Raw genomic sequence first — 128,097 nt, 5'->3', positions numbered from 1 at the left:
GCAGATCGCAACTTTGTCACTGATTCCTGGACATTGGTCTCCAGAATCTGCTGATACTAAGTGGAATCCATGCGTCCCTCAACTTTGACAAGATTCCCAGTCCCTGCACTGGCCACACAACCCCACAGCATGATGGAACCACCACCAGATTTTACTGTAGGTAGCAGGTGTTTTTCTTGGAATGCTGTGTTCTTTTTCCTCCATGCATAACGCCCCTTGTTATGGCCAAATAACTCAATTTTAGTTTCATCAGTCCACAGCACCTTATTCCAAAATGAAGCTGACTTGTCCAAATGTGCTTTAGCCCACCTCAAGCGGCACTTTTTGTGCTGTGGGCGGAGAAAAGGCTTCCTCTGCATCCCTCTCGCATACAGCATCTCCTTGAGTAAAGTGCGCCGAATGGTTGAACGATGCACAGTGACTCCATCTGCAGCAAGATGATGTTGTAGGTCTTTGGTGCTGGTCTGTGGGTTGACTGTGACTGTTCTCACCATTCGTCGCTTCTGTCTATCCGAGATTTTTCTTGGTCTGCCACTTCGAGCCTTAACTTGAACTGAGCCTGTGGTCTTCCATTTCCTCAATATGTTCCTAACTGTGGAAACAGACAGCTGAAATCTCTGAGACAGCTTTCTGTATCCTTTCCCTAAACCATGATGGTGAACAATCTTTGTCTTCAGGTCATTTGAGAGTTGTTTTAAGACCCCCATGTTGCTACTCTTCAGAGAAAATTAAAAGAGGAGGGAAACTTACAATTGACCCCCTTAACCGCTTTAAGTCCGCCCATAGGATATAAACGTCCTATGGGTGGACCTCTATTTCTGAACGGACGTTTCTGAACGTCCTTTCAGAAATAGCAGCTGCACGCTAATCGTCAGTGACAGCAGGGCAACCCAGAGAGAAGGCAGGGACAGTGCCCAGGTGTCCCTGCCTTCCGGATCGCTGCAGACACAGCGCTCACCGAGCGCTGTGTCTGCAGAGCAGGAAGCGCCGTGCGCTTCCTGTTCCGGCCCGGCGGTCATGTGATCGCCGGGACCGGAGCTGCAGGAGCTGTGTGAGGTCTTACAGAGACCTCGATCAGCCCTGCACTGAGGCTGTACAGCGCTGTATTGCGCTGTACAGCCTCTCTGGGGGGTGCATTTCTTCTGTAACTGGGGCTACTATGTCAGCCCCAGTTACAGGAGAAATCAATAGTGAAAAAAAAAGAAAAAGTGAAGCAAATGTCCCCCAGAGGTCTTGTATGACCTTATGGGGGACGAAAAGTGTAAAAAAAAATATAAAAAAATAAAGGGTTGAAAATATAAAATAAAAAAAGTTTCACATGTAAAAATAAAAAGGTCCCCAAGTAAGGAATAAAAAAAAAATTTAAAAATAGAAAAAATAAAATAAAATAGACATATTTGGTATTTCCACGTCCGTAAAAACCAGCTCTATAAAAATATCACATGAGCTAACCCCTCGGGTGAACACCGTAAAAAAAAACCCCCAAAAAACTGTGTCAAAACAAGCAATTTTTGTCACCTTGCATCACAAAATATGCAACACCAAGTGATAAAAAATGCGTATGTCCCACAAAATGGTACCAATAAAACCGGCACCTCATCCCGCAAAAAATGAGCCCCTACATAAGAAAATCTCTCAAAAATAAAAAAACTATAGCTCTTAGAACATGGAGACACTAAAACATCATTTTTTGGTTTCAAAAATGCTATTATTGTGTTAAAGTGAAACAAATAAAAAAAAGTATACATATTAGGTATTGCCGCGTCCGTAAAAACCAGCTCTATAAAAATATAACATGAGCTAACCCCTCAGATGAACACCGTAAAAAAAAAAAAAAAACGGTGACAAAACAAGCAATTTTTGTCACCTTGCATCACAAAAGGTGCAACACCAAGTGATCAAAAACGCGTATGTCCCACAAAATGGTACCAATAAAACAGTCACCTCATCCCGCGAAAAATGAGCCCCTACATAAGAAAATCTCTCAAAAAATAAAAAAACTATAGCTATCAGAACATGGACACATTAAAACATAATTTTTTTGTTTCAAAAATGCTATTATTGTGTAAAACTTTAATAAATGAGAAAAAGTATACATATTAGGTATACATATTAGGTATAAATTTACCCAAATGTTTTTCAAATTTTTGGGTAAATTTGGGATGTTTTTATAAATAAAGGTGAAATATTTTGACTCAAATTTATGACGTCATGAAGTACAATGTGTCACGAGAAAATCTCTGAATGACTTGGATAAATAAAGGCGTTCCAAAGTTATTACCACATGAAGTGAGATATGTCAGTTTTGCAAAATTAGGCCTGGTCAGGAAGGGAGCAAATGGCCCAGATGGGAAGTGGTTAAATACTCTTTCTCATAATTGGATTCACCTGTGTATGTAAGTCAGGGGTCACTGAGCTTACAAAGCCAATTTGAAATTGTTTAAACAATTATAGCACACTTTCTGTAAATGCAATAAACTTCATTTCACGTCTCAAATATGAATGTGTGTGTCGCCTATATGATATATTTAACTGACATTTTTTATCGTAACAACCAACAATCTATACAGGAAAATCATGACGATTAACAAGGTTACCCAAACTTTGGCATCCCACTGTACATAAACTGAAGCGTCTCTATGAACAGAGTAAGACGGTCAATAATTATATTGTAAGCAGAGTACCGGGGTGGTCTCCCCAGGATACAGTGAGGTCAAGAATGAGGAAAGCAACCTCAACATCAGCTTTTGCCAAAACAGAATTTTACTTAAATGTGGCAATAAATACAACCACAAATGCTGAGAACATACAATAAATTTACATACACCCAGCCCGAAGGCTGAGACCCGATGGATGCAGGAGGAAAAAGCAGTAATTTGCCTACTGGCTGGCACAACTAAACTGCCACACTTTACCTGTTATTATTACCCTAAAAGAATAAGAATTGGGTGTATGGTACTGGCTAGCCTGCGGTGCAGCACAGCAGCTTACAATCTTACACAGATCTACAGTATTCTCCCTCCCATAACTGGTCCTGTAGCAGGTGCCTGAGTATTCCTTCTTAGCAAAACGCCAGCCTGGCTTGAGTTTGTGGGAATTTTATCAGCTCTCCAATGTGAAATGTCACTTTAAGTTATGGAGTCCTTACAATGAACAGTAGTAACACTTGTGGCTTGACACAAACAGAGACCCTAACTAACTAACTAAAGGCCTGGTCTCAGTCTCTAGGCGCCAACACAGTAATGAGGGGCCACCCGGGTCTGCTGTGCATCCGCTGGTAACTCTGAACAGAACAAATGCCTCTCCAACAAGCATGCAGTACCGCAATGTATGTCCTCATTTCTCTGGACAGGATCAGGGTCTTGAACACGATCAGCTTCACTTAGCTGCAGTTCTGGTCACTCTCACACCTGGATGCCATCAGATTCACTGCTCACACAGTTTCCCAGTGTCTCTCACAGCCTCACTATAAGATGGCTGCTGCCTTCCTCTCCAGACTTGTAACTCCATCCCCTGAGAGTTCCCAACATCACTTGAAATGCACTGTGGTGCTGTGCTTAGGAAACAGCGGCATCTTGTGGCCAAACAGCTGAATGTCAGTCCAGATCATTTAACTTCAATTAAACAAAAACAATGTTCAGACAATGAGAGCTGTTTACCCATCTCAAAATATAATGCACAAGCCCACCACAGAAGGAACACAACAATTTTGAGATCAGGCAGCGGCAGTTTAACAGGGATCACATACTATTTGTCAATAGGGATGACAGCTTCATTAACAAAGTCATCCTCCTGATATTTGAATTATAGTAATGCTCAATCTGATGCAAGAGTGCTGGCCATCTTGTAGTTGTCTAAGAACCACATGGACCAAGTCCTATGAAGGAGGAAATAGAGGAGGATGAGATGCAAACACTGGTGGAGAAGGAGGAGTTGGTGGTGCAGGAGGAAAACGCATTGCACCCGCGCGATAAAAACAGAACATCGCTACGCAATCGCAGTCAAAACTGACTGCAATTGAGTGCCTACTCGTGCAGTTTTCCCGCAATGCACATGCAAAGCATCCGGAGCAAATCCGGTATCCCTGTGTGAAAGAGGCCTTATCCAATACATTCCAGAACTCTAAGGTCCCTTTCACACAGGCGAGTTTTCCACGCGGGTGCAATGCGTGAGGTGAACGCATTGCACCCGCACTGAATCAGGACCCATTCATTTCTATTGGGCTGTGCACATGAGCGTTGATTTTCACGCATCACTTGTGATCTATACTGTGCGTTTTTCACACAACACAGGCCCCATAAAAGTGAATGAGGCTGCGTGAAAATCGCAAGCATCCGCAAGCAAGTGCGGATGCGGTGCGATTTTCACGCATGGTTGCTAGGATGAAAGTCTATTCATTGTATTATTTTTCCCTTATAACATGGTTATAAGGGAAAATAATTGCATTCTTTAATACAGAATGCTTAGTAGAAGGTCAATTGAGGGTTAAAAAATTAAATAAACATTAACTCACCTCCTCCAATTGATCGTGTAGCTGCCGGTCTCCTGTTCTTTCTTCAGGACCTGTGGTGACATCACTGTGCTCATCACATGATACATCACATGACCCATCACCATGTTGATGGACCATGTGATGAGCTCAGTGTTATGTTTATGTTATTAAGCCGGATGTAATAAGTTTTTTACTGAAGACCCATTCACTTCTATGGGACCAGGGCTGCATGAAAAACGCAGAACATAGAACATACTGCGTTTTTCACGCAACGCAGAACTGATGCGTGAAAAAAACGCTGATGTACACAGACCCATTGAAATGAATGGGTCAGGATTCAGTGCGGGTGCGCGGAAAACTCACTCGTGTGAAAGGGGCCAAAGGCCCCAAGAATTCTGCGCGGGTGCAATGCGTGAGGTGAATGCTATGCACCCGCACTGAAAAAAAAACATGATACTTACCTCATCCACTTGATTGTGGAAAGGCTGTCTACTCCCTTCTTGATTGAAAGAAACCTGCCAAAGGACCGGCGGCGAGCTTGAAGGCGAGCTTGAAGACGTCACCACATGATGCGCCACACATGACATTCCATGAGTATAATTTTTTTTTTAACCCTGGATTAACCCCATAGCACCTGAATGTGAGTATCAGATGCCGCAATCAGTGCTGAACACGGCATCTGAGCAGTTAAATGAAGGGGGGGGGGGGGTTCGGTACAATCGCTGTTCCCCGTCATTGCACCTACTATATACAAGGGAAGGAAATTTATGAAGTAATTTGTAACTAGTGATGAGCGGCAGGGGTAATATTCGAATTCACTATATTTAGCAAATATTTGGGCGAATTTTTGTGATATATTCGCAAAATCGCGATTTCTTGGTTGCGAAAATCGGCAAAGTAATATGCTCACATTGTGTGTGCAATACAGGCGTGGGTCACTGTTGCTACATTTTTCAAGCTGCTGGAAGTTTCCTGAGACTGGAGAAAATGGTTGGCACGGCAGCACATTGCAATAGCTTTATATGCAGATAGAGTGCTCTAATATATTTGCAAATTGGCAATTGATGTGAGTATTTTTGCTCAATACGTGCAACTTCACATTTTAGCAGGTCTGACTACATATTACTGATTGGTGCACTAAGTATTGTTGTGAACTTGTGACATCACAGCACTATGTCTATAGCATGTATGTATGGACAGCAGAACCTGTCACACTACCTAACACCCTGCACTGGAATCAGCTATACTCTATCACGATCTAACCTACACTGACTATCTCCCACTAACTATCTGTATTATATACAGTGGATATAAAAAGTCTACAGACCCCCGTTAAAATGTCAGGTTTCTGTGATGTAAAAAAATTAGAAAAATATAAATCATTTCAGAACTTTTTCCACCTTTAAAGTGATCTATAAACTGTACCACTCAATTCAAAAACAAACTGAAATCTTTTAGGTCGATGGAATAAAGCATATGGTGGTTGCATAAGTGTGCACACCCTCGTATAACTGTGGATATAACTGTGTTCAGAATTAAGCAATCACATTCAAAATCATGTTAAATAGGAGTCAGCATACACCTGCCATCATTTAAAGTGCCCCTGATTAACCCCCAAAAAAGTTCAGCTGCTCTAGTTTGTCTTTCCTGAAATTTTCTTAGTCGCATCCCACAGCAAAAGCCATGGTCCACAGAAAGCTTCCGAAAATCAGAGGGATCTCATTGTTAAAAGGTATCAGTCAGGAGAAGGGTACAAAAGCATTTCCAAGGCATTAGATATACCATGGAACACAGTGAAGACAGTCATCATCAAGTGGAGAAAATATGGCACAACAGTGACATAACCAAGAACTGGACGTGCCCCCAAAATTTATAAAACGACGAGAAGAAAACTGGTCTGGGAGGCTACCAAGAGGCCTACAGCAACATTAAAGGAGCTGCAGGAATATCTGGCAAGTACTGGCTGTGTGGTACATGTGACAACAATCTCCCGTATTCTTCATATGTCTGAGCTATGGGGTAGAGTGGCAAGACAAAAGCCTTTTCTTACGAAGAAAAACATCCAAGCCAGGCTGTATTTTACAAAAACACATCTGAAGTCTCCCAAAAGCATGTGGGAAAAGGTGTTATGGTCTAATGAAACCAAGGTTGAACTTTTTGGCCATAATTCCAAAAGATATGTTTGGTGCAAAAACAACACGGAACATCACCAAAAGAACACATTTTAACAGGGGTGTGTAGACTTTTTATATCCACTGTATATAAACTAACTAACTTTGCTCATGCACTTGTTATTACATGCTAATTATTGATTCCGTATTTATCTGTGCATAGGATAATAGTGTAACATGGAGGTGGAGAAAGAATGCGGCGAGCTCAACAACCTGAACATCAGCACAGTTGCCCAGGATACCCAGGATGAGACCGTTCCAGACCACCAGAAGAAGAAACCATCCTGCTGTGCATCAATAAAGGTAACGCCAGTTTCATGGTTGATTATTACAATGGGTGATAAAATAGAATACCCCCCCACACACAAACAGACAAGACCCTTTGAGGAATGAGACCTTAGCCCTGGGTATTGCCTGATGTTTGCAGAAGATAAGAGGATGAGGACAGAGCCAGGTGACGGGTCAAGAGTTCAAAGCTCTGATTTCTTGACTGAAAGTCACTATTTTCCAAAAACTAATATATCAACGATGACAAGTCAAGTATGCCACTTATCCCCTCTTTTCTATTGTCTGCTCCAGCACTCCCCAGGCCATGCACAAAGTGAAGGGAGGGCCACACCCTTTCTTTCCCTTAGTGCATACCCCAGAGGTGAGGGGTCTCCTGCCTGTTGGTAGTTTGGAGTGCCCTTGGTGTTATTGTTGGTGGGATGTTGGGTGCAAGGCAGGTAGATGGGAGCTGACCCATTGCTTTACAATGATAAGGCGGATTGAACCAGTAACCATGTCAATAAATAAACTTTTGGCAAATTGCAAATACACGTGCCCTTGGGGGTAGGTACAGTTCTTATTAGCAATTTACATAAACTTCTTGCAGAGCAAAGGCCACCTCCACTTGCCACTTCCAGATACATTCTTTTAATATACAGTAGCTATGCTTCAATCTATCAATCAATTCAATCCAACTTTGCGGTGCACTATATTCTCACAAAACTACAGTATATCCTCTAAAAATGTAGTTCTATAATGCCTACTGCATGGTGTAGTTCTTTATCATAATTGTATATGTCTCTATCCAATATTACTAAGAACCTAAGGTTTTTAATTTTAGTCAAAAATAAGTCCAAAGCCAGTACTTGTGCACAAGTTGCTAGGGACTCTAAAATTTAAGGACTCAAGCCCCAATGCATATGTATTAAAATAGTATTTTGGTTGGTTATCCACTATCCATAGGATAGGGGCTAACTATTAGATCATGAGAATGGGGCCCCGTAACCGCTGCAGCCCTTTGAAAAAAATGGAGTGGCCAGTTGCACATGCATGTGGCCGCTCCATTCATTTCTATGAGTTCTGTAGACAGCTGAGTACAGTGGTTGGCTATCTTCGGAATTCCTATAGAAAAGAATGGAGCTGCAGCATAAATGACCAACTGGCTGCTCTGTTTTTTTCAGGGGGCTGCAGGGAATATGGATACTCAGTTCTCATGATCTAATAGCTATCCCCTATCCTATGGATAGGGGATAACGTCAACCCACCGGAATACCTCTTTACATTTTCCATCCAAACCCCCAGCCCCAGTGCTAAAGACATATTTAGATTGACATTACATTCAGTGCAATCACACACATAACACCACTTATCTATTACATCCAGTGACACCCACTCCTCTGTTGTATACATTTCCTTTCTTCATCTTTTCCATTCGGCCCAGACCACCATGATGACTTCTTTCAGCCAGATCTCATCTCTCAAGAGTTTACCATACAGGTATCTTTGATTTCTCTCCTTCCCATCATCCTGCTCCTGGTGCCCCAACAGTGTTATCCATCTGCTACCCCTAATACTGTGACCGCTGTGCTCCCAAATGCCCAAAAATATTATACCACATAAAAATAGTGCCATACAAATAGTCCCCAAACTACTCCTAAAAGTCCTACTAGTTGTAATAATCCTCTCTCAGAGTGCCCTCGTTTGTGATGGTGTCCCCTACAGTGATGAAACTCCCTGGGAGTGCCCATTAGTAGTAGTGTCCTCCATATTGTGCCTGATAATAATAATGCCCCTACAAACCCCGCAGTACTATCAATGCCCTATAGTGGCACCAGTAGTAATAAGGCCCCTCAATAAGAATGCCCCTTGGAGCATTCCCAGTAGTTATAACTCCCCCTTATGTGCCCCAAGTATAAGTATAGGGCTCCTAGTAAGTTAAGTGCTCCCTAGAGCGCCCCCAGTAATTATAATGTCTCCTAAAGTGCCCAGTAGATAAATGCCCCTCTGTAGTGCCTCAGTAAGTATAAATGCCCCTCTGTAGTGCCTCAGTAAGTATAAATGCCCCTCGGTAGTGCCCCAAGTAGGTATAAATGTCCTTCTGTAGCATCCCTGCAGTTATAATGCCATCAACATAGTGCTCCCAGTACTCTCCTCTCATAGAAACATAGAATGTGTCGGCAGATAAGAACCATTTGGCCCATCTAGTCTGCCCAATATATCTGAATCCTATGAATAGTCCCTGGCCCTATCTTATATGAAGGATAGCCTTATGCCTATCCCATGCATGCTTAAACTCCTTCACTGTATTTGCCGCTACCACTTCTGCAGGAAGGCTATTCCATGCATCCACTACTCTCTCAGTAAAGTAATACTTCCTTATATTACTTTTAAACCTTTGCCCCTCTAATTTAAAACTGTGTCCTCTTGTGGTAGTTTTTCTTCTTTTAAATATGCTCTCCTCCTTTACCGAGTTGATTCCCTTTATGTATTTAAAAGTTTCTATCATATCCCCTCGGTCTCTTCTTTCTTCCAAGCTATACATATTAAGGTCTTTTAACCTTTCCTGGTAAGTTTTATCCTGCAATCCATGTACTAGTTTAGTAGCTCTTCTCTGAACTCTCTCTAGAGTATCTATATCCTTCTGGAGATATGGCCTCCAGTACTGCGCACAATACTCCAAGTGAGGTCTCACCAGTGTTCTGTACAGCGGCATAAGCACTTCACTCTTTCTACTGCTTATACCTCTCCCTATACATCCAAGCATTCTGCTGGCATTTCGTGCTGCTTTATTACATTGTCTTCCCACCTTTAAGTCTTCTGAAATAATTACTCCTAAATCCCTTTCCTCAGATACTGAGGTCAGGACTGTGTCAAATATTCTATATTCTGCCCTTGGGTTTTTACGCCCCAGGTGCATTATCTTGCACTCATCCACATTAAATTTCAGTTGCCAGAGTTCTGACCATTCTTCTAGTTTTCCTAAATCCTTTTCCATTTGGCGTTTCCCTCCAGGAACATCAACCCTGTTACATATCTTTGAGTCATCAGCAAAAAGACAAACCTTACCATCGAGGCCTTTTGCAATATCACTTATGAAGATATTAAACAAAATTGGTCCCAGTACAGATCCCTGTGGAATCCCACTGGTAACATGACCTTGTTTTGAATGTTCTCCATTGACTACAACCCTCTGTTGTCTGTCACTCAGCCACTGCCTAATCCACTCAACAATATGGGAGTCCATGCTCAATGACTGCAGTTTATTGATAAGTCTTCTATGTGGGACAGTGTCAAAAGCCTTACTAAAATCTAGATATGCGATGTCTACTGCACCTCCACCAGTCTATTATTTTAGTCACCCAGTCAAAAAAATCTATATGATTTGTTTGACATGATCTCCCTGAAGTAAACCCATGCTGTTTTTCATCTTGCAATCCATGGGATTTTAGATGTTCCACAATCCTATCCTTTAATAGGGTTTCCATTAATTTGCCTACTATTGATGTCAGACTCACTGGTCTATAGTTGCTCGATTCCTCCTTACTACCTTTCTTGTGAATGGGCACGACATTTGCCAATTTCCAATCTTCCGGGACGACTCCTGTTACTAATGATTGGTTAAATAAATCTGTTAACGGTTTTGCCAGCTCACCACTAAGCTCTTTTAATAATTTTGGGTGTATCTCATCAGGCCCCTGTGACTTATTTGTCTTCACTTTAGGCTGCTTTCACACTAGCGTTCGTTGGTCCGCTCGTGAGCTCCGTTTGAAGGGGCTCACGAGCGGACCCGAACGCCTCCGTCCAGCCCTGATGCAGTCTGAATGGATGCGGATCCGCTCAGACTGCATCAGTCTGGCGGCGTTCAGCCTCTGCTCCGCTCGCCTCCGCACGGACAGGCGGACAGCTGAACGCTGCTTGCAGCGTTCGGGTGTCCGCCTGGCCGTGCGGAGGCGTGCGGATCCGTCCAGACTTACAATGTAAGTCAATGGGGACGGATCCGTTTGAAGATGCCACAATATGGCTCAATCTTCAAGCGGATCCGTCCCCCATTGACTTTACATTGAAAGTCTGGACGGATCCGTCCGAGGCTATTTTCACACTTAGCTTTTTTTTTGCCATTTTAATGCAGACGGATCCGTTCTAAACGGAGCCTCCGTCTGCATTAATATGATCGGATCCGTTCAGAACGGATCCGATCGAACGCTAGTGTGAAAGTAGCCTTAGACAGCAAACTTAGAACATCTTCCTCTGTAAAGACACATGCATCAAACGATTTAATAGTCATCCTTTCTAGTGGAGGTCCTTCTCCTTCTTTTTCTTTTGTAAAAACTGAACAGAAGTATTCATTAAGGCAGTCAGCTAGCCCTTTATTCTCTTCTACATACCTTCCGTCCTTTGTTTTTAATTTAGTTATTCCTTGTTTTAATTTCCTTTTTTCATTTATATATCTGAAGAATGTCTTATCCCCTTTTTTCATAGACTGAGCTAGTTTTTCTTCTGCCTGAGCTTTAGAAGTTCTTATAACTTGCTTGGCCTCTTTCTGCCTAATCTTGTAGATTTCCTTATCTTCATTGCTCTGGGTTTTTTTATAATTACAAAATGCTAGCTTTTTATTTTTAATGATTTGGGCCACTTCCGCTGAGTACCACAGTGGTCTCTTCCTTTTTTTGCTTTTACTGACAAGTCTAATGCAATTTTCTGTTGCCTTCAATAATGCACCTTTTAAGTAGTCCCATTTCTCCTGGACTCCATGTAATCCGTTCCAGTCTGATAAGGACTCATTTATGACTAATTTCATTTTTGAAAAGTCTGTTTTTCTAAAATCTAAAACTTTTGTTTTTGTGTGGTGGGACTCTTTCACAGTTCTTATATTAAACCACACTGACTGGTGATCACTAGATCCCAAGGTTTCGCCTACAATGACATCATATACCGAATCCCCATTTGTGAATATCAAATCCAAAATGGCCTCCCTCCGGGTTGGCTCCTCAACCATTTGTTGTTGGGATAACCCCAGTAGGGAATTTAGAATATCTGTACTCCTGGTAGAACTTGCTATTTTGGTTTTCCAGTTTATATCTAGAAGATTGAAATCTCCCATAATGATAACTTCTCCTTTCATTGTCATTTTAGCTACTTCTTCAACTAGTAGATCATCTAGTTCTTTAACTTGATCAGGTGGTCTATATATCACACCTACACGAGTTACTGCATGATTAGCAAACTGCAACGTAACCCAAACTGACTCTATGTTGGCCTCACCAACTTGTATTAGGTTAGATTTAATGCTATCTTTCACATACAGGGCCACTCCTCCTCCTTTCTTGCCTTCTCTGTCTCTTCTGTATAAAGAGTACCCTGGTATGGTTATGTCCCAGTCATTTCTTTCATTAAACCATGTCTCCGTAACAGCCACTAAATCTACATTCTCAGATGCCATTATTGACCCAAGTTCATAGATTTTTTTACCTAAACTGCGAGCATTTGTAGAGAGGACTCGGAGCTTATTTCTTACCCTCTGTGCTTCTGACCTGTTCTGGCATTGTTTCGGGGGGCAATTGGACTCTTTTATTTTAACTCTTTTGCCCCCCCTTCCTAGTTTAAATACTCTTTCGCAAATTCTTGGAGTTGTTCACTAAGTACATTTGTTCCTTTGAGAGAAAGATGCAAACCATCTTTTTTGTACAGTTCCTTTCTATTCCAAGTAGAGCTATTATGAGAAACAAAGCCAAATCCTTGCTCTTGACACCATTTACCAAGCTATGTGTTGAACTCCTTTATGCGCCTCTGCCTATCATTCTGAACATTATGCACAGGCAGAACTTCAGAAAATGAAATGGTGGATGCAAAATCCTGTACGTCATTACCAAGTGTGATAAAAGATTTTTTCACCTCTGACACTTCATTGCAAGCCAGGTCATTTGTCCCTAGATGGACAAGAACATCCACGTCCCCGGGGGGGCGGAGCCTGGCTGCGTAGCTGGATGGCTGCACGTTGCTGAGCTCCTCATCCTTACCGGTGTATTAACCCCTTTTAATCAGCTAACAGCACTGCACTAATGGGCAAAACGGGCAAGGATCGATCCAGGGATCCAGCGGATCCTACTCCTGTGAAATCTAGACAGCCCGACATGGATCAATACCTCAAAAGACATGCGAAGCTGAGGTCGGCTGAGACTCCCAAGATGGCGCCTGCTCCGGCCCAGGCATCCGACATGGAGGAAGACTCTGATGGCGGGAGTGTTTCCGATACGTCCACCTGTAAATCGAGGAGGCAGAGGGGCTCATTTACAAAAGCGGCACTACTGGAGGTGCTTAACGCAGCTTTAGCCCCGATCAAGAAAGATCTCACAGAGATTAAAGAAGACCTCCGGAGCATGGGTCACCGGGTGTCAGACCTGGAGGGAGCGCAGGAGGCGGCTCTTCAGAGAGAAGAAAAAACCTACAAGGCGATCAGCTCCCACACTGACCTAATCAATGAGGCGCTCCTGAGGGTCGAAGACCAGGAGAATCGGAGCCGCAGGAGGAATCTTAGGATTCGCGGGCTCCCAGAATCCTTTGCCAGCGAAGCGCTGGAGAAAGTGGCGCAGGAGATTTTCGCTGACCTGCTGGGGCCTGAGAGAGCGGGCCGAATAGTAATTGAGAGGATTCACCGAGCGCTGAGGCCCAAGCCGAAGAATACAGATCCACCACGAGATGTCATTTGCGGCCTCCTCAGTTTTATCGACACCGCAGCGATTATGAGAGCGGGAAGAGAAGCGGAGCAGCTGCAGTATGGAGGTACGCCGATTATGTTTTTTCAGGATCTGGCCCCATCCACGCTCGCTAAACGGCGTATCCTCAAGCCGCTCCTGGACGCCCTTAGAGCTGCAGCTACCCCGTTTCGGTGGCTTTACCCGTTCGGGATTGCGGTCCTCAAGAACAGGTCGCCAGATTTCTATCCGGTCGCCGAAAGACCTACATACCAGTTGGGCTCAGCTGGGATTAAGCCCGATCGAAATCCCGTCATGGATGCCGGCCGACATGGAGGACCCACCTCTCCCGCCACCCCAGGCGGCTGAATGGCGCCCTGTCTGCAACAAAAGGTCTCCCAGGGCTAGGGCTGAAAAGTCTGCTCACCCTCCTACCTGAGCACAGAAGATGTGTGAAGAGCTTTCTATCCTGTTCCCGTTCCAAGCGAAGTTCCTGGGACTGATTACATGAGGGTGAAGTTAGCTGATGATTTCATGTTCTCTGAGGGCTTTAGGCCTGATTATGAGTTGATCTGTCTGCTTGTTGCGGAAAACAATGTCTGAAACTGCAGTTACAGTTTCATTGCTGTTGGGTTATGTGCCTTACCTGTGCTCTGATGGCTTTGGGCCTGATTACAGGCCAGTCATGGCCGCCTGTTGCGTAATATAATGTCTCAGAGTGCAGGCATGGTATGATTCAATTGAGGTTCTGTTCCTTGCCTGTTCCCTGCTCTTTTTTCTAATATGCAGGGGTTCACCCGGTTCTACCTTTGGGTTACCCCCTTTCCTTGTGAGATGGCCAGTATTTGGCCTTCTGTAGCTCTGCGGGACCCCCCACCTGACAGACCCCGGCTGGTAGCCGCGATGAGAAAGGGTCGTGTTGTCAGGTGCTCAGTAGGGCTTTATATGCAGAATATATTTGCGATATTGTTAAATGTCTTTTCTGTCTATCTTCCCTCCTTACCTTGTGTGTCTCCCCTCCCCTCCCCCCCCCCCTCATCCATGATCGGATGTCATATATTGCATATTCAAATGCTGAATGTCCGTTTTCTATTTCAGAATGTCGTCTATTGTGATATCTTCCTTTAACGCCCGGGGAATGAACGAGCCTTGCAAACGGTCCCAAATCCTGGCCCTTTTACAGAGGGATAAAGTGTCTATAGCATTCTTCCAGGAAACCCACTTCCGAGAGGGTAAGGTCCCCAAATTGCCCCCCAAACGGTTTTCTCAGTGGTTCCACAGCACGTATAGTTCGGCTAGCAGGGGTGTCAGCATAGCGATCCACAAACAGATCCCCTTTAAGCACTCTGCCGTCTCTGCAGACCCTGAGGGTCGTTACCTGTTTGTTAAGGGCACTATCGCTGACACTCCTGTTACCCTGGCAACTGTATATGCTCCCAACAGAGGGCAGGTTGCTTGGCTTGTTCAGACCCTTGGCTTACTATCCTCCTTTAAGGAGGGAATGGTCGTCCTAGGAGGCGATTTCAATGCTACCCTTGATCCAGCATTAGACTCCTCTAGTGGGAAATCTGCCATTACACATGCCCGTTTGAGACGCCTTAAGGTGGCCCTGCAGAGGCTAGGAGTTCTAGATATCTGGCGCACCACTAACCCTACTGGTAGGGATTTTTCCTTTTATTCAGCTGCTAAACTATCTTACCATAGATTAGACTATTTATTTGTGTCCAAATCCTGGGCTAACAGAGTTATCAATTCCCACATAGGGAACATCACCCTGTCTGACCACGCTCCGGTATTTCTGAACATGTCCCTGCGAGACCTCCCAAAGAGGGAATGGAATTGGCGCATTAATGAGACTATTATCTCAGACCCCTCTCATGCTGCTAAATTATCTTCTATCATAAAGGATTTCTTCTCATCTAATACTACAGGCCCTGACGCTCCCTCCCCTGCTATTATTTGGGAAACCCATAAGGCGGTCCTGAGAGGCGAACTAATAGCTTTAGGTGCACATATTAAAAAACAACGGAATCAGGCAGTGGCGACACTTCTCTCCCAGATTCAGGCTCTAGAGCTAACGCACAAATCCCCCCAGGCCCTTAGCTGTGCCTCAGAGCTTTCAGAAGCCCGTACTAAGCTCAAGAACCTGCTAAATGTCACCTTCAGCTAAGCTTTTACTTAGAGCCAAATTCCGTTCGTATGCGCACGGTGACAAAGGGAATAGACTAATGTCCGCTCTAGTGAAGAAACAAAAAACTGACTCCTTTATTGCGGCAGTTAAAGATGACAAAGGCGTCCTTCATAAAGGGACTCCAGACATAGCTAAGACCTTTTGTGCCTTCTATAGGGAACTATATAACCTTAAAACACCAGATCATATGTCACCAGCTCAATTAGAGGAAGCGACAGAGAAATTCCTCTCCTCCCTCCACTTACCTACTATTACCCCAGCTCAGTCAGCCCAGCTCCTGTCTCCCATCACAGACGATTAAATTTGTAAGGTTCTCTCCTCCATACCCTCGGGGAAAAGCCCAGGCCCTGATGGTTTTACCATATCTTACTACAAATCCTTTAAGCAGATCTTAGTTCCCCATTTTAATACCTTGTGTAACTACTTACTCCAAGGAGGCTCCCTCCCTCCCCAATCGCTTTCAGCCCATATCACGGTAATCCACAAGGAAAATAAGGATCCCCTAAATTGCGGGAGCTACCGCCCTATCTCGCTCCTAAATACGGACGTTAAGTGGTGGGCCAAAATCTTGGCTCAACGAATTCAGTCGGTTCTCCCTGGCATTATCAACGAGGAGCAGGTGGGATTCGTTTCTGGCAGGCAGGGGAGCGAAAATACGGTCCGTGTCATACAATTGATTACGCATGCTCGCCAGCAATCAATACCCTTAGCCCTTCTCAGTACAGACGCAGAGAAGGCCTTTGACAGGATCAGTTGGCAATTCATGTCTCGGGCACTGTCGAAGTTTGGCCTTCCGGACCAGTTCATCCAATCCATTTTCTCACTCTATTCGCTCCCCTCTGCCAAAATACGGATTAACGGAACACTCTCTCCAGCTTTTCCCATTACTAATGGGACGAGGCAGGGGTGCCCACTCTCACCTGCCCTCTTTGTTATTGTCATGGAGACCCTGCTGGCCAGGATCAGGCAGGATCCGGATATTAAGGGAATTACCTTGGGGTCGCACAACCATCTGACGGCCGCTTTTGCAGACGACCTTTTGGTCATAACGTCCAACCCTCTAACTTCCTTCCCCAGACTTCAGGCCCTTTTTGAGGAATATGGAGCGGTCTCAAATTTTAAGATCAACTATACTAAGTCACAGGCTCTGAATATTTCCTGCCCTTCCGCTACTGTAGATACGCTTAAAGGTAGCGCTGCTTTTTCATGGGCCACCAAGTCAATCCCTTTTCTGGGTACACATATCTCAGCAAGACCGGAAGACCTTTTTGAGTTAAATTATGTACCGCTGCTGAAATCCATTAGATCACACCTACAAGCTTTGAAGCTTCCGTTTATCTCTTGGATTGGGCGGAAAAACTTCATTAAAGCTTTTATCGTCCCTAGACTGCTGTACCTCATCCAAACACTCCCTATATGGCTGCCCCATTCCTTCTTTGTGGAGGTCCGCAGGGTCATCTCAACCTTTGTTTGGTCTGGAGGGTCCCCTAGACTGGCTTATGCCACTCTCACTCGGGAGAGGAGGTTGGGAGGCTTCGGCCTACCTGACATATACCTATACTACAAAGCATCTATGCTAAACAGAGCTTTGAGCCTCATCTCCTGGCGCCCTCTCGGCCTTGTCTCCCGACTGGAGTGTTATCTGCTCTCATATAAGGACAAGTTAGTTCTTTGGGGCTTACGCAAATGTACTGCTAATAATAAGTTTACCTCGCCACTATGGAAGGGTCTGTTGCTGGAATGGACCAAATTATATGGGTCCTCTACCCTTAGGTTCCCAAGCTTGAGTCTCCCCTTAGATCTACTGCAGGCATATGTACACCCTGCCACCTCTGCTGCAACAGGAATTTGGGCTATACTAGCCAACTTTAAACTGAAAGACGTCATAATTGCATCAGGTGCCTTAAATTGGAGTAAAATATTTGAAACCCCGAGGGTTCAAGCAGCCTCTTTCCTATCGCTTATGGCTTTTAAAAAAGATATAGCGCTTTTGGAATCTTTGCCCAGGCCCATGGTTGATCCCTCTTGGTTGGAGGGGAAAATCTCTAACGCCCTTCGCCCTAAGAAACCTCTCTCCACATTCTACAGAGAGTTACTCTCCTCCGCACCTCCAGATCTGTGGTTCCTTGCAGCTTGGGAGAAGGAGCTGTCTTTAACTCTGTCAGAACCTGAAAAAGCGTTCTTCCTCACACACTCACATGGTTTCAACCGTTGTATTAGAATCCAGGCAAACTCTTATAAATTACTTACAAGATGGTATAAGACGCCGGAATTCCTTCACAAGCTCAATCCCGATATCCCAAACAGCTGCTGGAGGTGTGGAGGAGACATTGGCTCTTTATCCCATATTTGGTGGAGCTGCGAGAAAATAAAACCATTCTGGGTTGAGGTAGGGACAGCTATAAACAGGATATGTAACACCCAGATTACCTTAGACGCAAAACTCCTGCTGCTCTGGTGCCCAAATAGCACGCTCACCCCTTCAAAGTATAATCTACCAACCATGCTTATTACAGCAGCTCGACTGCTGATCCCTCTTCTATGGAAAAATGTATCAGCCCCTTCGCTCTTGATGTGGACGGAAAAAATTTACCAACTATATCGGTTTGAAGAATTAGCCCACTGGGAAAATGACTCTAGAGCAGTTTTTGTAAAAATATGGTCTCCTTGGAAGCTATATCGCAAATTCTAGGCTCAGACATGTCTTGAATTAAGAGTTTGATCGACATCCGACTCTCCCCCTCCCCTCTATCTCCCCCCAATCCACCTTCCCTTGTCTTGTTAGTACCCCCCCTCGTCAGATATTTGTTCATATGTGTTCACATATGTCACTTTATTATTTGAAGTCGTGTATGCAATTACTTTGAATATATTGTGATTGCTGATTTTGCACTTTTCCAGCTGCGTCTGGTCACAAGATGTATAACTATCTACATGACTGGGTATCTTCTTCAAATAAAAAGAAATTTGACAAAGAACATCCACGTCCCCTTCCTGCTTTGCTTGCTTAACAATATTAATAATACGTCTTCTATCTCTTCTAGCAGTAGCCCCAGGGAGACATCTCACAAAACCATTTTCTTTAAGCTCCACACTTCTTATGATTGAATCACCCAGCAACAGCTGCTTCCTTTGAGACTTCACTTTATCTTTTTTGTCCTTGGCTGCAGTCTTGCATACATTAGACATAGGAGTCGATGGTTTCTCACCCTCTGTGCTTGAGTCCATGTCCATGTTGTCCTTACATTCTGAGAGTGCTGCAAATGAATTTTGGAGAATCACCGACTGTGGGACATGTCTTCTTTCCACCACTCTAAGTCTTCCAGAACCTACAGTAACCCATCTGCCATTTCTGGGGGTCCTCTGTGGCAGTGGCATTGCAGCAGTCCTAGCTGGAGTTTGTTTAACAGATAATTTAAATATCTCAGATTTCAAAAATGCAATTTCCTGCTGCAGTAAGGAGAACTGTCTACAGATCTGACAGCATCCGAATCTCCAAAGAGTGGAACATGAAATAAATGCACAACAATTCCTGCACTGAACCAAGTCTGCCATTTTAAAGAGGAGGAAAAAAAAGAAATGAAAATTTGTCAATTTAAATCAAACAAATCTTACCTTTTTTTTGTATTGTTTCCACCTTCCAGCCTACCTCCTGACTATCTCCTGCAACATCTCTTCACTGTACTTAATGTAGTACTTGAAGGTAGAACTTGCAGCTAATGAATTAGGCCAGCTAATGAGTCTGTCTCTATATATACACACACTCCTTCACAAGCTCCTCCCCCAGCAACAAATGTAACACCTCAATGAGCTAGGCTCATTAGCAAACGCACAATAGCAAACACCTGAGCAAATTCCTTACCTCTTCTCAAGCAATGGTTAGCAAAAGAACACACAGATGAGCCAGTTGCAAACTCCAAGCCAATCTCTTGCAGTATCTTGCAGTATCTCTTCAGTCTCCTGCAATATCTCTTCACTGTACTTAATGTAGTACTTGAAGGTAGAACTTGCAGCTAATGAATCTCCCCCCTTCTCCCTCAAAGGAGAGTAAAGGAGAAAAAATAATTAAATACTCACCTGACTCCTCACAGCCGTTGGGGACGCAAGCCACAGGCCTCTCTCAGCCTGTGGCCTGAGTTGCCGGCTTCTCTGCTCAGGTGGGCACAAAGTAATTAATGCTGCCTGCGTCTTGGTGTATGTGCAGAATAATGTCATCGTGCTGCCTAAAATCCGCCATAAGCAGTGGAGATGATGCTAACACTTTGCGACCCCCTGCTCCGTTCTACTGTGTCATAAATTAGACACGGTAAAGATGGATGGGGGATTAGGATATAGCAGAAATAATATTAGGTTGGGACAAGTGCACGACTATATCATAAATGGAAGCATACTTTAAGCTCATGTACTCAGCTCTTTATGGGTTTGATATACCACCCTCCCTAATTTTGTGTGTTGGATTATGCGCATTAAGCTACATAAATACGCACTGGCAATGCGCTTTCCCCTGAGCTCCACAAGTAATACTTGTCGATCGAACTAAACCCTCAAATAGAGACATAGCCAAGATATCAAAATGTCCAACATGCAACAAAAACTTTGAAGAGAGATCCAAATATAGAGAAGAGAGCTTTGAACCATGATGGAAGTGATCAGACAGAGGACAGCACCTCTCACTGCACGCCTGAAGGTCCTGCCTGTCAGAAGAACACATCAGCTCTTATGGGGTCACTGTGGATATCAATGTAATGGGGGAAATGGAGGCCAAAGCTCTCCAGTGATTCCGTAGTAACGTTCCAGCAGTCAATTTAATTAATCTTCTTCCTCCTCTGTTTTGCAGACTTTCCTGGTCGCTCTTTCTTTCTGTTATTTCGCTAAGGCATTTTCTGGGAGTTACATGAAGAGCTCAATAACTCAGATTGAGCGCCGCTTCGACATTTCCTCCTCCACGGTCGGGATAGTGGACGGAAGCTTTGAGATTGGTAATTATTATTATTACCTTTAATTTACTTGCATGTCTGTGGCATTTTATCTTTGCGTTTTATTTTTTCCATATAGGAAACCTGCTGATGATTCCCTTTGTTAGTTACTTTGGGGCAAAGCTTCACAGGCCGAGGATCATCGCTGCTGGCTGCTTAATGATGGCGTTGGGCAGTTTCCTTACAGCGATGCCACATTTCTTCATGGGACCGTATGTATCACACTGTGTTATATCCTGAACGTGAGCTCCAGCGAGTGTCAGACTGAGGTGCCAGGAGCCCACTAGTGGAATTGATTCTGGGGGCCCACCCTATAGCTACATGGCAATATTATCCTTTGCCCACGTCTGTGGTAGCAAATCCATATTGCTTATGTACCAGCAAAGTGGATATGTTTTTAAGAAATCTTATCCAATTGCTTTGAAATTCACTGCATACATTGTATGGATTTTAAATCAGCGGTATGATCAGGTCCCCACCAATCATTACCCAGACACAATGACTCCTCCATATCACAGCCATGCCAAACGCTGCATCTTGTCCTGTTTAAGTGAACAGGCACAGATACAGCCACATGTACTGTACATGTACAAAGGGCCTCAACAGGAGCGTGATGGCCCCTGCAGTGTGATGAGCATCGGGGGCACTGGACCCCACTTATCAAACATTTATCGCCTACATTTATATGCTGCACAGAAACAAGATAATAAACCAAGGGACACAGCAATGTAGGGGAATTGGGGAAAGGGGGAGGCGTTACCTGCAGTCCTATGTAACACCACAGATAACACAGTGATAACTCTGTGACATACCTCCCAGCTTTTCAAAAGCCCAAAGAGGGACACTACCAGAGGTACACTGTGGCAATTTCTTTTACACTAAGCCACATCTCTAACTCCACCCAAGGCAAGCTTAGTGTACTCCATGTGGTAATTAGGAAGGCAGAGGAAGAGGGCAGGACTGATAGTAGCAAGAATGGTGATTGTAGTACTCAATCACTCTGTCACTTTCCTGGGCCGTGCAGTCATGGCAAGGGTGCACCGTTCTTTCCTTTGGGGCACACTCTGGTTCTGGGGTTCTACTGCCTGATGATAGTTGAGGTGCCCTTAGTGTTGGTAGTTTTGAGGTGCAAGGCAGGGTCCCTTGGTGCCACTATGGATGTCAATCAGAAAGCAATGATGATGCAGTTGTTCAGAAGAGCAATTCTTTACTGAAGAATTCAAATGAAAACAGGACAGTTCATAGCATGCATGGACTGGCAGTTGCTCATAAGTACACTTTTCACTGTTGTTACAGGAAAAAATCTAAAAGTGGCCCTATTTTGTAGGCAGGTCCAAACTGAAAGAAGGCTGGATTACATAAGTAAATAAAAAATCTTAGCGAAAAACTTTTACACCAGGCGCACAAACTGCCACAGATACGCCAAATTTATGACGAGGCTCATGCCTCGTCATAAATTAGATGACTCTTACTGCAGAGCAAGATAAAAAGTAAGACCGGCGTATAAAGCCGGTCTTAGTAAATGTGCCCCAGTGTCAGTGGATTCTCTGGTCCTCTGGTTGGTCACTCCGATGCTAGCTCCAGCGTTGCACTAACCATGCTTTCTTTTTACAGTTATAAGTATAATTCAATGAAGGTGGAAATGTCTTCGCAAATCAATTCTATAGACTCCACCTATAGTGTCTCCCCATGTCTGGCCAACACAACATTAACTGAGGACATCAAACCAGGTAAGTAACTGACCTCAGATTCATGTGATCAAAATATAACAAAAAAGGCTGAAATACAAAAAAGGAGGAACAGTCACATGCCAAACAGCAACCATATACAGTTCATGTACATGGAGGGCTGTTTGCCAAAGAAAGCAGCCATCCAGACATTGCCTGGAAGATTTGCCAGCTCTTCTAGGAATATGGGAGATCTCCCTTTTTTCCCAGGGGCCTTCTACACATTTGAGGAGAGTCTACATATATTCTGATAACACACATTGTTACCTGCAGTCCTATGTAACATCACAAATAACACACAGTGATAATTCTAAGGTTTCATTCACACATCAGTGTTTTGGTCAGTGTTTTTCATCAGTGATTGTGAGCCAAAACCAGAAGTGGAGGCTTCATAGAAAAAATTGTATTAAGAAAAGATCTGCACCTGTTCTGTGATTAGACTCGCACTTGGTCTTGGCTTAAAATCACTGATGGAAATCACTGACCGAACACTGGGACACATTTGTCAAGCTCGCCTGTTTTTAGGCTTTCAATTAGGCCCCATGCACACGGCCGTGTTTCACAGCCGTGTGCGGGCCGTGGAACCGCGGCCTGGATCCCTCCTGAGAGCAGGAGCGCACGGCGTCACTGGTTGCTATGACGCCGTGCGCTCCCTGCTGCCGGCACAGTACAGTAATACACTGGTATAGATCATACCAGTGTATTGCTGTATTGCGGCGGCAGCAGGGAGCGCACGGCGTCATAGCAACCAGTGACGCCGTGCGCTCCTGCTCTCAGGAGGGATCCAGGCCGCGGTTCCACGGCCCGCACACGGCTGTGAAACACGGCCGTGTGCATGGGGCCTTAGACAGGTGTATTTGCTTCACCTGTCTGTCTGTTTCCGACTATTTATCAAACACTTCATAAATTAGACCAGGCTTATTGGCATTAGTCTGAGTTCTAGTAGTTCTCTCTCAGTACAACAGGTTCATATTCACTAAGACTGGGCTAATTAGTATGCACATGAACATGTGGCGCAAGTGAGTTGAAATTTGGTGCACATCTCTTTATTTTTGAGCCAAAATGTGGCGCAACTCATCACTTAAAACAAACGCAGAAAAGTAAGCCAGCCCGAGTGGAGTAGAAAAAGACTGTTTTTACGACTAAATCAGGCAAAATAAGGCACCTACATTAATAGGTCGGAAAATAGGTGCAAAAGTTAGAAAACTTCTTAATTAGTATATAAAAAAATCTAAATAGGTGAACGAGGCTCAAATGCCTTCAAACTAAACGCATTTTCAGTAGTAAATGAGACAAAAAAAATGAGGCTAGTTTCACACGAGCGTTTTAGTTTTACGGTATTGAGATCCATCATAGGGTCTTAATACCGGAAAAATAACACTTCAGTTTTGTCCCCATTTATTGTCAATAGGGACAAAACTGAACTGAATAGAAAGGAATGCTCCAAAATGCGCAATTTAGTTGCGCTCCCATACATGTTGTAGTATGCTTTCTGTCCTGGGATGCACAGCACAATAGAAAACGGATCTGTTCATAATGGATGCAGATGGTTGTATTATCAGTAACGTAAGCATTTTTGCTGAACCCTGCAGGATCCATTAGAAACGCTAGTGTGAAAGTAGCTTAAGACAGTCTAAAACAGCAGTTTTACGCCTAAAAACAGGTGCACAAACTATAGTAAATGCGCCCCATTAACTGTGCGAATAACGGCTCACTCATGACTTCAGAAGAAGAAGGCAGTGTCCTAATAAGTTACATTTTGGATCACAAGCAACTTATTTTGCAAACCAATACTTGGTTCAGAGCAAGACAAAAGTGTCTGACCATACACCACTTTTATCATCCAGCCTGAGATCTGGCACAGGTCTAGACAGTCTGGTGCACATTTACTAAGACCAGCTTTTTACTCCGGTCTCAGTTACATCCTTCTGCACTGCATTAAGATCTGTCTAATTTATGACGAGGCTGCTGTTTGGCATAGTTTTTAGCTAACATTTGTGCCTGTTTCCAGGTGCAAATGTAAGTAAATTTGATGAGGCTGGAGTCACAGCCATGGCACAGCCCCAACATGTCCCATCCCTATCATACCCAACTGGCGTATACGCTGCAAAACCGGCCATGCGACAAAATATTGTCGCACAGACGGATAGAAAAGGGGTCTTGCAACATTTTTATGTCTAAAAGTGTTGCAAGTACCTTAGTAAATGTGCCCCTCTGTCGAAGCTTACAACATCTTTACTGCTACATGTGACCTGTTTATGTTTTCAGAGTGTGTGAAGGAGACAAGTTCTTACTTTTGGGTTTACGTCTTGGTCGGGAATATGCTGCGAGGAATCGGAGAGACCCCCATTACTCCTCTGGGAATCTCTTACATTGATGATTTTGCTGAGCCAAAGAACACAGCACTATATATAGGTAATGGTGATGTCATTGGTTAGCAGATATGAGAAGCAGGTGGAGCTACAGTACATATCTCTGTAGATAAGCCTAGTCCTGGAAGTTTCTTCTCTGCTGGGACCCTCCTAATCAACTGACATTCTTGGGGTCACCCTTGCAGTGCTGATGTTTGCCGCTAGTCCACGCCTGCCCCCAAACTACCACTCCAGCCCCATTGACTATAATGGGGGCGAGCCGGAGTTCCGGCAGCAGCACGGCAAACATGCCGAGAGACGGCCAGAATATAACTACGACATGTCATAGTTTTATTCTGGCCACCTCTCGGCATGTTTGCCGTGCTGCCACCGGAACTCCGGCCCGCCCCCATTATAGTCCAGGGGCACGCGTGCACTAGCGGCAGCACGGATCCAACAGGCTGTTCACCCGCTGGAACAGCCTGCCAGAGTTCCTTGCCACTAGTGTGAAAGTAGCCTTATAAAGGAAACACAACTTTTGGGGATTACTGCACCCCTGTCACTATTATAATCCTATTGTAATTATGGTGATTTTCTCTTCTCAGCTTGTCTGCACACTGTGGCGTTGTTTGGCCCGATGACTGGATTTATGCTTAGCTCGTTATTCGCTAGGCTTTACGTAGATATCGGATTTGTGAATCTTGGTGAGTTACCATTTATTAATTTTCATTGATCGTGTTGCAAAAAAAAAAAAACACTATTATTGCTGGCAATACAATTTAAATATGTATGTATAGTGCAGCAGGAGGCTCATGGGCATTTTATTGATTTACATAAGATCATGTCATCAAGTTGTAGGAAGCAAACAAACAAAGATGGATGTAAGGAGCAAGTGCTGAAAGCAGGTGCAGGTGAGTCGCAGTTACAGATGGTACAGAGGAGGTCAGATGAAGCAAGTAACAGTCCAGTCCACTTTACTGAGCAGTGTAATAGTTCAGCCGTGTTTGATCTCGCGACCAGTGTCACTGTGTAGCCCTTGCTTTATGGAGATAAAAAGTTAAATGTGGGCTTAATTATTTAGATCACAAGTGAATAGAATAAAGTGAAAATATGTAGAAGCACATGAGAGAACAAAAGAAAAATAATATAAAAATAATTGACCCAGTCCAGTAATATAAAATATGATTAGGTGCGGTCCCTGCAGCTGGATGAGTTAAAACTGTGACGGAACCTTCATAAAAAAAAGTCCATTTATAAGTGCAAATAACACTTCTCCTGGTGTAGATACCAAATAAATATATCTATTAGAAATATACTGTACTGTATGCAAAATAGCGCTCTATTTTATACTTCAGGATATAGACATCTTTATGTGCATATATCAATATAGTTTTTTAATTGGCGGGGTACTGAGAGTCTTTTTTTTGTTCGATTCTGAGTAGTTTCATTTTGTACATACTGTATGTAACAGTATACAAAAACAAGGAACAAAAACATAATAAATAGGGATTAGCGAATCGACTTCGGATGAAACATCCAAAGTCGATTTGCATAAAAGTTTGTTTGAATACTGCACTCCTACAGTATTAGAATGTTTTGGCTCAGATGAGCCAAAGTTATTACTTCGCGAAGTCTCGCGAGACTTTGGGTAATAACTTCAAAAATGTATTTCTACTGTTAAAAACCTTGTCCTGAATCTCGGGTTCGGTTCCAAGTGGTTCCATATGATAAAACTTTGTTTTCATCCGCCTGATTGCGTATTTCTTTCTGAGATAGTTTTTTTGTGACACATGGTATGTCATGTTAAGGGTAAATTTGAGTCAATATGTTTTACCTTTATTTATAAAATATAAATCCAAAACTTAGAGAACATTTAGAGAAATTTTAAATTTTCTTAATTTGAATCTCTCTGCTTTTAAGACAGATGGTAATACCTCATAAAATTAATTAACATTTACCATATGTCTACTTTATGTTGACATACTCTTGGTAATGCTATGTAGTGATGGACAAACATCTGCCGGGACGGTTCGCGAACGCGATCCAATGTTCGCGAACTGCAAGTTTGCGTCGGGTCCTATTAATTTTAATGGCAGGCGAACCTGAAAAACCTTCAGCTCATATTTGCAGCCAAGAAATAATTACTAAAAGTGCACAAATAGTCCCACAACATGGACAGTGACATACCAGATGTATTATTCTAATTTGTGATCTCCATTCATTATTTTTTTCGATGCAAATTATCAGCAAAATAATTTCCGCGTACGCGCATGAGCAAATGCACTATACAGTACCCAAATGCACTATAAAGAAAGTATCTTGGTATATAACACCCCGCTTCAATCAGTTTTTGGTGGGATAACTGGTATATCACACCAGTAGAAATGATTTGTTCCAATAACGCTTGTCCCTCTATATATAACTGCAGTATCGCAGCAGAACCGCACACAACTGCCGCACAATACAAATGCACTATAATATACTTTCTAACATAGAAAGTATATTATAACATGGTACAAGGAGGCAATCCATTAGAATATACATAAAGATAAAACGTAACCTTTAATAATTTTACTATGAGGGTCCATTCACACGTCCGTAAGTGTTTTGCGGATCCGCAAAACACGGACACCGGCAACGTGCATTCCGCAATTTGTGGACCGTACATCGCCGGCACTATAATAGAAAATGCCTAATCTTGCCTGCAATTGCGGACAAGAATAGGACATGTTCTATTTTTTGGCGGAAACGGAAAAGTGCGGATCTGCAAATGCGGATGTGGATCCGCAAATGCGGATGCGGACAGCACATTCCGGCCCATTTGAAAATAAATGGGTCTGCACCCGTTGCGCAAAATTGCGAAACGGATGCAAACCCATTTTGCGGACGTGTGAATGGAAAAGATATCCCTCAAAATGAAAATAAATGAAATTATTAAACTTAGGCAAAAAGCACTAAATCAGGTGCTCGGCGGCACTAAATCAGAAACCATATGTCCTACCACAATCCGGGGGGTTCCAGTCCAGTGCACATCCATGAATCCCGGAGGGAAAGCAAAAAAACATCTATCCCTGGGCTAGATGATGATGTGGTATTGAAGGACAGAGTGGGCAAAGAAATTTCCCTGATATTGCCCTAGAGGGGGGTGCTATTCTGGCCCTGATAGCCTAACTACAGACCACCCGCCCTGATAAGAGCGACCCTGCCTGGAACCTTACCCTATATAAAAATGGCCCTAGTAAGCCCCTAGGCCCCTGACTTCCAGGTGATCACTATATAGATCTACAGTCATGTGAAAAAATTAGGACACCCTTTGAAAGCATGTGGTTTTTTGTAACATTTTTAATAAAAGGTTATTTCATCTCCGTTTCAACAATACAGAGAGATTAAAGTAATCCGACTAAACAAAGAAAACTGAAGAAAAGTCTTTTCAAGATCTTCTGTAAATGTCATTCTACAAAAATGCCTATTCTAACTGAGGAAAAAGATAGGACACCCTTGCCCCTAATAGCGAGTGTTACCTCCTTTGGCTGAAATAACTGCAGTGAGACGGTTCTTGTAGCCATCTACCAGTCTTCGACATCGGTCTGAGGAAATTTTACCCCACTCCTCAATGCAGAACTTTTTCAGCTGTGAGATGTTTGAAGGGTTTCTTGCACGTACAGCCCTTTTCAAGTCACCCCACAGCATCTCAATGGGATTCAAATCTGGACTTTGACTTGGCCATTCCAGGACTCTCCATTTCTTCTTTTTCAGCCAATCTTTGGTTGATTTACTAGTATGTTTTGGGTCATTGTCATGTTGCATGGTCCAGTTCCGCTTCAGCTTTAATTTTCTAACTGATGGTCTCACATGTTCTTCAAGCACCTTCTGATACACAGTAGAATTAATCGTGGATTCTATGATGGTGAGCTGACCAGGTCCTGCTGCAGCAAAGCAGCCCCAAACCATGACACTTCCACCTCCATGCTTCACAGTTGGTATGAGGTTCTTTTCTTGGAATGCTGTGTTTGGTTTACGCCAAACATGTCCTCTGCTGTTGTGTCCAAATAATTCAATTTTGGACTCATCTGTCCAAAGAACATTATTCCAGAAGTCCTGGTCTTTGTCAACTTTATCTCTGGCAAATGTCAGTCTGGCCTCGATGTTTCTCTTGGAAAGCAAAGGTTTCCTCCTTGCACACCTCCCATGCAAGTTAAACTTGTACAGTCTCTTTCTGATTGTAGAGGCATGTACTTCTACATCAACAGTAGCCAGAGCCTGCTGTAGTTCTCGAGATGACACTTTAGGGTTTTTGGAGACCTCTTTTAGCATCTTGCGGTCTGCTCTTGGGGTGAACTTGCTGGGGCGACCAGTCCTGGGCATGTTGGCAGTTGTTTTGAAAGCCCTCCACTTGTAGACTATCTTCCGGACAGTGGAATGGCTGATTTCAAAATCTTTTGAGATCTTTTTAAATCCCTTCCCAGACTCATAGGCTGCTACAATCTTTTTTCTGAAGTCCTCTGACAGCTCTTTTGCTCTCACCATGGTGCTCACTCTCACTTCAACAGTCAGGAGCACACCAAACTAAATGTCTGAGGTTTAAATAGGGCAAGCCTCATTCAACATGCAGAGTAACGATCTACTAATTATGTGCACCTGGTGTGATATACCTGTGTGAGATCTGAGCCAATTTAAGAGGGAATACATGTGAGGGTGTCCTATCTTTTTCCTCAGTTAGAATAGGCATTTTTGTAGAATGACATTTACAGAAGATCTTGAAAAGACTTTTCTTCAGTTTTCTTTGTTTAGTTGGATTACTTTAATCTCTCTGTATTGTTGAAACGGAGATGAAATAACCTTTTATTAAAAATGTTACAAAAAACCACATGCTTTCAAAGGGTGTCCTAATTTTTTCACATGACTGTATGTGTTTTTGACTCATTATAAAACTATATTATAAGTATATCGCACCCCACTGTGTATCACACATATCGATAGCACACCTATACTAGTCCTTAAAATGACTTTTGTGGCCCTGTTAGCTAGCATTTGGTGTCCCTAACAGCCTGTCCCTGCTCCACACAGCAACCTCTCCCTACACTGGCAAAATACTGAATGTAAAATGGCGCCAGATCAGGTTTATTTATAGGGTAGGGGGTATGTCCATGTGCTGAAATGTCTCAATTGGCTGTCCTGTACCACCTAATGGATGTGTCATGGGTCAAAGTTCTTCATAATGTAAAAGAATATGGCGGGCGCAAATTTCTCCATATGTTCTCATGTTCGGCGCAGTGTGCACAGCCATAAACTAAAACTTTGTTAAAGCACCTTTTGATTTTATTACAGCACGCAGTTTTTCTGGGTATGAGTCTATCAGCATGGCACATTTTGACTTGGCAAGATTTGCCCACTCTTCTTTGCAAAAACACTCCAAATCTGTCAGATTGCGAGGGCATCTCCTGTGCACAGCCCTCTTCAAATCACCCCACAGATTTTCAATCTGATTCAGGTCTGGGCTCTGGCTGGGCCATTCCAAAACTTTAATCTTCTTCTGGTGAAGCCATTCCTTTGTTGATTTGGATGTATGCTTTGGGTCGTTGTCATGCTGAAAGATGAAGTTCCTCTTCATGTTCAGCTTTCTAGCAGAAGCCTGAAGGTTTTGTGCCAATATTGACCGGTATTTGGAACTGTTCATAATTCCTTCTAGCTTAACTAAGGCCCCAGTTCCAGCTGAAGAAAAACAGCCCCTTGGCATGATGCTGCCACCACCATGCTTCACTGTGGGTATGGTGTTCTTTTGGTGATGTGCAGTGTTGTTTTTGGGCCAAACATATCTTTTGGAATTATGGCCAAAAAAGTTCAACCTTGGTTTCATCAGACCATAACACCTTTTCCCACATGCTTTTGGGAGACTTCAGATGTGTTTTTGCAAAATGTAGCCTGACTTGGATGTTTTTCTTCATAAGAAAAGGCTTTCATCTTGCCACTCTACCCCATAGCCCAGACATATGAAGAATATGGTAGATTGTTGTCACATGTACCGCAGCCAGTACTTGGCAGATATTCCTGCAGCTACTTTAATGTTGCTGTAGGCCTCTTGGTAGCCTCCCAGACCAGTTTTCTTCTTGTCTTTTCATCAATTTTGGAGGGACGTCCAGTTCCTGGTAATGTCACTGTTGTGCCATATTTTCTCCACTTGATGATGACTGTCTTCACTGTGTTCCATGGTATATCTAATTCCTTGGAAATGCTTTTGTACCCTTCTCCTGACTGATACCTTTTAACAATGAGATCCCTCTGATGCTTTGGAAGCTCTCTGTGGACCATGGCTTTTGCTGTGGGATGCGACTAAGAAAACTTCAGGAAAGACCAACTAGAGCAGCTGAACTTTATTTGGGGTTAATCAGAGGCACTTTAAATGATGGCAGGTGTATGCTGACTCCTATTTAACATGATTTTGTATGTGATTGCTTAATTCTGAACACAGCTACATCCCCAGTTATAAAAGGGTCTGCACACTTATGCAACTACATTATTTCATTTTATTTTGTTTTCTTCCCTCCACCTAAAAGATTTCCGTTCTGAAATAATTTATCTTTGTCTCATTTTTTTTACAGCACATAAACCTGACATTTTAACAGGGGTGTGTAGACTTTTTATATCCACTGTGTATATATATATATATATACATATATATTTTTTTTTAGGACATTAGAAGGTTTAGAATTTTAGAAGCTATTTTTAAAATCTTCCAGAAAATTTTCAAAATCAACTTTTTGAGGACCAATTTTGTTCTGAAGTCACTTTGAGGAGCTTACATAATAGAAACAACCCATGATAACATCTTAGAAACTACACCTCTCAAACTATTTTTAAAAATGTTGTTATCCCTTTAGGTATTCCACAGGAGTGAAAGTAAAATGGAGGTGAAATTTCAAAATTTCAATTTTTTTGCAGATTTTCCATTTTAATCAATTTTTTTTTCCTGTAACACATCAAGGGTTAATGGCAAACTCCCCCTATTTTTTACTGTTATTCTGCAGATTACATAAACACTCTAAGGATTTTTTAAGGGGTGTAGTCAGCGTTTCATAGAATTTATAACACATGGCTGTGAAAATTAAACATGACATTTAAAAAAAAAAGAAAATAGTGCTTTAGGCTTCTTTTTTTCACAAGGAGTTACAGGAGAAAATCACCCTACAATTTGCTACCTATTTTCTCCTGAATACAGTAACGTTTGTGGTCATAAACTGCTGTTTGGGGATAGGCTCAGAAGGGAAGGAATGGATTTTCTAACATGGACTTGGAAATGGTTTTTAAGAGTCGTAAGTTTTTATTTTTTTGTTGATTGAGAAGTGTGAGGGCTTATTTTTTGCAGGACAAGCTGTAGTTTTCATTGGCACCATTTGGAAGTACATATGGCTTTCGGATCACTATTTATCTCATTTGTTGGGAGGTGAGGTGGGCAAAAATTTAAATTCTATCAGTGTTTTTTATTTTTTATGAGGTTCAGCATGTGGTATATATGATATGATAACTTTATTCTGCATTTTGATATAATTATGGCAATACCAAATTTATATAGTTTTTTTATGTTTTACTATTTTTGCATAATAAAAACACTTTTTATTAAAAATGCTTGCTATTCTAACATCCATAGCATTTTTCTTTTTCTTTTATTGTGTTGCCATTTTCTTAGAGCTATATTTTATTTACAATGGTCTTGTGTGAGGGCTAATTTTTTGCGAGATGAGTTGTTTTCATTGGTAACATTTTGGGTTCCAAAGTTTGTCAATTTACTTCAGACGAATCGTGCAAAACAGAGCATGCCATTTTACTGTTAAAACAAAAGGGAAATAGGATGGGGAGGATGAAGATGGAGGATAAGTGTAAATTCACTACATTTTCATGCATCAATATACTGCAACATGCCGCCCCCCCAGGATCGATTGGGTCCCATAAATGCGGAGTGGTGATGTGGCCTGTATAGTTTGTGTGTTACAGTGCTCGTACCTGGATACCGTCATTCCCCAGGGTTAGGCTCTGCAGCATTCAAAGAAGAGAGTTGTAGGTAGTGGAGAAGATTGTAGTAGATAGAAGAGTCCACACTTGATAAAGTTCAACAGTTTTACTTGAATAAACTTGCATCCAGAAAATGTTTGATCTTTCTCTGGCTCCAACAGATTTTGGGGCAGGCTGGCAGGTGAACTTGAATAATTGGCTTTATCTCTCTGCTGTGCTAATCTCTGACTTCATTCTGGATACGTGACTTTATGACAGTTCTGGTAACTTTTAGTGGGGGGCCTTTAGTGGTTGACCCCCTCACAATACTCAGTCCAAGAACTACCAGAAGTCATGGTGCATTTTAAGCTGCTTCCCAGGGCTCCTGCTGCAGGGGGGAGGGGGACCCCCCTCACCACACCATGTTGTCTTATCTCCTTCCAACTCTCAACACAACATCCACTGACTATAACTTCCTGCAACCTCTCCCTTGGTAGGAAACATGATTAGCCCATTTATGCCCAAAAGGGGGGAGAATGGAGTGGTAAGCTCCATTCTATCTTAAGATACTCTCTGCCAGATACACTGCCACCTGCTGGATAACCAGGCACATTATCTGTAATACAATACATATGTTACATAGCAATGTTATTAAAGGGGTATTCCCATCACATACAATGGGGGCATATCGCTAAGATATGCCCCCATTGTCTGATAGGGACCCGCACCTTCAAGGAGAATGGAGCGGGGAGAGCTGTGGCTGGAGGACCTCCATCCATCACCAAGCGCTGTTCCCATACAAGTGAATGGGAGCGCACCGTGCACGCGCGGCCCCTGCTCCTAATTATTGCTATGGGGCAGATGGAAATGGCCGAGCCAGCGCTCAGCTTTTTTCGGTGGCCCCATTAAAATTAATGGAGGGCGGCTGCGCATGTGCAGTGTGCTCTCCATTAATTTCCCGCTCTGTTCCTGTTGTTGGTATGAGTCCCCGCACCCTATCAGACAATGGGGACATATCCTAGCGATATGCCCCCATTGTATGTCATGGCAAAACCCCTTTAAGGCACAATATCAGAGGACCTGGAATCAAATACATAGATGACATTATTTGTTAGCCATTAGAGACAGTAGCAGGGTATAGTAATGATAGTACCCACTTTGGGGTACTACATAACCCCCTTACTTAAAACCAAGTCGCCATTGGCTTGTGCTTACGGTTACGTGCAAGGGTCCCCTATAAGTTTTAGGGTTAAGTGCCAGGGTCTGTTTTTAAGTGCTGCATTAGACTAGTTTCCATTACATTTCTTCTTTTAGGTGCTCCAGCCCCCATAACTGAATATAAGCTGAAATTGCTACAGTCTAAAAATTAAAGAACTCTCTACTCACTTAGAGGTTATACTGGCATTAGGCGTTCACTTATTACTCCAAAATCTGTACAACATGGCCAGGATTGTATCTGGAGCGTGGGGGTGTCATTATTGTGTAATCCCACCACTATACAATGAAGGTCTACAAATAGAAGGGTGGCTTCATCCTGTAATCTCTTTGCATCAAGGTCTAATTATGCTTTACACTTCATCACCTTGAAGACTAAACCTGGTAGCTTTTCACTTTTTCTCCTTGGGGTAGTGCATAAGGCTTTAAGGCATCTAGAAACATCCTTAGCTCCCATAAGGGCTGAGCCTCTCTAAATAATACAGACGTAGCAGGGTTAGCACTCCAGCTCTCAACTCAAATTTCTTAACTCATTGAGTTATTTTGAGACAAAAGCCATTGAAAAGCAAATGAAGGTCTTTGCTTAGATTAGATAACACAACTCAGAAATCTCAGAAAACAGGAGTGTTAACTCTACTCCGTAGGTTAACTCATATTTTTTACAGCAAAGTTACTCTTTAAAGTGTTAAGGCAGTGGTTCTGCATTTAGCAATGGTACTGCTTGTGACTCTAAATCATGTTCCTCCTGTGTAGCAACAGCACGTGATCCCAAAGACACATAACATACTAGCTCCCTCCCCTCCCAAATCTGTGGAGAGAAAATGGTTAAAGCCATATGCAAACACAGTACAATACCTGGGCTTTCTAAACTAACACAGGGCAAAATGACCATTTTATATTTTTGAGTCCTCAGAGCACTCCATAAGAGCAATAGAGCAATGGAGCAATGGAGCAAGGGGTAGCTAAATATCTAGTAAACAGTGCTATTTGACCAAAGTCCATTCAAAAAGTGCATCAAAAATCACATTGTTGCTCCAATTAGAAAGAGTCCATACAATGGGCAAAAATACTTTAACTTTTAAAAAGTTTGCAAAAATATCACAGTAGGAGGTCACAAAGAACTCAGGTACTCGTTTGAGTCCCTTCACTGGCTTATAACATTGCAAAAACCATAACACATAGTGCAAAAAAAAAATGTATGTGCAAAGTCATATGTAATCCACAAGAGGTAGTAAAACTGGTATTTTTTCATCCGAATGAGGGTTAAGGTTTCCCTTAACCTGCGAAAGGGAAAAACGGTGACAGTTATTTGCTGGGCGGAGTCCTGACAATCCATGCTCTTCTGGGTAAGAGGTGAAATGAGACAACCACCTGCGAAAGGGAAAAAGGGTGACAGTTATTTGCTGGATCCATACTTGAGGGCGTAAAAGTCTTTCTTTAAGCTGTGTGACATCCTCATTGCTGTGACTGGTATCTCTGGTGCTTTCTGCAGCCGCAACTCTAGCAGAAGCTTCATCTGTGATCCCCTGGTGACCTCCAGTGGTGCAACTTGGAACTGCAGGATCATCTTCTAGAGCAGGCATTGCCAAACTGCAGCTCTCCAGCTGTTGTAAAACTACAACTCCCACCATGCCCTGCTGTAGGCTGCTAGCTGTAGGCAGACTGGGCATGCTGGAAGTTGTTGTTTTGCAACAGCTGGAAAGCCTCAGGTTGGCCTTCCCTGTTCTAGAGGATCCTCTGTAAGCCTTTTCCTTGTAGGTGACAGAGCACTATCTTTTTGTTCCTTAAAGGAATCCAAAGACCAATGCATAACCTTTGATTTGGAGACATCTTTTTGCTCTACTTCCAGATCCTTTCCATTTACAGTAGGTTCAGTTGTAGTGACTGATAGTAACACTAAGGTAGTCACAGTGGGTTCTTCTCTGCTAAGGATAGGAGGATGTGTGCAATCTGTTTTGTCTAGACATTTTAAGTCGTCAAAGACTAATGTATTTCATCCACTTGGTCTGTGTATTTTTTCCCATCAGAGAAAACTTTTGGATCCGAACTATGCATATTCGTTTTGGCCAAATTGAGCTTAGAGTTTTTGTAGGCTTCATGTTATTTCCTTTTCTCTACGCTCTTTTTCCTCTACTATGTCTTTATATGTTTTTGTTTTTTCTTCTTTCTGATAAGTCAGCATTCTCTCCATCTTTTTCTTTCTTCCTCTTTCTTCATCAAGTCCTGTAATGCACTCCCCCTGTGGACCTTCCATCAGGCGAGGTCACTCGGCCATGTGTCAGACTATTTCAGTATATAATTGACATGCAGCAAATGTTTTTGGTGGGCTCGGCTATGTGGTATCTTGTTTCTTTTTCCTCACACCTCATGTCCAAAATGCTTACACTCCTGAATGGCTTTTCTCTGTCTAATGGTGAAGTGGCGGTACTCCAACTTTTTCAGTAATCCTCCCGTTCAGCCTTCTTCTTGCGCAGAGGAGATGGGACGTATGGCATCTAGTTGTTTTTGTTGGAGAGGTACTGGTTAAAAGGCTCTATTATTTTGTTTTCACCACAAGAGACCCATCTGGCGGACATGGCATAGGATTTGCTGTTCCAGCTAGCTAAGTCAGCAAAAGATAACGTTTTGGGTGTGTGTTGCTATAGCCAATGGTGGCAGAATTGGTACGTGGTCCCCTTTAAGAGTTGCTACGACTGCTCAATTTTGGGGAGAATGATGCTCTGGTGGGCAGATTATGGCCCCAACAATCGTTATTAAGGTTAATTTCCCCAGCAGTACTCACCCAGACCTTGAGGATGTTGATTCTCAGGATCCAGTGAAACTGGAAATGTATTTTCCCTTCTCCAAGATGGCTGCTGCTTCTACTTCCTGTAGGGGTATAGTTGGGTTCTTTGTCCTCCTGGGAACTTGAAGTCAGCACTTTAGTTCCTCCTGCTGCAAGGATAGTTCCTCTGTGGAGGCGGGCTATTTGTTTTCATACCCTCTACTGGGTGGATGTCTTTTATCTCAATACATAAGGCACAAATCCAAGATGGCTGATTAACCCCTATTTTGCCACACTCTTCAGCAGCAAAAATGCAATGAATTCACTTATAGTGGGCTTTACAGATGTGGTGGGCCTTCAGTAGCAAGGTGCAGAAGCAAATATCCTGTTCGTGACACCACACAAATGCAACATGCCCCCCCCCGGGCCGATTGGGTCACAGTGTTCAGGAATGCCGAGTGGTGACGTGGCCTGAATAGTTTGTGTGTCATGGTGTTCCGACCTGGATACTTGATAAAGTTCAACAGTTTTACTTGAGTAAACTTGCATCTAGAAAATATTTGCTCTTTCTCTGACTCCAGCAGCTTTGGGAAATACTGGCAGATGAACTTAAATACTTGGTTTTATCTCTATGCTGTGCTAATCTCTGGCTTCAGTCTTGTCAAGGGACTTTACGGCAGTTCTGATAACTTTGAGTGGGGTGCCTTTTGCTGTTGACCCCCTTGCAATACTCAGTCCATGTACTGCAAGACGTCAGGGTGCTTTCCAAGATGCTTCCCAGGGCTCCTGCTGCAGAGGGGACTCCCCTCGCTGTACCATGTTGTCTCATCTCCTTCCAAATCTTAACTCAACATAGACTGACTATAGCTTCATGCAGCCCCCCTTTGTAGGAAACATGACTAGTCCACTTCTGCCCAAAAGAGGGGAGAATGGAGTGGTAAGCTCCATTCTATCTAATGGTACACTCTCTGCCAGATACACTGCCACCTGCTGGATAACCAGGCACATTATCTGTAACAAAAATACATACTTTACATAGCCATGTTATTAAGGCACAATATCAGAGAACCTGCAATCTTTTTATATGTAAAAAATAATTTTTGAAATTTTTTTCATTAATTTTTTCCTCGCGCTTCTCCATTCCCGTGTACTGCCCCTCCGTTGCCCCCCCCTTTTCCCCTGTTTTTTTATACTGTAACAGGATGTGGATAGTGACCATGTGATATAGACCCTATGAGAATAATTTCTTGGAACATTAGAGGGCTGAGCATGGGAATAAAGAGAATGGCAGTTTTTGATGCAATTCATAGGTCTCTCCCTGCTATAGTCTGTCTACAAGAAACCCACCTGACAAGTGACACAATAACGGGGGTGACTATGTCGTGGATGCAGTGCGCGTTTCATTCAGTTTTTTCATCGTATGCTGGAGGGGTGAGTATATTAGTCCATAGGAACATAGATATTAAAATAATAAAAACCGCAATAGTTGAGGAAGGTCGATATGTCCTTATGGACTGTATACTGGAAGGTAGATCCTGGATTATTGCAAATGTATATATATCTCCTCCCTTTAGATTAGAGGTATTATTAAAAATAAATGAGTCTGTACTTAAGGTAGGCGATAAACCATTTTTGGTAACGTAATGGATGGCCAAATGGACAGATGTAGATTAAATAATTTCCAACCAAATAATTCAGGGTCCAAATTAAAAGATATTATAGCAAAACTGGGCTGGATCAATATATGGAGGGTAATGCACCCAAAATTAAAAAGATATTCATGTTTCTCTAAAACTTACAGGTGTTTGTCACGGATTGATTTAGTTTTCACGGATAATAAAGGGGCACAAGATATTGAACAGGTGAAGTGCGGACGACGGGGGATCTCAGATCACAACTCAATCATTATAAGTATAAAAACAAAGAAAAAAATAAATGGAAGGATGAATATAACTATAGGATGGATTAATATAATGGGTACTCACGATAAGATATTGAAAGATATTGGGAAATACTTTGAGATAAATGAGGGTTCAGCCGGGAACAATATGGTTTGGGAGGCCGCAAGGGCCTTTATAAGAGGAATTATCACTAAATACACTGTAATTTATCGGAAGGAAAATAGGCAAAAAAATTACTGATCTGGAAACTGAAGTGGAAAAATCTGAAAATAAATATATTGATAATCCTACAGCACATAACTATAAAGAATGGACAGATAATGTGGCTAAATTGGAAAGTGACTTACGGTTAATGGCTGAACAACAAAAGGAGAACTATGTAAGGGATAATTCTATTTTTGCATATATACCTGGCAAGAAGTTGGCTGCCCTGGTGGCAACTCAGACCAAAAACAATAAATATATTCATTGTTTGATAGATAAATCCGGTTATAAAACTGTTGAACAAAAGGCAAAATTAGAGCTTCTTAGGGAATACTTTGAAGATATATACAGTAGTAAGGTAAACAAGAGTTCGGTGGAATTACAACAATTCCTAGGGAAAATTACTATCACTAAAATAACTACGGATCAGAGAGAAAGCCTATAAGTCCCTTTAGATTCGGCTGAAGTAGATATAATACTGTCCAAGATAACTAAGAACAAAACCCCAGGAACAGATGGTATCCCATTTGAAATATATGCCCAATATAAAGAAGTACTAATATCGAAATTGCTCAGCTTCGAGGGAAATGGGGAAACTTCCAGATCCTGTCAGAGAAGCCTTAATAACCTTAATATTAAAACCAGGGAAAGACCTGGAGATCCCGGATTCATACCGCCCTATCTCATTAATTAATACTGATAATAAAATATTAGCACGGATTCTTGCAAATGAACTTGGGAGAGTGGCGCCTGGGATCATTCATGAGGATCAGTCGGGTTTTATGCCAGGTAAAACTACAAGTGATAACATAATCAGATACTTCATGGGTACCCAGTTGGAACCCTTGAACTGTGGAGAATGGAGGATTATAACTATAGATGCCACAAAAGCCTTTGATACGATAGAATGTCCCTTTTTATTTGCTACATTGAAGACAATGGGATTTGGAGACCATTTTGTATCTTGGGTTAAATTATTAAACACTGAAGTCTCCTCAAGGTTAATACTGAATGGTGAGTATTCCAAGAAAATACATATTGCTAGGGGGGTTAGACAGGGTTGCCCCCTGTCCCCCTTATTATTTGCCATAGCTATGGAACCCCTAGCGGATATGATTAGACAAGACAAAGAGATTGTAGGATTTAGGTTTGCGGCATATGAGGAAAAAATATCATTGTACACAGATGACATTATGTTGTTTGTGGGGTCTCATGGCTTACTGAGGAAGATCTTTCAGGTATCTGAAGAATATAGTGAATATACTGTATTGACTATAAACTGGTCCAAATCGGCGTATATCCCTTGAATGAGTTTGTACCGGGGCCACTTGAAATCAAAGAAAGGCAAGAATCAGTCAAATATTTGGGTATTCAGATAACATCTAATCCTAGGGACTATCTGCAGCTGAATGTGCTCCCTAAAATACAAGAGACGCGTAAGAAAATAGAGGTTTGGAAAAAAATTAATATATGGCAGGTCGCATTTCACTGGTGAAAATGTTTATTTTACCTTCCTTAAACTACATGTTATGGAATGCACCAATAATAATTTCTAGAAGATTCTTTAAAATAATAGCCTCCCTAATACCAGATCTGGTATGGAGAGGCAAAAAATGAGAATAAGAGCACAGATACTGCATATCTACGAGAAAGAGGGTGGTTTGTCAGTCCCGGACCTAGAGTTGTACTTTATTTCTGGACAGATCAGAAACATGATAATTTGGAGTCACTCACATCGATACAAGACGATGGTAGCCGGGGTTAAGAAAGGCCTAGAAAACTGTAACATTTTTCAACTAATAGAAGCAGACATTCTGTTTCAAAAACAAGCTAAAAAAATACCCCTAATGGATATGTGGACTAAATCTTGGAATAAGGTGAAAGAACTTTGGTCGCATAAGGGAAGACACTCAGACACTTTGTTATGGGGAAACACCAACCTAACGGAGTTAAAATCAATTGAGCAAAAAGTCTGGTGGAAATATGGAATTTTCAAACTGGGCCAGATATGGAGAGAGGGAGATATAATTACTTATCAAGAACTTAAAAGGGAATATGTAAAAGATAATAAAGACCTGAGTTTCTATTATTTTCAATTGAAACAAGCCTTGCGAGTAGAGATAGGGAAAAGAACGCAAATTGTCCCTCTTCCATCAACCTTAGCTAATGTTTTGAATTTACCAATAGGGAGGAAATTGATATCTAAAATATACGGATGTCTGTTACATCAGTTGACAAAAAATAAAGCTATCACTTTGCTAAATTATAGATGGCAAGATGTCTTAAATACGCAACGACAAGAATTTGGGGAAAAGGTCATACAGGCAAAAAACAGAGTGTCAAATAGTTTCGCTTTTAGAATTACCCAGTTTAATATACTTTAACGCCTGTATTATTCCCCCAAGATTTTAATGAAATATTATAAATCCAAACAATTTAGCTGTAAAAAATATGGGGAAGAAGGGGTAGACGACGTTCATATACACTGGACTTGTATAAAGACCCAGAAATTTTGGGGGATAGTGACTGAAAAAATAGTAGAATATATGACTGATAACATAGAAAATGCTAATGAACGAGAAGTAGCATCCAAATTACTTTTTTACGTGAGGAAATGTATTGTAGCACATTGGGGAGATCGCGCCATACCTACAGTTAGGGAATGGGAGAACCTGACTAGAGTCTCATTAGTCGGAGAGAAATTTCATTTTGGTATCACCTAAAAAATACGTTTGCTAAAAGGTGGCAGAGATGGTTGAATTAGTAGACTGTGGCAGGGGTAGGATCTGGGGGACCGGGGGGGATAAGCAGGTAAGCAGCGAGGTTTCAGTATAATTCCTTTATTCATTTATTTTTTCCTGGTCTCTCTTCTGTCCGCCTTTGGCCGAATGCACACGGCCGTAAGCGGTCCGTGGAACCACGGCCTGGATTCCTGCTGAGAGCAGGAGCGCACGGCGTCATTGGTTGCTATGACGCCGTGCACTTCCTGCTGCCGCAATATAGATCATACCAGTGTATCACTGTATTGCGGCGGCAGCAGGAAGCGCACGGCGTCATAGCAACCAATGACGCCGTGCACTCCTGATCTCAGCAGGAATCCAGCCCGTGGTTCCACGGACCGCTCACGGCCCTTTAGGAGTGGACAAAGAAACAGGCAGAGTGGGAGGAATAGATTAAAATAAATTTCAACTAATTGTTTATTGTGTAAAAGAAAATAGGAAAAGTGTATACAATAATTTGCATGAATAAATGTATAAATGAGCATATAATAATAAAGAATATATATATATATAAAAAAAAGAGAACCTGGAATCAAATACACGGATGGCATTATTTGTTAGCCATTAGAGACAGTGTGAGTGTAGGAATGATAGTGCCCGCTCTGGGGTACTACAATATCAGACTCCAGTGTCCATATTAGTGTAAATTAACCACATTCTAGTGCATCAATATACCATTGCATATTCACAGAATTTTAATGCATCAATATATAAGTGTAAATTCAGTGCTTCAATTTACTAGTGTAAATTCAGCGCATCAATATACTAGTGTAAATTCAGGACATTTTAGTGGTTTAATATACCAGTGTAAAATAGGCATATTTTAGTGCGTCAAACTAATGTGCCTGGGCGAGAGAAGCCACATAGCAAATTAGTTGCTAAAGTGTGTCAAGTAGCAAATATCCTTCTGGCTGTCTCCCGAGCAACTACAACTGGACAAGGTGGTTAGCGACAATGACAATTTAGTGGTGCCACACTGTTTAAAGAAGTATGGTGGCTTGCAGAAGGTACTGGCCATGTCTAGGAAAGTTACTTTGCCTTTTAGCCATTCTTTCATGGGTAAAAATGCCCTCCTGAACTTGTAGAGACAAATCAGTCTGGCTTTGCACCACTTGATCCACGATGTTTGAACTCGCTGGACTTCTACCTTGCATATGCTGGGGCGTCTATGCAAGCAGCATAAGGTGGTGAAATATTACATCACCACAGCATGGTATTATTTTAAGGTGCTGCAGTGGCAGCTCATCAGGGACGTATGTCACTAACTCAGGCCCTTCAAAGTGGTCACCTGATTTGTCAGCAGGGACAACTCATGGTCCTGCACGCTGGCTCCAGTGTGTCCATCTTCCAGTTCCCAGCTTGTTTACTTCCGGTCAGGCATAGGCATCGTCACCTATATGTCCACGGTGCCACTGCTGCTCCATTCCCAGTTGTTTCCAGTCCATGCAGGATGAGGACGCAGCTTGGTTCCATCAACGCTGTGGCCAATCGCAGGCCTTTGCAGTCACAGCGGCTTGAACGCTTTTTTACTGCTGTCCCATAGCATTAAAGCCGCTGTGACTGCTGAGGCCTGTGATTGGCTACAGTGGTGATCGAAACAAGCTGCTTCCTCATCCTACATGGACCAGAAGCAACTGGGAATGGAGTAGCACTGGGACCGCAGACATGTGAGGTTTTTTTTTTTTATGTTTGGGGGGGAAGTTCCAAACCACAGAGGTTGTCAGCTTCAAGACCAGACAACCCCTTTAATAAAGCATATGGGCATATGGACAGGGGTTATCTCACCTGTAAATAATATACATATTTAATATGAGTCAGAGTCCTAAAATCCAAAATGGTTGAATCTATGTAGGTGGACAGATAAAAAAAAATGATTGAAGATGACAGATGAACAAATAGATTGACAGATGATTGATAGATAGATAGATAGATAGATAGATAGATTTGAGACAGGTGGATAGATAGAAAGAGTTAAGATGGATAGATAAATACATAGATATACAGACGTGGACAAAATTGTTGGTACCCTTTGGTCAATGAAAGAAAAAGTCACAATGGTCACAGAAATAACTTTAATCTGACAAAAGTAATAATAAATTAAAATTCTATAAATGTTAACCAATGAAAGTCAGACATTGTTTTTCAACCATGCTTCAACAGAATTATGTAAAAAAATAAACTCATGAAACAGGCATGGACAAAAATGATGGTACCCCTAGAAAACACAGAACATAATGTGACCAAAGGGACATGTTAATTCAAGGTGTGTCCACTAATTAGCATCACAGGTGTCTACAACCTTGTAATCAGCCATTGGGCCTATATATATGGCTCCAGGTAATCACTGTGTTGTTTGGTGATATGGTGTGTACCACACTCGACATGGACCAGAGGAAGCAAAGGAAAGAGCTGTCTCAAGAGATCAGAAAGAAAATTATAGACAAGCATGTTAAAGGTAAAGGCTATAAGACCATCTCCAAGCAACTAGATGTTCCTGTGAGTACAGTTGCACATATTATTCATAAGTTTAAGATCCATGGGACTGTAGCCAACCTCCCTGGACGTGGCCGCAGGAGGAAAATTGATGACAAATCTAAGAGACGGATAATCCGAATGGTAACAAAAGAGCCTAGAAAGACTTCTAAAGAGATTCAAGGTGAACTTCATGCTCAAGGAACATCAGTGTCAGATCGCACCATCCGTCGTTGTTTGAGCCAAAGTGGACTACATGGGAGACGACCAAGGAGGACACCATTGTTGAAAACGAATCATAAAAAAGCAAGACTGGAATATGCCAAACTACATGTTGACAAGCCACAAAGCTTCTGGGAGAATGTCCTGTGGACAGATGAGACAAAAATCGAAGTTTTTGCCAAGGCACATCAGCTGTATGTTCACAGACGAAAAAATGAAGCATATCAAGAAAAGAACACTGTCCCTACTGTGAAACATGGAGGAGGCTCTGTTATGTTCTGGGGCTGCTTTGCTGCGTCTGGCACAGGGTGTCTTGAATCTGTGCAGGGTACAATGAAATCTCAAGACTATCAAGGAATTCTAGAGAGAAATGTACTAGCCAGTGTCAGAAAGCTTGGTCTCAGTCGCAGGTCATGGGTCTTGCAACAGGACAATGACCCAAAACACACCGCTAAAAACACCCAAGAATGGCTAAGAGGAAAAAATTGGACTATTCTAAAGTGGCCTTCTATGAGCCCTGACCTCAATCCTATTGAGCATCTTTGGAAGGAGCTGAAACATGCAGTCTGGAAAAGGCACCCTTCAAACCGGACACAACTGGAGCAGTTTGCTCATGAGGAGTGGGCCAAAATACCTGCTGAGAGGTGCAGATGTCTCATTGACAGTTACAGGAAGCGTTTGATTGCAGTGATTGCCTCAAAAGGTTGCGCAACAAAATATTAAGTTAGGGGTACCATCATTTTTGTCCATGCCTGTTTCATGAGTTTATTTTTTTACATAATTCTGTTGAAGCATGGTTGAAAAACAATGTCTGACTTTCATTGGTTAACATTTATAGAATTTTAATTTATTATTACTTTTGTCAGATTAAAGTTATTTCTGTGACCATTGTGACTTTTTCTTTCATTGACCAAAGGGTACCAACAATTTTGTCCACGTCTGTATAGTAACATAGTTTATAAGGCTGAAAAAAGCCATCTGTCCATCCAGTTCGGCCTGTCATCCTGCAAGTTGATCCAGAGGAAGACAAAAAAAACACTGAGGTAGAAACCAATTTTCCTCACTTTAGGGGAAAAAAATTCCTTCCCGACTCCAATCAGACATCCAGAAAAACTCACTGGATCTAAGACCCTTCTCCAGAAATCTAACTCTTTGGCTCCATTCACACGTCTACAAATGGGTCCGCATCCGTTCCGCAATTTTGCGGAACGGGTGCGGACCCATTCATTTTCTATGGTGACGGAATGGGTGAGGACAGCGCACAGTGTGCTGTTTGCATTCGCATTTGCGGAGCGCGGCCCCGATCTTCGGGTCCGCAGCTCTGCAAAAGATAGAACATGTTCTATTCTTGTCCGCAGCTGTGGACAAGAATAGGCATTTCTATAGGGGTGCCGGGCGGGTGTGTTGCGGATCCGCAATTTGCGGGTCCGCAACACACCACGGACGTGTGAATGGAGCCTTTTATTGTACTCACCATCATCACCTCCTCAGGCACAGAGTTCCATAGTCTCACTGCTCTTACCGTAAAGAATGCTCTTCTATGTTTGTGTACAAACCTTCTTTCCTCCAGACGCAGAGGATGTCCCCTCATCACAGTCACAGTCCTGGGGATAAATAGATGATGGGAGAGATCTCTGTACTGACCCCTGATATAATTATACATAGTTATTAAATCTCCCCTCAGTCGTCTTTTTTTCTAAAGTGAATAACCCTAATTTTGATAATCTTTCAGGGTACTGTAGTATACCCATTCCAGCCATTACTTTAGTTGCCCTTCTATGAACCCTCTCCAGCTCTGCTATGCCTGCCTTGTTCACAGGAGCCCAGAACAGTACTCCATGTGTGGTCTGACTAATGATTTGTAAAGTGGCAGGACTATGTTCTCATCACGGGCATGCTCCTTTTGATGCAACCCATTATCTTATTGGCCTTGGCAGTACAGTAGCCAGGTACGGGTTGTCTAATGTTATGTATTTGTCGTGACACCAATTGCAGAGTGCGCAGGGTTCTACCCCAGGGCCCTTCCAAGGTGTTATAACGCACGTCCCAGATTACGAATGCCAGAGTGGTGTAATGGCTTATAATGTCTCTGTAGGATAGTGGTAGTGGTGTTAACGGTGTCTCCTACCTGGGTAAGGCTGGACTCCTGGCTCCTGGCTCACTTGCAATAAATTTGAGTGTAGTCATAGTAAGAGTAATAGAGGAATTTTGCAGCAGAAATGATGTCCAGACCTTTAGGTGAAGTTCAAACTTCTCTTTACTGAAGATAACTTGTATCCAAACAGTATGCAGCTTTGGTCTTTGGTCCCAGCATGTTTTGGCAATCATTGGCAGGAATAAATGTTTCTGCTTTGAACTGTACCTTCTGCTTTGTGGGGACAGACTAGCTGAGGAGGAATGGCTTCTCCTAGGTCTCTGGACTTGACTTACAGATATATTCTCAGGGGATGCTTTCTTCCTGGAACTGGAGGTTGTCTGTAACTTTATGCTTTCTTTCCATCCAGTTGAGCTGCAGGGCTCAGACTGGGAATTTGATCAAGTCTCAGACCGAGACTTGGTCCTTACTGTCTTCCCTATGCAGGGGAAAACTAGAACTGAATCTAACTGCTTTTTTCCTCCCTTGCTGCTAGAAGATGGAACCCTCCACTTCTCTTCAGCAGAGGGAGGGGCGTGGGGGGGGGCAGAATAGAACAGGATTGTTCCACTCTTAATGGCCATAACATTAAAACTATCTCTACCAATGATGCTGCCACCTGCTGGTGGACCTGTAAAATTACAAGGAAAAAATTTCATTTAACATGGTTTTTCATGCACATTTGTGGAGACATAATACAAATTATATCTGATGACAATGTAAAAGCTCTTAAAGGGCAGTAGCGGAGTAGAGGAGTGTAGTAACACAACTCTGGGGTGTAACATTAGCAGCTGCTGCAGTATACTGTCCTCTTCCATGTTAATTATTTTACACAGTTTAGTGTCATCTGCAAAAATTGATATTTTACTATGCAAGCCTTCTACAAGATCATTAATAAATATATTGAAGAGAATAGGGCCCAATACTGACCCCTGAGTTACCCCACTAGTGACAGTGACCCAATCTGAGTGTGTACTGTTAATAACCACCCTCTGTTTTCTATCATTGAGCCAGTTACTTACCCACTTACAGACGTTTTCTCCCAGTCCGAGCATTCTCATTTTATATACTAACCTTTTATGTGGTACAGTGTCAAATGCTTTGGAGAAGTCAAGAAATATGACATCCATTGATTCGCCGCTGTCAAGTCTAGAACTTACTTCCGCATAGAAACTTATTTAAATTTGTTTGACATGACCAATCCCTCATGAAGTCATGCTGATACAGCATTATTTAAATGTTTTCATTGTAGTACTCCAAGATAGCATCTCTTAGAAAACCTTCAAAAAGTTTATCCACGACAGATGTTAAACTTACCTGCCTATATATTCTGGGCTCTGTTTTTGGACCCTTTTTGAATATTGGCACCACATTTGCTATACGCCAATCCTCTGGAACACTGCCTGCAATTCCCCCTCATCATTCTGTAAAGGGACGACACGTTCAGATTTATACTTTCCACCATTTATATAATTGAAGAACATTTTAGAGTTAGTTTTATCTCTCTTTGGCAATGAATCTCTCTGTCTCTAGTTTGTCTGCTTTTTTTTTGTCTTTTACATATTCTATTTTTTTCCTTACAGTTTTAATGCTTTCTCGCCACCCTCCTGTTTTAGTGATTTAAATGCTTTCCTTTTATCATTTATTGCATTCTTTACAATTCTATTTATTCACAGTTTTTTCTTGTTCCTTACCCTTTTATTCCCATAAGGTATGTACCTCTCACAATTAGAGTTTAGGATGTTTTAAAAAAACACCCAGTTTGTGGCTGTATTTTTATTTTTGAGGACTTTGTCCCAGTTATTTAGGCCAATGACCTCTCTTAGTTGGCTAATTTTGCTTTTTTGAAGTTTGGTATTTTGTGCCTCCCTGAAGAAACACTGTTTTGAATGACAACTGGAAGGTTATTATTTTATGGTGACTATTTCCCAGGTGTCCCCCAACCTGCACATCTGTTGTTCTGTCAAGTCTGTTGGTTAGTACTAAGTCCAGTATGGCTGTCCCTCTAGTCAGGTCCTGAATCAGTTGAGAAAGGTAGTTCTCTTTGGTTATTGCCAAGTACGTGTTTCCTTTATGAGATCTACAGGTTTGAGTTTCCCATTCTATATCTGGGAAGTTAAAGTCCCCCATAATAATGAACTCATGATTTGCAACCTCATCTATTTCTTTAGTAGTAGATTTTCTGTGGACTCTGGTATATTAGGTGGCTTATAATAAACTCCTATTAGTATTTTATTATTGTTTTTGCCTCTATGTATTTCTACCCACAGTGACTCCACATGTTCATGGCCCTCACTTATATTTTCCTGGAGTGTGGGCTTTAGACAGGACTTTACATAAAGGCAAGTATCACTACCTCTCCGGTTTAGATGATCCTTTCTAAACAGACTGTAACCCTGTACGTTAGCTGCCCAGTCATAGCTATCATCCAGCCATGTCTCAGTTATTTCTACTATGTCATAGTCCTCCTTACACATCACTTATTCCAGTTCTCCAGTTTTATTTGTCAGGCTTCTGGAATTAGTATACATACAATTGAGAGGTTTTTGTATATTTCTTACCCTACACCTTTCCTTATGAACTATTCTAGTCCCTCTTTACATTCCTCCACTGGTTTCATTACCTCACTCCAGGTCTCTATCTGCACTATTTTCCCCTCCTATAATGTAATTATCCTCCTCTTCAGTCCCTAGTTTAAACACTCATCTAACCTTCTAGCCATCTTCTCCCCTAAAACAGCTGCACCTTCCCCATTGAGGTGCAGCTCATCCCTAAGACAGAGTCTGTAGCGAGCCTGTAGCCGACAGGTCAGCCCAGTTCTCCAGGAACCCAAACTTCTCCTTCCTACACCAGTTCTTGAGCCATTTGGTAATCTCCCTAATCTCCCACTGCCTTTCTTGTGTGGCTTGTGGTACAGTACAGGTAGTATTTCAGAAAACACTACCTTTGTGGTCCTTTCCCTAAGGTTGTGACCTAAATCCCTAAAATAATTTTCAAGGATGCTCCACCTACCTCTAACTTTGTCATTGGTTCCAATATGGACTATGACTTCTGTATCTTAGCTAGCCCCTCCCAGTAATCTGTCAACCCGATCCATGATATGTTGAACTCGAGCACCAGGAAGACAACACACTGTTCGATGATTCCGGTCTTTGTGACAGATCACCCTATCTGTACACCTAATAATTGAGTCTCCCACTATCAGCACCAGTTTGGCCTGCCCTGCTCTCCTGGTCGCCAGCTTACCGGAGCTGACCTTCCCCTGACTGGCAGCGGAAGTGTCTGGCTGCAGCAGTGCTCTCCCTAAACTAACATCCCCCTCATCTGCCAACCTTGAAAACTTGTTGAGGTGTGTTAGATCAGGGCTAGCCTCTCTGGCACTCTTCCCTCTATCCTGCTTTCTAACTGTTATCCAGCTACCTACCTCACTTTCTTGAGCCTCCATGCTACCACCCTCCCCCACGTCTACCCCATAGAGTGCCTGCTCAGTGAGCAGCAAACTCTTTTCCAAATTGCCAACACTTCTCGAAACTTGCTAGTTTAGATACACGATATGCGATTCCTAACAAGTAATTTGCTCACATTTTGAACAATGATATGCACCCTCAAATGGCTGTTCCAGGACTGCAGACATTTGACAAGATGTGCACTGGACTGCATTGTCAATAATAAAACACATACTAAATGGGGATTACACAAGAAAAGAAATAGAAAAAATACAATATAGTGCAATAATAAGCAACTGATTTAGTGTAGTCTCCTAGAGTCCCTGAATCTAAAGTCACAAAATCTTAATTCTCACACTTAAAGGGAACCTGTCACCAGTTTTATGGTGTCCTAACTAAGGGCAACATAAATAAGTGACTGATTCTCGTAGCAAAAATGCTGGGTCACTTTCTTTAATTGACCCAGTCAATCTGCCAACATCTTGTATTGAAAAGCTCCAGCTCATAATGATGAGTCCTGAATATTCATGAGCTCCTGACTCTTCCCGTCTACCTGCTGCTGATTGACAGTTATTTTCCATATTAATCAGCAGCAGTTGGGCAGGGGAGTGGCTATAGCTGTTAATTAAATATACGCTGGACTCAATGACATCACGCTGGACTCAAATCAGCTCATTAGCATGCGGCATGAGGCATCTTTGTGTGTATATTATGAGGTAACCATCTGTTACACCAGTAAGTGAATACATCTAAGCCACTTTTTAGTAGTTAATGATTGTATATAATTAGTTAGATTATAATCAAATATCCACATGACAGGTTCCCTTTAATACAAACACACACTGGAAATCAAACATGTGAACGCTCACAAACTTTCGTTGCTTGTCTGCTTGTATAAGTGCTGCTCCTAAACAACTTCAAACCAGACTGTTGTTTTTTTGCCTCTGGATTCAAAGATAGATAGATACATGTAGATAGAGAAGAGATAGACAGACAGACAGAGAGATAGATATGAGATAGATAGATAGATAGATAGATAGATAGATAGATAGATAGATAGAAGATAGACAGATAGATGTGTCAATATTCCTACCTGACACACTGGCACAGGGATAGATCCCTCACCAACATCTGCAGCATCTTTGGTGACTTTTTCCTTATGTGTAAAGGTAGGGGAGGAGCAGCATGTCAGGAACAGCACCAGGCCATCTTTCTGCAGGAAGTGTAGTATAAAAGCTGGTCCCCAGGGAACTGTCAGCAAAGGCTCCCAAAAAGCACATAGGAGAAAGCAGTTACTGCTTCCCATCATAATGGACAGAAGGAGAGTACAGAAGCCGTCACAGCTTCTGGTAAGAGCATAAGATGAACCTTCTACAGTCTGAGGGAGGGATGGTGCGAGGAGCTGTTAGGAGAGACTGGTCTGGCAGGAGACTGTGGTATTGCCCCCTATGTCATTGCACAGGTTGCACAGCCCTAAGACCGGCCCTAGCTAGCAGCGCTTCAATCTCCCCTGCCTCCTGCAGACAAGCAGTATTTGTATTAGCTTTATAAGACGCACTGCATCTCATAAAGCAGAAAATTCTGTGCCACTGGCAAAGGGGGCCCTGTGGCTTAGAAGCCCGGTCATAACTGCGACCACTGTGACCCCTTTAGCTACGCCGCTCAGTATCATCTCAGAGAAGGTTTTCAGTGTGTCAGGTGGCGTTGTCAAACCCAAATGGAAATATTTGTCCTCTTCAATTGTACACATGCCATCGTGGGTGCTACTCCCCCTACTGCCACTACCATTATCTCCATACAGCTGCACATATATGCCTTGCAACTACTACTAGTACCTCCCCTGCACAGTTGCACATCTAGTGCCTTGTATGTTTTCTTCCATGTTGTGCAGCTACTGCTGCCACTAGTAAGTATTGCTTCCGCTATTGCCCTTGCACAGCTTACCCCTTCTACATCCACACTGTGCTGGTGCTGACCCCAAATAAAAGATAACGTTTTTGGCCGGTTGTTCATAACATGCCACTGTTTCTTCTAACAATAACATGAATGTATAAATAAAGGCAGACATCTTTTTTTTTTTTTACTTTTTCATATTAAAAAGCATGTCAAATCTGAAGGCTTGTTTAACACCTTCAACCATGCGTTTACCCATCGTTATATATGTCAGTGCCACTCTGGCATTATTTACTATTGCTGTCATTGCGTTTATTATTTCGAGGAGACCTTTGAGTGTCATATACCAATTTTTAGTGCAATTGGAGTACTTTTTATTTGGGTAGAATGAATTTGGAGCCAAATCACAAGCAAATTTTGAGGAGTTTGCTAATCTCTAGGGGTATCTACTGGTGCTGAGTTTTTAAGAGAACAGAGAATATATGTGGTTCTATTCCTTGATGATTGGCCAAGTATCATCTTGAGACTGTTGCTAGTTACTCCAACACTAAGCATCTTGGCAGCAGAGAATCTTAGATCTCATGTCAGCAGTGACAGGGACAGCTACTTGAGCCTTATGGCACGTATGCCCTCTATAGAGAGAGATTTTGAGCCTGTGGAAATAACCTGTAGGGGTTGAACAGTAGGTGCCCCCTGTTATTTCAAGCTCTGTAATCCCTCAGATGGTAAAAACATTTTGTGTCCATGCTATGGAAATGATCATGACATGGACAGAATTGAACGGGCAGCATGGTGGCTCAGTGGTTAGCACTGGTGCCTTGTAGCACTGGGATCTTGGGTTAGAATCTGACCAAGGACAACATCTGCCTGGAGTTTGTAGGTTCTCCCATGTGGGTTTCCTATGGGTACTCTGGTTTTCTCCCACACTCCAAAGACATACTGATAGGGAACAGATTGCGAGCATCATAGGGGACAGCGTGATGCTAATATCTGTAAAGTGCTACGGAATACAGTAGCGCTATATAAATGCATAAAATAAATAAAAACCTGATTTATTTGTCTTCGGTACTTAGTTGAGGCTCCCTGAATATTGTTGCTGACCGACAAAGTAAAGGTTTAGCAGTTCTGGCAGAATGCTCTCTGAATTCAGAGATCTTTAAGCAGATCTCCAGGATGTGGGAATTGCAAAAAATAAATCTCATGGTGACCAGATTCAATTAAAAGATCAACTCTGCCAAAATCTGAAGAGATTCAGTCTGACAACCTGATGGTTGACCAGCCTTTATTACTAACTAGAGGCTTTTGTGATGCAGTCATGAAGACTTGTCACACTTAGCACACTCAGGGTCTCAATACATCAAAAGGTTATGTTTTCCCCACTCATTCAGATGAGTCAAGGATGTAAACTGAAGAATTCACCAGTGCAGATTGTGTGTCTAGGGTACTCACCCCAGTCAAACCCTGAGGATATTCAACTGAACAACCTCTTTGACAACATAGGGGCCTTCCTGACATTTTCATGATGACCTTGTCACAACCAGGTCTCAATCCACCAAAAAATCTTACATAAGGGTCAAGGGAATCTGTTCAGCTTGGTATTTTACTCAATGATGATCCTGAGTGTATCAAACTCAAAGGTCAAAATTTTGGCCATGTCTGTCCGTAGGGTAAATCTTTGTCACAAGATCCCTTGGTGAAGAGGTTCCTGAAAGGTTTACTAAAATGTGGTCTTCCATATTCAAATCTGTGTCAAAATGAGACTTAGCCTTAGTTCCAAAAGGTTTAAGCTAATCTACTCTTAAACCTCTGGAAGAGGTCCCACATACATATTTGGCCTTAAAAGTTTATTTCCTCCTGGCCATGACATCTGCCATGAGAAAGCGGAAATCCTAGCATTGTCATCAGTGGTTTTGTACTTCAGATTCCTGCCTGACAGCTTCTTTCTAATACAATTGCCAAACATTTCACCAAGATATTGTTCTTTGGTAAACTACTGTATACTAAGGCCATTTCTTTCCATCCTGAGCTTTCCTCTAATGAGGGATGAAATTTCTATCCATTATATCTGTATAGATTTCCCAAGATCTATTTAGCCTGGTGTAAAGTGATCTGCAATGTTGAGAATTTATTACTTCATTTCTGAAAGAAACAACATCTTAAATGTGCCATGATTTTCCTAGGTAGACAGTTTGTGTCTGCCATTAGCCTAGCTTACTTTATTCAGAACTCTGATGTACCTCATTTTCTTAGAGCTCCCTCTGCTGGAGCAGTTTTCACCTTTTAGGCTGATTAAAGTCTGATCCTACTCCATCAGATTTGGTATGCAGCTTGGAGTTTGCACTGTATGCTGAATTTCCGGTTCTCAGAGGTTATGGCTCTCAGGAAGCCTGTTTTGATTTCTGCCACAGAAGACAGTTTTGCCCAGGTCATCTGGAGCTTGAGCCCAGTAGGCTTCAGACTTACCAGACAGTAGAACGACACATGCAGTCAAAAAGTGAGGGCATCATTTATGACATCATTATGGACTCCTGTGCCAGGTCTCAGGAAACACAATAAAGTTATTGTACACTTTCACCAAGACATAAGGTGGTGTGTTAATAAAATCTGGACTGCCTGAGCTGAGTAGACGAAAAGCTAGAAATTTAACATGTCTTAAAAGAAATTTAAAATGTCTATTTGGTAAACTCTGCAGAGAGGAGACATTGCTAAAGGACTGATATACAGTCAGGTCCATAAATATTGGGACATCGACACAATTCTAACATTTTTGGCTCTATACACCACCACAATGGATTTGAAATGAAACAAACTAGATGTGCTTTAAGTGCAGACTGTCAGCTTTAATTTGAGGGTATTTACATCCAAATCAGGTGAACGGTGTAGGAATCACAACAGTTTGCATATGTGCCTTCCACTTGTTGAGGGACCAAAAGTAATGGGACAGAATAATAATCATAAATCAAACTTTCACTTTTTAATACTTGGTTGCAAATCCTTTGCAGTGAATTACAGCCTGAAGTCTGGAACGCATAGACATCACCAGACGCTGGGTTTCATCCCTGGCGATGCTCTGCCAGGCCTCTACTGCAACTGTCTTCAGTTCCTGCTTGTTCTTGGTGTATTTTAACTTCAGTTTTGTCTTCAGCAAGTGAAATGCATGCTCAAATGGATTCAGGTCAGGTGATTGACTTGGCCATTGCATAACATTCCACTGCTTTCCCTTAAAAAAAAACTCTTTGGTTGCTTTTGCAGTATGCTTTGGGTAATTGTCCATCTGCACTGTGAAGCGCCGTCCAATGAGTTCTGAAGCATTTGGCTGAATATGAGCAGATAATATTACCCAAAACACTTCAGATTTCATCCTGCTGCTTTTGTCAGCAGTCACTTCATCAATAAATACAAGAGAACCAGTTCCATTGGCAGCCATACATGCCCATGCCATGACACTACCACCACCATGCTTCACTGATGAGGTGGTATGCTTAGGATCATGAGCTGTTCCATTCCTTCTCCATACTCTTCTCTTCACATCACTCTGGTATAAGTTGATCTTGGTCTCATCTCTCCATAGGATGTTGTTCCAGAACCGTGAAGGCTTTTTTAGATGTTATTTGGCAAACTCTAATCTGGCGTTCCTGTTTTTGAGGCTCACCAATGGTTTACATCTTGTGGTGAACCCTCTGTATTCACTCTGGTGAAGTCTTCTCTTGATTGTTGACTTTGATACACATACACCTACCTCCTGGAGAGTGTTCTTGATCTGGCCAACTGTTGTGAAGGGTGTTTTCTTTACCAGGGAAAGAATTCTTTGGTCATCCACCACACTTGTTTTCCGTGGTCTTCTGTGTCTTTTGGTGTTGCTGAGCTAACCGGTGCGTTCCTTCTTTTTAAGAATGTTCCAAACAGTTGTTTTGGCCACGCCTAATGTTTTTGCTATCTCTCTGATGGGTTTGTTTTGTTTTTTTCAGCCTAATGATGGCTTGCTTCACTGATAGTGACAGCTCTTTGGATCTCATCTTGAGAGTTGACAGCAACAGATTCTAAATGCAAATATCACACTTGAAATGAACTCTGGACCTTTCAACAACACACACCTGGCCATGGAACAGCTGAGAAGCCAATTGTCCCATTACTTTTGGTCCCTTAACAAGTGGGAGGCACATATGCAAACTGTTGTAATTCCTACACCATTCATCTGATTTGGATGCAAATCCCTTCAAATTAATCCATTGTGGTTGTGTATAGAGCCAAAAACATTCGAATTGTGTCGATGTCCCAATATTTATGGACCTGACTGTATAAATTTTTAATGTTTTACTACTTTTGTGTTGTGTATCATCATATTTTTCAACAATATTTTATTTTATTTTTTTCTTGGAGACTTGAACTTGCACTATCTTGACTACTGGTACAACACACTGCATTAGTTATCTAGTTATATATTGAAATGTATTGTACCTGTCAGTTTTACACTGTCATTAACCCTATTAGATACGATCTGATTGTTGATTGTCTTCTGAAGCTGGCAAACCCAGAGGAGTAACCATTGGCACCCAGCTTTGTAGGTTGCCACAGGCTAGACAAAGGGAGTCCCCTGTTAACAATTTAGACGCTGTTTTTGCTATTGACCGACTGTATGATCTAAAGCAGTGATGGTGAACCTTTTAGTGTCTAGACTGCAACCCAAAACCCACTTATCGCAACGTGCCAACCCGGCAATTTAACCTGAATACTACAGTCCATTATAGTATATCTTCCATGTACTTTATCACTTCAATGTGCTGCCTGTGCTGTTCATAGTGCGTCCTGTGCTAATGAATGGTAGGGAAAGTCTAAGGCATATTGGTACACCATAGACTTTTCCCATGGTGCGGTTGCCCACAGAGACGGCTCTGAGTGCCGCCTCTGGCACCCGTGCCATAGGTTAGCCATCACTGATCTAAAGGGTTAAACTGCCAGGATTGGAACTAGATACTATCTCAGGAGTTGTCAGCTGTATGTCACACTGTATGACACCCTCTGCGAATAATACAGGCACAGGTCCTGAGTTTCCGCCATGCACTTGATGTAACTGTATGTCCAAATTCAGCAAGGCACTAGCTATCTGGATGGGCAGTTACTGTACTTTCTTTTGTGGGAAGGGGGTAAATAAATTTCTGCATAACAACATATACTGAAGAAAACAATGACTGATCTTCTGTGGAGGACCTGTAATACTTTAGTCATAAAATACATAACAAATACAGTTTGTACGTGACAAGGCGTATTATAAAGAATCATAAAGAATCTATAAGGTACAGATAGTAATGGCTTTAATTAGGGATGAGGGAATTCGCTCATCCCTAGTTTTAATAAAATTACATACCATATAACCTTAAATGTCTCTCTCTCTCTTGTAGACACAGTGATTATTACACCACAAGACACACGATGGGTTGGGGCCTGGTGGATCGGGTTCCTGTTGGGCGGAGTCCTTATGCTAATTTCGGGAATTCCTTTCTGCTTCCTGCCTAAGAGTATGTTGACGAAAAAGACACAGCCCTCCCCTGAAGAACAGAAGCTTAAAGTAACTGAGTGTGATGAAAAAGCCACAGTAAATGGTGAGATCACAGGGAATGTGTAAGTGAATGGTTTAGGTGCAGGCAAGTAAAGATTTTTGTTGCAGTTGATTGTCTTCACTGACACATTGTTACAAGACCGAAAGGATTTCAGGCTCTGGATAGAAACAATAATAAAGTCACTGATAGCAAGCAGGCATCTTGAAAATGGTGAGGAATTAAAGCACAAAGTTTGCAGAACTTTCCTTAAAAAATATTGTAGCTTTATTCACATAAGGTATACATCTTTTATGTGTGATTCAGTGCTATGGGGAATGTGGAGTGTAAGCTGTGCTGCTTAGAGCCTGTGGAAAACTGCTGCAATGTGGATTCACAATGGTACTTCAGTTTTTTTGATCAGCATATGACCTGTGGAACTTCAACTCCTAGCATGCCCTAACTACCTTCACTGGGAGTAGTAGCTGATGATCCTCATGTCAGAGATCAATTCTTAAGAGCTACACAGCCTAATGATCCCAGAACTGTTATGCTAAAATAATGTATCAGTCCGTGATGCCAACTAAATGTATTGTGGGAGGGATAAAAGTTCCATGTGATGAGTGGGAAATAATATTATCGCACGAAGGGGGAAAATGGTAGCCCTGATGAATATTCCTAGTGACCGCCGACTTTCTTCTCTCTCCTACAGGCTTCTTCCTCTCCCTGAAGGCTCTGGTTTGTAATCCGCTTTACAGTATCTTGATTATAATGACTCTCTTTCAAATGAACAGCTTTCTTGGATTCGTAACTTACTTACCCAAGTATATAGAGCAACAATATGGCCAGTCCACCTCCAAGGCCAACTTTATCACTGGTAAGTGATCAACTCTCAGTCAATCAATTCTCATGGAACCCTAGTTTATTATATCATAGGATAATCAAACTGGACAGGGAGAAACTGGCCTTACACATGACTAGGGATACTGTAGAATATTTGGAGCATACTGTGTGCAACCCTCAAACCTCATCATCCTCTGTTTAATGACACTCTGGACACTGTGTGGTTCAAGAAAAATAATGGCCACGGCAGGTTCCTTATTAATTATAATAACAGACTTTATAGTGAATTATTATACAGTAGCTATACAGCTATCAACAAAATTTGTTACTGTTTTTTTTCCGACACCCTCACCACATTTCCAAAACATTAGCAGGGTGTGGTTGGGAGAAGGCAGGCACATTTCACCAGAAATGGCCAGAGTAGATTTAATTTCCTGTGCATGGAGAGCAGAAGATATGACAAATGTATTAATATGCGTGTGTCTCTTAATAAATTGGTTGGTGAAACACCAATCTATAGTAAATAACTCCCAAAATATAAGAAACTTCTTGTCAAATATCAGATTTATAGAACATCATGAACATTAACTGCAAGGAGCAAAGGGCCTTGGATGGCCCTTTGCACCATTTCAACATGACAGATCTGTCCAGGTACTGCCTCCAACGATTAATTGAAGAGGGGTCGTCATACCTCTGAAGGGCCCTATAACCATTTTAATAGATGCCTTCCATGACTCCCTCTTCTCCACAACAAGCAGGTATTACCCCTTGTAGAATATGAAAGTCAATCAGCTCACCTCACCGAGTGCACAGGATCCGGACAGCCCAAACAGTATGACACATGTATGCAGAAAGTTGATTTAGCATGGTGGTTTAATAAGATTGGGCTTTTATTGAATCATTTAAAAGCAGCAAACATGTTTTGTGTCACGGGGTCCCTACCTTCAGCCTTTCGCTTCCTGGGGACAGTCTCCGTGCAGAGATTTAGTTGAAGTGAACAAAAGGAAGTCCAGACTTTGTGAAGTTTAACTTTTCTTTACTTCAACTAGACTTGCAGTAACAGAATGGTACTTGAGATTTCTATTTCTTAGTTCCAGCGGTATGTACGTTTCTGACAGTTGGTCTTGACTGTTTATTCCATAATTCTATCTTTAGCTTCATGTTTTGGTTCAGGGGCGGACTGACAAATCATGGGGCCCCCGGGCAATAGGAGATTATGGGGCCCCTGTGTCCCCGCCCACCCTCAAGCCACACCCATACACATTCCCACCCACATATCGCGCCGCCCACATCACCTACACTTGTTACAGAATTTTTCTTCACTATGTTCAATGTTTACTAATAAAAAATTAAAAAAAATTGAAATACTTACATTAAATAAGTTGTAACAATTGTACATTTCCAAAATGAAGGTTTTAATAAATTAACAAAATATAACAGGTGTAACAAATGTCTTCTTAGCTGAACATTTCAATAAGATAACAAAATATAGAATATGAAAACTTACATAGCAGAAAATACAGCAATTTTTTTCCTATTACCTAAATGTGAGCATCAATTTCAACACATTACAGTGCATCTTAAAAAAAGAAAAAAGTGCATCATAAAAAACACTGTAAAAATTGTAAACATTTGAATGGTTGACAGCATATTTTAGAACACATCCTGCACAGAATATTAGGAAACAAGTGTCTGTAAAATATACACACATACAAGCTAAATAAAAAAAAAAAAACTCACTCATTAAAAGTAAACGATTTTATCTTTCTCACTCCTTATGTTTAGTGCAACTTGCTTTTCTATTGCAATGAGCATCAATGGCTCCAGGTTTTGCTGTGAAAGAGATGATCTTAGTCTTGACTTTAATATTTTTAACTTGGAAAAGCATCTTTCACTCGTACACTGTGTAGTGCTCAGTGTAATTAAATATTGGTATGCCAAGAAGAGATGCTCAAAGGCCGCTGGACACAATCGGTACTGATACAGTAGTTTGAAAGCACAAGACATGTAGTTCTTGCAGGAGTCCTTCTTTACAGCAGCCGTAGAAGTAGATGGCTCAGATCTAGAGCTGGCATGTTGCTCTTCCAAATCTGAAACCAATTCTTCACTCTCCTCATCATCACTGCCATCCAACAAGCCTTTATGAATATTTTTGTAGCTGGAGTCAAATGAGATTAGTTATTCACGTAGAGCAACTAGGTCTATTACTGGAATTGCTTCTGAAATAACACTCAACTGCATTTTGGTATGCCCCAGGTACTATACTGCTGAAAAAATAGTGACCCTAATAGACATAATTGGAGTCATTTATCAAACTGGTGTAAAGTATAACTGGATTTCCAAAAGAGCTGTCAAAAATGAATGGTGGAACCTGATTGGCTGCTATGGGCAACTAAGCCAGTTCTGCTTTACACCAGTTTGATAAATTACCCCAAATGTCCCTATAGTGTCCACAGCAGCTATAATGTCCCCTAGAGTGCCCCGAGTAATAATACCACCCTCTATTGTGCTCCAGGCAATAATCCATGTATAGTGTCCCCAAAAATAATAGAATTGTCCCTACAGTGCCTCCCTAATAGCAACACCCCCATATAGTAATTTCCACCATACTGCCCCCACATAGTAATCCCACCATAGTAATTTGCCCCCACACAGTAATTTCCCCCAAACTGTCCCCATATAGTAGTTTGCCCCCACACAGCAATTTGCCCTATACAGTAATTTCCCCCACACTGCCCCTACATAGTAATTTCCCCCGCACTGCCCAATATAGTAATTTGTCCCCACATAGCAATTTCCCCACACTATCCCCACATTGTAATTTCTCCCACACGTCCCCATATAGAAATTTGCCCCCACATAGCAATTTCTACCACACTGCCCCCACACAATATTTTTCCCAACACTGCCCCACATAGCAATTTCCCCCACACTGCCCCCACACAATAGTTTCCTCCACACTGCCCACACATTGCAATTTCCCCCTCACTGCCCCCGGAGTCTGTCAATGGACTACCTTTCGACACAACTTCAGTATGCCATGGTTCCCATGGACCTCCAGGTGGGACGGCTGTACTTAGAAAAGATAACATTCTACATCCTGCCCTGGTCTGTAAGCCCTCTCCTGGTGGGGTTACCCTGGCTCAGCTTTCATGTTCCTGTCCATCTGTTGCCTGCAACTGGTCCACCATGTGACTGTGTCAACCCACTGTCTCTGCCTGAGACGCAGGCCATGTCAGATTATATTAAAGAGAACTTTAAGAGAGGATTTACCCACAAGTCAGGAGGAGGTAGCTTTTTCTTAGACAAAAGAGTCACAGAGTCAGAATGTTCATGAAGTTGGATCTCCAAGGGGCTTATAACTTTATCTGTATACAAGTTGAACCTAGTCAATAACAAGGTACATTTGCCTTCTTCTCTTTGCATCTCTAATTCTTTTCATGTGTCCCTTTTCAAGCCTGTGTTCATCTGTAACTCCAGATATTCGTTTAATGCTCCTACTCCTGTTGGAGTATGAAGTCAAGCATATTCAGGATATGAAGAAAGTGGTAAAAACTTCCTGGTGGATTGGAAAGATTTTTGCCCAGAGGAAAGGACATTAATGCTGCTGTTGCTCTGAAAAGATTTTTGGACGAAAAAAGAGATGTAAAGAGAGGGTAATGTTAAAGCGACGGCCTGCAGACACTCTGCTCACCTGTCCCAGTGTGTGTATCCGCCTCCCACTCCCCTCTTTCTTGGGGGCCTAGCTGCCATAGTAGCTCTGTCCCTCCACGCAGATTCTCGCCCAGAGTTTTGGTTTGCTGGCTCAGTAGATCCCCTGAATCTTAAAGGGCATATCTCAATTCTCATATCTTAATCTTCACCAGCCATTGGCTGGCCACCTTTGGGTACTTTAGGCATTTTCCCATACCGTTCTTGTTATTGGGGTGCAAGTTCTGTGTGATACATCCATTAATAGGGTGTATTATTAGGAAAAATGTCTATATCTTGTTAGCCCTTGTGTGGTGCGGTTATATGATCTAAAGCCTTTTTTGTTGTGTATTAGTGGCAACAAAATTTATCATTTGCCGTTCAGCGGTGCAGTTCTCTGTTCTAAAGCCTTTTTGGGTGTGTATAAGTGGTAAAAAAAGGGCTTATTAGCCATTGTGTGGTGAAGTGAGAAAATTACAGCCCTTTTTGGTGTGTATTAGTGGCAAAAAAAAAGTATTTGCCTTTCAGCGGTGCAGTTATATGTTTCAAAGCCTTTTTTGGGAAAAAAAAGAGCTTATTAGCCATTGTCTGGTGAAGTGAGAAAATTACAGCCCTTTTTTGCGTGTATTAGTGGCAAAAAAGTATAATTTGCCGTTCAGAGGTGCAGTTATATGTTTAAAAGCTTTTTTTTGCGTTTATAAGTGGTAAAAAATAAAAAAGGGCTTATTAGCCATTGTGTGGTGAAGTGAGAAAATTACAGCCCTTTTTGGTGTGTATTAGTGGTAAAAAAATATATATTATTCGCCGTTCAGCAGTGCAGTTATATATTCTAAAGCCTTTTTTGGCGTGTATTAGTGGCAAAATAAAGTATTATTTGCCGTTGTGTGGTGAAGTGACAAAATTACAGCCGTTTTTGGGGTGTATTAACTTCCTTTTTATTTACTTATTTGGTCTGACGACAGTACCCAGATCAGCCCAAGGAGGGTTGTCCCCGCTGTTGCTGCCTACTCTGAGCTCTCTAATGTCAGTGGTGGTGAAGGTGACGATGATGACGTGTCGATGGACGTCACGTGGGTGCCCACAAGAGAGGAAGAGGAGGGGAGTTCAGAGGGAGAGAAGGAGCAGCAGATAGGGAGAAAGAGGAGAAGCAGGCAGAACTCTCAGTGCACAGAAGGAAAATGTATCTGGAGCGAGCCATCCACCATGCATGGTCACATCTGGCGCTCCCAGGACGCTGGCACATGGCTCCGCAGTGTGGGCTTCTTTTAACGTGTCAGCTGCTGACAATAGTGTTGCCATCTGCAGCCTGTGCTGTCAATGCATAAGTCGTGGTAAGCCCAACACTCACCTAGGGACGACCGCCTTAGGAAGGCACCTGGCCTCCCATCACCGAGCCCAGTGGGAGCAACACAGTCAGAACACATAAAGCCACATTCCCGGCAGTCCACGTCCTGCCTCTTCTCCTTCTCCTTACATTTGTCCTCCACTCCACCTTCCACCGTGCCGTCGTCGCGTTCATCTGGCAAAAAGCAGGCTTCCGTGGCCCAAATGTTCGAACGTAAAAAGTTGATGACGCCGGATAACCCTCTTGCCCAACTGCTGACCACCGGCTTGTCGGAACCGCTAGCCCGCCAACTACTGCTATATAAACTGGTGGACTTGGAGGCCTTTAGAAAATTTCTGGCCATTGGCACACCACAATGGAAGGTCCCCGGAAGGAAATGTTTCTCCCAGAAGGGTATCCCAGAGCTATATGGCCATGTTCAGCGGCAAGTGAATGTATCTCTGGCACACTGTGTCGGGCCAAGATACATCTGACTACAGACACGTGTTCTAGCAAGCATGGGCAGGGAAGGTACATAACTTTTACTGCCCTCTGGGTGAACCTTCTGACGGCTTTCAAGCATGCAACCCATGGCACCCATGTGGATTTGGTGTTACCGCCACGGATTGCATGCAGGCCTGCCTCTTCTTCTCCTCCTCCTACTCCAACCTCCCTCTCCTCCTCGGCTGACTCCTTTTCCACCTCTACAGCCTCTTCCGCTGCACTACCTCAGCTCCGTGCCAGGTGAGACGTTGCCATACTGTGCTGCGGCTGTTGTGCCTGGAAGCCAAGAGCCATACCGGTCCTGCACTGCTTTCAGCTCTGCAGTTACAGGCCGATCAGTGGCTAACCCTGCTCAATTTCACAGTTGGTAAAGTGGTGTGCGACAATGGTGCCAATCTGCTGAGCGCGCTGAAACAGGGCAAAATGACACACGTGCCGTGCATGGCACACGTCCTGAACTTAGTCGTGCAGCAATTAGTTGACAAATTGGACAAATCCAAGACTTACATGGCCATAGCTTGCCTTGCTGGCGTTCAGCGGCGACACCATTTGCCTGTCAGACGTCTGATTTTTGACTGCCTGACGCTCTGGAACCCCACCTTGTATATGCACGATAGGCTGCAGTTATTGACTACCTGTGCGAACTCTGCGGCAGGACAGGTTCTAGGGAGATTGTTTTTTTTTTCACCGCGCCAGTGGCTGCTCATGCGCGACGCATGCAGACTTCTGCGGCCATTTGATGAGATCATCAAACTGGTCATCAAAGCCAGGGCACCATCAGTGACATTGTACCTTATGCCTTCTTTCTGGAGTGTGCATTGCATCATGTCATTGATCAAGCCATCGAGGAGCAGGAGCAGGAAGATGAGGAAGTCGCAATGCTGGATGAATTCCCAAGAGGGGCTACTCCATCTGAGACAAGTCAGCAGGAGTCTAAAGAGGAGTCAGAGGAGGATGGTGCTTGGGGGGAGGATGAGGAGGAGGAGCAAGAAGAGCAGGTTTTAAACTTTTCTGGGATCCCTGGTGTTGTCGTTGGATGGGGGGAGGAGACCGAGGATGACATTCTCCTGGGCGATGAGCAGGAGCTAGGCCATTCCAACGCTTCCAATTTAGTGCAAATGGGGGCCACATGCTCCAGTGTTTGAAGAGGGACCCCCATATAAAAAGCATAAAGGGCAAGGACCAGTACTAGGTGGCAACGTACTTAGACCCCTGGTACAAACACAAAATGGCGGACATGTTACCAGCATCACAGAGGGCTGTCAGAATGCAGCATTTCCAGGCCTTGCTTCGAGAGATGCTGCATTCTGCTGTTGTGGGCGCTGGCAGAGAAATTTCCACCCACAGAGAAATAGTTGCATGTACCAATCCTACAGCACATGCAAGAAGAGGGCGGTTTGAAGATGTGTTGGTCACTTCGGATATGAGATCAGGTTCTGTAGACATCTATGTGGAATCAGCTGACGACAGTGCAAAAGGAGTGCGCTCTTTCATGCTACAGTAGGATCTTGGGACTCTGCGCGGTTCTTTATACCTGGCCCTAACATCGACCTGTAAGGCTGAGTTCACACTTGAGTTATTTAGTCAGTTTTGGCCCCGTAACTACCTAAATAAGTGAAAGTGTGCAGTGATTCTAAGAGCAACGCCGGTCATCTGCTTGTCAAACTGACTTACAGTATTGTTTTACTACCACAGCATACTCCTTATGCGTGTTACTGCAAGGCACAGTGTTCTACACCACTATACATGCTCTCTGCATCCAGTAAATAGCTGTTTTTAACGCGATTCGTCACAAATAAATTTAGATCGAATTGAATCTTTTTCGAGAAATTCTCTCTCTCTAGTCATCAGTATTAGATCTGCAGGGGTACAGCATCTGGGATCCCTGCCAGTCAGCTGTTATAAGAGGTCTTGAGCACCACAGCTTCTTCCTAGGCCAGTGACATCACTGTACATTCAAGTCAATGGGGCTGAGGTGCAATACCTAGCACTGCCACTATATGATGTATCGTTCACCAGAGCTTTGAGTGCAGAAGCTCCCTGAAACAGCTGATTGATGGGGATGCCAGAACTAAGACCCCCGCTGATATGATAATGACGACCTATCCTGAGGATGTCATCATTGTCTTTTCCAGGATAACCCTTTAATGCAAAATAGAAGAATGTTTTCCTCCTCCAAAAAAAAAGTCTTGTATTACCAGGGTACAGCTTTTGTTAGGCAGAAGCCTGTAGCCCACATTTTCCAGCTCCACCCTTTGCTTAGTCACCAACTTCCCACTATCTCTGCTACAATTAGCCAGCAGCAGCCAGTTTAGTTTGATGAACATGATGGAGCATTTTTTTCAAGGGCTAAGTCTAACTGATGCACATCAGTAATTGGATATGCACCACCTAAACAACCAGGTTCAGTCCTGCCTGGGCTGTGCCATTTCTTGGCACACACCCTGTTCCCTGACCCCATGGACTTAACTGCATGCAAACTGGAACAGTGGCTGGAACTAGCCCTGTTTGTTATTGGTGTACTGTCCAGTGTACTATTAGAGTGGGTATTCATCATGTATGTGTCATTGTCACATCCAAACAGACAAAACTGTGGCATGGAGTCTTGAGGATTTTCACACACCTCTTGCTGAATAGATCAGCCATTGCTGACAGCGGCTATTTATCGCTGTTCCTATCTTGCCATTGCACCTGTCATTATGTTCCATACTGTATTGCTACTGCCACCACCGCCCACAGCCGCACATCTTCTGTCTGTCAGGTTCTAAACTATACTGCTGATGCTGTTGGTACGGCTATTACTAATAAAAAATACTAATACTGGTACATAGCCAAGCATCTCCTGCCTTGTCTGTCAGGTTCCACATCCACACTGTACTGCTTCTGCTCTCTAGAAAAGTGAGAATTTTTGGACGCTTGTTCAGAAAAAGTCACTGTTTTCCCCTGTAATAGTGTGTTTAAACACTATCTGCCTCGAATAAGGTATAACTTTTGTAATGTTTTTTTTTTTTTTTCATTTTATAAAGGATGACAAATCAGATGGCACAGTTTATTTTTAAACGGGCTATTTGTTAACACTGTCAACCATGCTTTACCTATAGCTTTATACTCTATGCATTTACTATTGCTGTCATTGAGTTTAAGAGCTTAAAAGGGGAGAGAGAGAAAATTTGAGAAAATAAAAAAGAAAGACTAGCAAAAAAAAAAAAAAAAAAGAGAGACCTGGGAGTGTCATAAACCAATTTCAGTAGAATTGATTTGGACACTAATACAATTTTCTTACTGAAAAGAATTTTCAAAAATTCGTTCATCTCTACAGGTATTACATTCATGCTTGAATTTAAAGGATGAAACAAAAAGCGGCATTGCCTTTCAGTCAATTCCCAGCATCAAAAAGGCACAGAATGACCAAGGATCTACACATGGAGGATGTACTCCCATCTCCACAATGAAAAGGCCGGAGTTATGTTCTAATTTCAACCCTACATTGCATCCAGAGGGCAATATCCTTATGATCCTAGTGTTGGAATCTCTGAAAGGTAGTCTCTGTACTGAATGGTGGAGAAGCAATTAGTAGGGGCTTCTAGCTGTTGCTCCACTAATCAGCAGACAGCCTTCCTTGAACTACACAGTCACAGAGGTCAGCCACGCCATGGTGGATTCATGAAGTTCATCATTCTGCTGTCGCTGAACCTGTCTTAAATCAATCTGCTGAGAGAGACTTATACAGTGTGGCTACTTACAGCTAGTGTTTGTAGCGTGGACAGGGGGCACTTGAGGTTATCGCTGGTACAGAGTGGGGAGAGAGGGCAGGTCCTGCTGAATTCCCTTGTGTGTGGGTGGGGTAGGGGTGACATCATAATCCAGCACAAACTGGCAGTGGATCAGCCAAGTGACCTGCACGTTTATGCAGCTAAATTAGAAATGATAAACTGTACTTATTTGTAAGTTATGCAGATGTGGATTCTAGTCTACAATGGGGCTATCAGAGTAATGGTGACCATACACATTACATTTTGTGGATGGTTGAACAGTAGTTTAACAAACATCTGGCGAACGATCTGTTTACAGACACCGCCATACACATTTGAGTCCATATTGGCCGTTACAGTTGTCCACACTGCCCATACAAGTTCAATCAAACCAGGCGATGGATTAAGGGGATTCTGTCACCAGAATTTCACTTACTGAGATGTTAACATGACCACATCAGTCTTCACGATATATATTACAATTTATGGTCAGGGCTAGGACAATGTCGGCGCACGCAGAAACACCTGCCCTGAACATAGTGGCTGAATTGTGCCGGGAGCCACGGCGCGGGTACACCAGTGAAAAAGGGGGCATACCTGAAGGGAGTTTAGAGAAAAAGGGCGGGAGGGAGGGGCGTGAGGCTCGGGCGCCTGGCTGAGCGGCAGGTAGGGGGGATAAATAGCCAGACGCCCCTCCCACAAATGCAGGCTGCTAACAGCCTTATTATTTATGGTCAGGGCTAGGACAATGTCGGCGCACGCAGAAACACCTGCCCTGAACATAGTGGCTGAATTGTGCCGGGAGCCACGGCGCGGGTACACCAGTGAAAAAGGGGGCAAAAAACATCAGTTAGGTACAACACTTTTTGCAAACTACAAAGCCAGTGATCGAAAGGCACGAGATATCTCTACTCGAGGATTGGGTATATACCTAGTGAAGCAGGAGGGCCGCCACCGCCCCATGGACCGGATGACATGAGCTGGCACCTGATGCCGAGAAGCAGCGGAGTCTGCCCCTAGCGACATGAGTGGCCCGAATTTACCTTGGGGTCATAGCCTAGACCCTGGGCGAGGGCACGGACGAAAGATATAAACTGAGGGTGCTGAGAAGCTTGCCTGCGTGTGGCAGGAGCGGGATATCTGGTGATGAACCTTGGATGAGGGCTAGCAGTTGATGCAGCACCTGAACTGGGCACCAATCGTTCAGCGTGGGATAGAATTTACCTCAGAAGGGGGTCCCGTCTGAATGGTTTTGGTGGAAGGTAGCAGGGGAGTGTAATGGCCCTGGCCCCATAACAGATGCTGCTTCAGAGGATGGTTATGGCGATTTGAACCCGCCAGAACCTCACCGGGCCGGAGGAATCCATAAAAGGTGAGGAACGCTGACAACCTGAGCGATCCGGGAACGCTGACAACCTGAGCGATCCGGGAACGCTGACCACCTGAGCGATCCGGGAACGCTGACCACCTGGGCGATCCAGGGACGCTGACCACCTGGGCGATCCAGGGACGCTGACCACCTGGGCGATCCAGGGACGCTGACCACCTGGGCGATCCAGGGACGCTGACCACCTGGGCGATCCAGGGACGCTGACCACCTGGGCGATCCAGGGACGCTGACCACCTGGGCGATCCAGGGACGCTGACCACCTGGGCGATCCAGGGACGCTGACCACCTGGGCGATCCAGGGACGCTGACCACCTGGGCGATCCAGGGACGCTGACAACCTGGGCGATCCAGGGACACTGACAACCTGGGCGATCCAGGGACACTGACAACCTGGGCGATCCAGGGACACTGACAACCTGGGCGATCCAGGGACACTGACAACCTGGGCGATCCAGGGACACTGACAACCTGGGCGATCCAGGGACACTGACAACCTGGGCGATCCAGGGACACTGACAACCTGGGCGATCCAGGGACACTGACAACCTGGGCGATCCAGGGACACTGACAACCTGGGCGATCCAGGGACACTGACAACCTGGGCGATCCAGGGACACTGACAACCTGGGCGATCCAGGGACACTGACAACCTGGGCGATCCAGGGACACTGACAACCTGGGCGATCCAGGGATACCGACAACCTGGGCGATCCAGGGACACTGACAACCTGGGCGATCCAGAGACACTGACATTTAAACAAAGACAGAACCTGGGCGATCCAGGGACGCTGACCACCTGGGCAAACCAGGGACGCTGACCACCTGGGCGATCCAGGGACGCTGACCACATGGGCGATCCAGGGACGCTGACCACCTGGGCGATCCAGGGACGCTGACCACCTGGGCGATCCAGGGACGCTGACAACCTGGGCGATCCAGGGACGCTGACAACCTGGGCGATCCAGAGACACTGACATTTAAACGAAGACAGAACCTGGGCGATCCAGGGACGCTGACCACCTGGGCGATCCAGGGACGCTGACCACATGGGCGATCCAGGGACGCTGACCACCTGGGCGATCCAGGGACACTGACAACCTGGGCGATCCAGGGACACTGACAACCTGGGCGATCCAGGGACACTGACAACCTGGGCGATCCAGGGACACTGACAACCTGGGCGATCCAGGGACACTGACAACCTGGGCGATCCAGGGACACTGACAACCTGGGCGATCCAGGGACACTGACAACCTGGGCGATCCAGGGACACTGACAACCTGGGCGATCCAGGGACACTGACAACCTGGGCGATCCAGGGACACTGACAACCTGGGCGATCCAGAGACACTGACATTTAAACAAAGACAGAACCTGGGCGATCCAGGGACGCTGACCACCTGGGCAAACCAGGGACGCTGACCACCTGGGCGATCCAGGGACGCTGACCACATGGGCGATCCAGGGACGCTGACCACCTGGGCGATCCAGGGACGCTGACAACCTGGGCGATCCAGGGACGCTGACAACCTGGGCGATCCAGGGACGCTGACAACCTGGGCGATCCAGAGACACTGACATTTAAACGAAGACAGAACCTTGGCGATCCAGGGACGCTGACCACCTGGGCGATCCAGGGACGCTGACCACCTGGGCGATCCAGGGACCCTGACAACCCGGGCGATCCAGGGACCCTGACAACCCGGGCGATCCAGGGACCCTGACAACCCGGGCGATCCAGGGACCCTGCCAACCCGGGCGATCCAGGGACCCCGACAACCCGGGCGATCCAGGGACGCCGACAACCTGGGCGATCCAGGGACGCTGACAACCTGGGCGATCCAGGGACGCTGACCACCTGGGCGATCCAGAGAAGCTGACAACCTGGGCGATCCAGGGACCCTGACAACCTGAGCGATCCAGGGACACTGACAACCTGGGCGATCCAGGGACACTGACATTTAACCGAAGACAGAACCTGGGCGAACCAGGGATGCTAACCACCTGGGCAACCCAGGGACCCTGACAACCTGGGCGATCCAGAGACCCTGACAACCTGGGCGATCCAGGGACCCTGACAACCTGGGCGATCCAGGGACCCTGACAACCTGGGCGATCCAGGGACCCTGACAACCTGGGCGATCCAGGGACCCTGACAACCTGGGCGATCCAGGGACCCTGACAACCTGGGCGATCCAGGGACCCTGACAACCTGGGCGATCCAGGGACCCTGACAACCTGGGCGATCCAGGGACCCTGACAACCTGGGCGATCCAGGGACCCTGACAACCTGGGCGATCCAGGGACCCTGACAACCTGAGCGATCCAGGGACACTGATAACCTGGGCGATCCAGGGAACCTGACAACCCGGGCGAACTAGGGACCCCGACAACCTGGGTGATCCAGGAACATTGACAACCTGGGCGATCCAGGAAAAACTGACAACCTGGGCGATCCGGGAGGCACTGAGATCCCGGGGGGGCCAGGGGACCCCGGCCATACGTAAAGACCAGGAGACAGAAGCAGATTTGAACCAGAAAACGAGAAAACCACTGTTTCCTGAGACCGAAAAAGTGAAAGCATGCGAATCGCTAATTCAGGTATAGTGATGCAGGGCAGGTAAGCTTTGAAATTAAACGTACAGAGCCCCAGGTGATTTGGCAGGGAACCCCAATAAACTGCGCCCCTCCTAAAGCGGGAGGCCAACCTGCATCCCAAAACCAGAATTAAAGGCGTGCAAAAAGCATGGTTACATGCACAAACAACCTCTGACACTAATTTTATCACCATAGGCTCTCATGCTGAGCCGGCATGTGACCGGCGGTTCCCTGACTAGCATGCCGCTCCCCCAACCCTGCCGCCCGCACTCGTGCGAGCGCAACATGCCGGGGGGGGGGGGGGGCGGTGAACAAAGCGTGCACCAGCAGGGGGCAAACCGGTAAGTTCCTGAATGGTGCAAGTGAAGCGCAAACTGCCAACCTAAAATGAGACTCAATTATGATTCCCCAAATCGTGTCGGCGTGTGACCGGCAGAGCAGCTCAAACCAGATGCCGCTTCCCCGACATGCGTGCGGATCATGCCGGGGAAGAGCAGCCCCTAACTCAAACCTCCAGGGGCCAGAGGCCAGGCGTGAGGCACAGCTAGAGCGGAGCCAGCTGTGCCCCTGATTACTTGATAGCCTGGCGAGCGGCAGTCCGGACGTCGGCGGTGCGTGCGCCCGGGATAGTGCGTGCGCACGGGATACCGGAAGCAAGGACTCGGGTCGGAAGTGGAGGTATACTGCAGGTATGCGTGAGGCTCGGGCGCCTGGCTGAGCGGCAGGTAGGGGGGATAAATAGCCAGACGCCCCTCCCACAAATGCAGGCTGCTAACAGCCTTATTATATACTACAGTATTACTGCCCTGTGTCTTGTAATTCGTCTATAAAATCGCTTTTATTAATATGCAAATTATCTAAATAAGGAGCGCAAGGGGCTGTCCATCTGTCCGTTGGAGCCCAGCCGGTGCTTGAGCCCAGCACCGCCCCACTGCTAATTTATTCACGCCTCATTGCCGACCTCATATGCCTGGTGTGCCGTAATCTCGTGCATGTGCCGTGGAAAGACCAGTCAGCGCATGCGCAATGTGTTCTGTGAGGCCGATGCCAGGACACAGCGCGGGCACTGACAGGTCTTTCCATGGTGCATGCACGAGATTACGGCGCACCAGGCATATGAGGTCGGCGATGAGGAGTGAATAAATTAGCAGTGGGGTGGTGCTGGGCTAAAGGAGAAGCAGTGCGGCTGGGCTCCAACGGACAGAGGGACAGCCCCGTGGGCTCCTTATTTAGGTAATTTGCATATTAACCCCTTAAGGTCTTTGGATGTACCGGTACGCCATGTTTGTCGAGTCCTTAAGGACCCAGGGCGTACCGGTACGTCCTAAGTTAAAAATTAGATTGCAGTGCGGCGGGGGTTAATCGGTGCAGGATGTCCGCTGAAATCATTCAGCGGGCATCCTGTCACAACGCTGGGGGATGTCAATTTAGACCTGCGGTTTGCGGTTTTACCTTGTCCGTCAGTCGGCGGTGCCATCGGGTCCCCATGCGGCTGTAGGGGGGACCCGATGGCATGGAAGGCAGCACGATGCCTTCCTTAGGCATCTGCGCTGCCTTCCGGTGACGAGCCTGTGAGATCCAGCCCCCTGGATCTCACAGGCCGAAAGCTGTATGAGTAATACACACAGTATTACTCATACAGCAAATGCATTCCAATACAGAAGTATTGGAATGCATTGTAAAAGGGATTAGACCCCCAAAAGTTCAAGTCCCAAAGTGGAACAAAAAGTAAAGTGAAAAAAAATGTTAAAAAAAAAAGTTTCCCCCCCCAAAAATTAAAAGTTTCAAGTAAAAATAAACAAAAACGTCATTTTCCCCAAATAAAGTAAAAAGAATTAGTAAAAAATAGGGGAAAAAAAAAAAGTTGACATATTAGTTATCGCCGCGTCTGTATAGACCGGCTCTATAAACATATCACATGACCTAACCTCTCAGATGAACACCGTAAAAAATAAAAAATAAAAACTGTGCTAAATAAACAATTTTTTGTCACCTTACATCACAAAAAGTACAATGGCTCTCAGAATATGGAGACACTAAAACATGATTTTAAAAAAAATATAATGTATTAGAAGGATGCACAGGGTGGTTGATACACCAAACAGGGTGCTCTCAGTCCCGCAGCGTCACCCCGCTGCTATAATAAGAACAAGAATTATAAATAGAAAGACTGGGCACTCCTAAGATATTTGGTTCCTAATTTTTATTCAAGTAATCGAAATAGTAAAAATAAAACACATTAATTATGATTTCTGACACAATGTTGCTGTTAATAATCCAGAAAATTCACACAATGTTGCTGGCAATTCTCAAAGGGAAGTCACTCGAGGAGAGGTTATAATGTATATCCTCTGTGACTCACCGCCTTAAAAACTGTATCAGCAAAGTTAGATCTAGTATGCTGTGTACAAAGGTGAATAAAATTATCGCTTCACATGAAGTACATATTCGGTACAATGGCCATAAGAATACAATAAATTCGTAGTGGTTAGTCAATAGTTCTGCGTTGGCAACAGTAAAAGGACAAATGTCACAATTAGAAAAATATCACAGTAAAATTGGTCCCAATATTAAAAATAAATAATGGATCAAGATAAAAGGTTTAAATAGCTCAAATTCCTTGGAAAACTAGGGTATCAAGATGTAACATAGCCTAAACTCTTCCGGTACTGTCCCCAGTATGAGGTAGCAATGTATCGCTGTTTACACAATTTTTAGTCGGACTTGTGGACAGGTAAAATGGTCGCAGACAATGTCCTGCTGTGTAACTGGCCTAGCGGCGTCCCGCTTTAGGTCCAGAATAAGTCTAGAGGTATACTGACTTTAAGTTAGGAAACGGTCTTACCGGTGTTGGAGGCTTATAACATCCAGGTAAAAGCCTCTGCCGTCTATCAAAACTTACTCCCGCTTCTCTTACTTCGGTCGGATGGCTTCCTTGTTTGCAGCTTGGTTCAAAGACTGCCCGCGATCCCGCTTGTTAAGATCCAGATAAGCTATTCCCACCTTCCGGGCGAAGTTTCAGATCGGCTCAGAGTTGTTCCTTATTATACTCGATGTGGTGCACTCACATAAGCTTGGGGGGTCAGACCAGATGCGTTTCGGGGCTAAAGTATCCCCTTCCTCAGTGGTTAAGGTGAAATAGGGCTGAGTCCTTAAGGGGTTAATAAAAACGATTTTATAGACAAATTACAAGACACAGGGAAGTAATACTAGTATATTGTAATATAAATCATTGAGACTGATGTGGCTATGTTAACAGCTCAGTAAGTGAAATCCTGATGATAGAATCCCTTAAAAGATCTTTCTGGGAACATTTGTTGTAAGAAAGATCTTTCGTTCACAAAACATCTTTCTTTGAATATCTTTCTTCCGACAATTGAAAGAAAATATTAAACACTGTTGACTTCTTTTCTAACAATAATAGTTTATCATTGGTTGACTAAAACAACCATTAGGTCTTAAATTTCATCCAACAAACGTTCATTTTGGTTGAAATCGTCCATTAATGTGTATGACCAGCTTAAGTGTTCTCATTATATAGCGATCTAAATGAGGTTGCACATAAAACTGGTTCCTTACTAACCCCCTGCTTGTAGTACCTACCCTGAGCAGGGGGCAGAGAACGAGCACTGCTGCAGCTGCTTCATGAAGTTACTCTAGTTGGTTCTTCCATACAGCACAGCTTTTGTCAGGAATTAGATATAAAGAATCAGTGCTTTCTCTTTGTGTCACTCTCTTTCTTTGTTTCCTGCTTACAGTAGCTTGATTGTGCTGCTGACATTTTAGTGATGTTACTACCTGTGAACTATCAAAAGAAAGTCCCATAAGCCCCTAAGTACTAGTAGGTGAGGAGGAGTATTTATAAATTGGGAAAATTTTGGTGAAATGTACACATATATGACAACTTCAGCGCTTCCGCCTTCTCAAACAGCTAATCGGTGGAGGTACTGGGTCTCAGACCCCCACCGATCAAATATTGATGATCTATCCAGAGGATAGGTCATCAGTTAAAAAGTCTTTGGAAAACCCCTTTAACCCCTTGTACCCCGGGCCAGTTTTCGCACTCCTCCCCAGGCCATTTTTTGTGTGGTAATAACTTTGGAACACTTTAACTTATCCAAGCCATTCTGAGAATGTTTTCTTGTGACACATTATACTTTGTGATAGTTATAAATTTGAATCAATATATTTCACCTTTATTTATGAAAAAATCCCAAATTTACCAAGAAGTTAAGAAAATGTTCAATGTTCAAAATTTCAATTTCCATGCTTTTAAAATAGAAAGTGATACCTCATAAAATATTCATTACTTAACATTCCCCATATGTCTACTTTATGTTGCCAGCATTTTGTAAATGTCATTTTATTTTTTTAGGACGTTTAAAGGCTTAGAATTTTAGAAGCAATTCTTAAAATTTTTAAGAAAAGACCAGTTCAGGTCTGAGGTCACTTTGTGGTGCTTAAATAGTGGAAACCCCCATAAATGACCCTATTGAAGAAACTACACCCCTCAAGTTACTCAAAACTCATTTTACAAACTTTGTTAATCCTTTAGGTGTTCCACAAGAATTAATGGAAAATGGAAATTACATTTCTAAATTTCACTTTTTTGGCAGATTTTCCATTTTAATAATTTTTTTCCCTTTAACACATTGAGGGTTAACAGCCAAACAAAGCTCAATATTTATTACCCTGATTCTGCAGTTTACAGAAACACCCCACATGTGGTCGTAAAGTAATGTAAGGGCGCACGGCAGGGCCCAGAAGAAAAGAAGCGCCATATGGTTTTTGGAAGGCAGATTTTGCTGGACAGGTTTTTAGATGCCATGTCTCATTTGAAGCCCCCCTGATGCACCCTTACAGTAGAAACTCCCAAAAAGTGACCTCATTTTGGAAACTACGGGATAAGGTGCCAGTTTTATTAGTACTAATTTGGGGTACATGTGATTTTTAATTGCTCTATATTACATCTTTTGTGAGGCAAGGTAACCAAAAAATGGCTGTTTTGGCACCGTTTTTTTTTTTACAACATTCATCTGACAGGGTAGATCATGTGCTATTTTTATAGAGCAGGTTGTTACGGATGCAATGATTTCAAATATGTCTACTTTCTTTGTTTCAGTTTTACATAATAAAGCATTTTTCCATATCTCCATTTTCTGAACACCACATATATTTTTTTTTTCTGCCGATCGTCTTGTGCAGAAGCTCATATTTTGCTGGTAGAGTTTACGTTTTTATTGGTACCATTTTTGGGTACATATGATTTTTTGATCATTCATTATTACACTTTATGGGGCAAGGTGAGCCAAAAATTGGTTGTTTTGGCACCATTTTTATTTATATATTTTTACGGCGTTTACTTGAGGGGTTAGATCATGTGACATTTTTATATAGCATATCGTTACGGATGTGGCAATACCTAATATGTATACTTTTTCTTATTTATTTAAGTTTTACACAATAATAGCATTCTTGAAACCCAAAAAATTATGTTTTAGTGTCTCCATAGTCTAAGAGTCATAGCTTTTTTATATTTTTTACCAATTGTGGGGTAGGGTATCATTTTTTGTGGGATAAGTTGACGGTTTGATTGGTACTACTTTGGTGGTATACACCTTTTTGATCGCTTGGTGTTGCACTTTATATGATGTTAGGTAACAAAAAATAGCTTTTTTGGCACAGTTTTTTTTTTTTTTTTTTTTACGGTGTTCACCTGAGAGGTTAGTTTAAGTGATATTTTTATAGAGCAGGTTGTTGACGTGGCAATACCTAATATGTCTACTGTTTTAGTGTCTCCATTGTCTGAGAGTTTTTTTTTTTTTTGGACCGATTGTCTCAGTTAGGGTCTCATATTTTGTGGGATGAGGTGACGGTTTGATTGGTACTATTTTGGGGGACATATGCCATTTTGATTGCTTGGTGTTGCAATTTTTGTGATGTAAGGAGACCAAAAATTGCTTTTTTGGCACAGTTTTTAAAAAAAAATTTTTTTACGGTGTTCAGCTGAAGGATTAGGTCATGTAATATTTTTATAGAGCTGGTTGTTACACGGCGATATCTAATATGCATACTTTTTTTATTTATTTCACTTTAACACAATAATAGCATTTTTGAAACAAAACAATTATGTTTTAATGTCTCCATGTTCTGAGAGCTATATATTTTTTTTTTTGGAGCTATTTCCTTATGTAGGGGCTCATTTTTTGCAGGATGAGGTGAAGGTTTTATTAGTACCATTTTGTGGGACATACGCCTTTTTGATCACTTGGTGTTGCACTTTTTGTTATGTAAGGTGACAAAAATGGCTTTTTTGACACAGTTTTTATATTTTTATGGTGTTTATCGGACGGGGTAGATCATGTGATATATTTATTGAGCCGGTCGTTACAGATGCGGTAATACCTAATATGTGTGTTTTTTCCTTTTTTTCCCCCTATTTTTTATTATAAAATCAGGGGAGAGGGGCTTTTTTATCTTTTTTTACTTGAAACTTTTTTTTTATTAAAAACACAATTTTTGCTTTTTTTAAAAACTTTATTTCTGTTGCACTCTGGGACTTCAACTTTTGGGGGTCTGATCCCCTCTGCAATGCATTATAATACATCTGTATTGTAATGCATTGCCTGTTAGTGTATTGCACAGAGTAATACACTAACAGGTTGCCTAGGAGACTCAGCCTAGGAGACCTGATGGGCTCCCTCCACCTGCCGTATACACATTCTATGCTGCGGTCAGTGCACTGACCGCGGCATAGAAGGGGTTAATCCACCAGCATCGGCTTTTACAGCGATGCTGGCAGATACAGCAGGGGGCCAGCTATCAGGAACTGCCAGGCCCCTGCAGTAACTAATGCGTGCAAATTATGTTTGTGGCATGCCAGAACTGCAGGGGCTACACGTGAGGTGCACGGTGGGTCGATGAGGGGCCAATAATAATACAGTTCATCGGTTTACTCACGGTTAGCAGAAAGCCTCCCTGGGCCAGCAGCACAGTGATGAGGAAGACAGCACGAAATCCTACGGGACACACTCTGTGGTAGGGAAGCACCAGCCTAGATGGAGGTTGAGGTGCCCTTGATGACAATGGTGTTTAGGGTGCTTGTGGCAGCTGGGTCCCTTGGTGGTATTTGTCGTGACGCCAGTACCATTTATGGTGGTACAACCAGGTACAACCTGACTCAAGCTGCGGTTCTGTAGGTCTTACTGGTATGCTTAGTCCTATTATTTCTGTATCTTCCAAGCCCTTGAACAGGTAGCTAATCTGTCTTCTATAAGGTATGGTGAGGCTGCCTGTAGCTAGATTGTCCTCCACCATGTGCAAAGGTGCCCATTAAGCCTTAGGTAGCGGCAGTTATCACCGATGTCTCTTTTTTAGTTTGGATTTCTTCCAGGGACGCAACACTATCCTCTGGTTGTAGGATGTAGGAACTAAGAGGATCACAGGAGGAAAATGCTCTCCTGCCCCTCATACCTTGGCTCCACTTCATTGCTGCTTCAGAATTCAGCCACTGCTCTGTGGGGTGTAGCCACAGCTTACAACCAACTCTACTCCTCTCCTTATCCTCACTCTATCCGCTTATCCACACTAGGCGTGACTAAAGTATTTATATAAACTAAGTGCTATCCCCCTCTAGTGGTGGGATGTATAAAGTGCACCTAACCAGCCTATGAACAGGGATACAACAGGTGCTGTAATGGAGAATTACATGCAACACGGTAATGTAGTTTCACAGTAATTTTGCAGTTCCCACGTGTCCTGAGTGGGATGCTGCATACCCCCATGGTAAAACATAAGTCGACCCAACACATTTTTGACTTGATGTTGTGTCTTCCTGTAAGATATAAAAGAAGGGAAAGCATGCATGCATAGGAAATAGCACCATAACCCTATTCTTGTACTACTTTTATCTGAAAGTAAAATGGGTTAGGCAAATATATCTCAGGCAACAACGAAATGTGACAAATGGGGTTGTAATTTTTCCTCTGAAGACTGATGATATCATGGAAAAACCAGGATAGTCCATAATGATCTAGAAAAAGGAAAAACAAAAATAACATCTCAGGAGGCTCACAGGGTATATGTGTCCTGAGTGGGACGCTGCATGCTTCATGCACATGACCATATTTGTGTTTCGGTCCACAAACAATGGATCTACAAAATATGAATCTCAATAGTAAAGGATACAAACAAAAATTATATAGTCAAACCTTGCAGTCATACAGTAATTATAACTCTCCTATATTTACTAATGTACATTTACTTGGGAGTAGAGAAACACGACTGCAGGATCAGACTGTATACAAGGTTTGTTCGCAGTCTGTTAAATTTGAGACATGTAGATCTGCAGCAAGGCTCTATGCATAAAAGTAGGTGGTTATCTCTTATTTGTGATTATTTGCATAATTGATTCATTTTTAATTTTAACTGTCTTGGTGCAAGGGAAAAGTTGGTTGTAAATGTTTATTTAGGGGTGGATGTAAAAAAAAAATAATGATTATTTCATTCATGCAGAGAAATCTTAAAAATGGTGAGGAACTAAACATTCTAAGTCTTTTAGAGAATTTTAGGACATACAGAAGACAGAACAATCCTTTTAAGTGCCATGGTTTTCTTGTGCAGGAGCATCCCTTCCGGCAGCGGCTCTGGGAATGTTGCTGAGTGGTCTGATGATGAAGAAGTATAAGTTTGGATTGCTATCTGCCTCTAAGTTGGTCTTCATTTCCTCTCTTGGGTCCTTCATCTTTTTTCCCTCGATCTTTGTTATTGGCTGTGAAAGACTTGAAGTGGCGGGGATGACCGTGTCTTATAACGGGTAGGTTCCAGGGTTATTATAAAGATGGGGGGGGAGGCACATAATGAGGGGGTGCTGGGCTCTGATGCCTTTACTGAATCGTAGGAGCAAACTGGACACATTAGGAGGCAACCAGCTGTTCTCCGACTGTAACAGCGACTGTAGGTGCTCCACCAGCCAGTGGGATCCAGTGTGCGGAGTGAATAATATCACCTACATGTCAGCATGTCTGGCCGGCTGCAAATCGTCCACAGGATCTGGAAAGAGCATAGTGAGTGATAAAAATGTATAGCAATAATCAGTTAAGCATGAATTATTATCTGTGCTCAGGTATATAATTATCAGTGTCATTTATAAAAATCACTGTGTATATAATAAGTGTATAATAATCAGTGTGATGTGTGTAAAAATCTGTCCGATGGGGGCTGCGATCTGTGGATGTCACTGTTATGGGCTGGGGGGGTCTGTGGATGGCACATATATAACAGTGCCACCCACAGATCCCCCCAGCCCATAACAGTGCCACCCACAGATCCCCCCAGCCCATAACAGTGCCAGCCACAGATCCCCCCCTGTAACAGTGCCAGCCACAGATCCCCCTGTAACAGTGTCCGTCATCCACAGATCCCCCTGTAACAGTGTCCGTCATCCACAGATCCCCCTGTAACAGTGTCCGTCATCCACAGATCCCCCTGTAACAGTGTCCGTCATCCACAGATCCCCCTGTAACAGTGTCCGTCATCCACAGATCCCCCTGTAACAGTGTCCGTCATCCACAGATCCCCCTGTAACAGTGTCCGTCATCCACAGATCCCCCTGTAACAGTGTCCGTCATCCACAGATCCCCCCCGTAACAGTGTCCGCCATCCACAGATCCCCCCATAACAGTGTCCGTCATCCACAGATCCCCCCCATAACAGTGTCCGTCATCCACAGATCCCCAGTAATAGTGCCATCCACAGACCACCATTAGTTCCAAACCCACCAAACACACAGCACACCTTTTTGGTTAAAAATATTTTTTTTCTTATTTTCCTCCCCAAAAACCCAGGTGCGTCTTATGGGCCGGTGCATCTTATAGGGCGAAAAATACGGTATGTGCGAGGGACAGTGTTGCAGAAAGCTTTTAAATGTAGAATATTGGATAGGGAGAGTGCAGGGACAGGGTAGGGTGATCGTAGGGAGAGTTTTTAGACACTGTAGAGAGAGCATAGGGAGACTGCAGGGACAGTGCAGGTTGAGTGTAATCACCGTGTGCATCTTGTTGAACTGCTGCCACAATCTCATTAAATCTGTTGGTTTATATATAGAATTGCTGTGCATCAGTATTAAAGTGCTGTCTAATAAATCGCTGTCTGCATCTTGTTGACCTGCTGGCACATTTGCAGTTAATCTGTTAGTTTATATATATATCTAATTACTGTGCCTCAGTATTAAAGGACGGCCTAATGGACAGGAATTTTATACACAACTAGGTGGTTTATTTAACCAAGCGACAGGAGAGGAGCATGAGGAGCTGGAGGGCAACAAAGAAGACAACACAGATGACCCCGACAGACCGTGGCAGTATGCAGTAGAGATGGAGGCAGGGAGGCCCTCCGAGTCCCTTGCCAAATGGCCAGATGCATGCTGTCATGCTCGTGTAGTGACAGCCGCATTGTCATGATTTGGCAGAGGGATAACTACTGGCTATACACATTGTTAGACCCTCGCTACTGGTCAAAAATGGAGGCATTTCTTTAAACCTTCTGGGAGAAATGCAATTAGAGACATGCTGTGTAGTCAGTTGGTCGCCTGCGAGCACCATCGTCCGTCCTCAGGAAGGTCTGACCAGGGGGGACCTGTCACAACCAGACAGCTGAGAAGCTCTGACAGAAGCCTTTCAGAACCTCCTCCTTGAGTTTCTTTGTTGTGATGTTCAGTTCCTCATCTCGTTAGCCTCTCTCAGCTGTCATGTGGTTGGACTGATTGCATCCCTTTAAATTCCGCCCCATAATGCATTACTGGGCGGCTTATACTTCTTCCTGGAGTGTGTGTGCATGCTGATCTTGTTTTCCACTCTGCTACAAAGTTAAGTGCTGAACATTTATCTGTTATTTTCTGTTTGCTGGATCCCAGGTGACCCTGACTCCCTCCGTGGCTGGTGTAGGGAGCCGGTGGTCGTGTCCCCTCACTATTGTAGGGTGTTCAGGGGTTATATAGTCGAGGTACGTGGATATGCAACCATCCACCTCTGGGATCGTTGCATAGGCTGAGCAGCCAGGGAAAGTCTCAGGTCTTGTGCAGGGGTCTCCCTTATGGTTCCTTAGCTTTGGATCCAGTGAGTCATATATGCATGTTGCTTTGTCTTGTTTCCTGTACACCGTCCGTGACATTATAAGCCGCCAAAAACCGTCTCAAGCATGGATCCGGTTTCACTTTTGGCTGAATGCTTCCAGGGTCTTTCATTGGAGGTAGCTGATCTCCGTAAGACTTTTTCTCAGCTTCAAGTGACCGGTTCAGCTTGCGTTCATGGAGTTTGTTCTGAGCCTAAGATCTCGCTCCCGGATACGTTCTCCGGGGGTAGTGAGAATTTTGTGCGTTTTAGAGAGGCTTGCAAACTCCATTTTCACCTTCTTCCCCATTCCTCTGGTGATGAGGAACGGAGGGTGGGGATCATTATATCGCTGCTCAGGGGTAATGCTCAGTCTTGGGCCTTTTCGCTGCCGGAGGGGGCACGGCCTCTCCGTTCAGTGGATGAATTCTTTTTAGCCCTGGGTCAGATATATGATGATCTGGATCGTATTGCTCTGGCTAGAGTCTAGACTACGTCTATTATGCCAGGGTAAACAAGCCGCAGAAATATACTGCTCAGAATTTCAGAGATGGGCAGCTGATACTGGTTGGAATGATGCTGCACTCCGAAGTCAATTTTGCCATGGTCTTTCAGAGGGATTGAAAGATGCATTTGCCTTTCATGAGAGGCCTATTTCTTTGGACTCTGCTATGTCTCAGGCCGTTCGTATTGACAGGCGTCTTAGAGAGAGAGGAGAGATGTCCCCTTCCTGTCATACTCAGTCCCAGGACAGTGCAGCTGTCTCATTCTGTGCGCAGGGGTCTCGGTCGCTGTCAGCCCCTGCTGAGCAGGAGCCCATGCAGCTGGGGTTGATTGCTTCTGACAATAGAAGATTCAGCTCGCATGGGAGGGTTTGTTTTTGTTGTGGAGGTATAAATCATTTGGCAAATGTTTGTCCTTCTAGGAGATTCAGGCAGTTTTCTGGGAGTAATAAAGAAACAAACAGGAAAAAATCTTTTAAAAATGTTCCGTCTGTTACTATTGGCAGGGTTGAGGTGGAGATTGAAGGTTTTCCGTTTGCTTGTAGTTCCCGTTTTGTCCTGCCGGCTAGGGTGGCACTAGAGAGCAAGAACATTTTTTGTGAGATTTTTTGTGGATAGTGGAGCAGCTGTCAATCTCATTGATAATCAATTTGCAATAACTCATGGTTTCCAGGTGCGCACTTTGGGAAAGGATATTCCTGTTTTTGCTATTGATTCCGCTCCACTTTCTCAGAAATCATTAAAGGGCATAGTTCACAATATCCGTTTAATTGTGAGTGATGCTCATGTTGAGGATGTGTCATGTTTCGTCCTTAGCGGTTTGCCTACTCCTCTAGTGTTGGGGCTACCCTGGCTCACTAAACATAACCCCACCATTGATTGGCAAGCGAGGCAAATAAATGGTTGGAGTGACTTTTGCAGAGAGAATTGCCTCACGACATCTGTTTCTGAGGTTGCTACTAAGACTGTACCATCTTTTCTCTCTGAATTTTCGGATGTCTTCTCTGAGAGTGGAGTTCAGGATTTGCCCCCGCACAGGGAGTACGATTGCCCTATTAATCTCATCCCAGGCGCCAAACTGCCTAAATCTCGTTTATACAATCTTTCCCAACCTGAGAGGATCGCTATGCGTGCTTATATCTCTGAGAGTCTGAGAAAAGGACACATACAACCCTCGAAGTCACCTGTTGCCGCTGTTTTTTTCTTTGTTAAGAAAAAAGATGGTTCTTTAAGACCTTGTCTGGATTTCAGGGAGCTGAACAGTATCACTATTCGTGACCCTTATCCGCTTCCTCTGATCCCGGACCTGTTTAACCAGGTTGTTGGGGCTAAAGTCTTTTCCAAATTAGATCTAAGAAGGGCATACAACCTGGTTAGGGTCAGAGAAGGAGACGAATGGAAGACGGCCTTCAATACCCCAGAGGGCCATTTTGAGAATTTGGTTGGTTTGATGAATGCCCCAGCCGTTTTTCAGCATTTCGTGAACAGCACTTTTTATCATTTGATGGGAAAATTTGTATTAGTGTATTTGGATGACATTTTGATTTTTTCTCCTGATTTCAAAACTCATAAGGAACATTTACGTCAGGTCTTGCTCATCCTGCGGGAGAATAAATTATATGCGAAACTGGAAAAATGTGTGTTTGCGGTTCCAGAAATTCAATTTCTGGGGTTTCTTCTCTCCGCTTCTGGTTTTCGCATGGACCTTGAGAAGGTCCGCGCTGTGCTTGAGTGGGAGCTCCCTGAGAATCATAAGGCGCTGATGCGTTTTTTGGGCTTTGCCATTTATTACAGGAAGTTTATTTTGAATTATTCCTCTATTGTTAAACCACTCACTGATATGACCAGAAAGGGGGTAGATTTTTCTTCTTGGTCAGTAGAGGCGCGTAAGGCTTTTTCTAATATCAAGGAGAGTTTTGCTTCCGCTCCCATATTGGTGCAACCTGATATTTCTTTACCCTTCATAGTTGAGGTTGATGCTTCTGAGGTGGGTGTGGGGGCGGTCTTGTCTCAGGGTTCCTCTCCTGCCAAATGGCGACCGTGTGCCTTTTTCTCGAAAAAACTCTCCTCCGCAGAGAGATATTACGATGTGGGAGATAGGGAATTGTTGGCCATCAAGTTGGCTTTTGAGGAATGGCGCCATTGGCTAGAGGGAGCCAGACACCCTATTACCGTATTTACTGACCATAAAAATCTGGCCTACTTGGAGTCAGCCAAGCGTCTGAACCCGAGACAGGCCAGATGGTCTTTGTTCTTTTCTAGGTTTAATTTTGTTGTCACATTCCGCCCTGGAGTTAAGAATGTGAAGGCAGATGCCCTGTCACTTTGTTTTCCGGGAGGCGGGAATTTTGAAGACCTGGGTCCCATTTTGGCTGAAGGTGTGGTGGTCTCTGCTCTTTTTTCTGAATTGGAGGCAGAGGTGCAGGCAGCCCAGTCAGAGGCTCCTGATCTTTGTCCTCCTGGGAGGTTGTTTGTGCCTATCACTTTAAGACACAAGATTTTTAAGGAACACCACGATACGGTCCTTGCTGGGCACCCGGGGGCAAGAGCCACACTGGATCTCATCGCTCGGAGATTCTGGTGGCCTGCGCTTCGTAAGTCGGTTGAGGGTTTTGTGGCAGCCTGCGAGACTTGCGCTCGTGCCTAAGTCCCTCATTCACGGCCATCAGGTCCTCTCCTTCCCTTACCCATTCCTTCCCGTCCTTGGACACATCTGTCCATGGACTTCATAACGGACCTGCCTCGTTCCTCAGGGAAGACTGTGATTCTGGTGGTGGTGGACCATTTTAGCAAAATGGTGCATTTCATCCCTTTTCCTGGTTTGCCCAATGCTAAGACGCTGGCGCAGGCATTTATTGATCACATTGTCAAATTGCACGGTATTCCTTCAGACATAGTCTCTGATAGGGGCACGCAGTTTGTTTCCAGATTCTGGAAGGCTTTCTGTTCTCGCTTGAGGGTTCGGTTGTCATTCTCTTCTGCTTTCCACCCGCAGTCGAATGGCCAGACAGAGCGCGTCAATCAGAATCTGGAGACAATCAAGAGGATTGGTGTTCTTTTTTGTCCCTTTCTGAGTTTGCTTTAAATAACTGTCGTCAGGAGTCCTTTGATAAGTCACCATTTTTTGGTGCATATGGGTTTCATCCGCAGTTTGGGACTGTCTCGGGAGAGGGGTCTTCTGGTTTACCTGATGAGGACAGATTCTCCTCGTCTTTGTCATCTATTTGGCAAAAGATTCAGGATAATCTAAAGAGCATGAGTGAGAGATATAAGCGTGTGGCAGATAAGTGACGTGTGCTTGGTCCAGACCTGAATGTTGGTGATCTGGTGTGGTTGTCTACCAAGAATATCAAATTGAAGGTTCCCTCCTGGAAGTTGGGTCCTAGGTTTATTGGGCCTTACAAAATCCTGTCTGTCATCAATCCTGTTGCCTACCGTCTTGATCTTCCTCAGACTTGGAAGATCCATAATGTTTTTCATAAGTTCTTATTGAAACCTTATGTTCAACCCATTGTACCCTCGCCTTTGCCTCCTCCTCCGATTATAGTTGATGGGAATCTTGAATTTCAGGTCTCTAGGATTGTGGATTCTCGGCTTGTCCGCGGTTCTCTCCAGTACCTTGTTCATTGGGAGGGTTATGGTCCTGAGGAGAGGATGTGGGTCCCAGTGACGGACATTAAGGCCTCTCGTCTCATCAGTGCTTTCCATAGGTCCCATCCGGAGAAGGTGGGCTCTGAGTGTCCGGAGTCCACTCGTAGAGGGAGGGGCACTGTCACAACCAGACAGCTGAGAAGCTCTGACAGAAGCCTTTCAGAACCTCCTCCTTGAGTTTCTTTGTTGTGATGTTCAGTTCCTCATCTCGTTAGCCTCTCTCAGCTGTCATGTGGTTGGACTGATTGCATCCCTTTAAATTCCGCCCCATAATGCATTACTGGGCGGCTTATACTTCTTCCTGGAGTGTGTGTGCATGCTGATCTTGTTTTCCACTCTGCTACAAAGTTAAGTGCTGAACATTTATCTGTTATTTTCTGTTTGCTGGATCCCAGGTGACCCTGACTCCCTCCGTGGCTGGTGTAGGGAGCCGGTGGTCGTGTCCCCTCACTATTGTAGGGTGTTCAGGGGTTATATAGTCGAGGTACGTGGATATGCAACCATCCACCTCTGGGATCGTTGCATAGGCTGAGCAGCCAGGGATAGTCTCAGGTCTTGTGCAAGGGTCTCCCTTATGGTTCCTTAGCTTTGGATCCAGTGAGTCATATATGCATGTTGCTTTGTCTTGTTTCCTGTACACCGTCCGTGACAGGACCCTTGTTCTTACGCTCCACTGTCATGACAGGTGTTGGGAGGGGAGGGAAGGAGCAGCACCAGCTCCATATGCAGAAACCTGAGTCTGAAATTTACGATGAGCAGTTTTCTTCAGCCGCTGAAGAAACCACCCAGCAGCAGCAGAACATGCAACAGAACCTCAACCAGCAGGTGGTGGCATGATTGCTACTACTGTGATCTACCATCATCTTGTGCTGTATGCCACTTCTGTCCCCTCCCCCTCACTCTGTCATGGGGAGACAATTTTCACTGTCACTGCTGCTGCCCCACTCTGTTATGGGGTCACTGTTGTCCCTGTTACTGCCACTGCTGTTGGCCCCTATCCCCAAATACTGAGCATCTGTAAGGTCTCTTTCACACAGTCAGTATTTAGTCAGTATTTGATCAGAATTTGTAAGCTAAAAGCATGAGTGGGTTCAATATTTCCATTACATTTTATCTATGTTTTGGACCCACTCATGTTTTTGGCTTACAAATAGAGTTGAGCGAACACCTGGATGTTCGGGTTCGAGAAGTTCGGCCGAACATCCCGGAAATGTTCGGGTTCGGGATCCGAACCCGATCCGAACTTCGTCCCGAACCCGAACCCCATTGAAGTCAATGGGGACCCGAACTTTTCGGCACTAAAAAGGCTGTAAAACAGCCCAGGAAAGAGCTAGAGGGCTGCAAAAGGCAGCAACATGTAGGTAAATCCCCTGCAAACAAATGTGGATAGGGAAATGAATTAAAATAAAAATTAAATAAATAAAAATTAACCAAAATCAATTGGAGAGAGGTTCCATAGCAGAGAATCTGGCTTCCCGTCACCCACCACTGGAACAGTCCATTCTCAGATATTTAGGCCCCGGCACCCAGGCAGAGGAGAGAGGTCCCGTAACAGAGAATCTGTCTTCATGTCAGCAGAGAATTAGTCTGCATGTCATAGCAGAGAATGAGGCTTCACGTCAGCCACCACTGCAACAGTCCATTGGCATATATTTAGGCCCAGCACACACACAGGCAGAGGAGAGAGGTCCCGTAACAGAGAATCTGGCTTCATGTCAGCAGAGAATCAGTCTGCATGTCATAGCAGAGAATCAGGCTTCACGTCAGCCACCACTGCAACAGTCCATTGTCATAAATTTAGGCCCAGCACCCAGGCAGAGGAGAGAGGTCCCGTAACAGAGAATCTGGCTTCATGTCAGCAGAGAATCAGTCTTCATATCATAGCAGAGAATCAGGCTTCACGTCACCCACCACTGTAAGAGTCAATTTTCATAAATTTAGGCCCAGAACCCAGGCAGAGGAGAAAGGTCCCGTAACAGACAATCTGGCTTCATGTCAGCAGAGAATCAGTCTTCATATCATAGCAGAGAATCAGGCTTCACGTCACCCACCACTGTAAGAGTCAATTTTCATAAATTTAGGCCCAGAACCCAGGCAGAGGAGAAAGGTCCCGTAACAGACAATCTGGCTTCATGTCAGCAGAGAATCAGTCTTCATATCATAGCAGAGAATCAGGCTTCACGTCACCCACCACTGTAAGAGTCAATTTTCATAAATTTAGGCCCAGAACCCAGGCAGAGGAGAAAGGTCCCGTAACAGACAATCTGGCTTCATGTCAGCAGAGAATCAGTCTTCATATCATAGCAGAGAATCAGGCTTCACGTCACCCACCACTGTAAGAGTCAATTTTCATAAATTTAGGCCCAGAACCCAGGTAGAGGAGAAAGGTCCCGTAACAGACAATCTGGCTTCATGACAGCAGAGAATCAGTCTGCATGTCATAGCAGAGAATCAGGCTTCACGTCAGCCACCACTGCAACAGTCCATTGTCATAAATTTAGGCCCAGCACCCAGGCAGAGGAGAGAGGTCCCGTAACAGACAATCTGGCTTCATGTCAGCAGAGAATTAGTCTGCATGTCATAGCAGAGAATCAGGCTTCATGTCAGCCACCACTGCAACAGTCCATTGGCATATATTTAGGCCTAGCACACAGGCAGAGGAGAGGTTCATTCAACTTTGGGTAGCATCGCAATATAATGGTAAAATGAAAATAAAAATAGGATTGAATGAGGAAGTGCCCTGGAGTCCAATAATATATGGTTATGGGGAGGTAGTTAATGTCTAATCTGGACAAGGGACGGACAGGTCCTGTGGGATCCATGCCTGGTTCATTTTTATGAACGTCAGCTTGTCCACATTGGCTGTAGACAGGCGGCTGCGTTTGTCTGTAATGACGCCCCCTGCCGTGCTGAATACACGTTCAGACAAAACGCTGGCTGCCGGGCAGGCCAGCACCTCCAAGGCATAAAAGGCTAGCTCTGGCCACGTGGACAATTTAGAGACCCAGAAGTTGAATGGGGCCGAACCATCAGTCAGTACGTGGAGGGGTGTGCACACGTACTGTTCCACCATGTTAGTGAAATGTTGCCTCCTGCTAACACGTTGCGTATCAGGTGGTGGTGCAGTTAGCTGTGGCGTGTTGACAAAAGTTTTCCACATCTCTGCCATGCTAACCCTGCCCTCAGAGGAGCTGGCCGTGACACAGCTGCCTTGGCGACCTCTTGCTCCTCCTCTGCCTTGGCCTTGGGCTTCCACTTGTTCCCCTGTGACATTTGGGAATGCTCTCAGTAGCGCGTCTACCAACGTGCGCTTGTACTCGCGCATCTTCCTATCACGCTCCAGTGCAGGAAGTAAGGTGGGCACATTGTCTTTGTAGCGTGGATCCAGCAGGGTGGCAACCCAGTAGTCCGCACAGGTTAAAATGTGGGCAACTCTGCTGTCGTTGCGCAGGCACTGCAGCATGTAGTCGCTCATGTGTGCCAGGCTGCCCAGGGGTAAGGACAAGCTGTCCTCTGTGGGAGGCGTATCGTCATCGTCCTGCCTTTCCCCCCAGCCACGCACCAGTGATGGACCCGAGCTGCGTTGGGTGCCACCCCGCTGTGACCATGCTTCATCCTCATCCTCCTCCACCTCCTCCTCATCCTCGTCCTCCTCGTCCTCCAGTAGTGGGCCCTGGCTGGCCACATTTGTACCTGGCCTCTGCTGTTGCAAAAAACCTCCCTCTGAGTCACTTCGAAGAGACTGGCCTGAAAGTGCTAAAAATGACCCCTCTTCCTCATCCTCCTCCTCCTCCTCCTGGGCCACCTCCTGTTCCATCATCGCCCTAAGTGTTTTCTCAAGGAGACATAGAAGTGGTATTGTAACGCTGATAACGGTGTCATCGCCACTGGCCATGTTGGTGGAGTACTCGAAACAGCGCAACAGGGCACACAGGTCTCGCATGGAGGCCCAGTCATTGGTGGTGAAGTGGTGCTGTTCTGTAGTGCGACTGACCCGTGCGTGCTGCAGCTGAAACTCCACTATGGCCTGCTGCTGCTCGCACAGTCTGTCCAGCATGTGCAAGGTGGAGTTCCACCTGGTGGGCACGTCGCATATGAGGCGGTGAGCGGGAAGGCCGAAGTTACGCTGTAGCGCAGACAGGCGAGCAGCGGCAGGATGTGAACGCCGGAAGCGCGAACAGACGGCCCGCACTTTATGCAGCAGCTCTGACATGTCGGGGTAGTTGTGAATGAACTTCTGCACCACCAAATTCAGCACATGCGCCAAGCAAGGGATGTGCGTCAAATTGGCTAGTCCCAGAGCTGCAACGAGATTTCGCCCATTATCACACACCACCAGGCCGGGCTTGAGGCTCACCGGCAGCAACCACTCGTCGGTCTGTTGTTCAATACCCCGCCACAACTCCTGTGCGGTGTGGGGCCTGTCCCCCAAACATATGAGTTTCAGAATGGCCTGCTGACGTTTACCCCGGGCTGTGCTGAAGTTGGTGGTGAAGGTGTGTGGCTGACTGGATGAGCAGGTGGAAGAAGAGGAGGAGGAAGCCGAGAAGGAGGAGGTGGCAACAGGAGGCAAAGAATGTTGCCCTGCGATCCTTGGCGGCGGCAGGACGTGCGCCAAACAGCTCTCCGCCTGGGGCCCAGCTGCCACTACATTTACCCAGTGTGCAGTTAGGGAGATATAGCGTCCCTGGCCGTGCTTACTGGTCCACGTATCTGTGGTTAGGTGGACCTTGCTACAGATGGCGTTGCGCAGTGCACACTTGATTTTATCGGATACTTGGTTGTGCAGGGAAGGCACGGCTCTCTTGGAGAAGTAGTGCCGGCTGGGAACAACATACTGTGGGACAGCAAGCGACATGAGCTGTTTGAAGCTGTCTGTGTCCACCAGCCTAAATGACAGCATTTCATAGGCCAGTAGTTTAGAAATGCTGGCATTCAGGGCCAGGGATCGAGGGTGGCTAGGTGGGAATTTACGCTTTCTATCAAATGTTTGTGAGATGGAGAGCTGAACGCTGGCGTGTGACATGGTTGAGACGCTTGGTGACGGAGGTGGTGGTGGTGGTGTTGGTGGTACATCCCCTGTTTGCTGGGCGGCAGGTGCCAACGTTCCTCCAGAGGCGGAGGAAGAGGCCGAGGCGGCAGCAGCAGAATAGGCCGAGGCGGCAGCAGCAGAAGAGGTAGCAGGGGGAGCCTGAGTGACTTCCTTGGTTTTAAGGTGTTTACTCCACTGCAGTTCATGCTTTGCATGCAGGTGCCTGGTCATGCAGGTTGTGCTCAGGTTCAGAACGTTAATGCCTCGCTTCAGGCTCTGATGGCACAGCGTGCAAACCACTCGGGTCTTGTCGTCAGCACATTGTTTGAAGAAGTGCCATGCCAGGGAACTCCTTGAAGCTGCCTTTGGGGTGCTCGGTCCCAGATGGCGGCGGTCAGTAGCAGGCGGAGTCTCTTGGCGGCGGGTGTTCTGCTTTTGCCCACTGCTCCCTCTTTTGCTACGCTGTTGGCTCGGTCTCACCACTGCCTCTTCCTCCGAACTGTGAAAGTCAGTGGCACGACCTTCATTCCATGTGGGGTCTAGGACCTCATCGTCCCCTGCATCGTCTTCCACCCAGTCTTGATCCCTGACCTCCTGTTCAGTCTGCACACTGCAGAAAGACGCAGCAGTTGGCACCTGTGTTTCGTCATCATCAGAGACATGCTGAGGTGGTATTCCCATGTCCTCATCATCAGGAAACATAAGTGGTTGTGCGTCAGTGCATTCTATGTCTTTCACCGCTGGGGAAGGGCTAGGTGGATGCCCTTGGGAAACCCTGCCAGCGGAGTCTTCAAACAGCATAAGAGACTGCTGCATAACTTGAGGCTGAGACAGTTTCCCTGGTATGCATGGGGGTGATGTGACAGACTGATGGGGTTGGTTTTCAGGCGCCATCTGTGCGCTTTCTGCAGAAGACTGGGTGGGAGATAATGTGAACGTGCTGGATCCACTGTCGGCCACCCAATTGACTAATGCCTGTACCTGCTCAGGCCTTACCATCCTTAGAACGGCATTGGGCCCCACCATATATCGCTGTAAATTCTGGCGGCTACTGGGACCTGAGGTAGTTGGTACACTAGGACGTGTGGATGTGGCAGAACGGCCACGTCCTCTCCCAGCACCAGAGGGTCCACTAACACCACCACGACCATGTCCACGTCCGCGTCCCTTACTAGATGTTTTTCTCATTGTTATGGTTCACCACAACAACAAATATATTATTTGGCCCAATGTATTGTATTCAAATTCAGCGGGATATAAATTTGAGGCCTAGTATTTAGGCGCTGGGTGACCGGTATGGATTTAGTGACAGAATTAGACTTGGAAATGCACAGAAGCGTGTGTGTGAAGTTATTCTGAATGACCCTATGTGCACCTTCAATATTATATACCCTTTTAGGGATAGATTTCAAATAGCTCTGATATAGCAGAAACCACTAAATTATGAAATTGCTAAATTGGGAATTGTACTTCAACCCAGAACAAAAAATGTGCTTTGACGGACACTAAATATCTTGCCCAGCAACAACAGTACAGCGGTGGGTAACGAGAGATTTAGAGGGATTTAAATTTGAGGCCTAGTATTTAGGCGCTGGGTCACCGGTATGGATTTAGTGACAGAATTAGACTTGGAAATGCACAGAAGCGTGTGTGTGAAGTTATTCTGAATGACCCTATGTGCACCTTCAATATTATATACCCTTTTAGGGATAGATTTCAAATAGCTCTGATATAGCAGAAACCACTAAATTATGAAATTGCTAAATTGGGAATTGTACTTCAACCCAGAACAAAAAATGTGCTTTGACGGACACTAAATATCTTGCCCAGCAACAACAGTACAGCGGTGGGTAACGAGAGATTTAGAGGGATTTAAATTTGAGGCCTAGTATTTAGGCGCTGGGTGACAGGTATGGGTTTAGTGACAGAATTAGACTTGAAATACACAGTAGCGGGTGTGTGTGAAGTTATTCTGAATGACCCTAATGTGCACCTTCAATATTATATACCCTTTTTGGGATAGATTTAAAATAGCTCTGATATAGCAGAAACCACTAAATTATGAAATTGCTAAATTGGGAATTGTACTTCAACCCAGAACAAAAAATGTGCTTTGACGGACACTAAATATCTTGCCCAGCAACAACAGTACACCGGTGGGTAACGAGAGATTTAGAGGGAATTAAATTTGAGGCCTAGTATTTAGGCGCTGGGTCACCGGTATGGATTTAGTGACAGAATTAGACTTGGAAATACACAGTAGCGGGTGTGTGTGAAGTTATTCTGAATGACCCTATGTGCACCTTCAATATTATATACCCTTTTTGGGATAGATTTCAAATAGCTCTGATATAGCAGGAACCACTAAATTATGAAATTGCTAAATTGGGAATTGTACTTCAACCCAGAACAAAAAATGTGCTTTGACGGGCACTAAATAACTTTCCCAGCTACAACAGGACAACGGTAACGAGAGATTTAGAGGGATTTAAATTTGAGGCCTAGTATTTAGGCGCTGGGTGACAGGTATGGGTTTAGTGACAGAATTAGACTTGGAAATACACAGTAGCGGGTGTGTGTGAAGTTATTCTGAATGACCCTATGTGCACCTTCAATATTATATACCCTTTTTGGGATAGATTTCAAATAGCTCTGATATAGCAGAAACCACTAAATTATGAAATTGCTAAATTGGGAATTGTACTTCAACCCAGAACAAAAAATGTGCTTTGACGGACACTAAATATCTTGCCCAGCAACAACAGTACAGCGGTGGGTAACGAGAGATTTAGAGGGAATTAAATTTGAGGCCTAGTATTTAGGCGCTGGGTCACCGGTATGGATTTAGTGACAGAATTAGACTTGGAAATACACAGTAGCGGGTGTGTGTGAAGTTACTCTGAATGACCCTATGTGCACCTTCAATATTATATACCCTTTTTGGGATAGATTTCAAAGAGCTCTGATATAGCAGGAACCACTAAATTATGAAATTGCTAAATTGAGAATTGTATTTCAACCCAGAACAAGAAATGTGCTTGAACGGACACTAAATAACTCGCCCAGCTACAGCACTAGGGACAGATTTAGCTGGATATAAATTTGAGGCCTAGTATTTAGGCGCTGGGTGACCGGTATGGATTTAGTGACAGAATTAGACTGGGATATGGCCAAAAAATGAACAGACTATTGCTGGTTAAATGCACTTGGTGTGACAGCTTCACCCTGATGTAGGCTTTAGCCAAAAAACAACCACACCATTGAGGGTTAAATGCACTTGGTGACAGGCGCAGCTTGCCCCTGATTTTGTATATGGCCAAAAAATGAACAGACTATTGCTGGTTAAATGCACTTGGTGTGACAGCTTCACCCTGATGTAGGCTTTAGCCAAAAAACAACCACACCATTGAGGGTTAAATGCACTTGGTGACAGGCGCAGCTTGCCCCTGATTTTGTATATGGCCAAAAAATGAACAGACTATTGCTGGTTAAATGCACTTGGTGTGACAGCTTCACCCTGATGTAGGCTTTAGCCAAAAAACAACCACACCATTGAGGGTTAAATGCACTTGGTGACAGGCGCAGCTTGCCCCTGATTTTGTATATGGCCAAAAAATGAACAGACTATTGCTGGTTAAATGCACTTGGTGTGACAGCTTCACCCTGATGTAGGCTTTAGCCAAAAAACAACCACACCATTGAGGGTTAAATGCACTTGGTGACAGGCGCAGCTTGCCCCTGATTTTGTATATGGCCAAAAAATGAACAGACTATTGCTGGTTAAATGCACTTGGTGTGACAGCTTCACCCTGATGTAGGCTTTAGCCAAAAAACAACCACACCATTGAGGGTTAAATGCACTTGGTGACAGGCGCAGCTTGCCCCTGATTTTGTATATGGCCAAAAAATGAACAGACTATTGCTGGTTAAATGCACTTGGTGTCACAGCTTCACCCTGATGTAGGCTTTAGCCAAAAAACAACCACACCATTGAGGGTAAATGCACTTGGTCGCAGCTTGTGCTGGCGCACCACAAGACACAAAATGGCCGCCGATCACCCCAGAAAAATGAGACTGACAAACGGTCTGTGCAGCCTAAAAACAGTGAGCAATTGAGGATCAGCAGCTCAATGATCCACAGCTGCAGATCGATCAGTTAATCAAGTCCTTTGGAGGAGTTAATCTGCCTAATCTCGCCCTACTGTCGCAGCCGCAACCTCTCCCTACGCTAATCAGAGCAGAGTGACGGGCGGCGCTATGTGACTCCAGCTTAAATAGAGGCTGGGTCACATGGTGCTCTGGCCAATCACAGCCATGCCAATAGTAGGCATGGCTGTGATGGCCTCTTGGGGCAAGTAGTATGACGCTTGTTGATTGGCTGCTTTGCAGCCTTTCAAAAAGCGCCAAGAAAGCGTCACAAAAGCGCGAAGAAAGCGACGAACACCGAACCCGAACCCGGACTTTTACGAAAATGTCCGGGTTCGGGTCCGTGTCACGGACACCCCAAAATTCGGTACGAACCCGAACTATACAGTTCGAGTTCGCTCATCCCTACTTACAAATACTGATGCAAAATACTGACTGTCTGAAAGAGGTTTATGGATTCTCAAAATGGATCAGAAGAATAGAAAAGAATAGAAAAATAAACAGTGATGTTAACACAACATTACTGCCACTGCTCTGCATTCTCTCATGGGGCCACTACTGTCACTGTCACTCCCAGCTTCCCCAGTCTGTCATAGGGCCACTACTGCTGCTCCCACCACCATCCTCACTCTAAACACCCGCTCTGATGCCACACTACTGGAGTTGTTGCATGGAGCTGGTGTTGCTCCTGCCCTCCCATCCCAGACCTTTGTGAGGACGATCAATGGTGCTCGTAGGCATCAACCACCTGACTATACAGCAAGTCTCTGTAGTAGTACATTTTTGCAACTGTAGTACCCTAGAGCGGGCACTACTATTCCTACAACCTGCTACTATCTCTAATAACTAACCAATGTGTGACACCGCCATGCCTTTTGTTTCCAGGTCTGTTCAGAAAGTGCTATGTAACTGTTATTTATTGTATTTTATGACCTGTGCCTGATTTCCAGCAATTCCATCCTCTCCCCATCCTTGGAGGAGTGGGCTTGCCCAGATCTTCCAAGGGGAGGGGTGTCTTGCCTGTTCAGGGTTAGTTGAGCCTGTTTTGGTCCTAGACAGAGGCTAGAGAAGTAGTGCAGTGCAATCCTGGTCTAGAAACCCGACAGGGAGCACAGCAGGAAAATTGCAGCCAGAGTCAAGTCAGCCCTAACCCAGGGGTTGTAAGAGTTGCAACTGGGACCCGATAGTCTATCAAAGTGTGGTCAGAAGCCCATCGGGCATTGAGTCTGTTATCAGTGGCATGTAGCCTAGATGAAAGAGGCCCCTTACAAAATACCAGACAAGAAGGAAAGTTTAGCACAGCGGTAATAGAGGAAAGAACCCAGTTCACCTGCCAGTGTATAAGCTGCTACCCGCTTATGCCACTATTGAGTAAATCAACTCAACTTGTATCAGAGTCTAGATCTAACTCATTTGAGTTCCTAATGATTACGAACTTTCTGTGTAGCCACTACGTAAGTCGTGTGCCAGGAAGCCCAAGGCCTGGCCGACCTTCTGCACAAGGTATGTGTGCAGGGCTGGTACAGATTTTCTGGAAAAGTAATGTCAGCTTGGGACTCTCCACCTTGGAGGGGCACAAGCCATAAGTTCTCTGAAATGTGCAGAGTCAACTACATGGAAAGGGAGGGACAGTAGTACCAACAACTTGGCCAGGTGCACATTCGGCTTCTGCGTCATTGGATGAGTGCACGTATACTGTTGTCTTTTAGCAATCACCTTGGTGATCGATTGCTGTCGAAACAAGTGACAAGGAGAAGGATAAGCATTAGGAGCTATAGACGACATTGAAGTTGATGTGAAGGAATGACAGCTTCGTTCTGCTGACTGCTGGAGATGGGGTGCGGGCCAGTTGGAGATGCAGCGGTTGCTGCATCAGGCTGTATCACTAAATAAGTGGCACGGTTTTCCACTCCACTTTATGGTGACGCTCCATTTGTTAACGCAGGGCCTCTGTGCCAACATTAGCATCCTGGTCACATCTCACCTTATGCCCACACATCCTTCATACTGCCATGCAACTTCCCCCAGAGACTTGCTGAAAAACTCCCACACTGATGAGTATGGCATTATCCCTGCGCAACTGCGTGATGCCTGCCTGCCACAGCTTTTATGAACCCGTGCACTGCTAGTGGGTTCCTCACAGGTACTCTCCTCAGTAGCAGACAGTGTAACCCTCCCATGTTTGGCTGCAGATCTCCTACTGCTTCCACCCTGCTGTCTCACAAGCGCTCTGCCACCCTCGTCCCCTGATGATGACAATGGCCCCTCTTCACCCGGCTCCCATGTGTGATCAACTACATCGTCATTTACATTGGTTTGTTCCTTACTAATGTCACCCTCACCTGTCTCTTGTGCACGTCCCTGACCTCTCGCAACATGTGCTCCCACCTCGCTAAAAAGTGGAACAGAGCCGTTTGCATACATTACTTGGCTAGCAGAAGGAGCAACAAAAGCAAGAGACAGGTTCAGGACAGGTGAGGGCACAGAGGAAGTTCCTGGGACCTACCAACTAAGCATGGTGCCAGAGGAACCCACCCATTCCTGGCTGTGTGTACTGAATCTGTTGTCACCTGAGATGATGTTGAAGAGCGAGTCAACGATTCCAGTCAAAATACGACTGATGGATGACAGTGGCAACTCTGGACAGTTGCTGTGGCTGCTGCTACCGCCACCTCTTCCTTTGCTGCTACTTGTGCCGGCTACAGCAACAAAATTTTCGCCACTGCACATTCACTTTGAGGGCCCAGGCAACTATCTGTTGGCCATAGTGTACAGTAACTGTATCAGTAAAGTACCAGCGGTTCTACAAGATACTGACAGTGGTATATTACACCGCAATTTAATACTGACGCACAGTGGTTCAACAAGATGCAGACGGCAATATATTAGACTGCACTTTAATACTGAGGCACAATAATTCTATGTATAAATTAAAGTTTACCTAGGATTGTGGCAGCAGGTGAAGAAGATGCACACGGCAATTACAGCCAACCTGCACTGTCCCTGCAGTCTCGCTCAACACTAATAATAATCAGTGTGGCTTGTTGATGTTGCAGTGAGATGCCAGGTTTCTGAGCTCTCGAAAACTCTCTGCTAATACAGCACGTCCAGGCATTTCTCAACTGCCCAGCACAAGTAATGCGGTGATGATGATATCCTACCTCGTTGACAGCAGAAGGCAATCCTGAGAGAATGAAACAGTTTTCCTCAGTCTCTTCTTCCGGAGCATGGCCTACTAATAAGGACTCATGGATTCATACAAGCTAGTCCTTCAGTCCCATTCCTCACAAAGTACTGACATTCTTACCCATCTTTACAATATAGAAAATCGCCATTGGAGGAATAATCTCCAAACTAGGGGCTTGAGTGAGGGTACTGAACCTTGTCGGTTTGACGCATGTGCACGGAAATTCTTCAGTGATCTTCTTCAGCGCTCTGCAGATAATTTTATTGAAACAGACAGAATTCAGCTCGCTCTGGGTCCAAAGCCTTTAGACCCAAGAAGTACCAGAGACATAATATGCAGAAATCACTTTCTTAAAAGATAAAGATGCTATATTAAACAAAGCCAGAGAACCTTGAGCCTCTCAGTTTAGGGGTGAACCCATTCTCATCCTACCAGACTTGGCCAGGCGTACATTACAACTATGCAAGGCTCTGAAACCACCCTTGTTGCATTGAAAGAAAGAGGAGGTCCTTATAAATGGGGTTATCCCTTTTAACTTCTTGCTATAAAAGATGGCAAAATGGCAATCTTGTGGTTTTTAGCTCATTTTCCAAAGTTTTGGGGAGCTCTTGAATTACCCATGGTACACCTGCTGCCAGGGGCGTAGCTAGAACTGACTGGGCCCCACAGCAACATTTAGTATGCCCCCCCCTCATGACTATCCTGGCATTGTATGTGTGCATATTTTTGCCTTCAGTTTCATGTAAATGTTGGAAAAAAATGGATACAAAAGCGCAGCACACTGCTAATTTTGTAAAAAAAAAAAAACGCATACGTTAACGTATAATTATTATTTTTTTTACAATGAGACTCTATGGTGACGGATGCCACTGTATGGTGTCTGTCTGAGACATTTATTAACATATACAATTTATGTATACATTAGACAAATGGCAAAACGTGATGTAAAACTGGCCTTAGTGTGCCATGATAGTGCCAAGTGCCAAGCACTAGAGGCAGAGAATGGAGGCTGCAATGTACTGCATGCTATATTACCGGAGGCTGGCAGAGCGCACAGCCTGGTCCTGGTGATCAGTGGTGTGGACTGTATTCTACAAGGCTCACTCCACAGTATCATGTACTGGAATCTACAGTAAATACGGTAAAGATAGATAATGGGAGAAAAGAAGAAATGAATCACACATCCACTGCTAATGCTATGATCTCATCCCTGCATTTCTGCAGGAGACAGCACTGAATAGCACATGTGTACTACCTCTATACTACATGATAAATGAGGCATTAGTGTACATTTTCATCAAAAGGCATAAGCCCACTCACCACGCCAAGGTTGCCTCTATGAGTGGGTCCTAACCTAACATTGCCGCGACGCTGCCCGGCGACCACCGACGCTGCGGCGCCATCCCGGCCGGTAGCGGGGCCCAGCAGCCAAGCAGCACCCCTGCTGCCTGACCGTGCCAAACCTAGCTCTGGGCCCCACCAACCAGCCATAAAAACAGCACAGTGGCCCCCGTGCAGCACCGCACCGTGTGAACAGTTGTCAAAGCTCACCTCCTGGATCAGCACTCCTTCCATACGCCAGGTGATTTTAATTAGCCTAGTATTCTGCAGTAGGGGTTAAAATTAGCCTATCATGCTCTCAGTTGGAGTTCCTGTGAGCTTCAGAGCAGGTGAGCTTTGACAACTGTTCACACGGTGCGGTGCTGCACGGAGGCCACTGTGCTGTTTTTCTGGCTGGTTGGTGGGGCCCAGAGCTAGGTTTGGCATGGTCAGGCAGCAGGGGTGCTGCTTGGCTGCTGGGCCCCGCCGCCGGCCGGGATGGCGCCGCAGCGTCGATGGTCACCGGGCAGCGCCGCGGCAATGTTAGGTTAGGACCCACTCATAGAGGCAACCTTGGGGTGGTGAGTGGGCTTATGCCTTTTGATCAAAATGTACACTAATGCCTCATTTATCATGTAGTATAGAGGTAGTACACATGTGCTATTCAGTGCTGTCTCCAGCAGAAATGCAGGGATGAGATCATAGCATTAGCAGTGGATGTGTGATTCATTTCTTCTTTTCTCCCATTATCTAATACTGTAAAGATATTAGCCCTACCCAAGAAAAATAATATATTTAGTGACTTTAAAATCACCAACATATAGAGATGAAATAATACCACCATATTGGATAATAGCTCATACCATGACTGGATAACAAAACACTGTAACATTATAGCTCCATATCATGACTGGATAACACCACCATACAGCGACTGAATAACCGCCATACAGTGACTTTATAACCGCCATACAATAACTGAATAACAGTGCCATACAGTGACTGGATAACAGTGCCATACAGTGACTGGATAACACAGTCATACAGTGACTGGATAACAGTGCCATACAGTGACTGGATAACAGTGCCATACAGTGACTGGATAACAGTGCCATACAGTGACTGGATAACAGTGCCATACAGTGACTGGATAACAGTGCCATACAGTGACTGGATAACAGTGCCATACAGTGACTGGATAACAGTGCCATACAGTGACTGGATAACAGTGCCATACAGTGACTGGATAACACAGTCATACAGTGACTGGATAACACCAAAACACAATGACTGGATAACACCGCCATACAATGACGGGCTCAAATGATTTTGTACAAAATGTATTTGCTAAGCATCTCTAAGTTATTAGCAAAGCATTTGCAATGTAATATACTTTTGTACTCTACTTTTGGTTTGTAGAGTGCTGTTGCACTATGTGTTTGTCATACAATGACTGGATAACACTGCCATACAGTGACTGGATAACACTGCCATACAGTGACTGGATAACACTGCCATACAGTGACTGGATAACAAGGTTTAAGGGGACACAGTAAAGTATATATAGAGTATAAGAGGGCACAGTACATGGTATGATTAGGGGCACTGTACAGGCTATGGTAAGGGGGCACAATGCAGGGTATAAGGACATAGTACAGGTTAGTATGCACAGTATAGGGTATTAGAGGGCATAGTAGAGGTTAGGAGGCATAGTACAGGGGTATCCCCTTATGCTCCTGTAATGTGCCTCCTACAGGGTAGGCGACACAATAGAGTATAAGGGGTACAGCAAATAGGGCACAGAACAGGGCAGGGGGAACAATACAGTATTGGGCAGGGGGCACAATACAGCATAGGAGGTACAGTATAGGACAGGGGGGCACATTATAGAATAGGGGATACAGTACAGTGCAGCATAGGGGGACACAGTACAGCATAGTCGGCACAGTACAGGGCAGGGGGCACACACAGTGCAGCATAGGGGGCACAGTACAGGGCAGGGGGCACAATACAGCATAGGGGGTACAGTGCAGCATAGGTGGTACAGTACAGGTCAGGGGGCACAATACAGCATAGGGGGTACGGTACAGGGCAGGGGGTCACACACATTGCAGCATGGGGGCACTGTACAGCATAGGATACATAGTACAGGGCAGGAGGCAGAATACAGCATGGGGGCATAGTACAGGGCAGGGGGCACAGACTCACCATTGTTGGTCAGGCTGGCAGTGAGTCTGAGGGTCGGCAGCATTGGCTGGCAGGCAGGCTGCAGCAATGCTCAGAAAGCTGAGCAGGAGGTCAGCTGGCACAACAAGTAAGGCGGGTGGGCAGGTAAGAGAGACAGCCTGCCAGGCGGGCAGGCGCGCGGACGGTCACATCCAGAGTCCACATGGAGCTTCTAGGAGTCTGGGAGTGGGCCCTGTTTGTGACTGAAGTATTACTTGAAACGATTGGTCGAGCAGCAGCTTCCGCTCATTGCTGCTCCACCAATTGGATAACACAATGCAGCAGCGCAGAGGTAGGAGAATCCCTCTCTCCCCTCTCCTCTCCTCTTGTTTCATTGCGCAGCGTCACAACGCCCCTTCCCCGGGCAGGGAGGGATGGGAAATGAAAAATAAATTTTTAAAATTTTTATTATTAGAAATATGGCCCTGCTAGCCACACCCCTGCTACTGCTCCAGGGCACCTACTGAGCTCGGGCCCTGAAGCAGTCGCTTCCCCGATAGCTACGCCACTGCCTGGCGCCCAACACCTCCCTACATTTCTGCCATATAGTTCCTAACACTATCCTTTTCTTTGTGATGGTGGTTAATATGCCTGTCTTTATATACCATATTTTTCAGTCTCATTCTTTTAACCAAATTAGTAGTTATGTTTATTTCATGCAAGTTCATGTAGGGCATGTTCAGTTATACTGTTAAGAACCTAAGAGGTCTCCTCACTCTCAAATAAACCAAAACGACTCTTTGACACTTTTTGCAACACGCCAGACCTGCAGGGTATAGCGAAGTGAGGTCACGGTTATGGGCAATCGAGGGTTGCTCACTGTATTGGAGAACCCTGGGCAGGCATGTGGCAGTGAATGAGAGGTAGACACGGTTCCTCTGGGGCACACTCTGTATGTAGGGACCAGGCCTGATGGTGGATGAGGTGCCTTGGATGTTACGGGTATTTTGCGTGCCTAGGGCAAGGTCCCTTTAAGGTTTGTGACGCCAGTGCCTTTGACGGTGGCACACCGGTTGATAGTTGGAATAAGCGAGGTACACAGATGGTATAGTGAACCAAACGTTGCTTTACTTAACAGTCCAAGTTTGTACATACAGGTGGTAACACAGTCTTTTAGATCACAGCTTTACAAGCAGGCTTATTCCACAAGATGGCAGGTATTGATTATGCAAGATACTCAGAGGGTAAATCCACAATGCACTCAGAATCAGGTTGTACCTTTCCTCAGAAATAGTGTACACTGTTCTTTCTAGAACTCCTGTCTGGCTTTCTATCCCAAGGCCCGGATGCCTAAATGGTGGCTTAAATCCTTGGTAAAATATATATCTTCCTCTGGTATTAATTAAATCCTTGCTTTACTTTCTAATGCCTCTGCCCATCAGGGTTACTTATCTTTGCATGTGATATCCTTACTTGTCTGGTGAATGACTGTGGGTTTCTCCCAGGAGGTTCTGTCCTTCCACTGGGGTGACTTCAGAGCTAACTAAGGCTCTCTTGGCTTCAGGCAGGCTAGGTCTCTTCACTAGCCTCCTGGTCATAGCTAGCAGCCAGGGCTATCAAGCTGCATGTCAGGAGGAGGCCCTCAGCATATCCTGGGCTGGTGCCTTCTCACTTCTGTCTTCTCAGACTCCTGACTCTGCACTCACTCTCCCTGTCTGGGCCTGGACATTTATACTAGGGGCTCCCTATCTCCCTCTAGTGTCTGGGATGTCTAACTACACCCAACTAGGCCTGCTATTGCATCATACAGGGGAACTGTCACGAGGGTGTCAAGAGCCACGTCTGACTCCGTTATACCCGGGGTCAGGAAGTCGCAGCGGGTGGCTGCGCGCTCTATGTCTAAAGATCACGTTGTTTCTTAGTGATTGTTTTCTGTGTTTGCCTTGCAATCCTTTTTGTCTCACTCAGGGATCCGTAGCTTCTCCTCCTCAGCTGTTTTTTGTCTGCCACTCCCAACCTCCTTATATTCTCCTCTCACACTTCTCTAGTTGCCAGTTATAGAGCTTCCTGCCTGGACTTCTATACTGACCCACTGGAGCTGTGAATCCTGGTTGTTGTTCCAGAGTGCTACCCTCCGGATCCCTGTTGGGCTTTTTGTTGTCTCCTGTTGTCGCCCACCTGGGATTATATGTTGAGTCTGTATTGTCTGTCCTCCCCTTGGTGTTTTCCTTTAGAGCTAGTGGTGCGGACTAGTGTTCCCACTGCCCTGTTCACTATCTAGGGCTCATCTTAGGGAAAGCCAGGGTTTTAGGCACGTGATCGGCGTACGGGTGAGGAACCCGTCTAGGGACGTCAGGGCAGCCAGGTGCCAGCCGCAAGGTGAGTCAGGGGTCACCACCTTCCCTCTCACTTGGGCAGGGCCTTCCTCTTTCCCTCCCTCTGTGTCACGTATGTGATAGTCACGCCGATCGTGATATTATAACTGGCCCTTATTTTTTTGGGAGAAAAAAAATAAAATTTCTCTCTACTTAGAATCCAATATGGATCCTATTGCTGCTTTGGCAAAACAGCTTCAAGGCCTGTCTTTGGAGGTGGCAGGAGTGAAGGCGTCTGTCCTCCAACAGCAGCAAATGCAGCAGACCGCAAGCCCAGCAGTTGCTATGGGTAACCAGGTTGTTACAGAACCCAAGGTTGTTCTTCCTGACAGATTTTCTGGGGGAAGGGACAAATTTGTGACGTTCCGTGAGGCCTGCAAATTATATTTTAAGCTGCGCCCTTACTTGCGCCCTTACTCCTCAGGTAATGAAGAACAGCGGGTGGGGATTGTTATTTCCCTGCTTCAGGGGGACCCGCAATCCTGGTTGTTCTCGTTACCCCCTGGTTCCCAGGCTCTCCAGTCAGTGGAGGGATTTTTTGGGGCTTTGGGTCTCATATATGATGACCCTGACCGAGTCGCCCTGGCTGAGTCGAAGTTACGGAGACTCCTACAGGGAGATCGGCCAGCAGAGGAATATTGCTCAGAGTTCCGTAGGTGGGCTACGGATACTCAGTGGAACGACCCGGCTCTCAGGAGTCAGTTCTGCTCTGGGTTATCTGAAAGGGTTAAGGATGCGCTAGCGCTGTATGAGACCCCCCTTTCCCTTGATGCTGTTATGTCCCTCTCTATCAGAATAGATAGACGTCTTAGGGAGAGATCGAAAATTCCTGAGCAATTGGTAACCTCTCCCAAGCAGCAGTTAGTCTGTACTGACTTAGATGAGCCTATGCAGCTAGGAGGAACTTCTCGTCAGGTCCGTCCTCCTGAGGTTCGCTGTAGGTGGGGGGCTTGTTTTTTCTGTGGGGGGAGGGGTCATTTCATTAATGTCTGTCCCTCCTTTCTCAAAAAACAAAAGACCGTCGGAAAACAACTAACCCCAGGCTGTGCAGAGGATGTCAGCCGGGGGGTATACGTTTCCTCCATACGAACATCTCAATTTGTGTTGCCAGCGGTTATTGTTTTTGGTGTTAAGACGGAGTCTATTTCTTTTTTTCTAGACAGTGGAGCAGGGGTAAATTTGATAGATGCCCATTTTGCCCGCACTATGGGTTTGTCTCTCTGTACGCTGCAGAGACCTATTCCCATATTCGCTATTGATTCTGCTCCTCTGTCTCAGAGAAACCTCCCTCACATTGTCCATAACTTACACCTTCGGGTAGGGGACCACCATAATGAGTGTCTTTCATGTTACGTTCTGGAGGGCCTTCCCTCTCCTGTGGTATTGGGTCTTCCCTGGTTGGTAGCGCACAATCCAGTGGTGGATTGGCAGGCCAGGGAGATATTGGAGTGGAGTGAACATTGCAGAGAGAATTGCTTAAATAACAATTGCTTAATCGCCTCCATAGCTTCCCTACCTACATTTATTTCGGACTTTGAGGACGTTTTTTCTGAAAAGGGTTGTCAGAAGCTACCACCTCATTGTCCTTATGATTGCCCAGTTAACCTGATTCCCGGTGCAAAATTACCCAAGTCCAGGTTGTATAATCTTTCGGGTCCCGAGAGACAAGCCATGAAAGATTATATCTCCGAGAGTCTGGCTAAGGGACACATCAGACCCTCTTCTTCACCCGTGGCTGCAGGGTTTTTCTTTGTTAAAAAGAAAGATGGGGGCCTGCGTCCTTGCCTAGATTTCCGTGAGCTAAACCGGATAACCATCCGAGACCCATACCCTCTTCCTCTCATTCCTGACCTTTTTAATCAGATTGCGGGTGCTAGGTGGTTCTCCAAACTTGATCTTAGGGGGGCCTACAATCTGATTCGTATCAAGGAAGGGGATGAGTGGAAGACAGCTTTTAACACCCCTGAGGGGCATTATGAAAATTTAGTCATGCCTTTCGGTCTGACCAATGCCCCTGCTGTCTTCCAACATTTCATTAATGATATTTTTAGTCATCTCATCGGCAGGTTTGTAGTCATATACCTAGATGATATCTTAATTTATTCGGCTGATCTGAAAACACATGAAGTACATGTCAGGCAAGTACTGCAGGTCCTACGGACGAATAAATTATATGCGAAAATTGAAAAATGTGTCTTCGCCGTTCAGGAAATACAGTTCCTGGGATATCTATTATCTGCTTCAGGTTTCCCTATGGATCCTAGGAAGGTCCAGGCAATTTTAGATTGGGATCTTCCTGAGAACCTTAAAGCTCTACAACGGTTTTTGGGTTTCGCAAATTTCTATAGAAAGTTCATTAAAAATTATTCAGTGATCGTTAAACCCCTTACTGACATGACTAGGAAGGGGACTGATTTTTCTAAATGGTCTGACGCCGCTAAAATTGCATTTTCCTCTCTAAAAGAGAGATTTACCTCGGCACCTGTTCTAATTCAACCTGATGTCTCCCAGCCTTTTATTGTTGAAGTAGATGCGTCAGAGGTGGGAGTGGGGGCTGTATTGTCTCAGGGTCCGTCTCCTGGCAAATGGCGTCCTTGCGCTTTCTTTTCCAAAAAGTTATCTACAGCAGAAAAGAACTATGATATTGGAAATAGGGAACTGTTGGCGATTAAACTGGCGTTTGAAGAGTGGCGTCACTTCTTAGAGGGAGCAATCCACCCCGTCACGGTGATTACGGATCACAAAAAACTTCTGTACCTAGAATCGGCTAAGCGTCTCACCCCTAGACAAGCTAGGTGGTCGCTATTCTTTACCAGATTTAACTTTGTAATCACCTATCGTCCTGGGGCAAAAAATACCAAGGCAGACGCATTATCTCGTAGTTTCCCTGGAGGGGGTAATGTTAGTGATCCGGTACCTATTTTACAAAGAGGAGTGGTTGTCTCTGCTGTACACTCTGTTCTAGAGGGAAAGGTGTTAGAGGCCCAGGGGGACGCCCCGGCCTCTTGCCCCTCAGAGAAATTGTTTGTACCGTTAAACCTGCGTCTTGAATTATTAAAGGAACATCATAATTCGGCACTTGCTGGGCACCCGGGTAGTAAAGCAACCTTGGAGCTATTGTCTCGTCGTTTTTGGTGGCCAAGGTTGCGTCAGGATGTAATGGATTTCGTGTCTACTTGTTCTACTTGTGCACGCGCGAAAGTCTCTCATACACGTCCAGCAGGGTCTTTATTGCCACTTTTCATCCCCAATAGGCCATGGACACATCTGTCAATGGATTTCATCACTGACTTACCGTTGTCTGCGGGTAAAACAGTTATCTTGGTAGTAGTAGACAGGTTTAGCAAAATGGTACACTTTATTGCGCTACCCGCACTTCCTAATGCTAAGACTCTTGCTCAGGTGTTTATCAGTGAAATCGTGAAGCTTCACGGGGTCCCTTCCGATGTGGTTTCGGATCGGGCAACCCAGTTTATTTCTAAGTTTTGGAAAGCTTTTTGTTCCCGTTTGGGGGTACACTTGTCCTTTTCCTCAGCTTTCCATCCTCAGTCGAATGGACAGACTGAGCGTACCAACCAAAACCTAGAAACATATTTAAGGTGTTTTGTGTCTGAAAACCAAGAGGTGTGGTCATCATATTTACCGTTAGCCGAGTTTGCCATAAATAATCGCTGTCAGGAATCCACTGGCAAGTCACCATTTCTTGGTGCATACGGTTTTCATCCCCAATTTTGTACTTTCAAAGAGGGGGGGTCTTCTGGGGTTCCCGAAGAGGAACAGTTTTCTTCATCTCTTTCATCGGTATGGCAGAAGGTGCAAGCTAACTTGAAAAATATGAGTGGCAAATATAAATGCATGGCCGATAAGAAACGGTCGCCAGGTCCGGACCTAGGAGTGAATGACTATGTGTGGTTGTCTACTAGGAATATTAAGTTGAAGGTTCCCTCTTGGAAACTGGGCCCTAGGTTCATTGGTCCTTATAAAATAATAGCCGTCATTAACCCTGTGGCTTTTCGCCTGGAGCTACCTCAGACTTTTAAGATCCATAACGTCTTCCATAAGTCGTTACTCAGGAAGTATGTTCCACCTCTAGAACCATCACCGCTGCCACCTCCTCCTGTTATTGTGGATGGTAATCTGGAGTTTCAAATATCCAGAATTGTTGATTCTCGTCGGGTCCGCCGCTCTCTTCAGTATCTGGTGCATTGGAGGGGGTTACGGTCCCGAGGAAAGAATGTGGGTTCCAGCGTCAGAGGTAAACGCCAACAGGTTAATTCAGGCTTTCCATGCCTCTCATCCTGAGAGACCTGGTCCTGAGTGTCCGGAGGCCCCTCGTGAAAGGGGGGGTACTGTCACGAGGGTGTCAAGAGCCACGTCTGACTCCGTTATACCCGGGGTCAGGAAGTCGCAGCGGGTGGCTGCGTGCTCTATGTCTAAAGATCACGTTGTTTCTTAGTGATTGTTTTCTGTGTTTGCCTTGCAATCCTTTTTGTCTCACTCAGGGATCCGTAGCTTCTCCTCTTCAGCTGTTTCTTGTCTGCCACTCCCAACCTCCTTATATTCTCCTCTCACACTTCTCTAGTTGCCAGTTATAGAGCTTCCTGCCTGGACTTCTATACTGACCCACTGGAACTGTGAATCCTGGTTGTTGTTCCAGAGTGCTACCCTCCGGATCCCTGTTGGACTTTTTGTTGTCTCCTGTTGTCGCCCACCTGGGATTATATGTTGAGTCTGTATTGTCTGTCCTCCCCTTGGTGTTTTCCTTTAGAGCTAGTGGTGCGGACTAGTGTTCCCACCGCCCTGTTCACTATCTAGGGCTCATCTTAGGGAAAGCCAGGGTTTTAGGCACGTGATCGGCGTACGGGTGAAGGAACCCGTCTAGGGACGTCAGGGCAGCCAGGTGCCAGCCGCAAGGTGAGTCAGGGGTCCTTCCCTCTCACTTGGGCAGGGCCTTCCTCTTTCCCTCCCTCTGTGTCACGTATGTGATAGTCACGCCGATCGTGATAGGAACATTGCATATAAAAACACATTAGAACATACATTAAAGGCACAATTAAATATAACATTTCTGTTCCTTGTCAGTAGGAGTAACGCGCACACCAATTGACCCTTGTGTAGTGCCCACTCCTACCTAGTGGGACACTACATTTTCATTCCCTTCTAATTCCTAAAGTTCCAGAACCTGTCACTGACCTCTGCGCTGATGGCATGGCCACTTACGTCAGAGACAAGATTGGCAGTATCCGGCAGGACATAATCTCCCAGTCCCCAAATAATTTCAATCCTCGTCCCTCCCATTCCTCCACATGCACTCTCTCTCCTCTTTTGGCCCTATAACAGATGAAGAACCATGTCAGATTAGCTCCCACTTCCTCGTTCTCTTCAGAAGCACACTTCATGAGTCATCATCTGCTTTGCATATTCAAATCTCAGAGTGTGCTGACTGTAGCTGCAAAACAGTGGCCTCTAGTGCCCAAAATGCCAAATGACAGTTTCAATACAATTAGGCACAAACATCAGACAGGAAGAGCTGTTCCACAATCCCAATGCAGTGCAGCCATGATGTTCCTGCCATGGTCACTGACCATGTTACCCTGTTTTAGTTGGCGGGTAGACAGCCATTGGGATATTTGCAGCTTGATACACTTTAGCAACTGATCCGCTATGTGGCTACTCTCACCAGGTTAATCAGCATGGCAATGCTTCAGTTTATACATACGGTATGACTAGTGATAAGCAGCAGGGGCAATTCGAATTCGCAATATTTCACAAATATTTTGTAGAATATTCATCATATATTCTCGAATTTGAGATTATTTTATTGAATGCGAAAAATTGGCAATGTAAAAATAAAGTAATGTGAATTCGTAAAGCGAAATACAGTCGTGGGTCAATTTTGGCTACATTTTTCAAGCTGGTATAAGTTTCCTGAGACTGGAGAAAATGGGTGGCATGGCAGAACATTAGAATAGCTTTATATGCAGATAGAATCAAGTGCTCCAATATATTCGCGATTGCGCTAATCGGCAGTGATTAGAATATTTTTTCGCACTACGTGCAACTTTTTACACATTTTAGCAGGTCTGACTACTGATTGGTGCACTAAGTATTGTTCTGAACTTGACATTGCTTCCTTCTCATTGGCCCACAAGCAAGAAGCAGAGAGGAATGTGTTCAGATGGAAAAAAATGCTGAATATTCAATATAAGGAATATATAGCACTATATTCTAAATATTCTCGAAGTGGCGATATTCGCCATAAAAATTTGCTATTCGAATATTCGTGCTCAACACTACATATGACCAGGGGGAGGTGAAATAAAAGCAATGCTCTGCCCTGTTTTTGTTGGGGGAAGGGGGGTGTCCATCGAGGAAGAAGCGGAGGAGGTGGATAAATTGTAGGAACCAGATGACTCAAACGTTAATTGAAAACTCGCGTGTTAACGCAGTACAATGCGTTGAATGAAAGGGAACCTGTCACCATGAAAATGCAGTGTAAGCTACCGGCACCATGTTATCGATCAGGAGATGCTGAACAGATGGATAGTTTTATGGGAAACGATTCAATATAACTTGTATTTCATTCATTTATAATCCTGCTCATCCTGGGCTTTGGAGTCAAGGAAACGGTCCTATCAGTGATTGACAGCCTTCCCTCTATGACTGTGCATACACAGATAGCTGTCAATCACTGATTGGACCGCCTCCTTGACTTCAAACAACAGAATAAGCAGGAATTTAAATGAATGAAATACCAGTTATACTGGCTCATTTCCTATAAAACTATATATCTGCTCAGCTTCTCCTGCTTTATAACATGCTGCCCATGGCTCAAACACCATGTTCAACGTGACAGGTTTCCTTTAAACGGATATATCGATGCATTGACTTAAACTGGTATATTAACGCAATAAAATGCCTTGAATTAAACTAGTATATTAACACAATAAAATGCCTTGACTTGAAATGTATGATGTAGGAAGTGCTGGAAATATGCCTATAAAACACTTATGAACTGTAAAAGCTTGGCTACTTATGATGAAATTATGTTTGTGCAGGTACTGCAGGATTTTTGTGACTGAAGTGCATTACATGAACAATTTTCCACTGGCCACACTTGCCAGCAGCTTCCCTTCCGTCACTGTAAAACACACATACTGTACACCCCCCCACACACAGAGAACTCTGACCCTAAGCTTTTCCTTTGCTAATAAAACCATAACTTTTCTACTTATTAATTCAACCTGCCTAACTAAATATATCCCTAAACTATCCCTGCAACACCCTATGGCTGGCTTGTGTCTGCTATATGGGCTCAGAATGGTGTCTGTGCTTTAGACATGGCATGGAGACTAAGGGACCTGCCAATATCCTGCCCCCTGATTGGCTGACAGACTGTAAAATGGCAGGCACTGTTTTGTGAGTCGCCAAAACGTCAAATTCATTTGGAAGAAGAATTTTTGTGAAATTTGCAACAGATCCAATTAATTTGAAATCAATCTGCTCATGTCTAGTGTGCTGTATATGATAATGCTCTATGTTGTCACAGGTTTATCAGAACTGCTCGTGTATTGAATCCATGGGCTTCCCATCAGTTAATTCATCCGTAATGCTTGGCTCGTGTCCTCGCAGTGACAATTGTGATAAAATGTTCCTCATCTACATCATCACACAAACCCTCTCAACTTTTGTATTTTCAATCAGTGGACCTGCCTCCTACGTCATTGTCCTCTGGTAAGTCCCAGCACTTATGAAGGACATTTTCCTGGGCACTGTAAAGGAAAAAAACTATTGGCACCTGCCACATTTACAGGAGACACAGAAAGGTAGCACTAACCACACCTACGTGATTTAAAGGGAGATACAGGCAGGCAGTACTGTCTGTGTTACACCATTTACAGGCGTAGACAAGTGGTTCTATCTGTACCTATATCATTTACACAGGAGACGGAGGCAGTCTATTTGTACTTTACCTATGTTATTTACAGGAAAAGAAAGAGAAGCAGTACTATACCATAAGTACCTACATCATTTACAAGGAAAGGCAAGGAAGGCAGTATTAGGCTACTTTCCGTTTGAAGGCTCTCACAAGTGGCCCCGAACGCATCCGTCCAGCACTAATGCATTCTGAGTGGACGCGGATCCGCTCAGAATGCATCAGTCTGGCAGCGTTTGGGCTCCGCTCCACTCAGCAGGCCGACTACCTGAACTGCTGCTTGCAGCAGTTCGGATGTCCGCCTGGCCGTGCGGAGGCAAACGGATCCGTCCAGACTTATAATGTAAGTCAATGGGGACGAATCCGTTTGAAGTTGACACAGTATGGCTCAATTTTCAAACGGATCCGTCCCCCATTGACTTTCAATGAAAAGTCAAAACGGATCCGTTTGCACTATCATGAACAAAAATTTTATTTTATTTTTTGTTCATGGTAATGCAAATGGATCCGTTCTGAACGGATCTAAGCGTTTGCATTATAGGTGCGGATCCGTCTGTGCAGATACCAGACGGATCCGCACCTAAACGCAGGTGTGAAAGTAGCCTTATCAGTTCCTACATCATTTACAGGAAGAACCAGAAAGACACTAATATACTGTATGCACCCATAACATTTCCTAGGAACGACAGGGAGGCAGCGCTGTATGTCTACATTATTGATAGGGAGAGATAGGAAGACAGTACTATCTGTGGCTTCATTTAAATGGAGAAAACAGGAAGACAATACTTTTTACCCTACATTATTTAAAGTATAGACAGGAAGGCAGTGCTGTCTGTAACTACATGATTTACTTGGAGAGGGAGGGAAGGCAGAACAATCTTTCTAGACACCGGGTAAGGATTTAAATCAGTGGCCCTGTTGCTTGTCCTGTTCCTTTGTTGCTTGTCCTTGGTGTAGAGGCCTCACATTATGGCCTCTTCTAACCCCTCTCTGTTCCTGTGCAGGTGTGTATCTCCCGCACTGAGGTCTCTGGCTATCGGTATCTACATGTTTCTGATTAGAACTTTAGGTAAGTGGAAGTCACAAGTGATTAGAATGGAAGTCACTTACCTGGCAACAGGAGCCCCACAACAATAACAGCCACAGTTTTACTACTACGACAAACATTGTTAATGTGCTCGTAAAAACACAAGGGACCTAAAGCACAGGGGTCCTTGTGGAGCAGTGGAGTCAGCGGCTGTCATGTACATTAGGCACGCATCCCCAACATCTACTAGGGTCAATTTACCTCTTAGTAGATTTTGGGAGTGTTGGAGGAAACTCGAGTACCTAGAAGAAACCCACACGAAAACTTGGAGAACTCCACACAGATTTTGCCATTGGTCAAAATTTAACCCAGAACCCCATCACTGCAAAAAAAAAAAACGAATTACTGAGACACCATTCTCATATAACATTGACAGCCATAGTGTCCCCATAACAGTGACAGTCAGAGTGCTACCATCTTACTGATGATAGCCAATGCGCCCCATAACAATGATATCCACTGTACCATCATCATATCATAACAGTGACAACCACAGTAGTCAAATGACAATGACAGCAACCGAACCCTATAACAGTGGCAGTCACAGTTTCCTCATAACATTGACAGCCACAGTGCCGTGCATAACCATAACTGTGACATCCATAGATGCACAGTAGTCTCATAGCAGTGACCACCACCGCGTCCCCTCTACTGTGCCAACTCTAATCTTACACTGTATTTTGTTTTTCTGCAGCTGGAATCCCAGCTCCAATTTACTTTGGGGCTCTCATTGACAGAACCTGCCTTAAGTGGGGGACAACAGTCTGTGGAGGGAGGGGAGCGTGTCGTTTGTATGACGCCCACTCTTTCAGGTAAAAATAAGTTATAAAACACTGCATAATACAGGTTCACTCGGTCTGTAATAAATGAGAGTATACCTGAGCTAGACACATTTCCTGGTAGCCATAGGACTTAGTGTAACTGGAAGACACCTGGCAATAGACATGAAATCCAGCCATAAAATCACAGATTCAGCAAGACGACTGTCCGTGAGTCAATACAATACAATAACAATGCCACCACCATTAAAACAAAACCTTTAATATACCAGTAGATATTAATCACTTCCTGACCACCCATTGACTATAAACGTCCTTGGGCGGCCGGTTTATCTCTGAATGGACGTTCTGGAACATCCATTCAGAGATGGAGCTGCACGCTAATCTTGCAGCTGACAGTGACAGCAGGGCACCCCAGAGAGAAGGCAGGGACCGTTCCTGGGTGTCCCTGCCTTCTAGATCGCTGTATACAGATCAGGAAGCGATCTGCCGCTTCCTGTCCCAGCCTGGTGATCATCTGATCGCTGGGGCCGGGTGAGTGCAGGAGCTGTCAGGTCTTCTATAGACCTCGATCAGTCCTGCACTGAGGCTGTACAGCGCTGTATTATTCTGTACAGCCTCTCTGGCAGGTGTATTTCCCCTGTAACTGGGGTTACTATGTCAGCCCCAGTTACAGGAGGAATCAATAGTTTAAAAAAAAATATTTAAATGCCCCCCAGAGGTCTTGTATGACCTTATGGGGACACAAAGTGTAAAAATAAAATTTTTAAAAATAAAAAAGTGGTTTGAAAAAGTTCACATTTAAAAAAAATTTCCCCCAAAATCGTCACCTCATCCCTCAAAAAATGAGCCCCCACACAAGACCATAGCCAGAAAAATAAAAATAAAATATGGCTCTGTGAAGATTGCAACACAAAAACATGATTATTTTTAAAAAAAATAGAGATATTTGTTATCACCGCATCCGTAACAATTGGCTCTACAAAAATATCACATGATCTACCCCATCAATTGAACGGTGTAAAAAAAAAAAAAAAAAGTTATGCCAAAACAGGTTGTTTTTTTTTGTCACCTCACCTAGCCTCACAAAAAAAAACATAATATCAATCGATCAAAAAGTAGTATGTACCCCAAAATGATAGCAATAAAAACATTGCCTCGTCCCGCAAAAAACAAGCCCTCACACAAGACTATAGCCAGAAAAATGAAAAAAATATGTCTCTAAGTAAATGGCCACACAAAAGCATGATATTTTTTTTCTAAAAATGTTTTTATTGTGTAAAACGTAAAGCAAAAAAATAGACATATTTGGTATCGTTGCATCCGTAAGGACCAGATCTATAAAAATATCACCTGATCTACCCCATCAAGTGAATGGTGTAAAAAAAAGTCTTCACCTCTCAAAAATGAGATAAAAAGCAACCAGAAAGCTCAATGTACCCCAAAATTGTGCCAATAAAAACGACAGCTTGTCTCGCAGAAAATGAGCCCTCACACAGCCCATTCAACAAAAAATAAAAAAAGTTATTGCTCTTAAAATCCATGACAGAAAACTCCATGTTAGAAAATCCAGATGCCGCTCCTTCCCTTCTGAGCCCTAGCGTATCCCCAAATAACTGTTTACGACCACAATTGGGGTGTAACTGTATTCAGGGGAAAGTGGGTAGCAAATTGGGGGGGGGGGGGATATTCTCCTGTTATCTTTTGTGAAAAAGAAAGTTTGGGCCTATTAGCACCATTTTGTTGTAAAAAATAAATAAATACATTTTTAATTTTCACACCCAAGTATTAAAATTTTTATGACACAGCTGTTGAGTGAAGCGCTCGCTACACCCCTTAAAAATTCCTTGGACGGTGTAGTTTAAAAAATGTGGTCACTTTTTGGGGTTTTTCACTGTGGGGTTACCTCAGTGACCATTCCAGCAAAATCTGCCCTCCAAAAACCATATGGCGCCCCTTGCATTCTGTGCCCAAACAGCGGTATAAGACCATTTATGGGGTGTTTCTGCAAACTGCAGAATCAAGGTAATAAATATTGAGGTTTGTTTTGTTGTTAACCCTTGATGTGTTCCAGGAATAAATTGATTACAATTGAAAATCTGCAAAGAAAAGTGACATTTTTAAATTTCACCTCTATTTTGCTTTAATTCCTGTGGAATATCTAAAGGGTTAACAACATTTCTAAAAGCAGTTTTGAATAGTTTGAGGGGTGTCATTTCTAAAATAGGTTCATTTATCGGTTGGTTCTATTATGTAAGTCCCACAAAGTGACTTCAGAACTGAAATGGTCCTTAAAAAAGTAGACTTTGGAAAATTTCGAAAATTGCTTCTAAAATTCTTCCCCCACAGGAAAACCTACATGGGTCTCACCGCCGGGATAAGGGCCCCAGCCATCATCTTATTTCTCTGCTTTATATTTATGGTAAAGAAAAAGTTTCCTGTGAGAAAAGAGAACGAACAAGAAGACAATGCAAAGGAACTACCACACCCTGAAGATGGAAAAGGGGTGCACAACACTCCTGAAATAGAGAAACAGACTTTTATTTAGTGTGCAACCTCCCGGTACATGAGAGGACAGAAATCCCTAATATTTTTGTTATGTAACTGATATGAGGACGTTACCGAGGTGTACATGTAGAGAGATGATGTAGATTAAAATAGTTGTCTTATATCTAATAGTCACATGACTCAACAGGTCACCTTTTCTACCAGATCACCCAATAAACTACACGGGAGTCCACAGTGCCTTGTGCCTCCTTCAGTCCTGGTAGTCCTTTTGCCCCAGGAGTTCCTTGAGGTACATAAGTATAATGGTGGAAGATGTCGGGGGGCACCAATCATGCAAAAACAGGGCAGTATCTGGCCAGTTCACCCAAATTGGTTGTTGAAAGATCATCGACTCGGAGAAATGAGGGAAAAAGGGATTCTGACCTGGATCCCTTGAAGTGACAGTGACAACCAAGTTCTACTTTATATCTGTGTTTTCAGGATGCCGATACAGGTAATGGCAGGGCAGGGCGTCATAAAGCATATGGTCGTCAGCCTGGAAATCTGCGGCATCAGGATGTCAGTGTTTCACATCAGGTGGCGCAATGATGTCACTGCATCACACCATCTGCACCTGAGGCACACTACGTATTGGGGGATCAGAGTAATGGCGAGGCACTATATATGGTGAGGGAGCACTATTAAGAATTAGGATGTCAATATAGCAAATGAGTGAGCACTTTAAAGGATGAAGGGGCACTATAAAGTAAGGGGGCATTATATAGGATGAGTAGACACTATAACATATAAGGATGGACGTATGAGTGGACACTTTTCTTAGGGGATGGATAACTATATTTATGACAGCGTTATATTTTAAAGAGTATCTGTCAAGATGATGAACCCCATTAAACTAGGCATATTGCCTCATAGGGTTAATCATGCTGATCTAAAACAATACCTCAGTTATCTTTCTACAGAAAAGTGTTCCCGAGATATCTGCAGATTAGCTCTTTTGAGCACCAAGAGGTCGGCAAGAAGCTCTATTGAAACTCCAATCTCCTCTGTGTACTCTCCCCCTGCCATCCCCCAACCCTAACCCCCGCCATCTCCCTTGTAATTAAAGGGGTTCTTAGGGAATTAAGAAAATGAAAATACTTACATATTACATTTATATTATTATGATCTTGAATACAGCTAATAAGATCTTTAGCTGAATCTCTGTAGTTTGTGAGGAGACATGAAGTACAGAGAGGAGGTGGGGATGTGGCTAATGTCCGTCCTCTCTGTACTTCATGTCTCCTCATGAACTCCATTCCCACAGAGATTCAGCTGAAGATCTTATCAGCTGTATTCAGAAATGATGTCCTGGACATGCTCAAGGCTGGTCTTCCATGAATACTAGAGGGGAATGGGCAGACTAGCTATTGGTTCCCCACACAATTACATCTGATGTGGCCACCGTTAGTACCAAGGCAGAACCTGCTTATATCACTGAACACTATTGTTTGCCATTAAAGCCTGTAATGGGCTCTCTCACGGCAACTGTGCAGGTGCGCTTGGTGATTATGAGAGGTCCGTGGAAAATGAGCTAGTGGAGTGTATGAATACAGGGCTGCTTAAGGGCTCTTTCACACCTGCGTTATAGTCTTCCGGCATAGAGTTCCGTCGTCGGGGCTCTATGCCAGAAGAATCCTGATCAGGATTATCCTAATGCATTCTGAATGGAGTGAAATCCGTTCAGGATGCATCAGGATGTCTTCAGTTCCGGAACGGAGCGTTTTTTGGCCGGAGAAAATACCGCAGCGTGCTGCGCTTTTTGCTCCGGCCCAAAAAACTGAAGACTTGCAGCAAGGCCGGATCCGGAATGAATGCCCATTGAAAGGCATTGATCCGGATCCGGCCTTAAGCTAAACGTCGTTTCGGCACATTGCCGGATACGACGTTTAGCTTTTTTAGAGTGGTTACCATGGCTGCCGGGACGCTAAAGTCCTGGCAGCCATGGTAAAGTGTAGCGGGGAGCAGCATACTTACCGTCCGTGTGGCTCCCGGGGCGCTCCAGAGTGACGTCAGGGGGCCCCAGGCGCATGGATGACGTGATCGCATGGCACGTCATCCATTCGCATGGGGCGCTCTGACGTCACTCTGGAGCGCCCCAGGAGCCGCACGGATGGTAAGTATGCTGCTCCCCGCTCCTACTATGGCAACCAGGACTTTAATAGCGTCCTGGGTGCCATAGTAACACTGAAAGCATTTTGAAGACGGATCCGTCTTCAAATGCTTTCAGTACACTTGCGTTTTTCCGGATCCGGCGTGTAATTCCGGCAAGTGGAGTACACGCCGGATCCGGACAACGCAAGTGTGAAAGAGCCCTTAAATAGATGGCTTCTTATGGTCCAGGTGGTCACTGCATAGGCTACTGCAGAACCAATTTGTGATACCGTCGCTGTTCTTTTGATATAGTAGCTTTTCTTATACGGCGATCTTGCCATGCATCTGTCTGTCTTGACCCTATACGTATGAGTGCCCTCCTGTGACCAGTGTCAACACCACCAATACATTACAGAAACTTCTCATCCAACTCTTTAAAAATTTGACAGATAGACAATCCAGCTTCTCAAAACCCCACTTTTCAAGAACCAGAAATGGTGCACGCCTCCATTTAGGAGGCATAGTTAACACATGAACAAACGCCAATCAACAGTCTTGTAGGAGAGAAGATGAAAATCAGTGCCATCATATAAAAAAACAACTAACTCTTTAGGCTACTTTCACACTAGCGCTTTACGAATCTATTTGAAATGGATCTGTCACGCAAATGAAATACCGGAGGCAAACGGAAACCATTTAAACAGATCCATTCGAGCGGATCCGTCTGTAAAGCGGGTCCGTTCGTCACGTTTGTTTCTGTTTTGGCTTCCGTTTAGTGGATCCGTTTTTAAGGAGGAGGCGTGTCTCAAAGTGTACACCCACTTTTACAGTGTAATTAAGCAGGGAAACCTCCATTTAGGCTCTTTGTGTTTTGGAAACATGTTGCCTGCACACTTACGTCTGCGATTGAGGTTTCTAATCCTGAAAGCGAGATGGAGAAGACGTGCCCAGGAAAGAAGAAGGAGACGGTATTGGGTCCACCTGATAACTTCCAAACGGATGACCAGAGACGTTTTATCTGTCGTGTATTTGGAGCTTCATGCTCATCCAGAAAATTTTTCAACTATAAGCGCATGACTGTCAAGAGTTATGATCAGCTACTGCAGCACATTTCAACACGCATTGAAAGACAGGATACCCGCTTCAGATGGGCAATTTCTCCTGCAGAGCGGCTAATGTTGACAATAAGGTAAGGATTGTCCTAATGATTTTTGGTACAGCTGTATATATGATTTTTTAAATATTTATTTATATTTTTTCATAGGTTTCTTGCTACGAGAGAATATCTGTCATCGCTGCATTATCAGTATCGGATGGGAATTTTGACGATCTCTAGTATAGTCTTTGATACTTGTCGTGCCCTGTGGGAGGTATTGCATGAGGATTACAATCCACATCAAACTACAGAACAGATTGCAGACAAGTTCCTAGAAACCTGCCAATTCCCTAATTGTGTCGGAGCTGTGGATGGGATTGTAAAACCTTCCGGAAGTGGCTCTGAATTCTTCAACTACAAAAAATAATTCTCAATTATCTTGATGGCCATTGCGGATGCTGATTTTCGGTTTGTCGCTGTTTACCTTGGAGCTTATGGGCGGACAAATTACTTGATGGCTTTCAAAAACTGAGCAATGGGACGCCTCCTGTATTTAAAGGACTTTGAATTGCCACCTCCGAGACCTTTTCCAGGTACTGATGGACCTTCAATGCCATTTGTGGTAGTAGGGGACGAGGCGTTCCAAATGTGTGAGAACCTCATCAAGCCGTACTCTGGCCGTGACTTGAACCCTGTTAAGCGAGTGTTTAACTATAGACTGACACAAGCTCGATGAATGTTGAGTGCACCTTTGGCATTTTAGTTGCTAAATGGCATATTCTCACCAAAGCTATAAATCTTAAGGTTGAAACCATTGACGATATAGTCAAAGCTTGTGTAGTTCTACATAACTATCTGTTAATTGAGGAGCCATTGCGCCTGGACCTGCAAGAGGTTGATTGCACACTCACCAGGCTGCAACATATCGGTCATAAAGGCATATCGGTCAACCCTTGCCGTCACCCAAATGAGGGACAGTTTCGCCGATTACTTTGTTTCTGAAGTATTTTTGGTACACAACTTGTGTCTTCTTTTTCTTTTACTCAGCCCCAAGAATGCTTCTGCTACACTGGTGATATATATATATATATTTTTTCACACAAGCTAATGCCACCCACAAGGTCTGGATTTTGTGCATGGCATAGTTCACGTTGCAGCATCACTCTTGTAAACATACACACGGTCCAGATCCTCATGGGTGGCATTAGCTTTTGTGAAATAAACGTGAAGGGTAGTAGCCACACATATGGTTATTAAAGGGGGTGCCTCATCTTAGACATTGGGTGCATATTGCTAGGATATTACCCTCTTATAGGTGTGGATCCCAACGCTGGGACCCGCACCTATATCACACAAGGTGTTTGCTGGAGGATTCTGGTCCGGCCACCACCAAGCACTTTCTTTATAGAAGTGAATCTGAGTGCACGGCACATGACCAGCCACTGCTCCATTCACTTCTTTGGGCAAGACGGAAACGGCCTATACAGCGCTCGGCTATTTTTGGAGGATGTGCCTGCGTAGTGCACTCACCAGCACTTTCATTTTCTCGATATAGGTGCGTGTACATGTGCTGGGATATGCACCTATAAGCTAGTGTATAAGTCAAAGTTGGCATATCCTAGCGATATGCCCCCATCGTCTTTGTTGAGACAACCCCTTTAAGCTATTGCAACTTCTTCCTCAATATTGCGAGGCACAATTGTGTTTTTGTTGATTGACAACATCACACAATCTGCCTTGTCACGAGAAATAATGCTTGTTAACGGGGTTTATCCGGGTTCAGAGCTGAACCCAGACATTCCCATATTTTCACCCAGACTGCCCCACTAAGCTGAGCTAAATCGCGCAGGTCAAAGGCATTTTATGGAGATCTGGTGACGTACTGGGCTCTCCATTGCGCTGCCAGGTGGAGGCTTGCACCCATCAGTGAGCACGGTGGCGTCACCAGCACTGATGGGCGGGCTTTAGCGCTGTCCTAGCCTGTAAAACAAGGGCAGTGATAAAGCCGCCCATCAGAGCCGGTGACATCACCGAACACACTGTTTGGCGCAATCCTCCACCTAGCAGTGTAACATAGTAACATAGTACATAAGGCCAAAAAAGACATTTGTCCATTCAGTTCAGCCTGTTATCCTGCAAGTTGATCCAGAGGAAGGCAAAAAAAAAAAAAGAAGCCAATTTTCCCCACTTTAGGGGAATAAAAAATTCCTTCCCGACTCTAATCAGGCAATCAGAATAACTCCCTGGATCAACGACCCCTCTCTAGTAGCTATAGCCTGTAATATTATTACGCTCCAGAAATACATCCAGGCCCCTCTTGAATTCCTTTATTGTACTCACCATTACCACCTCCTCAGGCAGAGAGTTCCATAGTCTCACCGCTCTTACCGTAAAGAATCCTCTTCTATGTTTGTGTACAAACCTTTCCTCCAGACGCAGAGGATGTCGCCTCATCACAGTCACAGTCCTGGGGATAAATAGATGATGAGATAGATCTCTGTACTGACCCCTGATATATTTATACATAGTAATTAGATCTCCCCCTCAGTCGTCTTTTTTCTAACGTGAATAACCCTAATTTTGATAATCTTTCAGGGTACTATAGTTGCCCCATTCCAGTTATTACTTTAGTTGCCCTCCAGTACTCTATGTACTGTGTACAGTTCGGGGCTCCTTTAAACAAGGCAGACATAGCAGAGCTGGAGAGGGTCCAGAGGAGGGCAACTAAAGTAACATGTCTAAGCCCGGGCATCAGGCCAAGGTTTCTCAAGTAGCCCGGGACCTAACACTCTCCTACCTGAGCCGTATGGGCAATACCAGGAGCCAGTGGGCAAATTTTTTGTTATTAATCGAAATTTAACTAAATTTTTGCAAAAAAATGAAATTTTTCACTTTCAGTTCACTTTAAAATTTTTCTAAAAAAACTACATCTATATATAAATTTTTCTCCAAGTTTATTGTTCTACATGTCTTTGATACAAAAAAAATGTTTGGGTAAAAAAAAAAAATATGGTTTGGGTAATAGTTAGAGCGTTTACAAACTATGGTACAAAAATGTGAATTTCCGCTTTTTGAAGCAGCTCTGACTTTCTGAGCACCTGTCATGTTTCCTGAGGTTCTACAATGCCCAGACAGAAGAAAAACCCCACAAATAACCCCATTTCGGAAAGTAGGCACCCTAAGGTATTCGCTGATGGGCATAGTGAGTTCATAGAACTTTTTATTTTTTGTCACAAGTTAGCGGAAAATGATGAATTTATTTTTATTTTTTTCCTTAAAAAGTCTCATATTCCACTAACTTGTGACAAAAAATAAAAACTTCCATGAACTCACTATGCCCATCATGAAATACCTTGGGGTGTCTTCTTTCCAAAATGGGGTCACTTGTGGGGTAGTTATACTGCCCTGGCATTTTAGGGGCCCAAATGCGTGCAAAGTAGTTTGAAATCAAAATCTGTAAAAAATGGCCGGTGAAATCCGAAAGATGCTCTTTGGAATGTGGGCCCCTTTGCACACCTAGGCTGCAAAAAAGTGTCACACATGTGGTATCGCCGTACTCAGGAGAAGTTGGGGAATGTGTTTCGAGGTGTCATTTTACATATACCCATGCTGGGTGAGATAAATATCTTGGTCAAATGCCAACTTTGTATAAAAAAATTGGAAAGTTGTCTTTTGCCGAGATATTTCTCTCATCCAGCATAGGTATATGTAAAATGACACCCCAAAACATATTCCCCAACTTCTCCTGAGTACGGCGATACCACATGTGTGACACTTTTTTGCAGCCTAGGTGGGCAAAGGGGCCCACATTCCAAAGAGCACCTTTTGGATTTCACTGGCCATTTTCTACAGATTTTGATTTCAAACTACTTTGCACATATTTGGGCCCTAAAATGCCAGGGCAGTATAACTACCCCACAAGTGACCCCATTTTGGGAAGAAGACACCCCGACAAGCAGTACAATGTATGTGCAGAGTATATAGGGTGAGCAGACCCTCTTTTCAGAAAATATATCATTAAACAAACAGTTAAAGTCGGGATCTCACGTCATAGGTCTCATGTCTAACTCTATGAGGTATTAATAGTTGCAAAACCCATCTTGCGGGTGGAGGCCTGGTTTCCAGTGTGCAGGACACAAAAAGACTCCCGTCTGTTGTGGCTCGCTATCCGGTAATTGGTGAATAATGAGTCAGCGAAAGTTAGCTATTAGTCGTGTCCTGCATCTCCAACCTACCCAAACTGCCCTTCAATCGCTACAACAGGTACCAACCAGTTAAAGTGAACAGTTGTATTATATTCCTTATTTCTGTGTCCGACATGTAACAGACAATAAAAGACCTCCATTTCTTAAAAAGGTTTTGTGCGTGCTTGTCTTTTGCATTCATTATGAAAATCCTTTCTAAGTGGAATACCTTTTTCAATTGGGACTCTATCATGGCCATGGTAGGAGCCGCTGGTTCCAACCAGTGTTGTAAAATGGTGCGCTTCACTACCATGCATATAGAGTGGAAAAGATGTGGAAGACATCTCTCCCCAGCCTCCTCCTCCTCACAGTGAAAGATACAAAGCAAGGGAGTCATACGAACTCTCATCCCCCAGATTTTATGAACCATTTCTCCAACCAAGGTCCAGAAATGCGAGCTTTGAGGGCAAGTCCATAGGCCATGGAGCAAATCTGTGGACCCCAGATTGCATTTAGGACAGTTAACTAAATGGTCTGGCTTGAGCGGGTGAGGGGGGATATTAAATCCGTAAATTGCCCTATGTATGATTCTTAACTGCGTGTCCCTCCACACTTCATTCACGATATGCTTTCTGATCCTCAGCCAACTTTTCTGTATTTTTGGGGCAATATTATCTACCCCCAACTGCTCTTCCCATTTATCAAAGCTGTTAACATTATAAGTTTGTGCGTCTTCCTTACGGAGTCCATAATATATAGATGATACTGAACTTCTACCCCCCCCCCCCAAACCAAGGAGTTTGTCTAAGACGTTCCTTTTGATCTCCTTGTGTACAAGTAGCAAATTAGAATGAAAAGCATCTTTTATTTGGGTAAATTGTATTGTCTGAAAAGGGCGCAGTGAGAACTTATTGATAATCTCGTGGATTTGCAGCCATCTAGGTTCAGTATTGTGCAAGAGATGCTTAACGTGTGTAATACCTTTGGACCTGCACTCAGTAAACAGCCTATTAGTCTGGCCCTGCTTAAATTCCGGGTTTCCCCACAAGGGAAGATGTTTAGATATGCGGTAAGGCAGCCAATACTTCCGTCTCAATACTCTCCAAGACGCTATGGTGTCCTTTATAAGAATAGAGCTTTTAATTGCTGTTGGAATACTTGTCAATCGTGCATGTAATAATGCTGCAGGGGGCCAGGGAGCACAGAATACGCTTTCCAATATGAAATCAGAGTAATAGTTAGTTTTGTTCACCCAATCCGCTATGTGTCTAGCCATGCAAGCAAGGTTATAACGTCTGACGTCAGGAGAGGCTATACCGCATGACTCCCCGGGCGCTGTTAGTTTGTGGTAGCCGATCCTTGGTGGTTTACCCTTCCATAGAAAGTCAGTAAAGGTACTCCTCAGCTTATTCACGTCGGTGTGCTTTAAAAGTAAGGGTATTGTTTGCATCGGGTATAATAATTTGGACATCGACATCATTTTAAGTAAGTGATTGCGCCCCATCAGTGAAAGCGGGAGATTACGCCAACTTTGCAATTCGGCTATAATTTTAGAAATCAAGGGCCCATAGTTAAGTCTATACACCAACTCCATTGTTCTTCCTATTTTAATGCCCAGGTACGTGATGTAAGAGCTAGCAATAGGTATGTTTTCCACAGTCCTTAGTGAACTGCTAACAACTGGAGCGCGGAGGAATAGAATCTCACTTTTGGAATAATTAACCCTAAGTCCTGAATACGCTCCAAAAGTTTGCAAAGCCTGCGTAACCCTGGCCATGTCTGATACAGGGTTAGCCATAAATAAAACGACATCATCCACAAACAATGCTAGTCGGAGCTCATGGGAACCCACCTCCAGGCCCTCAAACACATCAGATGAGTCTAGATATTGTGCAAGCGGTTCTATTGCCAAGTCAAATAGGAGGGGGGATAAGGGACACCACTGTCTCGTGCCCCTTTGTAGTGAGAAACGTGGTGATAGAAAGCCCGGTGTGCTTACCCGTGCGCGAGGATTCGAATATATCTTAGTAAGGACCGAGCGGAAAAGACCCGAAAAGCCCATTTCATCTAATACATGATTAAGCCAGCCCCAGCTAATGCTGTCAAAGGCTTTCTCCGTATCCAGAGTAACATTAGCTGGATTATTTTCTCTATACTTCATGGAATTAGCTGCTGACAGTGCCAAGAATGCCTTCCTTATATTAGTTACAGCCGACCTTCCCTTGATGAAACCCGCTTGTCTCGGGGATATTAAAGAAGGAAGTATGTCCGCCAACCTATTAGCAAGCAGTTTTGACAAAATTTTTAAGTCCTGGTTAATTAAGGAAATAGGCCTATAAGAGGAGAGATCTTCTGGGTCCTTTCCTTTTTTGTGTATGAGCGTGATTGGTGCAGTGTTCATGTGCTCTGGAATATCACAACCATTAACTATATCTAGGAAGGCAGTAGTCAATACAGGAGATAGTTGTTCGTTCAGAGCTTTGTAAAAGTCTGCCGTGTACCCGTCTGGGCCCGGGGCTTTCCCAGAAGGAAAAGTTTTAATGGTGGCTTGTATTTCTACAGCAGTTATAGGGGCGTTAAGAATCGAAAGCTGGTCCTCTGTGAGGACTGGAAGAGACCGGCTACTTAAAAAGGGGCTATTCTCTCCCTCATCATCTTTGCTTTTCTGATAAAACTGTGCAAAGTAAGTTCCAAGAAGATCTGTTATTTGCTTCGGTCTGTGCTCCCTGGTCCCGTCTCCCCTCCGTAAACAATGTATGTGGGTCCTAGGCTGCCTACCTGTCATGGAACCATGAACCAGACGTACAACAAGAGATAAGTGGAAAATAAGAAGGTTTTATTGAAGAGCAAGCCGTAGCAAAGTCCAAACGGATGGCTAAACCGAAGCAGGGTCTTGCGGAGACAGAGGTCAGGAACCAGAAGGGTAGTCAGACGAAGCCAGGAACAGGAACCAACGGGGTAGTCAGACGAAGCCGGAATCAGGAACCAACGGGGTAGTCAGACGAAGCCGGAATCAGGAACCAACGGGGTAGTCAGACGAGGCCAGCAGTCTTGGAAGCATGTGAACACAGGAGGACCAAGCAAGGAACTGAAGCCACAGACCTCCTATATATATGAGCTAGGCATCCAGCTCCTCCCAGTGGGAAGGAGGAGCCGCAGGGTGGGAGGCTACAAGAAAACCCAGAAACCAAGATGGCCGCCAGCACATGTCAAACGAAGGGAACAGCAAGGAGGTAAGACCATGACAGTACCTCCCCCTCAAGGGCCCCTCCTCCGCGGAGTAAGGAACGGTTTCTGAGGGAAGCGTGCGTGGAAGGCTCGGAGCAAGACAGGAGCATGGACATCTGCGGAGGGAACCCAGGAACGCTCC

At 44.3% G+C, this 128,097-nt stretch overlaps 1 protein-coding gene across 1 annotated transcript; it reads left to right on the top strand.

Moving 5' to 3' along the window:
• The first annotated feature begins 6,824 nt into the window (after window positions 1–6,824).
• On the top strand, window positions 6,825–117,549 carry LOC122926612 (solute carrier organic anion transporter family member 1C1-like). The gene is made up of 14 exons (XM_044278037.1): window positions 6,825–6,966; window positions 20,651–20,792; window positions 20,869–21,001; window positions 22,404–22,519; window positions 24,785–24,931; window positions 25,473–25,571; window positions 57,284–57,484; window positions 58,131–58,295; window positions 80,142–80,334; window positions 80,419–80,584; window positions 112,557–112,741; window positions 113,948–114,012; window positions 114,725–114,842; window positions 117,159–117,549. Exons 1-14 carry the CDS (start codon window positions 6,841–6,843, stop codon window positions 117,355–117,357), a joined length of 2,055 nt encoding a protein of 684 aa, XP_044133972.1. The 5' UTR covers window positions 6,825–6,840; the 3' UTR covers window positions 117,358–117,549.
• Window positions 117,550–128,097: the final 10,548 nt, after the last annotated feature.

This window comes from Bufo gargarizans, chromosome 2 (genome assembly GCF_014858855.1).
Source record: "Bufo gargarizans isolate SCDJY-AF-19 chromosome 2, ASM1485885v1, whole genome shotgun sequence".
In the NCBI taxonomy this organism is placed as follows: domain Eukaryota; kingdom Metazoa; phylum Chordata; class Amphibia; order Anura; family Bufonidae; genus Bufo; species Bufo gargarizans.
The sequence above is the reverse complement of the archived record's forward strand: the minus strand, read 5'-3'. Positions and strand labels throughout refer to the sequence as shown.

Excerpts from the sequence above, each read along its gene's own strand:
- LOC122926612 (XM_044278037.1), top strand. The coding sequence starts at position 6,841 with ATGGAGGTGGAGAAAGAATGCGGCGAGCTCAACAACCTGAACATCAGC. Across the intron at positions 21,002-22,403 it reads CCACATTTCTTCATGGGACC|TTATAAGTATAATTCAATGA; the intron begins GTATGTATCACA and ends TTCTTTTTACAG. Across the intron at positions 80,585-112,556 it reads CAGGATCTGGAAAGAGCATA|GTTTATCAGAACTGCTCGTG; the intron begins GTGAGTGATAAA and ends ATGTTGTCACAG.